Consider the following 144,179-nt stretch of genomic DNA (forward strand, 5'->3'; position numbering starts at 1 on the left):
CCCAGCTCAAGTGCTTGTGATGGATGGATATGCTCATAAGCACAGGTCAGTAACTGCTAGTATATCATGCAATAAGCCAGCATGAATTCACAGAGTGGGAATCATGCCTAAACAGCTTGATTGCTTAACACAATTAAGTACGGTAGGTGAGAGGAAAGCAGTGGATACAATTCATCTCTACTTAAGCCATACTTTTAACAGCCTCTCATAACCTCATAATACACATACTGACAATTCATAGACTAGATAAGTTGACAGTAAAGTGGTTTGAGTCAGGCTCAACCAGTTGTGATCAGCAGCACAAAGCCCAGCTGGAGGCCAGTCAGAAGTGGTATACCCTTGGGGTTGATATCTATGGCCAGTACTGGTTATTAATGACCTGGATCATGGGACAGAGCACACCATCAGCAAGTTTGCAGATTATATGTGATTGATGAGGAGCTGATATACCAGAGGAAATGCTGCTGTTCAGAGGAACATAAACAGGCTGAAGAAATGAGCTAACGAGAACTCCAAAGGGAAATGCCAAATTGCATTTGGGGAAGAATAACTCCACACATTAGCACAAGCTGGGGACCAAAGAGTGTTTTGTGCATCTCCCAAACTGACACATCACTGAGAATCTATTGTAGGTGACCCTGATTTTAGCGAGGGCATCAGATTAGGCAATCTGAATCTCATCCAATCTTAACAGTTTCTATGATTCATGTTCTTGTGACTGAGGGAGACTATTACCTCAGTATGTTCCAAAGTCAACATACGGAAATGTTTGACATTTTCAGAAAACGTATGGTAAGTGTAACCCACTAGTGGGTTAACTGATCCATCATCTTGCCTTAAATAAGATCTCCAAATACTCCTGGAAGGCTATGCAGGCTTATTGGGCATGTTGCATACCAAGGAAGTCTGGCTACAAGATTATTTTTTAGAAAAGGAAACAAACTCCCAAACAGGGAACCTGCTTTAACAAAGTACAGTGTGTGTTTATGTCTTCAGCTCACGAACAGCAATGACAGGGTAAGCCTCAACATCCCTTTTTCTCTTCTGTACTCCATTAGTTTCCAGCAGTTTCAAAATAACTAGCAACACTGATGTGAAATAAATACAGAGCACTGTTGAAAGTCTCTGAGATGGTTCCATGACAATATTCTCAGAACATTTGTTTTTTCCTTTCCACATCATCTGTCACTTTCTTATGCTCCCTGTTTAAGATGAAGGAAGGTCAAATCTGCTTTTTAGTTTATACTCTCCTTTTACTTTTCATTCTTATCTTCCACTTTTTTTTTTCCCCTCCAGTGTGTCCTGAAAGACAGAACAGAGTTTTGTGTTGCTTTGAAAAATTCAAACCTAATCTTTGCAGTAGAAAATGCTTAGCTTTCACAAGAGTTTCACCCCTTCATCTGGTGAATTACTAATGGCTGAAACTCAGAATAGCACTTTCAATTAACAGAAGCTTAACATTCATTCAATCCCCTGCTGGAAGCAATTCACTATTACCTTAATTAAACACGTCAATTGTTCTGTAAAATAAAAGTCACAAAGCAAATGAGTGACAGAAAGCACTAGATTAAGCTTTACACCCAAAGTAGAAATGATTATGCTATATACTTGTAATCATTAAAGCAAAAATTCAAAGGTACTGCCTTTGTTGATAGTTACCTTCAAAGGACCAGAAAACAACAGAAATCTTTTACTTCAAAGTGACAACAGACAAAACAATAGCATTTTGCCACTTGAAAGATATGTTGCCTTAAGAAGATGCTAGTGGGAATTTACACTAAACTTCAGCCATATATGTAAGGCTGTTTTGAAAATAACTTATCTCCATGGAAACTACAACAGCACAATAACACTATTTGATAAAGTAAATTCTCAGCTACAAAATTGTTTTCAACATAGCCACCATCATTTTCACCATCAATAACCAAAAGCCTGCATGCTGCCCTCAAAATTCTGCACCAGCAGAGGTGACTCACTGTCTCACAGCTGCTATGACAGTATTATTACTATAGGGCAATGTTGCCCCATGCTGCCCATCTTTCATTAACTGAACTGATGGAACTCAGAAGGCATCAAATCCAAACTATACAGTAGGGCTAGCTGAACAGTCCAGTCACAACTGGCAATCTGTTCCACAGTCTTCGGTATGGGGCCTGGTGTTACTGTGTCTTCTCAGACCTGACTCTGGTAGTTTGAGCCTTCACCTTAGGTCACAGTGGAAAGTTTGTCAGGATTCCATGAAATCCAGAAGGATTACCTTACCTCCTTACCTGTCCCAAGATACTAATCTAGTTCTGTCTCTCATTTGCTGTGCCACTTTACCCACTGAGGGCTGCAAATTGTTCTTTTTCTTTGATGGGGAATTCACATGTTGCTATTCCATGGAATGCCATTTTGACTCTGGCTCACAGAATCACAGAATTGTAGGGGTTGGAAGGGACCTCCAGAGGTCATCGAGTCCAACCCCTCAGGGCAGTAACAACATATCTTTACAACAGTAAAGCTTCCTGAACCAGGAAACTGTCACCTTCAGCTTTATATTGGTTCCATAGGTCCTGACAAACTAACATGCTGTTCTTTCTGCTCTTAAGTGAGCATTAATGGGACCCACCTGGTGCAAACTTTGAGAAATCACCATGCTGTCACTACTGTTCCCAATGCACTGAAGCCAATATTCAGTTCCTTGGTCATAATCTACCAATTCATGTGGACAAGCTGATCAAGATGCTCTTCAATTTGTGTCGTAACAGCTGTGCATGCCTGTCTGGAATGTGGCTTGTGCTTCACATTGTTGCTGCCACTGCTGAAACACACCACCCACCGCTTTGCTGTGCTTACATCCACAGTACGGGCTCCGTAAACGTTCAGCAAGCATTGATGAATGTCAATGGGTGTCATTTATTCCCTGCATGAGGGAATTCAGTGACACACTTCTGCTTCATACACACTTCCGTGTCAGACATCCACTTTGTCAGACTGCCCCTCTGCTGCTATCTGTCACATGGTAACAACATGTAGCATCAGAATGGCAGGAAAGTTCAACCTCTACTGCCATACCACCAACATCTACCTCTGATGTTGTGGGGTGACATCATAAAATAGGAGGCATTACTTTCAGAGCAGCCCTGGTACATTACATACTTAGATGCACGTAGATACAAAAATGCATGCACATTTTCAGCTGAAGTACAGTTCAAAGCAGGCAATGTGTATTTCTCTTTTTTTTTCCCCCTTGCCTTATTACTGTGATATTTGTTGCACTGGATAATAGCTATTTCCTTACACTGAAGTCAGCTGAGCTGCTCCAGGTTGGGCCCTATTAAGTAAGGACCTCAAAACAGATAAATCATAAGCAGTAGCAGTCTAGGCAGAGTGATCAAATAGGGACATGGATTGCACTGGGAAAGCTAATCTGGGGCTGATTGCTGTTGAAAGCAAAGAACCAAGTCCTACTGTTCATTAAAAGCAGCTTTGAAAGATCTATGGTCCTGTAGAGTATTTCCAGAGTAGTCATTACCACATAAAATGAAAACAACTGCATAAAGGTTCATGAAGCAGACCCGTTGACAGTTGTGAGCAAGATATTACTGCATGTCTTACCACTTGAAAACAGAAATAAAGGTGAACACCATACCACCTTATTTTCGCTAAGGGCAATGGGAAAGTGGTTTGCAATAGCACAAGAACATGTGTAAAGCAAAGTCCCAGTACTGCAAAGACATGCAGCCTCCTACACAACACCATTTCCTATGTGTTTCTGTAATCTACTTTTACAGTACTGTGGAGAGAATATGTAAATAAAAATTCAGTAAGATTAAGGTCACACTGTAAGCATTACTTTTGTTTGTTTCAGCTGTATCATACTTCGTAGAGATAGGGACAAAAACAATAGAAATCAGTGATAATCTCACTGGAAGACAACCAACTTGCATGAAAACACTCAAGGTAACTTGCATGAACTATAATACTAATCTGAGAAGTTGATGAAGCACAGTTTAAGCACTTCAAGTTCACAGAATACTATTTTAAAATTATTTTACTGTTGGCAAGTCTTTCTGATGTATGGACGCCCATTAAGCTATAAAAATTCAAGGAAGCATCAGGTTTTAGACTCAAAATGCAACAGTATTCCCCTGAAAACTAATACTAAAACATGGTAACTTTTGAATTTCTGACTTTCCTATTCTTCAATCTCTCTGGAATTCCTCATTCCCACTAACTATACCCTGCAGTAGAGTAGTGACCAAAGCAGGTGTCCTTTGCTGCTATAAATATTACAACCCCAATGACAACAGGAGACCACTAAGAATGTGGTGATCACCTAAAAGCAATTAATCACCCTGCAGAAGTTGAGTGCAGTTCCTAATAGTGCAGCTAACTGGAGCTTTAAACTGTAACAGCTGCTGCAAGAAATACACACACCATGCAAAGACTGGATGACAACATCAAGAAGCCCCATTCACCACACAGCTTCCCAAATTCAAACAAACCAATGTGATGTCATGCCATGAAGGTCAACAGGTTCACTAATTTCAGAAATCAAGCTTGTAAATGCTGTGTCTAGGAACCAGAAACAGCCATCTTCAAGAAGTTACATTAGTAGAATTTTAATGTTACTTCTTCCTATTAGGCTTTTCTCTGCTTAGTCTACTTGTAGGCTTTCTGGCTTTATTTTAGACTCTGAGGAGCCTCTTACTAATAAATGACTGACTCATTCCTTCCTCCATTGCTAAGTCACCCAAGAGCTGTAATAAATGAAATTCTCTCATCCGCTCATTTCTTGCATGGCAAAGCATGTGCTGTTAAGGACACATTTTCCCTAACTACTTCAGTAGGCAAATTACAAATGTGATATATCATGAATGCAGCACTAAAACAGTGATTCACCAGTGCAAGACACTTAAGGGAAAAAAAAAACCTACAAGTACTTCAGAGAAGTCCTTTAAGCAAAGGAACTATTTGTTCAATTTTCAAGTGTTTCTGTTCACATGGATGTTTGACTTCTCCCACATGGGGAATACAGTAGGAAATACAAGGTCTTTTCACAAACAGCTAAGAAATTGAGCTGCCTGCCTCATTTATATAATTCTTTGTAAAGAAACCATCCTCAAACGTACATACTAATTTTCCCTTGTGAAAAGGAGCAGCAATAATAACCAACAAGTTGAACGTTAGCATATTTGCGACTTAGCTGTCAAATCAAAATGTGTGAATTACAGTGCTGCCTTATCCATTCATGTTTAGAACTTAATATATGCCAGCTTACACAGTGCTTAAAGATGAAGAACATCTTTAAAGGGATGGAAAACATACGCCTCCTTCTCCCTCTGGAACAAAAGAAGAAAATTTTGTTGGTTGTAATGCAACAAAATCAATCACAGCTCTTTGATAATAGGTTTGTTAGCACTCCCCTGGAAAATAGGGCACTTGGGTATTCTTAACTACACCAGATACAGATCTAAAATAGCCTTTGCACTTGTACCAAATTCATGCCAAGGCAGGCTGATTTGTTTTCATTTTCCAACCTGAACAATTTTGTTCCACAGAACTACTGAAAGACCTGGCAGAAGACAAAAAACAAGATTTTTTAAACTGAAGGGACCACGAAGATGATCAGAGGACTGGAGTAGTTCTGCAGAAGAAGGATTGAGAGAGTAGGGATTAGTTAACCTAAAGAAGGCTCCAGAGAGACCTCACTGTGGCCTTGTAATGCCTAAAGGGAGGCTACAGAAAAGACAAGAGAGACTCTTATCAGGGAGTAAAGCAAAAAGGATAAGGAGTAATGGCTTTAAAAGCAAGTACATTTAAATTAGATATAAGGAGAAAACTCACTACTCAAAGGGTGATGAGGCACTGGCAGAGGCTGCTCAGAGAAGCTGAGGATGCCCCATCCCTGATGGGATTCAAGGCCAGGTGAGACAGAGGTCTGGGCAACTTCATCTTGTGTCAACCATGGCAGGGGGTTGGACCTGGATGGTCTTTAAGGTCCCTTCCACTCAAAACTAGTCTATAGTTTAAGTACACCACTCTTTACCTAAGGAGGTATACAACATGTAATTAGCACAGGACTCTTCCTGAATTTGGCAAAAAATATCTAAGTATCTAGCAGATACCAGAGAAAGGAATGAGTACCTGCTATGATGGATCCTACAGTTGAGGAAGGAAAAAAACATTGATAGCTCTAGATAAAACTGGGGGGAGCATGAGCAGCAGTATCTCTACTATACACTACAGAGCAAAGGATAGGAAAGTATATGGTCTTAACTGTGTTTAGAGAAAATGCCAGCAGGATTTTCTGTTTCAGCACAGCTTCACATAACAGTCCCACAGAACCTTTATTTTTAAGTTACAGTACCTCCAAACATTCTTCAAGTAATTACCATTCAAATGTTAGTAATGAAGCCTCTGAACTACAACGTGTCTCTTCAGACTCGTGGAATAAGGCTCAGGTTTTCTCTTCAGCTTGCACTAATATTATTCAATAAACAGGGATAAAAGGGAGCCAAATGCTCCTGAAGAGTATCTCTCAATACGACTGACTCAATAAGAGCAAAATAAGTTCTTAGGAGAATAGCGTCATGGCAGCTACTGATCACCTGTCACAAAAACTGACCATAGTTTAAGCATCTATCACTACTTTCTACACACATTTTCCAATCCTGAGATCTTGTCAGTTGCCCTTTGCAACAGACAAAATATACCTTCCTTTTTTCCACTGCTTTGGGATGTCAAAGGACAAAGAAATGATAACATCATTTCAATAATATAACAGGATTCAAGGCAGTAGTTAGCAAATCTACTTCAAGGCATTTTGTTAATATATACAGATCTGATTTAGACAGAAAACACCCCGATACTTTGAGCAAGAGCTTTCTCTACTCCCTGCAGAATCTCAATGAAACTAACATACTTGTCTATGGCTAATAACCAATATTAATAACTCAGCAATACACGCGCTGAGTAGCTGTAACAGTCACCTCAGACATGTAACCTCTAGCAAAGCCCAGTAACTCAGTCCAGACTTTCTAGATTCTCCGAATGAATTATTTTATGCTCAAGAAAACAAAATTCCAGTAAGAATTCAGAACTTGTAAAAAAAAAAAAGTTTGTCTGTAGCATGAGATACAAGACCAGAGTAGCAGAAGTACCCCAGGCCTTATTTAGACAATGGAGACTGCAGAGGGTACAGTTAGAGCATAAACTGCACTGCAGAAACTCTTCTTTGCATTATACTGGACAAAAAAAGAAAATTATTTGTTAGTACAAAACTCTATGATGAGATACTGGTATATTGACCAGATTATCAAAAGAAATTAATACCATGGATACACAGCTCACTGCTTTACTTGGTTACTTTACGCTAGAAAATTTGTCTTAAATGAAGGTATTCTTTCCTATTCTAAGTTTCCCAACTGATGTTGGTTGTTCTTTTTACTTTTAATTACATTTAGAAGTATTGCTGTATATAAATCTAAATGCATACATCAAAGCAGATGTACTACAAAGTTGAAGCACACCTTTGACTGAACAGCCTGGACTTTTTAAACTCTGAAGAACCTCATTAGAAGTCTACATTCAGAGGACCTCTCCTTGTTACAAACTGGTGATGCATTAATTTTCATTAACTTCTGACAAAACAGCACTTCTAACATCTCTGCTTCTTCAACCCCAAATATAAGTTAACCAAAATCCCTGGCAATGTAAACTACAGCTATCCAGGCTACTGTCTACTTCAACCTGGACAATAGAAGGCTAACAAAGGAGAACACTTTAAGTACTCCAGGATTTAGTGCATTCTGTTTTGCTGAGACTTAGGGTAGTCGTTTATCTTGGAGCATTTAAGGCACATAACGGTCGGTCACTAGAGACAAATGTAACAACAGAAGTACCGTTCTTTCCCCAAATGCTTTCTCTAATGTTACTAAAGATTGATTTTTTTCAGAGCTGGAAGTAAAAAAGCAATACGGAATTTTTCCCCAAAGCAATATTTTCATTCATAATTCTTTTCACAATTTTTTCTCTACATCTACTTCCCCCCCCCCCCCCCCCCCATGAGATCAGAGGGTGTTAAAAAGAAGTTCTTCAGAGCACAGAAAAATCATAGTGCAACATTTGTCCTGTCCCTGACTCCAGAACAGGTTTTCTTTTAATTATGACTGCAAATTCCTGGAGTATTTTCATACAGCAAAGCCTTACCTGTATAAAACCAATACTGATGGGAAAAGCTGTAGGATAAGTAGCATTCGATAAGATGAAACAAGTGGAAATCTGGTAAGAAGCTCAGAAAACATTCCCAGAATGCTTTCAGCCACTTTCTGAATACAGAACACCAAGGGTAAGCAGCATACTAGAGTCGATTTACAAGCAATACCTTCACCCAATGGAATTGTTGAAGCTGTCAGTTTAAAAGCCTAAATTTGACAGGGTAAGGAAATGTGCTTTAATTCAGTAGTGATCAAAAATAGTTCATCTTCTAAGAAAAGATTATCTGTCTTCACTGATTGAATCCCAGCTTGCTGAAACTCCTCATTAACCAAAGCTCAGTATCATTGTCCCATGAGATTACAATGTTCTGTGTTCCACTTGCCTGGGTTCAGTTTTAGAGTAAAATGAGACATTTCTCACAACCTATGCTATAACTAGCACAGTTACGATGTGCCAGAGAAACAAATAGTAGGTTGCCCACAGAAGGTGATTTCTGAAGCAGAGCTGATTTAGGCTGGGCCATCACGTATACAGTCAGAGGGGTTTAATCCAGGATAGTAGGGACAAACTGAATTGAAGATGATGACCATCTTAACATACACACTCACCCCAAATTATTGTTCCTGAGGAACAATTGTATTGGACTGCAACTGAAAATTTATATATGGTTCATTTATAAATGGTTTCAATTATCATTAATCCTGTTTGTCTCCTGGATAAACTACTGTTTCGCAACTTAAGTTGTCTGAAAACCATTCACACTGATCGCACACTCCTCACCTATATTGTCATTCACTTGCTTATTTCACTGCATTTTTCTCTTCTTCATATAGATAGAACTTCAGATGAAAGATGCTCAGTCTAAACGATCAGTTACAAGACAATTCATTTTCCAAAAATAACTTTTGTTGATGCATGGGTAGTACTCCTCGGAGGTGCTAGATGTTAGCAACTTAAATAAGCAGGTTTTTTTTGTTGTTGTTGTGTTGGGGTTTTGTTGGCTTTTTCTTTTTTTGGTTGGGGGGGGGGGGGTAAGGGGAGAGAGATAAAATATTTTCAATCTGTTCCTTACAATCTAAATCACAAGGCTATGCACCATTACAACAGTCATTTGAAAATGCTCTTCACCTTGAGAATAGTATTAAAAATAAAAATCCAAATCTTCAGTATATGAAGCAACTTACAAACTCAAAGGCCCAGGAGTAAGTCCCAGGATTTCCAAGGCTAACTGTAGCACCCAAGCTGTAAAAAAAGAACTGACTCCACCTTTCCCTTCTCAGTACAATGGCTGCCATGTTTAATGACAGAATGATAAGCAAAGAAATACTGGGCAGATTTCTAAGCATAACAAAGAAAAAACATCTCAAATTGCTAAAGGTTTTGTTTTTGTAAAGAAGTTTTCACACTCTGGGAAAAAGTTTAAAATGAAGTAATAGTGCATAACATTTTCACTTACACATTTTCACTTTTCAAAACGGAAGTAAGATTTATTCAACATTAAGTGTAACAACACATCAGAAATCAATATCCACTTATAAAAATAAAGCAAAACAACATGAATAAACACAAGAAAATACTGTCTGAGACTCTCCAAGCAGGACATTTCTCATAAGACGCACAGAAAAAAATATGCAAACAGACTCAATTCCCAAAACCTCAGCTGTTGGGTTGTTTTTTTTTTCCAGTTGTAAAGCAATATATAGCTAATGAGAGGTAAACTAGAAAAGGGAATGAAATGCATCATGCTGTACAATACCAAAAAAATACTCCAACTGCATTTGTGTACAGCCTTAACAACATGCAGTAGATGAATTTAAAAGTATAATGTGTATATATTAGAGAGACAGAAACTAGTCAGTCCCAGGGCTTTGTTTCTTACTTTAGTTCAGTTAATGAAAACAAACAGAAGTAAACAGAGGAAGAGCAGAATCTGCATGGAGGACAACATAACTTCCCAGAACAGTAAAGCCTTTTGACTAAGATTTAAACTGTGTACACATTTGTCTTGGTCCTCTTATTATGCCATTGGAGAACAACCTAGAACCAAAGACAGGCTTTATGCAAATATATACATCTTTATAAAGCTGTAATTAAACAAAACAATGCAAGTCATTCTCCAATTCTGCTAATCTTTTCAGTCAGGCATTAATATGCTGAACACTTACTACTAAATCTTTTTTAAACTGAAAATAAGAACAGGGCAAGACACTTCCCAAACAGCCTTGCTAATACGAAGGGCAATTTAACTCTTTTGTTGCTTGCAGGAGAGCAGTGTGAAACCACACAATACGCATTCATTTCACAAAACAAGCCCTCCAAATTAAAAGCTGGGATGTTGGTTCATGTAAGTCCACAACCTGACAGAATTATCTTGCCAGTCTCTTTTCCTGGTGGTTGTTAGATCAAATTTTTAAACAAACCCCTAAGAACTCCCATAGCTCTTTCAACAATTGAAAAGCAAGCAAGCACAGTGCGCATGCAGTTATTAGAATTAGATAGCCCAATATAATTAACTACAAAGTTCCAAGCAGTAAAGTACATCTACATTCCCCTGGGGAGACTCAATCCTTTAGGGAAATGGACTTCAAAGCTGATAAAGGAACACAGGTTACCTGGTTCACTTCAGTTCTCTGCCTTTCACCCAAAGACCTCCAGAAATCTGTTCTACCAAACTAACAAGCTAGTACAGACATTCAAGATGGATGCTTCTGTAGAAGACTAATTTTAATTAAATCCTCTAAGAATGGGCTGATGGCTGACAACTGAAGACTGACCTTTTTAAGACTGGACATACTGACCTTAATTTTAAATTACTTCAAGTCTGAAAATAATTAGGCAGCATCAAGTTAAGATATAAAAAAACAAATGAAGGACAACTTAAGACAACTTCACCATTGAAACAAATCACACCAGTCAATGACACACTTTGCTCAACTGAACTAACAGTATTTATACAGCGATATCCAACCATGATCTAGTCTTTAAAACATCAGTTATGTATTAGTAATTCTCAATTACCAAGTTAAAAAAATTGCTGTACTCTAAACTAATATTACCTGTGGATCTTTCTTTTTTTGTAACAGTAGAATGATTACAAAGAACTGAGCAGAATTGAAGTAGAAGGAATGTAAAGAAGAGTTGAATCAGGTTTCATCAACATTAAACAAAGTTTTACTTAAGACATACTACTGAAATCGTTATTCAGAGCTGCTCTGAGGTCTGGCAATCACTTAAGTTAGTGCTGTAGTTAACCAAATTTAATGCTGGTTTGAAAATGGAATAGAACACTTAGAACATAAAGCTGTGAATATCTTTTAGCCTTCTGATATAGGAGCAGACAAGGCAAACCTTTGCATTTTTTATTGTATGCAATGAGTAAGGATTTCCCTGTAACGCTAGAGATCAACCTAATTAATTTTGACTTCAGAGACATTAAATATGAAACTCTCAGTTACAGATCAAAAACAGAACAAATCCATTTTTACTTTTGAAATCCAGTGGATTGATAAGTACTACCATCTTGCTTAGGTAATATCAGATGTAAGAGCAATAGGAAATAACCATTAGAAGTCTGAAATTGCTGTAATTTGCATGCATCAGCGTCTTCCGTTTACACGTGAGAGGACTAGGTGGAGTTTCAGATCAGTACCATACCAAGAGGGTTGGAAGGGAAAATAGTCTACTGAAAATGTGCATGAAACTGTTGAACTACTGTAGCCTCAAAAGCATTTCTATCTAAATGTTTACATGATGTCAAGCTATGACACTCTACAGGCAAAACCTTTTTTTGTTTTGTTACTAGCTATACCCAAATCAGTGTTTAAAAGAGAAAAACAGAGAAGCTTACCAGCACTTGAAATTAAACAGCCTTAGCAAACAACCATTATTCAGTGAAGATGCAATATCCAGGATTAAAATGCCTTGAGCAATTGGGAGCAAAGTTTCAATCAAAAATCACTTTAAGTCAGTGCAAGTAGAACACATGAGAAAACTATGTTCATCATCTTTAACATATTGTACAAGGAGATAAGCAAATGGTAAAGCGGTCCAAGAATTAGTAATTCCACTATTTGGCTTCAGACAATAGTTTAAGTTAAACACTTGGGTTTATTTGCATTATTCTCCTGTTTCTAAGTAAATGAAAAATAAAACTTCGCATACATTACATATTTAATATAGCAAATCCTCCAGCAGTTTATCTTGGAAGTGGAATGATGCTCTAAAAGCTGGTGGTATGAGAAATGCTGATTGGAGTTGCTCTCTCTCCTGCAATTGCTCTTTTCCCATATATTTAGAGGCAAAAGAGCAGAATACTTTAGGCTTACACTTCCAATTACTTTTACTCATTTAGTCATAAGAATGATGCCCAACTCTAGCTCACATCCATACACATCACAAACACAAGTCAAGTCTTCTTGGGTTTCAAGGCTTCTAAATAAGGATGAATAGACTATGACTGAGAACTTAAACAGGGAAAATTTTTCATCATAAGTCAACTGTCCTTCAGAAAGCACACAGTAATTTGCTACCTAGGTGCCAGCAAAGTTGCGAAACAAAAGTATACCACACGTGTCTAGAACTGCGCATGTGCCATTTTAAATTTTATCATCCACCAAGGAAAAAAATAAGTTTCTTTGAGATTAAGGCTGTTATCGTAATCTGGTCATAAGGCATTCCCCTTGGGGACCAGAAATACCTTGACTGAAGTTTTTGTGCTATAAGGAAAGAGAAAAATCAATCTTCAGTAAGAACTGTGGAAATGTTTGGTGTCTGGGTTTTGTTCTGTTTTCTTGTCAGTATATTTCTTGATATGAAACCACACTAGACATTTCTTTCACAGGTGACAGATATGATTCTCCCTGAAGAGGCTAGAGAGCATCTACAAAGGGGCCCCTCTCCTGACAAAGGGTACTTTAACAAAACATTTAAAGAAAGCACAGATTATCACACCTTCAAGAAAAAGTACCAGAAAACTTAAAATAGAACATGATTTTAGCTATAAGAGCTCCAACAGGAAAAAAAAGCGATTACAACCGTGCTGAGTTTAGAGCTCACAAAGTCCTCTGCTGCTAAAGAATGATGAGACTAGACTGTCTCAAATGACTAATGTCTTACAGCACACCTAGTGGCTGGATTGCTGACTGGATTCAGTGACTACCAGTTTATTCAAATTACATTAATAATACAGAGGTAAAACTTGGGAGGACCTTTTAAAGTATATAATCTCAGTTCTGAGATGTTGACACATGTCAGGTACTTCAATGCTGAGGCTGGATTTGATGTTTACCAATTAGGATCTGCCCCCAGTATCTATGATCCCAACATACCCTTTTTATTTCCTTTCTCTACCTCATCAGATGCCTTTTTCTTTTTAGTAGAGCAAAAAAACAAAAAACAAAACACTAAAGGTTTGAAGAAAAACACTTCTACAGTGGTCACAACAGCAGGAACCAAATCATTTAGATTACAGACAAATTAACCTGTAAAGGCTTGACTAAAATAATGGAGAAAGCTCTACAAATTGAAACGAATTACACTTTATGCTCCAACATACAGTACTTGCCATTTCTGATCATAGTAACTTAAGATGAGTAACACCCATAGAGTTACAGAACAGCTGGTCATAAAATAAGTGTTGATAGCAGTCTGTGCTTCAAAACCTATCACTATGACAATCTTGTTTGTAGAATACAACATTTTTATTCCATAAGTTAAATTGTGTACTTTAAGACAGATAATAGGTTTTAGAAAGTCACAGTCATTTAAGAATCTACCACTGCCTGTTTTACTTTTCAGTTACACATACTACAGGAAACTTGATCTGGCTTTTCAGTATTTGAGCTCTCATGACTTTGATGCAAGTTCTCTAGGGAGACTGTCTTAGCAAGGAGTTGGACTATATCTCCAGAGGTCCCTTACAAGCCCTATTAGTGTGTCATTAGAAAACACCCTTCCACTCCCCCATACCAGACTTTTTTCCATGTGTAAATATTTACACTCTAATATAAAAAAATCTCCTTCATCTCCTTTGGTAATGGTAGAACTAATTCCTCAAACTTCACAGTACAACGTTTACTATCCAGCCCCAAATCTTAATTAAAACTCAATTATTGCTATAGCCTTCTCAAGTGCAGACAAAAATTGAAAATTTTCCAGTAGTACTTTTTTTTTAATGTTGTATTGGAGGCAAAAAAAAGTTCCTTAATTTTATGCATTTTCCCTTTTCACATTTTTCAAGTACATCGTAAGGCTTTTAACTATTACTCTGAAGCCCCAGCATTGAGGTGGTTCACTCTGGCAAAAGTCTTCCTACATAGCTGCTTTAATACAGTCTAACATGGACAGAGCAAGCAATCTTAGTTCAAGGACATCACTGCTCCTTATAATTGTTTTCATTGTTTGTCATAACTGCTCTGTCCTCTGAATTATCATTGAACAATATAATTCCATTATTTTCTATTCCACCAATTTTCCTTTTCTCCAAACTATACAGATATTTTATTTCCCCTAAGCTTTTGGTATGGATGATATTCAATCATTCCTTGACAGACAACAAACTCCATATTCTTTCTCTTCTCTTAAAGAATTAATCAGTGTTCCAGGACCTTTAAGGTACTTAAACATCCCCATCCCATCTTCAAACCATTTCACTACCCATTGTTAAATGCTTCTGTTGACATCACCACTACTTACTAAGGACAGAACTGCCAGAAACATAATTTATGTACAATGGAACCTAAATAGAAAATTACAGAAAAGAAACACATATCATTTAATTTCAATTAGCTACAGGTTTTGTTTAAAGGCTCCTTACTAGCAAAAAAACTTAGGCAGTCAGTGAATTCTTCTATACAGTACAGCATGAACATATTGGTGAGGAATGAGCCCCCTATCACAGGCTGCACGCTGGCAGTGGCACCTGTTACTGAGGCAACTAGCATACCCCCATGGAAGAGCTGAAACAATTCAGTGATCGCTGGATAAATTGCTTGTGTTCACTAGAGCAAGAAACATTTCTTTGGAATGTACCTCAAAATAAATTCCTGCTCAGTATTAACATTTTCAGACACTGAATAAAAGGCACTGTTACTCAAGCAGTACATTTGTTGTCACCTACCATATAAAAAAAAGGTTTCTGACAATTAGCTACTGTTGCCCTAAACAGGCTTCCTTGCTACCTCGTAGTAATTTCATCTCTCCATATAAAAACTCAACAAAAACTCTTTCTGAAGCACGTCGAGTCTCACCTTTTTATCTAAAATTATGAGTTAGTATAACAGTATGCGTTATAAAATTATACCATTTACTTCAGACATGTCTGAACAGCTAAATCTTCAAACTATACAAAAATAAAGTGTATGAAATCTTACAAAAGGAGGACATTAAGACATTGATAGCTAATCCAAAAAATATAACAATAACTTATACACAGCAGTAAGCATAAGCAATGTAGCCTACAAGAGCTTTGAATAAACAGAACTTTGAAATATGTCTGAAACAAGCATCAGCTAAAATTGGAACATTCCCAAAGCACAATAATGTTTCCAATTTATTATCTTCGCCACAGTACAAACTTTCACAAACCAGATTCCCATTGTCTGTCAGTCTGTAAACAAAAGCTACTAATCCCCTCCTCATTTTAAGAGGGTGAACATTTTCAGTCCCCAGTCAAGTTTCATACCAATCACTTGCATAAGGAATCAAGAGCTTCTTCTCTTGTTAAATTACACACATTGATATAAATTTATCATACAGCCTGCAGTGAAGTAAAATCACAGTGACAGTCCTGGGAAAAACGTTATCTTTACAGCAGGACTTGAACCATTCTAATAATAAATGCATTAACAAAGCTTTCCATAGTAAAAGCATAGCATTTCCATTTCCAGAAATCAAGTCAATTAGAAATCCTAGGTTCTACTTAAAAACCCCAAAAATCTAAAAGTGAAAAGTTTCATCTTCTCAGTCAAATATAAGTCTTTCAGTTTCACTTGCAGAGAGATTTTCCAGTCTGTAAAACAGTAGTGCAATTCAATTAATTCTACTTTTTTTTATTTTTCTTGAAGTCCAGTTGGTAAGCGTCCTAGCTCTATGGAAAGATAGGAAGATGCTCCAGTAAACAATAAACATTGGCAAGCCCAGGAAGGCTTACTAGTTCATTAAAGCTTTTAAGTCCAAAGTGGCTTAAAAAGGGTTTATGAATGAACAGAAGGGGAAAAAAAAGAAATAAATAGGCAGAAATGAATGTAAACTGTCTGAAATTTTTAATGATTTCTCATTGACAGCTGGCATGATGTTTGACAAGAGCGTCAGTTAAATAGAATTGACCTAGAGAACATTCCATTCGAGAATGGAATGCTCAGATGGAATTACATTCCTAAAGATTTAAAAAAAGAGTTCTTATGTTACTACAGATTTCTTCTGCCCACCTCACTTACACTTCTTCTTAAAGAGGCTTTTTATTTTTGATGGCTTTTTGTTTTTTTCACCATTTTGGTACAGGTCCTGTGGGATGCTACTTATCCTAGGGACAGAACAAGCTTCGTGGCTGGGTTTACTATCACTGCTGGCTGAAGAGCATGAGGTGTGCCGAGGCTTCACAACTGGGATTCCACTTGAAAGCTGGTTCATGCTGCAGGACTTCTCCAGAATTCCGTTATAAACTTTGCTTGCAGGGCTAAAAATCATGCTTTTAGTTTCTGCCATGCCTACACAGTCAGGAGAGCCCCTAGATATATCTGCAGTTAGAGAAGAAGAATCTCCTGTAGACGATTCCTCAAGTGAGAGTTCTTCCCGGGATACTTTCTGAGGAGAAAGTGCCTGGTACATCTCAAGACTAGACGGAGGAGACTGCTTCCTTCCAATGGATGAATTTAACGAGTCACATTCCGAACCTGCTTCCTGTACTTCCCTGAGTCAGAGCAAAAAGAAGAGAAAACAATGAAACTTTAATTGCATGGCAGGATTTAAAGGAAATAAATTCAGAATTAATAACGTTAATCTAAAAGCACCCCCCACTTCTCCCTAGTAGTTAATTAAAAAAAAAGAAAACATTAAGTCAGACATTTTAACTTACAACTTGAATTATATCATTTCATTACCTAAACTTAAGTTAGTTAACTTCTGAAATTGTTTTGAGCAGCAGAATCTGCTCAGAATCAATCATTTGTATCTCACTTCAAAGAACAAAAACTATCTTTCTGGCACGTGAAGTCAAGAAAAGTTATGAAATGAAAGGAGGAGATTTAAGTCTATCATATACAAGAAGTTTCTTCAGGACAAGTGTCCCTACCTTTCAACAAGCTCATTTGCTCCTTCCAAAAGGAATTTAACCTTTTCCTATGAGGCCATGTAACAAGAGTAGGTACACGCTCAACATGCTGTAAGAATTGTGTTACCATCCATCTTCTCTTCGCCCAGTAGCTGACATTGCTTTTGATCCTAGTTTCAGATGTAAAAGCCAGTAACATATTGTAATGGAGAATCAGGGTTAGTTCAGTGCACCCTGGATTGTAACATTACTTAACTGTATATGACATACTAGCTATTTACATATTCATACCAGATAAGAACACTCTCTCTGCTCCCTGTGAACTCTATTATTTATATTATCCTACAGATTACTTTAATTTTTGACTTGGTTCAATCTCTAATTCTAAACTGACAGTCTCAAATAATCCTATCAGATTTCCAAGTGCTGTTTGCTAGTCTCCGTACCATTGTTTATCAGCAGAGAAGTAAATGGCTTCCTCCTCCTCTTCAGTTCGATAAAGAGCTGGACAGCTCGACACAGAAAGGATGTCAGGGTCAGGGGAGTGCAAAGCATGCTGAGACTGTGGAGATGATGGCACAACATTGCGTCTTGATCGACACAAGCTACTGCTTCTTGCCAGTGTGCTTGGAGGTTTTACAATGGACCCTGAGGCAAAGAAAAAGCAAACCAAAATCCCCCGAGTGACATTGATGTTAATAATATCTACTCTGAAGACTAAATAATAGGTGTTTGCTTCAGCCACAGTGATTCTTAAGCAACTTCAACATTGCCCAATTATTTCAAGGACATTGCTCAATTGTTTAGGGAGAAGACAGACTGACATCACCTTATACATTCCACAGTTGGATGAAGCAGCTAAGATACAACTGCAGCAGTTTTGTGCCTGCCAAATACTAATGACTGCGTGCACCATGGGCTCACTACCCTGTCTAGAGAGCAAGACTCCCAAACCCTTATAGAGCAAGAACAGCAGCGCTAAAATTAGTATGTTAGGCAGTTTCCTGCATTTTACTTGTGTGGTGATTTTAAGCTTAAAGAATATGTGAAAGTTTTGCAAGGTAAGTGTATCTAGCCAAACAGCCAACTGAATTATACAGCATTAGATGAGAATTATCATTAGACACAGAAGACTACTTTATCATATTCCATTTATATAAAAAGTTATTAAATATATAATTAAGCCTCACTTCATGCTCTAGGATTTTTTCGATCTGAGAACAATTTATTTTACTATCAAAATTTTGAATTTCAGGAAAAAATATTAATGGGTGGAGACAGTGACACAAGAATTGACCATTCAAGTATCAAATATGAATGGACAAATTAATATCTTCCTCATCCCATTTCTCTTTCAGAAATTGTTTGGGCAGCAATGCTTTTATGGAAAGAAGCTACGAACCTACTTTCAGGCAAACTGCCATCAGCCTCACATGCCTCTTCAAACCATTCCACAGAACACACCACTCTGCTTAGATAAGACTCTTCCTGGTGTTCAAGATTACTAATTCAGTACACCACAGATTTGAGTATTATTTTTCTTAATAAACAAGGATGCCCAGCCCTAACAAAATGCATCATTTTCTTGATACACAAGTTTAGAGTCATAGAATTGCCTGGATTGAAAAGGAAATCAAAGATCATAAAGTTTAAATCTCCCTGCCATTGGCAGGGCCGCCAATCACTAGAGCAGGCAGCCCAGAGCCACATCCAGCCCTGCCTTGAATTCCTCCAGGGACGGGGTATCCACAGCCTCTCTGGGCAACCTGTTCCAGGGAGTCACCACCCTATGAATTAAAATCAACAGCTAGATTAGAGTTTCCCTTCCTGTAGTCTCAGAAAAGGTTCAGTTCCTGTTTTCAAGTACAGGAAGTCTCAGCTTTCACAAAACAACAAACAGCTGCACCTTCACCAGCGCTCAGACTTTGAGATCTACAGGGCTGAGTGATAAAGAACTGCTTTCAAATTCGAACATAACAGATGTCATGTAACTCAAACTTTTGATTTCACTTGGAGGAATTTCCTACTGACCTGAAATGCGGGTACTGATGGCTCAAAGACAGGGTTTTGTCACTACAAAGATATTTCTAAGAAACAAAAACTTGAAAGTTTTTGTTGTGAAACAATACAGAACCCATTCAGGAAACACATACAATGTATCCAGGTAAATCAGATGCCATTTGGTTTGGTGGTGTAAAAACCAAGACTGAACCATCACAGAGGAATTACAAGTATTTTGTTTCCTGGTAGGTGCATACACAAAGGATTATGAAGGATGAAGATATGACAATTTAAAATCTAGAGTTTTCAAGTACAAATGAAACATTACATCAAAAAACTAGCAGAACCCTGATCAGCCAATGGAAAATTGGAATTTTCACTCTCTCTTTCTTCTAAGGACTTTGTTCCATTCTCAATCAAATATTTCCTTAACCTTCTTCTGTTCTTCAGCTCTCAATTGATAAAGCAGATCTTAAGACGACATCTGTTAAAAATGATGCTGAGGCCAGGTAATGAGCCCAGACCAGTAAGCTCAGTTTAGGGTCAGACACTGAAACAGCTTTGCTTGTAACTGACCTGTCTACACATGGCCTTTTATCAGACATTTTGCTTCTGTCTTTTAGTGTGCATTTGTTATTTTTGTTTAAATGATGGAAATAAATTTAACCCTGCTCCCGAAGCATTTCAAACACTGAGACTGTGTTTTGTTTTGGTTTTTTTACTGTTTAATTTTCACTGAGTACAAACTTTAAAATCACTTCCTTACCAAAACTCAGAAAGCACATGTAAAGTTTTTTTGTCATGTTACTGCACTCACATGGGTCACTGAAGGAATTTGTTCATGAGGTTTAAATCAAAAAGTCCTCATGATAAAGATTATAGAGACAGTATTCTTTAGAAGATCTTACAGAAGAAATAGCGCTGCAAGGGTTTTCAAAGAGGCCTGCAGAATACATGCAAGAAGGTTGATCAGATCAGAAGGAAAGCGTGCCCAAAGCGTATGGATTGAAACCAGCTAAGTGGCAACTAGCCCCATTATGCAGCTATAAAACACTAATCCTAATTTCTTCAGAGAATTCCAGCCCTGGAAGAAAAACATACACATATGATGAAAGTTTCATCCCTACTTAATTCTTAGCTTGATGCTTCTTGAACAGCTACATGGGAACTCATCTTTTTGACTTGCCTCCAGAGCCTAGATAATCACAACATCCATGAAACAGGCTCTTGTGTTGACATAATGACTCAAGATATCAGGGTGGTCTGAATCCCCAGTGTACATTATTTTAATCATAGTTTAACTGCCAAGGCTGGATCTCCCTCCCTCCAGCATTTGGCCTCTGCGCTTCACACACAAACAACTCAATGCATCTCAGCATAAACATTCTCTCTTGAACAACAACAGGCACTTCCAGGCACTGAAAAACACTGCCTCTCAAACAAAGGGTAAGAACTTCCCAGGAGCTGAAGGGACCCTAGGCAAACTCCATCCCTATCACCTGAAAAAACAGGTAAACTAAGAAATTCAGCATTATGGATTATAATGTTTTGTTTAAGTTGCAATTTAAGTAAGACAAGCAGACTTTCAAAATCTTAGCTGGATTTGCACCCTGTGGTCACCAGCACCCAACAGTGAGAGGGAATAAAGGCTTTTTCTTTATTTATTATAAAACTCCATTTACAGTTTATGCAAGCCTCGAAAGACATCTGAAAAATTTACCAAGAATTTTCTTTCTTCTGACATCGTTCCAACTCTATTTTTTAGTACTTCCCTGTCACTTGACTTTAAAACCCTATCCCTCCAAAACTTCTCCCCTTCCTCTTTTACTGAGCTTAACACTTACCGTGAAACTGTGAAACTATTGGAGGAGTATCTTCATCTAAGTCATCAACTCCCCCTGCAATTGGATAAGGAGGAATGGAAACTCGGGGCATAACTACCCAGCTGTGATCAGAGTAGAGAGAGGAGGTCAAGCTTGGTAGCCCAGAATTGTGCGCTATTTGAAAACCACAAATCTTCTCAATCTGTTGCCATCGATAAAGACGCTCCCGCAAGCAGGTTGTCAACTCAGACAGTGCTTTCCTGAAGAAAATCACACATTGAAATTATTTTAACGACAAAGCAACAGTCACTCTGGCATACTTCAAGGTCCATTAAGACTGTCCAAATATTTCCAGAGTATTTTAATCCATTAACAAGAAAATGCAAAAATGCTAAGTACCACAGCCCAAATTCAATTGACCAGAAATTCACAATTATTCTCTCTCCAAGGCAAAGAAAACCACACATTCTGGTATTAGTCTTACTTGGCTTCAAGGATTTTATGGTCCACTTCATCCAGTGAAGAGCTGTGTGCAACATGTAATGTTCCAAACACGGTGCTTCTCTTCTTTTTTATCTTTTCTGCCTAAAAATCAGAAATACACAAATTACGTACTTAATCCATACAGCAAAATATATGCAAAATAGATGAATAGCATAAATCAGCTCAAAGCAGAAGAGAAATCCACACACTTACCTGAGTAACTCATATTTAACATTAAATTTATTTAGCAAAATATTGGTCTTTACAAAACAGTGAAGTGATTACCTCATCTTTGGCGATTGTTAATTGCATTTCAGCATGCTGTCTTTTGATATTGTAATATTGTACTTCAACTTCATGTGTTAACTGAAGCCACTTCTGCAAAGCTTCAGGAACAGACCAATTGCTTCTCAGCTCAAATTCCTTCTCAGCCTTTTTTAAAGCCATGCGCACCTAACAATCAAAAAGAAACGGAAGCATCACCAAGAGTATCATCAGAACTGACAGCAGAAAAAAAATGTGAAATACAAACACCTTTTTAACCCCACAACAACATATTATGGCATTACAAATCTTTGGTAAGTGCCACTCCCTCTCAGGAAGTATAATTTCAGAAATGTTTCATATACAAGGGCTGCTCTGAATGTTATACCTCCTACTGCACTGGCCCACAACATACTTCTGACTTGCTACTACTAAGAAAAACAAGACAAAGCAACTAGTTCCCATCTGATAACAAGGCAGTAAAACTTGTAATTCTGATCCAGAAATCTAGTTACACAAGCTCCTAAGACCATAAGCTTACAGGTAGTTAAACACTCCTGAAAATATAATAATGATTGACACACTTTTACTTTAAGTACTTTTAGACTCCATTCAAATCTAGCATCAGAGAAAGACTGCTTTAAACACTCCTAAAGCTCTAATAAAGAAAGGACCAAATTTAAGTCTGCATTAAAATATCAACATTTTGCAGATACCTGCACCAGCTCTTCCTCTGCGTATTTGAGCCTGCTGAGCTCACATTCAGCTCCCTCCCTCAACTCCCTCAGGCGATGAGCCTCTCGTTTGGCATCATTGATCTCATCCATCATTTTGCGCTCCAGATTTTGTTTTTCCACAGCTACATTTCTATTCTCTTCCTGTGCCTTCTCAAGCCTTCAGAATTAACAGAAAAAACGAGAAAATACATAGCATGTTTGTTAGAAATCAGCACCCTCTGGAGAAGAAAACGTGTCCAATACCGCAAGAATAGTGGACATAAATTGAAACAGAAGACTCCCTCTGAACACCAGGAAGAATGCCTGTGCTGAGCAGGTAAGCAAGGACTGGCACAAGATTGCCAGGGAGGCTGTGGAGTCTCCTTCCTTGGAGATCTTCAAAAGCCACCTCGACGTGGTCCTGGGCAACCTGCTCTGAGTTGGACTGGACAGCCTCCAGGGATCCCTCACCACCTCAGCCATTCTGCGACAATAAAAACTGAACAAGCTGCGTGAATCTGCAGCATTATAATGAGATGTTCACAGTGTCAGACAAAGCACATCAACTTTTAGTTGAGTCTTCATTAAAGATAGAAAGATCAAAGTATCAATTTTCTAAGAAAACTGAGTTACAAACATATCAAAAGAAACCTTACAACTTGCATAACATTCAAATAAGCAATATAAAATAATCACTCAGGGTTTAATTCAGTTTTAAGAGCTAAAATGAAACCTACTTCTGTGATCTCATTTCAATGTACATTAGAAAAATATAGATTCCAAAGTTAACTAATTATATGAAAATACCTAAATCAGTAAATAAAGATTGAACCCCTATTCTCTACTCACATCTTAACTTTCAAGTCCACAATCTCAAATGCTCAGGGAGAATATCAACCCAAAACCCCATCAGCACTGATATTAGTTCTCATTATATAAAAAAAAAAAAAAAGAAACAAAATCCAAAGGAAGCTTAAGGCAAGTTTCTTTTGTGAGTATAAGTGGTCTACATTTAAACTTTACCTCAAAACAAAATCAAGGACAACATTAACTTCACTTTTGTTTTTATACCTTTCCTGCAAGTCAAGAAGACTTTGTTCTGCTGTCTGAAGACTTTCTAAGTCCTTCATCATTTTTGTGATGTGTTCTTTTGAGGTTCTGTTCTGTGTATATGCAAACCAGCAGCCTCCAAAACCAATAACTATGGATACTGTTAATACAAAATCCTTCATCCAGTTGTGGGGGGGACCTGTACACAGAATGACATGCTCATTAGCTACTTCACAAGTATAGAAATCACATTAATAAGTTAATGTTTTCTTGTGTGTGTATGCATTGCTGTGGTGTTTCTTCCTTCCTGCATAAGGTAGGTTGTGTCAGGCTTCAGCCTCACATTAAACAGAATCCCAACTCATTTCATACTTTAAGTTACCTCCAATAACTGCTGTTCAAGTGAATTCCAGAGCATTTACCATACACATAAGAAACTGTACTGTAATAAAATCTACTTAGTCTATACTAAGACATATATTATACTAAAGAAAGTTTGTTGTATTTTTACATTATGTAGTCTATAGCTTTATTTAAAACAGTTGAGAGCCTTCCCAATCACACTTTACCAGGTTCCTAAGAACTTTAAGTCATATTTGATGTTCTCCTCAGTCTGTGCTCTCTGAATTACCCTATACTGAGTTAAAGGGGTAACTGCAAAATAAAATAGATCTTTATAAGACAAGCAGCTAATAGCAGCACTTTTTAAAAGCAAAACTTCAGTTGTCAAAGCATTACATTGAAGATACACATATATTACTCAGTACTTCTATAGTACCTGAATTTTTATAAAACAAACTTTTAAAAACACATTCTATCCACACGAATAGCAGCTTGTTTCCCCAAACAAAACACTTGATTAAACCACTCCAATATATGTATCAGGCAGCAGAAGCACCATGCTTTGCCAACATCACTTTTAAGTACTTCATTCCTTTGGTTAAAAGCAAACATTTTGATTTTTTAGCCTTTGTCTGCTCTTTCCCTCTCTTCAGATTTCAGGCAAAAACCAGAGCCTTATTCAAGTTTCTCCAGTAGCACAACATGAAGAGAAGCATTCTGTGGAATGAGGGTTAGATGATAAACTTTGATGTCAAAAAATCCCTTTAGATGTGCTACTGTCTAAAATAACAGCAGGTACAGAGGCAAATGCTTCACGGCTTACTAGCTGAAGTAAAGCCCTGTAAAAGAACAGTATTCATTTTAGGGCTAAGTAGTTTCATGAGCAACTTAGCTGCTTCAGAGAACAGAAAAAACATTTTCAGTATTTCCACAGCTAAGCAACCGAACTAAGTGTTTCAAGACTGCTACAACAGAGCAGTAAGCATTAAAGGCGTAATACAAATGCTTTTCTACCTGCATATCCCTAGCTCAGATCTGATCTGTCATTCAACAGTCCCTTAACTGATTATCAAGCTCCCTAAAAGGCTAACTAAAGGGACACTCAATATGCATAGAAGAAAAACTGACCTATAACTGTACACGCAAGCATGTAAACCAAACTTGAAGACAAAGTTTGCATGAGCCACTCGAGTCAGATGCAGAACCGCAAAATTATACTCAAGTGCACTTCAACTTAAGTCTGCACAAAAGACACTAACATCAGATTTGAATGACCACCATCTCCCTTATTCCTTCTTTATGGGGTTAAGGAATCATGCCCACCCATATCAGCATCCCAGCTTGCACTGGAGGTAAACAATGTTTGCTAGAAATCTAGAAAGCACATTCAAAAATATTTAAAGGCACTTACTACATCACAAAAGCCAACATGCAGTCTAGAGGAAATGCATTATAATTTCTATATAGTCTTGAACACATGTGGGCCTTTGCCCTAAATCCATCATCCTGACAATTGTTTAATTTTTTAAATTTTTAAAATTTTTTAATTGTCCAGTTCTATAGTGCATGCCAACAGTCAATCAGTATACCCACAATAAAAATAAAGCCATCCTACCTACAGCATCAAATGTCACTGGAAGTCCTTGCTGTTTAATTTACACAATAAAAAGTTATGGAAAAAAATACTAACGTGTAAGAGGTCCAAATAAAACAACATCCAAGGCTTTAAGCTGAAGTTTCTGTCTATGGCTCCGGTCAATTATTTTCAGGTGAGAGATCATGAAAGCATGTTCATTTACAGCTATCCTGTAAAAGATAAAACACGACATTACTTACTTTAACAAGCTATACACAAACCACTTAGTGACAAAAATGCACCTACACTGTACAGAATTTTCCAGCTATATGGATTATGGTCATGCAACTAGAGTAAGTGATACAATATAATGGAAGAATCAAATCTTAACACTACCCTTTCTGGAATATTCATGAAGTTAATCCATCTGGCACAGCTAAAAGCAATGATTTATCTATAAACTTGTGACTCATCAAAATATACACAATACTCAATTTAGTAATTATGCACAAAAAAAGGGGTTCTGCAGATAGTTCTGATATACACCCATGCAATACATTCAAATTTGCACAAAAGAAAAATAATTACATAGTTATTGATAAAACATTCAACAGGAAGAGATAAAACTAAGATGAAAGGAGCAGCAGGAAGGATATTATATCTGGAATTACTCGAACAGAAAAACATCATTTAGCCTTCGGAAACACCACAGCACTTCTTATATTTGACCATACCTACTTAGATTTCAGGTTCACATAGTTGTTCCCACATACTAACTAAATCAGCAGCCTACAGTAAATCATTTGAAGCTAATTCACAAGAAATGTTCACCTGGGAAGTGTTGTTCCATTGACATTGCTCTCCCTAAAATTCTTTTCATACTGGGGCAGTTCAACAAATTCTGACAGCCATTGAAGAGTGTCCTCTTGAGTCCAGTTATGAACTGAGAGAAAAAGGATTTTATTAATTTTAGCAAAAAAAAAAAAACAACCAGTATCAAGACATTACAGACAACCAGTAGAAAAATCAAGTTACAATGAACGTGAGAGTTTAGCTAAGAAGAACTGCACACAAGTTAACCCTCACATCAACCAATGTTACAGCAAGTGCTGTAGCAAAAATTTAAGTCAGTGTATCAAAATCCCTCTCAGCAACCTGCTCTCATCTTCATAGAGGCTTGTGCAAATTAACTACAAAAGGTGAAAAAAATACTCAGACAATAGGATATGAAACAGCAAAACACGTGAACTCCTTCAGAAGTCCAAGAATTCCAAATTAGATGCAATAGTATTGATACTAAGAAAAATGTTTAAATTAATCCAAAAATCTCAACTATATAACAGCAGGAGTATACATAACCTGTCATACCGATAAATCTCTAAGTAAAAAAATACTAGAAATACTATCCATAGATTTTAACACCCCCAAAACACATCTCTGGCCATCACAGTCCAGCTGCCACAGCTTAGAGCTTCACACTGACAAATTCAAAAGGCAACTGTTTCATCCCATTTCCTCCCCTGCTTTTGCACCAAACCTGTTCTCCAGGTGTTGACCTTCAGACTCCATTTTGTCGTAATACTCTAAAATATAATTCAACTATTTGCAAACAGATCATTTCTGTATCGCAAAGATTAACTGTTTCTTTAGCATGAAAGGATCAGATTCACAGGTCATTCTAAGCATCTCAAAAGGTTAGTTAAGATCATCCAAGATTGTCCTTAACTGCATCCTAGAAATACTACATTCACAAACCAATTCAAAGCAAGTGCACTGTTTTGATTAGACAGAAAAAGTCACCTGAAATAGCTACTACACACCAGAGACTTCACCGCTGATAGTACAGAATATGCAGTTCTGGAAGCAACAATTCACTGAGTTTATAAAAGGAAAAAATTAGGAAGTTTCACTTCTCCCCAAAGTATTTTGCAATCAAACTGTCAAAATAAAATTTTTCTTGTTTTTAACTAAAAAAAAAAAAGGTAATTTTAAACTTCTTATGGAAGAAATACAAACATTGAAATTGTTTATAGTAGAGTAAGACACTTTGACTCTATTGGAGATACAAAAAGGTATGATGTCTCCTTCACAGAACATTGAAGAAAGTTCCCAAAACAAGTCAGTTAGTTATAAATAGGAAAAAAACCCAATACTTTTCATCACTATATCAGATACCTCCCTTAGTACAGAATACTCATGAAGCAGCAAAGTCTATCTGCTCTGAACTGAAATGAAAACTTGTACTTGCTGTGATCTTCTCACCCTTTTTTTGGTTAACAGGAAGCTGTAGCTGCTATTAACAGTTACACTCACGTGGGTATTTAAATGACTCCTCTCTAACTCTAAGTATAATCAGTACAGGGAGTCAACTCTTATTCTGGGATTTCACATTCTGAATCTGTCCACAAGAAATTCAGGGTTGTTTGGAGAAACAAAGCTGTAAGGAACAAACATTTCTCCTTTTAATAAATATTTCCTCTTTTGACCTCCAACGCCAACATACTGAATTAGAATGAAGAGTAGTCAGAATGCCTGTTTCAGTTCTATAGATACCCATGGCAAATTAGCTGTCTGACTAGAAGACTGTAAATCACACTGTGAAAGCCTGGAAGTTTCATGCCTGTTCAGGTCTATCGGAATTTTTATTTCACATCATTTTATCATTAGATTGACAAGAATCCTCGCATTTAGGAAATACCTGATTTATTTTTATTTTTAAGCACATCACATTTCTCATGCCCATAAAAAAAACATCTTAGAAATGGCCAACTCCACTATAAACACTACCCAATCAACATTAAAGGAAATGCAGTTAAGCTCAGGTCTTGTGATTTAGACAAACGACTAAATTGTACATACCTGCAATTTACTTCTCCAGATTCCAATAAACAGCCCTTTTCATTAAGTCAAAGATTGTTTGCCCCCATAAAAAAAAAAAGCTGTGAGAAAAGTCTCCCCCAGAGGAGTCAAGAGCTTTCCAGAGGTACAAGAGAAATGTTAGAGTAGTTCTAAGGGTCAGTCTCTTAATAAAAAGAGAGACTATAAAGAATAAGAAGACAACAAAGATTCCATGGGGGCTGATCCAGATGTCAGTAAGAATGTGACCTAGAGCAAATCAAAACTATACAATATCATATATTAGGTCTGGCTAAGTCCTAAACCTGACAGTCTTTCCATCTTTATAAATTTTTGCATCCAAGTACAGACCAGGCATTAGCTAAGTACAAACATTTTCATATTAGATGTGAAGGAAAGATGTCAAACTGTTTTTCTTGATCCTTAACTGGTTATGTCCCCCCTCACTCAACCTCTGTTATGACAGCTAAAAATTTAACTGCAGAACAAGCTCCTAATTCCCTACGGGAGCTGTCAGCACATCACTTACTCAGAAGCAAGTAAGAAGTGATTATCTGATTAACTGATCCAACGGCAAACAAGCGTGGCTGTGAAAGACGATGTGCAACTAACTAAGGAGTGAAAGTAATAATCTGCAGCTGGAAAAATGGACATGAACACGTATGTTGCTTTCAAATCTGAAGTACTGAATGGTGCCATACAGCAGAGGAAAAAGGAGACTGGAGACATTAACAAAAAAAATTAACAATAAATGGATTGAACAATGAAATTAGGAAGTTTTATATAGTGAGCTTAACCTCAAGAAAACATACACGAAAACTAACTCATGTTTAGAGAGGTGTTAGCAGGAATCAAATTCCTCTGTAAATAAATAGTAACAGCGTAAAAAATAAGATACTTTTAGAAAAAAATTGTGCAGAAAAAAATGCAACTCCAAATCTGACAGAGGACAATATTTTCAGCACACAGGAAAGAAATGATTCAGCTTTTACAAGTGCATAAATATAAAAACAAATGAAAAATAACAAAACCTTCTATTACATCCTCTCTCTCCTTAACATCACAAAAAACAAACTAGCTGCCTTACTTAGTGCAAGGTACTACCATCACACCCAAACTTCTGATCAGACTGAGATAACATGTAGACTCTAAAAAAAAAGTACACTTGCATTCCAGATAAAGCTCAGTTTCTGCATTTAGAAACCGCTTTCGAAGTACACTTTTTTTTTAAAAAATTGTCAGATTTTGACCTTTTACTTTCTATGCAATAGTTAGTTACTTTTTCATCTCTGCTTTATTTAAAACCAACAGAAAACAGCTTTTCTATTAGAGAGAAGATTAGGGGGTGAGAGCAGACCAACAGGCTCCCTGGGAAACCAGAAACAAGCATTCCATAATAGATATGTCCTTGAAGCTTCCTCTTAGCCCCACAGAAGCTTCCTTCAACTTAAAAAGAAATTCCTCTACGTATTTGTATTGTTTAAGAGTATTAATACTGAGAGCATAATACAAAAACTGCAATTTAAGCTGCCATTCTATATAGCCAACTTTCACATCAGGCAACTTACTCCAGATTCCAAAATGATGCTGCACAACAGGTATTCAACCCAAAACTTTATCCTACTTATCTATTGAAATTGTTGTATGTCTGTTTATAATCACTTGTGCAGAAGTAGATATTCTAATGCTAGGCCTGCATGTCCCTATCTTTTCCAGGTGGAACCCCAACCTCCCTTTCCTGAAGCACCATGGTGGAGCCCTGGAAAACCAATTTACATCAAGCTTTCTTTTTATGTCTTCCATACAGTATATATCGGTCAGAAGGATTGCCTGACTTGTCTCCAATCAGACCTTACAACCAGCATATATATTTATCCCTCAACAGCGTACAGTAGTGAGAAGTAAATTGGCCTTCATTTGGCAGAAGCAGCAACAGCAACAGCAGAAACATGATACAAGAGAACTGACAACATGAGTGCACTCAAAGTCAAGGAGGCAGCTGCAGTTCACCTCCATTAGTACTGCCCATTAGAATGTGACAGCTCCAAGCATGCAGAGGGAGTGACTTTTCCTTATTTTCATCACCCAGAAAGAATACAGTAGATAGCAGATAGAGAAGTAGCAACAACTACCTTAAGTTAAATGCACACGGCATTAAAGAGTAATCATAGTAACCTTCCCTGTCATACCTATTTCTACAAGTAGCTATCTTGAGAGACAGCATGTCAGCAACATGCCTTGGGCAGGCAGGTGTAAAAGCCATAGTGTTTACACCCCAATGCAGCACTCAGTCTCTAGACTTGCTTCAGCTGTTCTTCAGATACCTATTTTGGTGTTTTTATAAAAATAAACAGTGCTACAGCTTTACAGTTTCAGTGCAGCAGTTGTAAAGTAAAACACTACAGTATTGGTCCCAGTACTCTTAAGGGCCTCCAACACTTTACAGAGGTCAGAATGCAAACTAAAGCAATACTTCACAATGAATAGCTAATGACAGTTGTGTCAGTTGTGTAGGGAAAGATGAAAACATGCTAATCAAGCAATGAAAAAAACAATACAGGCAAAAAAAATGATTCCATATCAAACATGTGGAAGGAATCCAAGGTTTTTACCATAGCAGGACCTTCAGCAGCTGCATTATGTGAAATATTGTACAACCAGTTTTTACTGTTCTTAATTTAAGAAAATGGTGACCCTGTCTTTCCAACAGTGTAGCACTAGCAGTAGGAGGTTAATTCTCCCTTGTGCAGAATGCCCGTGTGCAGTACTGTACCCTCCTGCCCCAAATGGCATGCAGCCTTATATAACCCAGCCTTAGCCAAGCCCTCAACACACGTTTCCAGCCTCCGGTATTTAAAACCTGAGACAGTAAACGAACTAGAAAGTTCAAGGCAACCACAACATCTTCATGGCACGCAGTTTAGCCCCAGCTGCTGCAACAACACCTGTTTTAATATGAGGTAATATTTCACAGGTGAATATACAAATAAAGCCTTCAAAAAAAAAATCTTTTCCTCTAATAAAGAAAGTACCAGACTTCAGGTTACTTTATTTCAACAGAGAAAGCACGAAGAAAAAAATACAGAACAGGGAAGAAGGCTTTTTATATTACAGAACAGTCCACAGTGTACAGGATGCACTCACTGCAGACTAATCATCAAATAAACCATAATGGCAAAAAGCAGTTTGTAGAAACTAGCTTTCTACAGGATTTACAATTAATCCAATAAAAGTAAACAACTCATTAACTCCAGGTTTGACCAGCATAGTTGTGTTTTGCTACAAAAATCAAGACCCATGGGGCAATGCTGTGTAATTGATGATTAGTTAAAAAGACAGCCAAATACCATAACACATAGGAACCATAAGGAAAAAAGCATATAAGCACAAAGGACAGACCAGCACTAATAGAAATCACTAGGCTTTCAACAAATCAGTGTTTTCTATGCTCAAAGCAAGCTATGCTAGTTCTTAGCCACTCCTTTGGAAAGAATTTTGTGTCTCTAGTGGCTTAAGATTACGAGATTAAAATATTTAAATAATCAGTATCATCAACTAAGCTAAATTGTTTTGTACTAAGGACTCACCAAAACTCTCTGGCAGTAGAGCAACAATAGCCTACATGCTGCTTTAAGCTATGACATGGTTCTTTTTGTGAAGGCAAAACAGAGCTGTCCTGGAACTTCTTGAACTTGCACAAGCGCAGACAATGTCTTACATATTGAGCCAGGTAGGACAGCAAAAGCACATCTCATACCAGAAGTAATTAACTAGCAATATTCTGAAGCTTTTCTTGCTTTCTTGCTTCAAACTTCGTCCATCTTGCATCTTAAGCAAAAAGCAACCTTAAGCTATTTGATAAATACTGAAGTTAAACAACCACACAAATTAATCTTTATGGGAAGAAAAGGGTAATTCTATTCAGTATAAATTTCTTACAGACATATTTCCTGGTTTCTGAATAAGCAGAGGTGCAATGGACACTACTGAGAGCTTGTAACAGTCACACAAATACCTTAATGTTCTACTGAGCAAAGTCTCCATTTACTGATACCATCACACTACTTTTCACTCTCCTGCTTAATGCTGTCAAATTGCACTAAACTGGCACTACAAACTAGCAACACATATCAGAATTCCTAAAACATCTAGGAAGGAAAAGTAATATCTTGCACATTTCCTAAGTTAAATGAAAATAGATTTGAGAGGATTCACACTTTTTACTTCTCACCCAAACCAAGCATGAAACATTGACTCTGAATTTCTTCTATAAACAAGACTATTTAGGCTTGCTTCTAAGTTCAGAAAGCAGTGAAAAGGTTGGTAATCACAAAAACAAGCTTGGGGATCTCTGAATTACAGCAATTTTAAGTGAAAATTTTTCACCTAAACAGATTTTCATCTAATGAGGAAAAATTAAAAGAAGATAAAGAAAATAAGCAAGCATCTCTAACAGCTGCATTTCAATTAGCAACATAAAGCTTAAAATATCTTTAGTTTAAATCTCACTTTTCCTAATTAGTACCACTTGGGAGTTTCTAGAGGGGGCCTTTTCAGTGGTCAAACAGTATCTTTAAAGAGATGCAGAAGAAAGTCACTGTAAGGAAACAGGGAGATCTGGCATTCCCCTCAATTTTCAATCCCCCTGTTTTCAGTTTTACATTGCTCACTACATTCAAGAAAACTGTAACAAAGTTATGTCAGAAGTACCCGTTCACTGAGTATTACTACAGCCTAAATTACATACAGATCAGACAAAGAGTTGTATGGAGATGATTTTTTCCAATAATGTAGCTGCAGTATTTTCATTACAAAAGATCTGTGAAGGAAAGAATACTTGAAGAGATCAGGCAAGAAGAGAATCACTGGTTAAAATGCAGACAGTTGCTACACATCAAACAGTTAACCAATGGTAAATGCACATTTACCATTGTGTCCATGTTAGCTGAATGAACGTAAAACATGTTCCTGTTTTCATTTCTATTCGGGACCTACTTATTCTTGTTCAACTGATAGCAATTCAAAGGTCTCCAGAGTGCTCATCATTAATAGTGTCTTTTAATTAAAAAAAAAAAGCTATTTTGCTTCTAAGACCTCTTACTAACATCCCTGACCTCTATAGTTTTAATCACAAAAAACAGTTGATATTTTGGATATCTGTCTCAAAAATCCATCCAAATCAAAGGGCTGCATGCTGGGTCATTATTATTTGTTCTGTATTCCAAGTTTTTAAAGATTTTACAAAGTGTTTTGAACTACAAAGTTTAGGTTTCATAACCTAAAGGTAGTAAGAGTAGAGGCACACTGTAATTTCTACATTATTAAGTGCATAATAAATCTTTAAAAACACAATGATAGCAACCTTCAGGGATTACTAAATTAAAAACAAGCTCATCTGAAATCCAACGTCTGCAACAGTTACTTCCATAAATTACAACATTCTATTGATGAATTTAAGCTATTCTAATTTACTCACAAGCACATCCAGCAAAAGTTGAAATCAACTCTAGCTGGACTGAGTGAGTTTGCAATTGCATTTATATGAATATATGCTCCCTGTGATACTGGGTACCACTACAGATTCCTGAAGATGCTTAAGAAGAGAGCATCCCTTAACTACTACTCTAAATGACTTGGTAGAAAATGGTGAATTATGTATATTTCAATAACCACAATTTCTAGTCATTTTTTTTTAACATACCTTCAGATGTTTTCCATCGTCTCCATAGATCCTCAATAGTGATATGCTTGTCTTCTCTATGCAGGTGGCTATGCTTATTAGAAGCATCCTTATACTGCATATCTTCCCTTAGAAACTGAAGGAAACAGGAACACATCTTTAATTCTCAAATAATGCTTATTTCTAAACACAAGCTGCAAATAAGTTGGACAGAAGATAATCTTTACCATCCCCTTACATGAGCAGCACAAAATTCATGCAAATCAACTGTGTCAGATTCAAACGGTGTTTAATATTTTTTACAGAATTTGATTTTGAAATTATTAAATCCTAGGAAAACTGAAGCTGCAGTCACTGTATGTTGATGCTATCATTACTATATCTTAGCCTTGCAGCATTCACAATCACGAACCATGTCAATCACACTGCATACTTCTCCATTCTGAATATGTTTACTCTTCTTCACTTGTGGAAGGCAAGACAAGTATCTGAAAACATATCAGTCTTTTATGGATAGCGAGTAATATTCAAATCCTGCAACAGCAGTAAAAGCAAACTGCCTGAGGGTTGAGAAAAAAGTTTACTAGTATTACTTCAGTCTTTTGAATGAGTAATGAAAACTTTTGCTCCACTTCAAACTGAAAAACAAATCATCTTAGAGACAGTTTTCTTCTTACTAATGATGCCTCAGAGGCTACATTCCAAGAACCGAAGCTGTTGTACACATAGCTGTTTCATTTGCTATGATTAATAGGAAGCCTATCTATCAAAACACCGTGCTGTTGGGCTACAAAGCCAGCAGAGGGAGCAGGAGTTAACAGATCTATTCACAATTGGCTCATCTGGGAACACAGCCAGTTACATCAACTTTTGGGTGAAAAGAGCCTTATTTCAATTTTTCTTCACAATTAGAAAAAACAGTTCCACATCCTAAGCACAAAGATTTCAGATAGGAGAGGACAACTGTGGAAAATATCAGTTAAATACTCAGGGAAAACCTAAGTTTGTTTTTGCTTTAAATGAAGCATCCACGCACAAACTCCTTAGCAGCTCCCATAAAATAATTAATACACAGTAACTCCACAGGAGGGGTTATGCACTTCTGAGATTTTTCTCCACAGCATTCTGTTTGGTTCCACCTACTTCACCCCTCTCAGATCCTGTGAGAATAACAGTAACAACTTCCTTCTTCTAACAGAAGATGGTCACAATGACAAAATTACAGTGCATAGCTAGACAAGACAAAGTCCCCTGTGAAAGGAATACATTCCACATTGAAGAGATAGAAAAGTCAAACATGCATTTTTTTTCCACAGAATCACAGAATTGTAGGGGTTGGAAGGGACCTCTAGAGATCATCTAGTTTGTTTAAAACACCAGGCAAAATACAGAAATTCTTCAGTAGGAGTTGTATCCTAAATTGAAGAAAGTCCTAAAAACAGAATAATTCTGGTAAGAGGAAAAAAAAAAAGGGGGGGGGGGGGGGGGGGGGGGGGGGAGGGAGGGTGGATTTTTCTCTTCTTCGTCACAGCAGCTAATCTCTCTTCTGTTTCCTTGGCCATTAAGTACACAAAGAACAGGTTAGAAAAATAACTCTAAACAGGGAAGTTATAAGAATAAGCTCTGAGAAAAAAACATCTAAGGATTATCTTAGCCAGCAGAATTACTCAAAAAAAAAAAAAAAAGAAAGCCTTCTAAAAAGACTACAAATTTGAAACCAAGAAAGCACACGAGTTATGTAAGAAATACATCAAGAAAAAAATCATTTGTCAATGTAAGTACTTAAATAAGAAGGAAGTACTTAAAAAAAAAAAAAAAGCCAGACATCTAGATTCAAACTTTGAGTTTCTGTTCAACAAGTTTGGAGACAACTGTACCCCTACAAAAACTAATATCTCAGAGCCCACAGAGTTCAGCAGCGTAATAAGGTATAGTGGAAACTTCCTCCCTGAAGCAAACTGAAGCTGGAGTCCTCTTTTCAGAAAACCTTCAGCACTCTTAACAGTTAACTCAAATCATACCCAACTTGTAGCCAAGCACCAGCCTGAAGCAAGAGTGACCACCATCATAAAATTCTGATCCTTCTGAAGAAAAAAAGAAAAACAAAATCCAATACAAGTCTGACATGCAAACAGAACTGACAAACTGAAGCCATACATAACATGACAAAAAAATCATGCATGTCAGTTTGAATACTGAAGATGCAAAATTTCCTTGCTCCTCGAGGAACAAATGAATAATTGCATTCTTCTGCAAAACAGTGGTAAAGTTAGATTAACCACTCTAACTACAGAAGGAAGCATTCATCTGCTGTGTTTATTCTTTGTCCTGGAGAAGACTCAAGATTATGATTTCCAGTTTCAGAAACTTAAAATAGACTCAAACCTAATTGCTCTTAAAGTAAGCTCATCCTAACATCTCAGTGTTACTACATTCCTCTAGCAACTATTCATTTCTATCCTATTGCTTCCTCCAGTTTTATTATTTCCTTCATTTTCATTTTTTTCAAAGAAGACTCAAAAATGAAAAAACAATAGCACAGTTTTAAACTATAAACTTGTCTTCAGATACAGCCAGTTCTACAAGCAGCCACCATTAGACAGTCTTTTAGAAAGCTCTGTTGCTATGCATTTATCTATTCCTGCCAGATACATTGCATCTGGCAAGAATGCTCTTAAAAGAGAACGTGCTACACAGTATTCATCATTTTGCCCTATAGAATTGGCTTCTAAAGATGTGAAATAAAACAATGTATCATAGTCTAATGGACATTACTAGAAAAACAAAATCCATAGCTGTCAAAGAAGCAGCAAGTATATCTTAAGTAATCTAGAAACTCTCCTTCCCCCAGCCCCCCCCACAAAAAAAAAATTAGAATTTAAAAGAAAATTTTACTTATTCCACTGTAAGTGTCACAGTCCTTTCAATGGAAGCTAGAATTTCCACAAGTACACTTCCTTGTAACAAGACTGCCTGCTGCAATGTTAATAAACAGGTGCAGACAGCCGCGTATTAGCTTAAGTACCTCCACAGAGGCACAGCATGTGGTAGATCTGACACAAAACACCCTTGAACAAGTTTCTATGTAACAGGTATATACAGCTGCTCCGCAGGACTGCCCGTGCTGCTGCCTGTGCAGACATCACATCTGGGGACAAAGCAGGCTCCTAAATTACCTGCCCTCAAAAAGCAACAGTTACAGTTTTACCAGCTTGAGACAAACACATTAGCAGTCGAATGACAGCATTCAATGAAAACAAGACCTTTTAGCACATCCGCAATAAATTTAGTTGATAACTAAAATGTAAGAGTAATCTCAAGAGGAAGTCAACAGCTCTGGGGGAAGAGTTCTGTCACACCTGTACAGCATACTTGTGTGAGAGATCCACATTCTTCACAGAATGCTTTTACACAGAGAAGTAAAACAAACTCAGGAGATATCTTGGAGAGATGCAAAGCAGATGCAGCATCTGCAGACTGAGCAGCTTAAGTAGATATCTCTGCAACAGAGCACTTTGCTCAACAGTCTGACTCTGAAGCACTGACTACTTTACATAATTCAGAATACCAGTTTAGGGACATTTATTATTCTAAGAATGATGACAAATCAAAACAGAAAACATCCTTCGAAGTTCCTTTAGTATCTTGCTGTGTGTCCATCTGCAAACAAGTAAAGGAAGCTTAGCTTATACAACTCCTCCCAGCTGAAATGACAACAGCAGAGCTGCACTCCTGGAACATAACAAGGTCCCAAGACACTAAACAATGGAAGATGAAGCCTTACAGACTTAAGAGTGACGAAGTTGCAAGTCTGAAAACATTTGAATGGATTTCTCCAGAACAGAGTAAGAACTACAAACAGCAGCAGCTCTCTGCCTTGGTTCTCTTTAAGAGAAAAGAAGCCTTAGCTTGCAAATTATGTCCCTATGTTCCATCAACTGCCCATGCACACTGTCTACCAGACACCTGAAAAAAGATTACATACGTGCTTATCCCCCCCAAAAAAAATATTTTGCTAAATCTTTATTCTTTCTCCAAGATGTAACAGTCAAAAAGAACAGATATATATAGATTCGGTTTTCTTCAAGAACTCAGAAGGGGCTCCTCACTTAGAGACATCCAGAGTTTGATGACACATAGTCAGATGTTCTTTTCCACCTCATGCTTTAATGTTCCTAATACCCAAAATATTCAAAATCTTAGCACCACATTTCTTGACATTTTGTTCTTCATGGAATTGCTAGCAATTTCCCTGAAATGTTTAGTACTTACCCTGTCCAGAATAATTATTGAAATGAATAGAGCTGTAGCTCAATCTAGTAAATTGTCTTTTTTTCCTTTGTAGAAACATACAATTACTTAAGGATTAATTACTTAAGTTAACCCAAAGAATTCTTACACCAACTCATCTTCACAGCTTAACAGCTGTCTCTGGAGTAATTTGGAAAATTTCATGTTGAGTAGTTGCATGTTACATTTTATTTCTTCAAATTCTAAAATAGTAATATTAACACGTAATATTTTAATTTAGTAACCTGGTAAGACAGACAGTGATGTGTGCATGTATCATTTTAATTGCTAAAAGAAAGGGAGCCACGAATATATCACTAGCAAAATAATTACACAGCAGAAGTGAGCAGCACGAGCTGGTTCTCCTCTGCTTTTGTAGAGGAACTTCAATCACAAATGAGCATCAAAGACAGGGTGCACCAAGACATATATTCCCCAACACATCCCAATTCCAGAAATTCCTAATTTTCAATTGAGCTGTTAATACTAGACTGCTCAATCTCCTCCTCCATTTTTACTTCCTACTGGATTCTTTGATAGTTTTTGTGTTTGTTTGCTTTGTTTTTTGTTTGTTTGTTTTTTTTAACTCCAAGTCATCATCATCTTTTAAGCATACTATCTCATGACACTGATTCTTCCATCTCCCCTGGGTTATTTGCATCTTGGATGCAAATCTGACCTCAAGCCCTCAAATAACAGCTATACAGAGCATGCACACGTTCTGAAATGGTCACTTTGCCTGTCGAACTTACTATAGCCAAAGTGCTGTTCTACTATTCCTGAACAGATCATACAAGCTATTTATCTGTTTTAAACACTGTATTGGAGACAGCTTTCTTTTTTTCTTCATTATATACAGTGTACTCTAAAATATATATATATATATATATGAAGACCTTAAATCACCAACCCAGTGTTTCTACACAAGCTGTAAATTCTTGCCATTGGCTTTTGTGTGTAATTGTACACAAAGATATACTATTTCAGAAACACCAACTTACCCATTTCCTACAGTGATATTTCTTGAGGAAATTACTTGATACGACATACAGAACTTCTTTGGAAACAGAAGGAAAAACCTACAGAATTAACAAGCATCTCTTACTGCTTGTGGTTCACCTCTAAAACAGGCAGTGTACGCGTAGTATAACAGATGCTTCCTGAGGCAGATATCTTCTCACAGCATATGATTAAAATCTCCATCAGTAATATGTCCTCCCTTTTAGTTACCCTTCAACATCCTACATATTTAAACCAACGTAAACAATTGCAACCTTTTGTACAGTAATAGTAAACTATTACTGTCAGGAGTCAGAAGTCATAACATCATATTCACCTAGCGTAACAGTAAGTACAGACTTCTTCCTCCATGCTTCCATTTTCCCCACTCCCTACTGCACCATCCTCTGGTTTTCATGCTGACACCCTACTTCAGAGAAACCAATAACTAGATGCATAATCTATTACCCAATCTTTAAAAATCTTAGGTTATACTAAGTAGTCTTTCATGTCTAACAGATAAGGACTAAAGGGGGAAAAAACAACAACTAGTCCACCAGTCCCCCTCTAACCTTCTCAGTCACCAAAACACATAAGACATTTACTCAGACCATCTAATAATCCCATGGAAAAATATCAGATGAAGTTTAAATCAAGTTTCCCACAGGAAGGGCACCCAAGTTAATGACAAGCTTCTTTCAGCTTCCAAAAGACAGTTAGACATTTTTTGAGGAAATACAAAGTTTAAGTACACATTTTCTTACTTCCTAGAGAAATTCATTCTTTACAGAATGGTTTTATGTGAGACTGGTATTTTACAGGAAAAAAAAATACAGCAAGCAATGGACATGAGAAACTTTAGAAAAAGATGTCTGAGTTACTGCAAAGGGTTCTCAACTGAATTAACAAATTAAAATAGCTAAAATACTTCAAAATCTTTACCACTTGTTACCTTTCCTCTCTCAAAATAACTTATTTACAAGAACTTCCTTCCTTCGTGTAAATATATACTTGTAATCCATAACACTGTTTTAGTACAGCAGAAATTTCATGTGCTTTGTTGTATTCTCGCTGCCAAATAAAAAACATGGTGAATATCAATATGATGCTCTTCCAGGAGTCTTGTAAACGAAAACCATGCAGCACAAGACAGTAGGAAATTCACTAACTTGCTGTTAATTCCCATATTTAAGCAAGACTTATTTCCAGAAGAGTGGTTTATTAATTATCTCTTCTCATCTGTAATCATAACAAGCAGCATTATCCACTCTTACACCTACAAAAAACATCTGCCTCTGAAGCAATGTCTATTAGGACACATTTTGAATAGACCTGAATATATATATATATATATATATATATATCTACTGTAATAGAGTAACCAGGTAAGTATATTGTTAAACTACCAAGTTTTTGAAGATTGAGATCTGGTTACATGCACTACAGGTACATACAGACTACTTGTTAAATTTAAAATTAAAATGCAATTCTTATTAGCAAATCTGAAATTAGTATCTTGTACAGATGCACTTTCTTCCAAGTTCTCACTGATCTGCAGGAAATTAAACATTGAAAAAGTAATGCAGATTTTTTTATTAAACACTTCCATATTTTAAAAATAATGAAGCGGCAGAGAAAGAGCTATACTGTAGTTGTCTTAATTTATGCACAATGAGTATTTTGAATATACAGTTTCAGTAATCATGCATGACAGTTATAACAGCATCTCTTCAAGAACTGCTCAAATTTCAGTCACTTTATCAAGTTTACAAGTAGCTTTGATTAACCTTGACATTCCTCTGGAACAGGAAGAAACTTAAGTTCAGAAATAAAGATGAAGAAATCCACTGGAAACAAGGGCACGCTTTTTGAATACTAATAGAAGGCTAATAAAAAGTTCCCAATGCCCAAATATTTCAGTATTTTCTTTTAACTTTCACATATAATAAATGCAGTGTAGGTCTAGAGAATCATAGAATCCTGAAAAGCTGTTCAGAAATCTCAGCCTCCAGTGTTTCAGTTTACATGCTGTATTGTGCCTATCCTGAACATTCATGATAAGCAGTTCAGCTCTAATGTTACAGGATGTTACAGGAGCTTAACTGTTGCCCCCTAACATGCTTGAAAGTACAGGGTGAAATTTTTTCTTTAAATGTTAAGTACATTATTTTACTTCAGATCATTTTATCCACTGTATAGCATTCCTTCGGAAAACTCTTATGAGGCATCACCACCATTTTTGCACGGTCACGCAGGACAGAATCATATTAAACTTCAACATAACTCACAATTTATATCATTCAGGAAAACAATCTGCCCTAAGGAGTTATAAAAAAAAAAAAGATGAGAAATCAGACTTTTCCCACTCACCTTAAAACCACATGGTAATACCTCCTCAGTTTTAAGGGACATCTTCACTCCCCTTCCTCTCTCCTACCAGGAAGCGGGAGAAGCAAGAACAAAGAAACTACACTGATTTATCTTCATTCCTCCCCAGTAAATCTGAGATCCAGATGGTCAAGTGAAATAAGTACAATAGCAAGACCTCTTCCATGGTCAGCAGAATTCTGCCTACCAAACTCATTCAAGCACAACCATAAGCAATTACAACATGCTTAAGGCAGGTCTGTGTAACAAATCTTCTGTACTTGATAGGACGATCTACTATTAACCCTACAGCAGAAGGTGCTTACCACTTGCCTCTAAAACAAACAAAAAAAGATTGTTCTAGAGAATGTCTTTAATAGGTATTGTTTTGCAGCAAGTAGTGTCTGGAAGAGATCTGAGGTAAACAAGAAAGCTCAACAACACCCTCAGAGAAAATTTTAAATGAAAATATCAGTTGGCAGTTCAAATCAACTCTTAGTTACCCTAACTGCAAACTAAAGTAAGGCCAGCCTCTTAACACTAATCACAAAAATAACAGCTTCATATATAAGCCTTCTATTTTTATTTAAGGCTAGAACAATGGACTAATTTCCATTTTTGACAACTCCAGGAACCAGACTTACCTTCTACATTTGGCTGTAAAAAAAAGGGTTGAATTATAAAAAAGAAACAACTACCCAAATTTCTGGAACATCAGAGCAGCTCTGTGAAACAGGGGGAAAAAAAAGGACAGACCTTGCAGGTATGCACAAGCAAGGGCTTTTTATCCTCTTACCTCATCACTTTCATCTACTTCGATTCCACCATCTTTGTCATCATCCATTTGCTTATGGATCATGCGAAGAGCTTCCAGACTAAACCGGTCCTCCTCAGTAAAGCATGGTGGGCTGAGAGAACTGCAGGGATCTAAGAAGAGAAAAATAAATAGGAACAGAAAAAATTAGTTACTGTCTCTTTAGAAAACAATGGTTCCAAGCAAGACATAAGATATGAATTTTTGCATGTGCATATGTACTTGCTTGCACACAGCCTCCATGTTATAGATAGATGGCAAAAACACCCCTCTTTTTTAACCAGTAAGGAAGCTCACAGAAGTGGCTGAGATTGACTTCTGCAATTCCATCCCCTATTCCGTAACTATCTCTACTTCTTCTATCTGCCAACCACTCTGCATGATATATCATTGCAGCACACCAAAGAAAACCACTCTTTCATTGCCTTTCTGTAACCCTGGAAAAAACAAAGTGGAGGAGGATGACAGCAAGAATAAGTTGTCACGTATTGCAATCACAGCTTCGTAAGCAAATAAAAAAGGAATGATTCTGCACTGTAGCTAATACTGTAGGCCGTATACAAAAGCAAAACAGACACCGATTGTAAGCGAAGAAAGCATACCAAAAAGAAAATACAACTGAAAGATATTTGATACCTCATAACCCAGCACACACTGATGGATGTCACATATGTGACACAACAGTGTCACCATAGAGCAGGGGTCGAGGTCAAAGACAACATCTTCTCACCCAAGCTAATTACAAAGGTTCATGATTTATGCACGTGTAATGGCCTTGCTTCCACCTATATCAAATTCACATCTGTTCTTCACCTTTCACAAGGTATGCCAAATACCGATCTATCGTAAAATGTCTAACAATCAACCCATCGTTAAAGATTTGCCTTTCACAGACCTTCTCATTAGTAGCTAACTTTAGTTCTGGTGCATCCAAAACCAAATGATAGGAGATGGAAAAGAATAAGAAATGATTTTATATTTTTTATTTTTTTTTACTTAAGCATTAATTATTTCCCACTATATAGTCATCATAAAAAGGCACTGTTCCAATAAATTACAGCTAGGTACACTTTGCTTAACCGACACAAAAAAAATACAACTGGAGGAGGCATAATTATCTTTTAGTCTACCAAAAGACTAAGCTTTCACTGTCACAAGATACTAAAGGCTCATTTATATGAAATGCAAATGAAACAAAATAATAAGATCTAGAATTCACAAAGAAAAACTTAACATACCAATTGAATTGGCATGATTCTGCTTTTGTGTCTGTTTTACTAGTTATTTTTTAATTTAGAAGATGCCTAGAAAACTCTACTTGCATAAAGCTACAAAGCTGAAGCACAATACTGGCAAACCACGTTAACAGGATTAATCCTGCTACAGACAAACATGAATCCACAGCATTCTTACTTTATATAGAAGTTTCATTACAGAGAAATTGACAGTTCCAACTGTATTCATATATCAATTAAAAAAACCCAACACAGTGGCACTATTACGAAACAGTAAGAAATCTGAGATGCATGAAATACTTGTTAAGACAAAAAACTGAATATTAAACCAGATCCAGCAGTTTTCAGCTTTGAAATGCAACTTGAAAGAAGTGACAGTTCAAGTTTGTTTTTGGTTCTTTACACTAAAAGACAGTTTAAACCTCTTTAACTTGTACTTAGTCCTTATTCTTAGCTAGTAGAAAATATCAGACAAATAGTTCACAGTTCACAAGCACTGACAGTTTTTTTTTTCATTTTCATCTGAAAATGGCCAGCTTTTCACATCATGTTTTCTCAGTCTACACTATCTCAACATTGAGGTTGATCAATTTCTCGAACACAGTACTTATAAGTACACTTAAGAATAGAACAGTTTAGTTGGAAGGAGCTAACCAGAAGTTAAAACACATTTGTGAAGGCATTATCCAAATGCCTCTTGAATACTGGTGGGCATATGGTACCAGCCACCCCACCAGGAAGCTAGTTCCAGTGTTTAACAAACCCTCACAGTAAAGAGCTTTCCCTTATGTCCAGCCTGAACCTCTCCAAACCTTTTTAGCTTATTTAAACATGAAGGCACTTGAATAAGCAGCTATAGCTCTTTGGAGAAGTAAACACACTGCTACTTATGCTTCAAATGTCCTGTGCCCTGGTCGCAGGAACTCTTGATCTCTCTCAAAGATAGCATTCCAGTTGCTGCTTTTTGGTCTGAGAAACATAGAACAGAAACACATCAAACAATGAAAAAAAATCCACCCTAAACAGAATCCAGATTTACCTCCAAGTTTACTTTGATGCAATCAAGTTAAAAGCAACGTTGTCAGACAAACAATTGTCAACCATCTATTCAGAAAACAATCTCAAAAACACAAAAATAAGTTTACAAACCTAAAACTATTCATAAGAATACCTACAGAATGCTAACCAAAAAGATTCTTAAATACATCATTTTTCTTCATTAGCAAAGCAGAAGCAATTCAAATCCTGTGATTATCAGAAACTTCAGCCATTCAGCCAATTAGGATGAAAGACATGAGGAAAAGCCTGAGGAAGTCTCAAGATACAACAAGTACTTGAAATAAAAAGCTCAGCAGCAACAAGTGACAAGGTTATTTGGTAATTCATTTCTCATTTTGAATCCACTCAACTCAATGGTGCTCTGAGACTCAAAGCCTTCTATTATACTTTTAGGACAAACCTAACTTTTAGGCTTGGACTGCTAGGTATGTCCAAGGCTGATACATTGTCACCAAACACTTCAAAATCATTATCACAGGAAAGAGCACAAAGATAGGATTCAAGCATTCATTCAAGGGAGTGTACCTGGTAAATTAAAGTCGATCCCTCCTTTACTGAACAAACAGCGCCGAGGAATCAACAACAAAAGTAAGAGATGATCTTCAAGTGAGGGGTATAAGAGGCATACAAGCACACCACATTGTGAAGACATGCCTTCAACATAGGTCAGAAGTATAGAAATTTCAGACATTACGGTTGTGGTAAGGAGGGAATTTGTCACTGAAATACTAAATATGTAATTCATGGCTCAAATGTGATGGAGGCTTTAGAAGTAAACCTTTCTACTGCCTTGAAGAAGTCAGAGTCTGCCTAACAGGCCACTGTTTCTGTTCTTGCAGAAGGCATTCTGATAAGGAACTGAGTTCAGAGAGGCCCAATCCAGTACACAGGAAACTGTTTTTTCAAATAAGGGAAAATTAGCACTTGGCTCCCCTCCTCTTCCTTTTAAACATAGCTAAAATAAGACAAGGCTACAAGAGAAACTTCTAGTTGAAGTTCTGAGCTTTAGCATCACAGCTTTTCCATCCCATTTCCTGGAGGTAACAGGACTTAAGCATACAGAGTGACACTGTCAACACAAGCCAGTAAGGGAAATTAATTACGCCCATATCTTCAAGTGTTCATGTCAGCAAAGCCCATGAAATTTATTTTAGGAATACACATGGCTCCAAAGCAAAAGGGTGTAAGATCACCACCACAGTATTTTATCTACCCTGCATTTACTTTTCCTTAAACTGCTGGCAGCACAACAATCTGCAGAGTGAAGATCAACACACAAACAAGTAGGCAGCCCTGCAGTTACTACCCCCCATTTATCAAGTGGGCTCTGGAGCATCAGAGCTGTAGTTGTGCCTAGAAGTATGTCACAGGGACTCATCAGATGCTTGGAGTTCTGGTCTACTCTCAAAAACACCATAAAGGCTTCTCAGTGGCTCAAGGCACCTTTTTAAAAGAAAAGGGACAAAATCTTAATGACTTGCAAAAGTACCTGAAATCAGATGCATGCCTTGAAATTTCCCAATTACTTTGTTCAAAAGAACTCAGCTGTTGGGAATTACTTGGACAGGAAGGTTACTACACATTTTTGTTCAGGACTCGCAAAGAAGGAAGAGCACTTTTTCCCCCCTCACACTAATACAAAGCAGTCCCCCAGAATCCTACAATGTTTCCATGACTGCCTTTTTCTGATACGTTCAGGAATATACCCTGTTCAGCTAGCTTTATCATTCCCCATTACTACGAGGCCACATGGAATAAAAGGAAGCCTCACACAAAAGGCAAGCACTACACTATAATGTCAGCTTCTTAAGCACATACTTCAAGCTCTAAATAACTGTATTTCAACAAGCTGTGATGACAGAAGTGGGATTTCTCTGCATTTTTTCAGAGTCAAAGCAGGTGGCCACAACATTCCCTGCCACCTCCCCACCAAATGCATCTTCATCTCACTATGATTTCCATTTCCTTACAGCTCACATTTCTCTTTATGATTTAGTTTTACATTGTATTTTAATACACTCCATTTTCTTCATCAATTCAGAAAAAAAACCTGTAAAAGAACATGGATTTTTAAAGACATGAGTACAAATCTGACCAATACAAAAGAGACTAAAGTGTCTTGAAAGCAAGAATTTTCACAAATATCATGTTTTAAAACAGCTACTTACAATAAAAGCAACAAACAGGCAGCTTTTATCTTAAATCCTTACATAAGGTGTCATAAAATCTTCAAATGCATGAAGAGAGATCCTCAGATCGAGCTTCATTTAATGTTTCAATTAAAAACTTCCAAAGCAAATCACTCCTACTCTTAATAATTAAACTCCTCCATATGACAAGTAGGCTGAGAAGGATAACAGTCAACTTGACAATGTTATTTGTGACATTTACTTAAATGATGAGAGAAAAAAAATGAAGTTAATCGTTGCAGCATATCTTACCACCAGAAACGTTAAAGCAAGACAATTTTGACAAAAGCGTGCAGAATACATTTATCTTCTAATCAAAACATTCATGCTACTTAAATGAACTTTCTGAAAAGCAATATGCAATAATACTAATGATAGCAGAAAAAGCGGAAGGGATGCAGTGGGAATAGAGAGAAGGCAAAAACATCCTGCTGTCTGAAGAATTTTAAAGGTTTGCAAAGCTTCACATTAGGCTTTCCTGCTATACTACATATTAGAAATTCAGACAATTTCTTCAACTGCATCTATTACACAATAACAGTTGAGAGTCAAAAAATGAAACTCATCTGCAAACCCTGGTACCTGAAATACTGTTTCTGAAGTTTAGTGATTAATAACGTGAAGGGAGGGGGGAGATTATGTCATTTGCAGTTTTGCTCTGAAAGAACTGCCATAATTAATTAAAATCCTCTAAATAGCCTTCATTTAACAAGTAAGGATGCCTTAAACAACCTTAAAATAAATCAATACCCCTTTAGTTTGTATACAAGCAATCTTTATGTCAGTTTCAAATCTGTTTTTATCACTCCTAAGAAGCATTCATTCTGCTGTTTCATTACCTTTCCTATAAACAATGTTTATAGGTTTATACATGTAGAAATTTGAAGACAAACCTGGGTTCTCCCTCTCTCCCCCCACAAATCACCATCAAATTCTATTTTCACCACACCAAGTAATTGTGAACTTGAATTGTTCTTTTCTAAATACCACAGTGAAATCTAGTGAATTAACAGTTCATTAAAGTAGAAATTCTAGCACTAGCAAAACCAAGTCTTAAGGCAGGTTTTGATTGTCATTTCTCAAATCCTTACCAGATCAAAAGTTATGAAACAAACAGCAGGGCAGACATGGCCAACTTTTGATCACCTACTAAAATATGAAAAGCATCTTGCACAAATGAAGAACTTTCTAGTAATAACTGTTTATTCAAAGGAAAAAATATGAAAGGAATTCAAGAAAATTAAATGATGTCAAATCTAACTTTGCATTAATTTCACAAATAAGCAAATGTTCTAATGACCCAAATCAACAGTGCGTGTTTAAAAGGGAAGTTATATAGAGTTCTAAATACAATACTCATGTTATCGATTGTTCTAACAAAAAGTATCAGTATAAACATTTCACTTAGATTGTGAGTTAATTAGCAAACTTCAGCACTTCTCTGTGGCTAGACAAAATTCAAGAAGACAGATTTGTGACTCCTCCACCTCCTCCAAACACCTCCCTCTGCACAAAGGGAAAAGAAGTTGGACTATATGACAGCTGACTTGAAAGAGGAACTCCTGCTAGCCCCAACAAAGCAGTACAACACCAGGAGATGAAGATGTATCTTTAGCCAGCCAATGACAGTTCTATTCTCCCTTTCTCCTCCTTACAACCTTATTTTATAAACAATATTTCCTATGCACACATGAACAGTGGAAAAAAAAGAAAAATGTCTGATCTCTCCTCTTAACAATACACAGAGATATATCTCACTCCATAAAACTTTAATATCATACACAAACAAAGACAGAAATGTAATTGTTAAAAATTTAAAATTAAATCCAGATATGCACTATTTAACACCTTTTAAAATGTATGAAATACTCATTATTGTGGTTACTAACATCTGAAATTAGAATACCTTCAAGAAAAAAAAATTTGGATAGGTTCAAAAATCACCCTACATTCATAACCAGACCTGCAAGAGAAACAAACCTTAAACAAACCAAACAGGACAGTTGTTGTGTTTGCCTTATACTACTTACTTTTAGAAGCTACGGCTATTTTTGAAGCCATGGTTATTAAAGAACCAGGACTACGAATTTAGTATTCAAGTTCATTTGTCAACAGAACACCCATTAAGCTGATTAAACAAACTTCAGGTGCATATTCATATAAATGACTAACTAAACTAACTAAATGGCTGCTAGTGCAAATGGGTAGTTGCGCTTTCTGTGTATTTTAGATCTAACTAGTTTTCTCCTGCTGTAATAACTTCCTCCTTTTCTAAACGTGGGAAGTTATCATCTACTTGAACGCACGCAAAAATCTGTCAGCTCTAAACAAACAAACAAAAAAAACAGCATAGCATTTAAGCCACTTACTAAATTCGGTCAGGAAATCAGATTTAAGGATGACCTGAAACTGCCTGACAGTATGCCTGCTGCTAGGGCAGTAGTTTCTGGGTTTTGTTTTGTTTTTTTCAGATTTCTACAAACTTCTTAGTAACTAAATTCTATATTAAACATCATCTTGCTTAGAATTGCATGCTTATTAATACCCCTGCTATGAATTAATCTCACAGTCTGATCTTGAGCCTTCTGGTGAAAGCTTGCAGTCAGTACTCAGTGTACCAGCATGTATTAAGATACAGCTCATGAGTTAAGCACAGCATAGGCCACTACGTTTCTCTGTAGAGAACAATGATATGCAGAATAAAATAACCTCACAGTTGTAGCATCACTGATAACTTAAGTGGTCCCAACTTTGTGTGTTGAAAGTGTAGATCAAACCTCAGAAAGAAAATGAGGGAGCAAAAGCTCCTGAAAAGGACCCCATCTTACTTTTTTTTTTTTTAATCATGTAGAAGGCAAGTGTTAGAGATGCAGTCTTAAAACTTAAAATACCTTCTAAGATCCAAACCATTTCACATTCAGGCAATTAGAATTAAGTGTGCTATGATTATAAACTAAAGAACTGTTTCAAGTCATCATTTTCATTTAAAATTATACATACTTACATCCAAGCAAAACTAGAATAATTACACTTAGATTTGTTTTCACATGTGATTCATAATCATATCCTATATCCATGAATCAGGCACATAAGCATGACATTGCTGACATTACTGAATTACTTCAAGTCTTCTACACCATCCAATCCAGTACATATATTATTAACTGTTCTAGCCGAGGAATCAAATTTAATCCTCTGTGAGCAGCATCTGTAGCATCATCAAATCCCTCACAGTTCCTGTAACAACATGTTGTCAGCATGTATTTATACTTTAGAATACTACATCAGAGTTGTACAACCGAAATCTAAACTACAAAAATGTAATGTTATAATAAAATAAGCCCCTAACATCAGGGTACTTTTTTTTCCACTGTAAGCAATCTGTTAAAATTCTAGTGTTTGAGCATTAAATGTATTAGCCTATGCCACATATATGCTTTCAGAAATCCAAAAGTGCTGACTGCAGATCCATTTCCTTTAACTGATAAGGTCATAATTAAGCAATTTCCTTCAGCACTAATTTTGAGCACATACAAATATCAATTTCTAGCGTTGGTGAAGATTTAGTAGTGCAGACTGCTAGGAAAAGATCATTTAATTCTAGAAGCTTACACAAACTGCTCTGCAGTTAGCTCTCACATCCAACTCCAAATTGTACAACCACATTGCACAACTGGTAGTTTTGCTCCTGCTAATAGAACTGCTTAATATTTTTGTTATGACAAAATTCACCATGTGATAAACCTGGCTGATAAACCTACTGCTGTTATCCCAGCTCACCCTGGTGGTTTGTTCGATGCAAATAACATCCAAATAGGCCCCTTCATTTCATCCGTCAAGGTTTCAGAATGTGGGGAAAAAAGATACTCACAAACAAGCAAATAATATAACATCATTATGTTGCTGCTCAAACTTAACACAGGCAGTTATGAGAGTATCAGAATAAACCACAGATGTACATATCTTACATACATTTTGGCTGACAGGGTTTTGATAAATGTATTCTTGGGTCTGCGGAAATAGTAGTGAAGGGCATAGTCAGCCAACACTTATCCCTCAGATGTTAAAGCAGGCATTAAAAAAGAACCCAGCTCTAATTCAGTGAGCAGATGCCGAATATCTCACGTGAGAAGAAAGAAAACAAACAGGAAACTCGGATCACCCAAGAGCTCCAAAACTCAGAATAAGCTACATACAGTGGTCAAATTGATAGTTAAAAGGTGCATGCTAGCAAAAACATAATTCGTCCCTTTGAAAACAGATGGAGCCCTTCTATATAATTTATATCTCTAGAAAAGTACTGAAAAGCCATATACAATAGCAATGTGTAAAGGTCCTGAACTCTCTACATTTGCCTGAACAACACATTGCTAAGTGTTACATCTCCATCAGTTGTTCCAACAGCACAAACACATCCAGGATGCAAAGAGCTAAGGCAATAATTCCACATATGCTCTAAGGCAGAATGAGCCAAAGCATAATGCTAAAAGGATTCCAAACTGTTCGTACCCCCCACCTTCCTGCCCCATACTGTTCTCCTCCTTGTACCAATAAAAGCACATTTGTGCAACCATGCTGCAGGAAGGCTTGAGGAACAAATTCAGCATGAAAGATGTGCAACTGCAAAGGAGAAAGCAAAGCAGAAGCAGGCAGAACTGCACTGCATCTAAACTTCTCACAGAGCTGAACTCAGCCAGCACACAGCAGGTGAGCAATAAACAAAACCAGAATGAATTTAATGGAACAACATCTGCACTGCTGAGAGAAACTCCAGTTCTGTATCTTAAACCTTCACTACTGGGATGCACAGGAAAAGGGTGTGCCCTAGAACACTTGTTGCAGTTAACAACAATCAAATTGAAATGATGTCACATACACAGTTGCATGCAACAAGCTGATGTATGGCTGCACATAACACAACACAGAACTCTATATTCCTTAATTCAAGCTCAATTGTTTTGACCACTTTACAAAATGTAAGAATCAGAATATGCGGAAAGATTCAAAAATGTAAGAGTTAACATGCACAATAGGATCTGTCCCACAGCCAGCAAACTGACACCTGTCTACACAGCACCAGAGACTATAAGCTCTTGTTTTGTTTTAAGTTGTTGATTTCATAACAGAAGAATTTCCTGAAAAGAAGAAACAACCAGACAGGTATTTACAGAGAACTCAAGGGAAAGAGCACAAGCAAGTATGAAGATCTTTAACACTGTGACAATTGAGATTTGAACCATCTGCAAAAGAACACTTGTATAAAAACCTAGTTTAATACCTTAGTTTCTTCCTCTTTCGCCAGTGCAAGTTAGGAATGAGATCAAATGAAGGATAGTAAGCTTTTTCCAGGCAGTGACCACTCTTCAAGAATACTTCACAACACTTACACATAAAGCTAAAATATTAAGATTCTTGCAATAGACTTTAAACACTAATTAACATGCATCTGTCAGATTTCAGAAGACTGAAGCTTGATAAGCGACGTAGTAGATTTAAACTCCACTGGATACACTCTGTAAATGGAACTGGATCTCTCAGGTACTGAATTACCAATGTTTCTGCTACTTACTGCAATGGGCACAAGGAGAAAAAGTGGACCAGCGCCAAATTCCAATATAAGTGTTACCACTACATTACTCTTTTTAAACACCAAATATCAACAAGTACAGGCAACCCATCACTGCCCATTATCAAAATGAAAATAATTTTCAAAAGCTAAGAAAGGCTACTTGCCCTTAATGAAAATCAAAAAAGAAAACATAAAGAAACATGCAAGAAATTCTACTTTGCTACATTCAGTTAAGGTTCAATTTCCAAAAACCTAAGAAATAAATTTCAATCACAAGGCCTTCTATTTCCTAAGTTCTTTTAAACAAATTAATCAGAAGCGTCTCTTGTTAGGTATTCCACTGCTGCTTTATAGCCTCCACAGACAATAAACACGTTTGAAGTTTACTGAAGAACGTGCTTCTGAGATATGAATGCCTTGTAGTTTCTCTCATGTTTAATCAAACAAAAAATTGAACTTGATTTTTGAGGTCTGTTGTCATGCCTCAACTGCAATACCTGGCTAAGCCGCCATCTGAAAACCAACTATTCCACTTCAGTCACATGTATCAACTAGTTAGGACAAATGCTTTAATCTTTTGTGCATTAGCACAATGATTCACGCATTTATAAGTCTTTGCCTTATATGTGCTTTTTGTCAGTAACTAATTCAGAATATTTTTTATACCAAGTCATCTGCTGGAGGCAGAGGAGGACGATGTTTGCAATTGTGAAGAATACTGAATACAACCAATATATCAGTAATGTCAGAAAAGGTCAGGAATAGCACGTCTTACTTTCTATAACATAGATCTAGATTCTCACTTAGCCTATTAAAATACATAAGAAAGTTTCCTTTTTTCATTACATCTCAATAAAGAATTGATACCTTCATCAGTACATAATGCACTGAAGAGCTTCTGGTTAACCTGAAAACCATAGATAAACGTTATAATATCCTCTGCATATATCTTAAACCTGTTTACAGAGGTTCTGTTCACTCAGTTTTATAACCAACATCAGAGCAAAGCTAATTAATATTATCAAGAATACTAAGCAGTTTTCATACTGGGAGGAATAAAAAAAACATCCCACACATACATACAGAAATTCTCCATCAAATTCTCCATCAAGCAGATGAACCCAAAGTCTTAGAAGTGCTTAAGGCAGACCAATGAATGGCAGTATCTGCACATGCAGCTACTGCGTGAAAAGCAAACCCAAGTCTGAAAAGAAAGGCTGCCATTTGTTGCTATGAAGTGCAACATCAGAGATGTAAGCTTAATACACGCACCATAGTCTAAGCAGACATCTATCTTACAGAACTTTCTCATTTCCAATATCTGTACTACATCAGACTACACTAAACTACAGGAGTAACCCATTTGTGCTGCTAGCTCAGCAATTACCATTCTGCACCTGGGCTGGAATAAACATGCATAGATTAGGAACTGATGATGGTAAGAACCTCTCCCAGGATAACCTGGTCATTTTACTGCAGATAACAAGGTGGCCATAAGCCAGCGGTGTGACCTTTTGGCCAAGACAACCAACGTTACCCCAGGATGCGTTAAGAAGAACACAGCCAGCAGGTCAAGGAAGGTTATCCTCCTCAGTTCTGCCTTGGTGAGGCCACATCTGGAGTACTGTTGTCCACTTCTGGACACGGTTCCCAGTTCAGGAAAGTCAGGGGATTTAAAGAAAAGGTCCAGCAGAGGGCCACAAAGACGATTAGGGACCTGGAGCATCTCCCTTTTGAAAAATGGAGACTTGCTGAGAGACCATTCAACCTGGAAAGAATACTAAGAAGGGATATTATCAATGCTTATAAATATTGAATAGGAAGCAATCAAGTAGATGGCACCAGGCTCTTTTCAATGATGCCCAAAAACTGAAAAGACAATGGGCACAAACTGGAACACAGGAAGTTCCTTACAAATATGAGAAAACTTCTTTACTGTGAGGGTGACAGAGCATTGGAAAAAGTTGCCCAAAGAAACTTAACGCTTCTTCAGAAGTCTCCACAAAACCCTCCTTCTTCCCTATGTAACCCACCATAGGGAACCTGCTTTAGCAAGGCATTGGTCAAAGTGATCTCCAAAGGTCCATTCCAAACCCTACAATTCTGTGACATTCTAACTTATCCAGGTAACCCCTGCTTTTGTTTTGTTTTTGTTTTAAGTAAAATATTGTATTGTTTGACTGTGTGTATACACACAAATGCAGACTGACAGCATGCAGCTGGTTTCAGTCTTTTTTCAGAGGCTCGTTTTGAATCCAGTATTCGTACACATTCTTAAAACTATTCCATTCCAAATCTTGTGTTTACCATACTTGTTCAATTTTATAAGACTTAAGAAAACAAAATGTTTCAATCTCACATAAATTCAAGGAGACCACTTATTTTCAGAAAGCTGTGCTTGTTCAGTAGTCATGTTAAGAGAAGGTTATGATGATTAACAGCTGCCTGCAATCACTTGACAGCAGAGGGTAAACCCTATTCTGCACTGGTAGACATGGGGCAATAGTTAAATTACATGCCAAGAGAGTCAAGTTAGATAACCAGTCTTCTTGCAAGGAGAGCACTGCAGTACTATGGCAAGCTAGCCAGAAGATATAGAATCTCCACCCTTGGTGATCTTCAGGAGTTGGCCAGAAATCAATGTATGACCAGCTCTGGTTCTAGTGACATTCTTGCTTATAACACAAGACTGAATTCCATGGGTACCCCTCCACTAGCATCTGTCATCTCCTTGTATGTGGAGACATTTTGTGTAAGCAACTTTGCAAATGCAAAGCTAAAATTGTACTTAAACATGACCACATCCAGTCCCAAATAAGTGGCAACCTATATTTTCAAGTTATAAAAATCTAGAGTTTTTTGCCATTATTAGAAGAAAGCTTCTGGCACTATTCATTGTCTAAAGCTCCAAGGGGATTCAGCGATGTTATGGTATATGACATAAGCAGCCCCACCTTTCCTTTCACCAACTGATCTGGGATTCTATAAAGATGAAAAGGTTTAGAAGCTCTGTTAACATCACACAACAGGCTAAGAATTTCAGGAAGGATTAATTTCTTCTGTAGAATTATAAGGGAAGAAGAGAAAAAAGAGTTGTTTTGAAACTCTTTCACTGTTTCTATGAGCAGAGAAGGTAATTTATGAACAAGTGTTACATAAGTTACTGCACTACAACTGCAATCTTGATCAAAAATAAGATTCAAGATGCTGGTAGCTAACTTACAATCAACAGAAGGGGGAAGGGAAAGGAATTACAGGAAAGTGTAACAAAAGAACCTAAAAAAAATTATATATACACTCAAAAATAAGAATTTATGACCACTAGACTCGATCCACACTTTTAATTTACAACCACTTTTACAACTTACCAGTTTAAATGCACTAAAACAGAGAAGCAACCAAAATCAGAACAGCTGAAGTAGAATTAAGGCGACCTGCAGCATTAATGCAAACAACACTCTGAAAAGGTACCCAAATTTATTCCCATAAAGTTTTGCTCTTAAAAACTTGTTCTGCCTCAACAAGAAAACTAGTGATAAGAAAGCTCAACTGTAATTACCTGCAGCAGCACCCTACAGAGGAAGCCAATTTAGGGCTTACCAGAATTAATTCCGATCTTTTCTGAACAGCATCAGCTGTTCCATGTAACTGCACAAGCTGTCAGCTTGAGCATTATTTACTGAAAGGTGGGCTTTAATGCACTTAAAACCTTTCCTCTAACATTTGCCAGGAATAGCTTACTTAGTAAGGAGAAAAAAAACCATTTAGTTTTCAACTGAACAGCAAAGCAATATGTGAAAATCCATGCAAGTATTATTTAAGTTTACTATTTCATTAGTGTCAACAATGGGAACAGCTGAAATTTTCATTTTTAATCTACAAGCTTTGAGAATACAGAAATCAGTAGGGAATATAAATTAGAGTAAAGTTTAATCTCTGCACTTCTTAAAAGATTCTTTGTTCTTTTTTTTTTCCCTGAACAGTAATTATTCCAAACCAAGTTTCAATAAACAAATACAAACACTGGAGTTCTTTAAATTCCCTTGTTTCATGTGAGATCACATGGGTTATTGGTTTACTTATCCCTTACAAAAGATGTTCTGTTTTGGTAAGACCTGATTAATAGAATTCTTTTAGCTAGGCAATTAAATTATTACACCATGATTTTCAAGGTAAAGACATGACTGCAAGACTGCTAGACTAAGTCAAAAATTAAGCACCTACTATTTCAAATACAGACAGTCAAAAACTACAGCAATTGTTAAAAAATACTTCATAATTTGAATGCTCAGGCCAGTGTTCAAACTTTTAGTGATGACAGAATTCTGCAAATATCTGCAGAGAAGATAAAAATGTACAGTTCCAAGTTTCCTTTTCCTTAAGTGTGCCTTTCCATATGATAGGTCAAATGAATAGAAGAAATCTTAAATGGTAGGATTAGTAAGGCAGCAAACAGAACACACAACTCCAGAACACACAGTCTCCATATCTTTACTCCGTGGTCCCCATACTTTTACACTAAAAATGAATGAAACCCATTTAGTCTAAAAACAATTTCTGCCCACTCCAATACGGAACACTATACACACATGAAATCATGGAACCATAGGGGTTGGAAGGGACCTCAAGAGATTGAGTCCAACCCCCCTCCCAAAGCAGGTTCCCTACACCAGGTTGCACAGGTAGGCATCCAGGCGGGACTTGAATATCTCCAGAATGAACACAAGCATGCTATTTTCTTATGTGCAAGGCTTTCTACCTGGCAGGCTAATTTGAAATGACTCTCTAAAAGGAAACAGCAAGAAGGCAGTCTGTCATTAAAGAAGATCTTAATACACACTTAAACACTCACATGCACTGTTCAAATCAGTATACAATTCCAACAAATGTGCATCTGTTATATATGCATAAAATCCAGTACACTTATGCCCCATCGCAGGAAGTGTTCAAGGCCAGGTAGACTGGGGCCCTGGGCAGCCTGATCTAGTGGGCAGCAACACTACACACAGGGAGGGAATTGGAACTAGATAGTTTTTAAGGTCCCTTCTAAACCAAGCCATTCTATGATCCTATGAGGATAAACTGATGTGTACAAAACTGCTAAATAAAATATATGGTAAGTAACAAAAGCCCAGCAATTAGGTAGAACAAATGAAGACAAGCAGGATTTTAGCTAGCTTTTCACAGTGACATCTTGATTTGAGTCTCATCTGAAGAGCTACCTGTTTTCTCACATATATATTTTTTTAATCCAATCCCATAGGTACGTATCACATTAATACATGCCAGCTTCATATATCAGAGACTGAGCACATACCCACTGACCTACTTAAGAAAACCACCTGCACTATCACAGACAAACCAGCAACAGAGGAAGAATTTGAGAGGAGATTTCAAACTTGACTAAATTAAGTCAGGTGACAATTTGGAAATGACAAGCCAGGGCAAGAGTTTCACATTAAACTTATTCTTCAGAACACTGCTAGAGAGCAGAACCCATTCTGCTATTCCTGGTGTCTCAATCCCTGCATGACAGTCACCCTAGCTCTGCCGGCACTGCAGTGCCTGCAGCCAGGAGCATTATCCACCCACACCAATACGCAGCTGTGAGGAGCCACACCTCGGAGAGGTTTCAAACAGGAACAAGGAAAACAAGCCAAGCATTCAGCCATATCTTGCTGCCACCTGCACAGCAAACTGCCTCAAACCCATCACTTCCATCAGCTTCTTCCTTCACGATTAAAGCTCTGCTGCCTAACCACCCCCAGATCCCCTGCATTACTGTGAGGCACAAGGAGAGCAAACTGCAGCACAACCACAGCCTCAGCTATGTCATCAGCTAATTGGGAAGACAACAGAAAACCCATGTTTGAAATGAGTCTTGAGGTTGTTTCTACGGGTGCAAATATTTAACTCAGCTTACACAGCCTCAGGCAGGACTTGCAAACCAAACAATAACTTTCAGCACATCACTGAGCAGACTACTGCTACAGCCACCAGTCTGTGGTTTGGCATACTCAGTTCACAGCCAAGAAAACAGCACCATTTGAACAAGCTACAAAAATATCTAGTGCTCCAAACACTAAACCTGTTAGCTAGCACAAAAACAAGTTTACAAAATTTTGCACACACTGCTAGATAGCTGCAGCTACCAACACAAACTATAATGTATAAGGAGCCAGGAGAAATATAACACCATAAACAAGTTTAATACTTAAATACAAGTAGAAAACTAACAGATTGTTACTTTCTACTTTCAGTGCAGTCACTTCCTAAATTAAACTGGGTTGCTGCATTTCTCTTTGTGTCACTCTTCCCCTCCTAGCCCTCAACAGACACAGATGTCCCCTTCATATTTTCTTCATGTGTTTGTTTTTCCTCTGTAGGTCTCCTTCACACTCCCCATATTTCATGTCCAGCATCAGAAGGCTTTCATTCTAGTTTCTAATCAAGCTCTATCTGTGAAATGGGTGTTATTAACATTCAGCTAGTTTGGATACACTGATACCAGGTTAAAATTCTTACTACATTATTTAAAAAAAAAGCCATGAACATTTTGTATGTCACATACAGTGACATATCAGTCCTATTGCTTGATTATAAAGGACTGCTTTTCTCATCCCCTCCTACTAAAAATTCAGTTCCTCACCTTATGATTTATTTTTTTAAAGCAGTGACAGATATCTTTCTCTTTATCCTTCCCATTGCCTGTCACTAGGATAGGGTCTCATTCTGGTCATTTTCTCATTTATCATCAACAAAGAGAAATATGCATAAATAGATACCACTATTAGTTCTGGCTTTTTTGTTGTTGTTGTTGAACCAGCCATAGCAATTTTTGCACAAGCATGCATATGCTTCTCCAAATGGAGTTAAAATGAAAATTCTATTTGTTCAAATGGGATATTGCAGAGGAATTTAGCTAGAACTACCAAGCTTCACGTCTTCCCTAAGCCTCAGTCAAAACTCTTACGGTCATAAATCCACAACTCTTCCATTTCTCCCTTGTCACTTCAGCGCTTAAGCTTCAAAAAACTGATTTTCAGACAGGTTGGATTAACTAAAAAAAAAAAAGACATCTCAGTGTACAGAGATGACTGCTGCTCGCTGTGAAGGAAGATCACTTCAGTCAGTCTAAGCATGCCAAGAACATCTTTATTCCATATGCACAGAACAGAAGTGAAGAAAAGTCTGAGTAACACCTTCAAATGTCTCACTGTAATGTGAAAGTAGTTCCAACTGTTTTAGAAGTGCTGTACCTGAAACAAAAAGCCCTGCCTTCCAAGCTTGCCAGACTGGATTGCTAGGACTGCCTGGTGCTATGCAGATTCCCACAAAGTTTCACACCAGCTCAGGGGTCTCAGCACAGTATTGCCTCAAACAAAACTTGATCAATCGTGCACCTGTTTTTCCACTTGAGAGCACTGGCTGTGTTCCTCCATTCCAAATTGAGCCTTCTGGGTAAAGATGCTAGTAGTAGTTTTGTTAGAAGGCAAATACCAGAACTCACCACTTACATTTATCACACCTAGAACTTTCCTCCATTGAACTAAATCACAGTGGGGAAAAAAAAGGAAAAAAAGAAAGCCTACAAGTGTCTCAATATCCTTATTTGTTCTTTGCAAAAACAGAACTTAGCTTTCACATGAAAACGTGTTTATATTATTTTCTTTTTAAATGTAGACTTTCCATTAGGAAATGGAATAGAATGTTATAAAGCTAAAGGAAACAATTCTGTCTTAACTACACACAGAATCTGAAAACCTAAATCACTAGAAGGTAATCCACATTATTAAGTATGTGTGTAAAAATATGCACAATATCCCAGTTTACTAGTAGAAATCAAGAAAGCTTTCCCTTATTTCAATTTGGACCCACAGTTGCACTAGGTGACAGAGTCAAATTGCTTCCTGATAGTATGTTCTCCATCTCCCTGCTTTCTTAACATCAATTGTTTACCAATTACAGAATAGCTACCCTTCCTCTTATTATCTTCCTTTTAATCAGCCTAGCAGAGTGCTTGGATTTCTTTTTCTTCTCTTATCAATAGAATAAATACAGCATAAGTGTTCTAGGAAACAAAAGCTACATTCAGATCTGTCTCAAAAACACTGGCTTTCCTTTTGAAGTCAAAATCAACAGCCAATAAATGGCACCAGATCCTTTTAATAAGTTTTTGTACTCTGTAGAATAGATTCTTCTACTTGTTTGACCAAAGAAATGACAACTGTTCACAGACAGGCTATAAACACTGCAGACAAATACTGAATGAGGTAATTAATAAATATTTTCTATTCTAATGATATTTCAGTTTATACCCCCCCCCAAAAAAAAAAAAGAAGCTTAAGGTTTTCTTTTTCCTCATCAGTGCTAGAGAGCTGCGAGATGAATTGCAGAACTGATTCCAAACATAACTATTCTATCTTTTCCTACTGAATTTTGCTGCTTATCTTGTACATCAACAACAAAGCCCATCTACAGCAATTTCATGAGGAATGCAATCCAGAGCTGCATAAAGGGAGATGTAGAAGGGAAGGTGCAGAAGTATAAAACCAACCATTGCTGATCTGCACGGTAATTCACCTGAGGTAATTATACACAGTGGAATTTGCTTTAGCAAAAAAAGTTTCTTCCCGCAAAGTTTGCTAATTGGTATTAACTCAATTAAGTTATTTGCTTAATAAGCAGCTGTTAAATTACTAAATGGAGCAATACAGAGGTAATTATACCTCCTTAACTCAAGTACTCTGCCTGGTCCTACTCATGTCAGAACATTCCAAATAAAAGAAATTTTCATAAGCAAAAAGCATGCAAGTAGGGTGACAAACAAAAAATAAATCAGACATTGATTTTATTTTTTCTAATTTTATTTTGAAAAGCTGCTACTAAACAGATCTTAACATTGTGCAACATTCATTTATGACACTGAACTGTACTGAAGACCATCATGCCCATAACATGAAACTCTTTCCAAAGGGAGATGCACATCACAACCATACTTATTTCAGGTAAAAAAAATCCAGGAGACTGATAGAAATCCTCATACTACAGGACATAAAGCAACCTGTAAATATTTTCTGTCAGCAAAAGTATTCCTGGATCACTATGCTGCAGTCATGCACTAATATCCTTCTCAAGCCACAGGTAAACAGTTAATTCAAGACCTCAGATAAGCTACTTCACTTATTTCATAAGATAATGATTATGCTCTTAGACAGGGTTTTAACCTTTTAATCCACTTCTGGATCAAAAAGGTCTGGCAGGGAGGTAAGGAGGAAGCAGACAACAATATGACTAAAAATAATATTAATGAAGGAATATTTAGTTCCTCCATCCACGTTCAGCCATCATCCATCTACTGATGAACATTCAGAAGGCGATGCTAGCAATCCCTCATTATTCTGATTTTCTTCTGTTCCCATTACTTCTCTTGTTTCTACCGTGTGGTTAGGCAATAGTGATGGTTGGGTGGCACATCAAATGTTAAGGCCAGGCACGTGCATAGTCAGTATGGAGGAATTAATTCTGAGTCACCTTCTGCTAAACACTGACTACATTTCTTTTGTTATCGAATATTTCACTCAAGTTACTTAGTAGAATCACAAGTATAGCCCTAGCAGTTCAGAGTGGATATTATTATGAGATCACAAAGCAAATCCTTCTGCTTATATTACATGTTAGAATGAATGCAAAATCCTTCCTAACATGAGGTATTGAGTCAACCATCAGTTCTAAACACAATAAAACAGCAAAAGAAGAGCACAGAACTTTCACAAGTGGTCATTAATTAGGACAAAACCACAAAAAGTCAGAATAAGCTCAGACAATAAAAATGCTTTAATTAAACAGACTGGCATCACATGAACTCCAGATTTCCCAAGTATTTACATTCATAATTCATTCCTAATCTGAACTGCATCATCAACTTATAAACACAAAAGCTGAACAGAAATCTACTCTTGTATTCTTTTTTTTTCTGACCAGCAAATTCTACTGAACATTCAAGTGAAGCAAGTAACAGCTGTATTCAAAAGAAGCATTGAAGAGATATCCAAAGTATTGCCCAAGGGAAAAAAAAAATCATTTAAGAATTACATGACAAAACAAGGTATTCTGTATTAGAAAAATCACTGCATCTAAATATAGTTATTAATTTGCATAGAAGTCACCCTGCACATTTCTAGAAGTCTTAATTACGTGAAACACCATCAGCTGCACTAAGAAGTACTTTAAAGAACTTAAGCATCAGTGCTGACTTATTGCGACTTGCATCATACATAACAGCTAGAAGATCTCTACAGAAAGCTGATCAAGAAAAGCACAGAAAGCAAGTGTTCTGAAGGACTACTGAAAGATCCTTAAGTTCAAGGCAACTGTAGCCTTCAAACAAGCTGCGTATTAAATGTCACCACCAACCCTTCAATACTTCATATTTTCTCCAGCGCTCTGACATCTCTCAAAGACAAGTCTATACCATCATAAAAGACACTGCCCACAACTCTCATCCTTCCTACGTAAAGTGCCTGTGAATACTAATGAATCCATAAGAGCAACTCCAGCGCTACCGTAGCTTGCAAAGACAGAGTAGGCAGACTGATATTCTCCTTGTGACTAAACCAATCACAGTTGCATGAGTCCGAACAATGGTGGGCGAGAATATCACAATTTCCAATTTAGCACAACATTATGCTCTGAAGTACAAAGCGTTACTTGAAGTTCCCAGATGCAATCAATGCAGAGGTGGAATTGTTCTCTTCTATATCTGTGCTTCACTTTTATCTACAGATCTAAAGCACTTCTGTTAGAGTTCCAGAACCACATGAACTGTTGGCAATGTAGTGGCTACCTCTGGTACACCTTATAGAATACCGATATTGGCAAACAGGTCCTAAGCACAAACAAAAATTAGAGGCCTTGCACTGTAATCCAAATGTCGAAATTACATCTATATAACAGTTTCGAAGTTGAAGTGACTTCGAGCATAGATCATCTTCTCTAGCACATCATCCAGTAGGTAGTCCCAAACCTTCCGAAAGTAATAAATTATGGCTAACAAGGATATGAAAGATGGGGAGAAGGAGTTAACACCACCTCCCCTTCCCTAACACATTAATTATAGCTTCCTAGCTAGTATTACTGATTGACTGAAACCTAATCCTGCAACATTTTAAAGCTAAATGGCAGGAAACAAGACTTCAATGCACTCAAGAAGCACTAAGAAAGTAAATATCAAATTAGTATCCAACTTGAGCAGTAGTTATTTATTCCCCAACATTCACAAACTTTAAACATTAAAGGCAGCCTTCCCCCCTTCCCCCTTCCCCCCCCCCTCCCCCCCACACCTCAAGAAGTATATAAGGTTAGATATAAGATTACGGTTTAAGGTCAAATAACGCCTTCAAACAACTTGGGAGGCTCTTCAAGGAGAATAAGACTTAGACATTGCTCCAAGAAAAATTTCCATATAGAGCCGATAGCATGCTTTTTTGCCTCTTAATACCCAAAAGGAATCTAACAGAATTAATGGTGTGATTCACATGTCCAAACAGGGTTTGCTACCTCATAGGAAAGTAAGTTTGCTCACCATGCTCTGTTACAGAAGGAGCCTGGAAAACTAACCCAGTTATCAACACCTCAAGAGCTGTAAAATGAATCCTATCCTTAAAGTTTACGTTCAAGTAACATCACAATAAAGCATTTTAAGAACTATGGGCCCTAATTCTACAAATTCAACAGGGTCAAACAACAAATGAAAATTAAGCAGGAAACTATGTACAGTAAAGCATACACCCAAGTATATTTTCTCCATCACATGCTGAAGTCTAAACGGCCTGAAACCAGCTCCCAAATGCACCCTCTTGCACTCTCCAAGTCCAGCACAGCACTACTTGCCCTTGGCATGACCAGCAGCCAGGCAGAGAAACTAAGGAAAGGGCAGCAGGCTTAATGCTGGAGATACGCAGTGTGTGAAGCACATGCTGCTGGGTCTGGCTCCTTCCCTCTGCCCCAGACCCTGTACTCCACCAGGAAGCATCCCACACACTCCCAACCCCATCTGGAAGCAATGCTGAGACTAACAGTAAAGCCTTCTTCATGACGTGACAAATGCAAATCCTCATTTGCCTACTTCCTCCAACAGAAACAGCAACTAGACAAGAGCTGGAAGATACCTGAAAGCCACCCTTTGTGTGACGCTCTAATAAAAAAAATTCAATTTCTGATAATAAAAGAATATTCAGATATAGAGGTCTAATTGTAACTTATCTTCAAAATCTTTCAGGTCCAGAAAAAAAATAATAGTGAAATCGGCCTCAATTATAACTATTAATTCAAATGAAGTACAAACAAAATGACTAACAATGAGCAAAATCAAAGTGTTTCACCTGTTAAACCAGCTAATTAGAACTCATCCTTTGAAGTAACATGTGCTTATCATAGCTTTGAGATAGGCCAAAGAAGAAGCAGGTTTCAAAATATTTCTAAGTAAATGAGAAACTTAAAATCATCAGATAATGCTGTATCATAAAACAAGTAAACATGTCAGAGCCAAAGACTCGTTATTCATGCAAGTATGACTATAGCTATTTAAAATCTTTGAACAAGATACATTAGGCTGAGGTAAAAACTGTTTTCCTTCTAACACTTAGAAATGCAATACTCAGACAACTTCTTTATTAGTATTGGCACCTGTACTCATCACCAGTATGAATGTCATTATTCACCTTAAACCACGTTTCTAACTTCTGCGTACTTAATATACAAACATTAAGAAAATACCCAATAAATATATTATCCATTAGGCAACCCCAAGACTAAGAAATGCTTCATATGGTTTAGCTCCAGATGATACAGACTGCTCTATACATTTAAGTTCTTATCTTCATTTCACTATTAAGCCTCACAAAAGGACCTCTGAGACATCTGAACAGCTGTATAACTGGAAGCCTCCACAGTGATCACAGGACATACATCTGCTGTTGATTTCTACAGCAGTTTAGACTTGATGCTTCTAATTCTCATCTATATGCATATATACGCACCAAAGGACTTCATTTTTAGAACTTTGTTTCCAAAATACAGAACACAAAACTTGCAAAGAAAAACAACTGAAGCTCTGTCTTGACAATGAAATGCATGCTCCTTTCCCCCCAACGCACCTCTTACTACACTCCTAAACTGGCCAGAACTATCTGTCACTGAGAGTACAATACGGACCTGGAAAAGTAAATTGAATTTTTATTCTGAAAAATCACACTTTTGTTAATTTCCTGCACTACATCCTCGTTACTAGACAAATTTCACTTCCACTTTCACTTTTTAGTGCACACAGCACACTTAAAAGAGGCAACACCCATGCTGTGTACGTTCACGAAATACTTTTGTAGTCAGTTTTCAAACCAGAATGCATGCTTAATCAGATAGTTTAACTGCTTCTTTTGTGAATGTGAATTGTGAACATTCCAAATTAAATTATTACTTTCATTCTCATAAGCTTCTGAAACCTTTTCAGGGAAAGCACAAGATGTGAAAAGTTGTTTCTCCTCAACATTCTGCAAATAAGAGTGGCTGGGTCACATTTGAAAAAATATAGAAAGCAATTATTCGGGTAACAAGACAATAGTTGTCTTGTACTTTAGCTTCTGCAAAGAACATTAATCTGCTGCTGACAGCATTTTGGACACAATAAACTAAAAGAAAAAAGGAAGTCACTGTAATTTTATTATCTTCCAGCAGAAATTTCAGCTTTATGATACCACTTCGGAGATCGTAAACCAATACAAATTAATGGAAGAAAAACAGTTCAGTATAATTGATTTACCAAGTCTGTACCAGCAAAAAAATTCCCCAAGACAAAAACCACCCTTTCAGATCAACTCCCCAAAAAGGTACCACATGAATCATGACACAACTTACGATGTTATGACATTCCCCTTCAAGCATTTTAACCTTATTCCTTCTAAATTAGCAATCACTTTAAGCATTTGCATAAAACGAAAAATAAAATGCTAATGGAAAACAGCAAGCATTTGCCAAACTGTCTCATCTCAACATAGTTGCAGTGTTTCCTAGTTAAGTCCATCTGTTCAAAAAAGGTCTGATCCCCTTCATCCCCTGCATAAAGCATGGGACAGGTGGGATGTGTATTTCAAACCAGATTTTCAGTGACTGCCCCAGGTCTTTTATCAGGACAATAACCACCATCTAACTACCTACAGTTGCCACTATGATTTACAGACAGGTCTATCACATCTTCAGCAACAGCCCCCAAGACTTGAAACCCACCAGGCTGCTGCAGTGCTCTTCCTCCAGCTCCTTGGCCTTCAGTGCTATGCACCCTTCAATCCTTTGCAGCCACAGCCCCCATTCATTTGAACTTCACTTAACCAGTTTCAGCAGTTATTCCAGCAGAAGGTGTCAGTTTATTCAATTGAAGTCACTGGCAATGAAGAACGTGGGCTAGAGGCCTAAACCACAGCTGCTAACACATATTGTCTTAGGCTCCCAAGGAAGTACAGCCACAGGCAGGCCTTTTTAAACCCAAGAACCCTGATGTCTCTTCATACACCAAAAAAACATACATACAAGAACTCGATCAAGTTTAAAACTAGAAAAGGTCTGGATAATGTATACTATTATTACTTGTGAATGATATCTGCTATATTTCTATCTTCATAATTTGCCATTTCTTCCTGACCAGCAAGCAGGCTTTTTTCACAGAACAATCCACAATCACTCTCAAAATCAAAATTATAACAGCTAATCAGAGTTCCAGTTACCAAGTTAAAAAAAATCCAAGTTTTTACTTTAGAGCATTAAAGTATCCAGCTAAGTTCCTCCATCTTTTTTCTCCCTTCTCCAATTTTTTTTTCTTTTTTTGGCTTTTGTTTTGTTCCTCTCCCCCCCCCCCCCCAGGACACACACTTTGGACACAATCCCAGCTACCATCTCATCATCCTAACATGCAGCTACCATTTAATACCTTTAGAGACCCACGTGGACAACAGCAGTTTATGTCAGGTCCCCCTTCATCATTCTGCTACATGCCCAACTTCCATTCACCTCTGAGCTGATGTTCCATTTATTATCTACTACTTTAATAGGAGTAAAAATGATGCGACTTCAAAGATAACATTTTACCTACAAATGCATAGCACTCTGCGGAAATTCCAATTTTTATGGATCTCATCACAGTCAAGGTTGTGTAGAGCACTTCCATTTTACTGAAACAGGAAGTCTTATTACTTTCCAACATCAGGAAAAATTAGTCTTGCCTACTGTTCAGAGGATGCTAGAAACAGGCAAACAAGGCAGCATAAAATAGTGCCTGAGTGCTTTTGGGATAAAAAGCATATGCATGGTTTCTTTCAGAAAAGATGCTTATTAAATAAAGGAAACAAACCAGTTCTACTTGGATTAATTGTGAGAAAAACTAAAAACAGTAAATGAAATGCATTTAGAGCTCAGACTTCATTTTTATTTTCAGGTTGCTAAATGTCTACAGCTCAATCAGAATGGGCAATGTCTTCATTACACTGTATTTACAGAATCACATTTCATTAGTTTTGCCTTATGCAACTAAGTAGTTAGGCCAAGCATGTGATTTTGGTTTTGAGTAATGAGCTCTCTCATACAAACAACTGGTAAAAACCTCAGTTAACTCCTGAAAGTAAGGTTTAATTCCAAAACAGAAATCTCTGCTCAGCATGCATAGGCTTCTAATAAAGTGACCAGCACTACTTTCTGCCAAAGCTGCTATGTTCTCACAGATGCTCTTGTGCAGCAGTGCAGTGAACTGAAGTGAGGACCTGACCCCACTGGGAGAAGAGAAAGAAAAGGCACCAACTTCCAGCACAATCCATTCCCAAAACTAGCTTACCTCCAGCTACAATAACATCAGGAAAGAGGTCAGGACAGACAGAATAGGCAGGGAGGAAGAGAAAACAACAAGCAAAGGAATAACCCTTTGTGTAGCAACAGTAGGTACCGAGGTCAGCTTAAATCAACAAAAAACTACATCTTCCACAGTGACAGTCACTGCCTGCAACACAACCAAGGAAAGACCGATTACAGGGACTACTGTTTTGTAAGACCAAAACAGTCCGAGAGAATATGGAACACAGGTTCATAATTTAAAATCAAAGGTATCCCTCTCACTGTCTCATTCAACTGTTACGGCAGTACCTACAATACCCTCTCTATAGGTACTCCAGCAGAGTTTCAGGAGATGTAACCAGGGTCCATGAAACAGAAGAAACTCAGACAGTCATGTTCCCAAAAAGAGTACTGATAAAGTCTCTCTCTCTCAAAAAAAAAAAAAAAAAAGAAAAGAAAAGAAAAACAGTGGGGAAGGTAGAGCTGACTCAATGAATTTCACCTGCTCCTAAAAAAAAACCACTAGTAGAGATGGTTATTTTTTCCTTCATGTCACATGATATATTATTAGGGCTACATGATATTATATAGTCTAATTTCAATATAGAAGAACAGTAAGCCACACTTAGCACTAAAAAGCAAAACTTCACTTTCATATCAAAAACATTTCAGTCTAGGCAATGAAAAAAGGCAGAAGTACTTTTCATATAGGCATACAGTATTACAGTAAGGAGTGATCATGCAGCCTTCTATATATATAGCAGTCAAGAATTCAAACCACACTAGAAGGAAGTCTCGTACTTAGAACCATTACCTTTGTTTCAAAATCACAAACCACATGGCTTGGGTGGTTTTGTTTACTTGTTAACAGTATTATATGCCTTGCTTGCTGTTCTTCAAAAACTAGAAGGCATTTCAAATTCAGATAAAGCAAACCAAGCTTATCAGACTTGAAATGCAAGGAAACACTATAAAATATTTTTATATGCTTTAGGTTAGGCATACAACTTGAAAATTAACTTGCTTACTGAAGTTAGGAAGAGTAATCATGAGAAGAATAAGTGTCAAATAAAATCCTATGGTCAGGACAAAGCATCAGCACACTGACAAAAGTTACTTAGAGAATTTCCTAGTGAAGCTCACTGAACATATTTCAACACACAAACAGATGGCAGTATAAATATAAAGCACTTGCTAAACCATTCCCTCCTTCATAAAGTGCTACAGATGCAGAAAAAACATGAAATGTCCGTGAGTTATTGATGACAAATCTCAATGGCAGTCAGTCTACTGGAGTTATTAATATTAAGATTAAAAAAATTGGTGTTAAAATTCCCTTTCTGAATAACGTGTGTCTTGAGGAGAATTCTTAATTTTAACTAGTTCAGTTCACAGCCACCTGATGGAACACAGGAGGAAGAGTTCCTTTTCAGTGTTGCACCCCTGCATGAGCAGAATATTTTCCAGCTAAGAACTTCTTTGTTTGAAGCCACAAAGGAAAACGGAGCATTCACACCACATCTCCTTGTATGGAAAGCATACCATTTTAAGTAGAAACATTCCAGAATACAGAAACCTAAAATGCCTTCATCAGGTTATTATTCAATAAGAAAAGTTATTTGAACTAATGCAAAAACAAAGTTTGTATCCACTTATTTATAAATGGCTTTAAACCATTTTGGATAAGCCACTGTTGCTAATCTCAGTTTTAGAAGCAAAACACATGACAGTTTCTTACAGAACAATTAGCCGCAAAGAAAACAAATCAGGTATTAAAAAATTAACCAGAGACAGCAGCAGAGGGTTGGGCTGATGTCAGTTCTGAAGTGCATCATGATGCAGAAGCAGCAGGAGGAAACAGAAGGTGGAGCCTAGAGGAAAGGGATTAAAGCCTATAAATCCTGGTACAGCAAAAGCTGAAGCTTCATGCAATCCCCCATACCTCAACATCCGCTTCAGGTCAACCAAGTTTCCTGCAGCACTAGTGCTGCTTGCAGTTTGCAATGCAAGTTGCAGCAATGCCACTCCCTTCCAGCCCTACATCAAGAAGTCCCAGAGAAGCAAAGATTCACCTGCAGCAGCATCAGAGCATCTGCACACAGGGGACACTCCCTCAAGGCATCTAACTCATAACACAAGGATAAGACATAAAATATAAGCTCAGTGGCTCTTACCAGCCAAGTAAAATTCTGTTGAGCTAACAGTTCCATTACTTATTTAACTCAAGTTTTTTGTTCTTCATTTTTTTACAAGTCTACCAAGCACATTATTCCTGATTTCCAAGACAAATTTTTGTTAAAACTCTGGAGTACTATAGATTACACAGAATTAAGTATTCCTCTAACAAACTTCTGATAGATAATGTGTTTTTTGTGATTGGAAGGAAGTTTTTTGTGAGGAAGGTCCAGAAAGAGGAAAAAAAAAGCATTAAAGAAAGTAACACCCTTCAGTCAAGTGTGAAGTGCTCATAGAAATCAAGCAAACAAACACAAGTTGTGTAGCACCCAGGCAATGAGCGCTTCCATTTATGCCGATTCTAAAGGAGAACTCTGCATCCTTGTTTTATTCACCTCCCCCCCTCTCAGAGATGCAAAGATAGTTTCCATGGCAACAGGAAAGCCTTCACAGTATCCAGAGGCAGCAGAAAACCAACTTATGTAATGACTGGGAACTCACCTACGTTTTGAAGATGTATAGGCATTATTTTACAACACCACACAGTGATTGTTTACTCTGAACACAAACCCTATGTGGTCAAGATAAACATCTGAAATTCCTGTATTTTAAAAAGCGTTTAACAGCTGTGATGCAATAGACTAATCCCAGTGAAGTCTGCTTGTACACCAAGGTTTCCACAGCAAGTCTCAGAGTCAACTCTTACACAAAAGATTTCTCACTTCTCAGGAGTTTTAGACAACACATTTAAAACTACAAAAATCCAAAGCCTGTGATTTTCCTAGCCTTTCCACGGCACAGCAGCTCTTTACAACGTGATCCTCCCCCTACAGCTCATAGAGAACAGATACCAAATTCTAAAGGACATACAAAGTACAGCACGCAAACTAAAATCAATGAGAAGGCTATCAAACTGTTTACTTCATATAAACTTTTAGAAAAGGAAACTACATTTTTTGCTGTTGTCAATGGCAATAGTATCATCGTGGGAAATCTTAATACTATCTATTGCCTCTTCCATTGGGTCCGGTTGCCATCCTTTGGCAGACTCATGGAAGCTCAACTCAGTTTGGATAGATCTTTATCACTGAGGTTAACTAGAAGAAAATGAGTCATGCCTGGGTTGTGTAGGAGTAGCTAGCCTGAGCCCAGTAGGAGGTCCCCAGAAAAGCAGAGATTTCTTCAGAAAGCTTACAGCTGAAAGAACAACTCAAAAACCTGCTGATGGAATGGTGATATGGAGTTAAATAATTGCAGATAACTGCTCTGAGATGAAGTCCGTAACTGACAGCCTGAAGACACGGTATCATTAGTGAACAAAGGACTCCAATTTCTGTCCTCTCAACAGAAAGGATAGGACCAGATCATTAAGGGCTCAACTACAAACATAGAAGTAACAGAAGAGAACAGGCTTGGGATACTCAGTTTTTGTCACTAGAAATAGCAGTCACCTTAAAAAGCAGCCTGCTGCTAAGGGAGTGACAAATCTCACAGTTCCATTTCATAAGACCAGGACATGCCAAAAGACTCAAAGACCATTTTGCTACATGATCAAAACCACTACACTTCTGTGCTGCTCCACCACGTGAAGCCTCACACACAACCACACCAAGTTCCAAGGGGATTACTCCAGCTAAAGAAAGGTCACCGCAGCAGTGCTACAGTCACCTCGGGATGCACTTACACGGACAGCAAGGCTCGCCTAATGACTCACCGTCCTTCTTCCCACTGCTGACCCACCCGCACAGCCACGCTCCCTGAACTGCTGCTAACACTCAGAGTATGACATGAAAGAGCCCGATAAGAAATCCACTGGTTTTTGTTGCCTGCATTTCCTTTCACATTCCTGCAAGCTAACGCAACAGCACCCATCGCTGGAGGGGGGGGAGGCAAAAGGGGTACACAACAGAAAGAGCACGGCCTCACTCACTCCTTGCCAGCTCTGAGCACCAGGATGAGCATGCCTGCTCATGAATGAATGCTCATTAAGCAACATACAAATCTTTCAATAACTTTCAGGAAAAATGGCTAATAACGTCGACTTTAAATTGCTTTGCAATTCTGAGCAATGAATAAACAATGTGAAAAACCCAGGATTATCTTCGGGGCTGCGTACATGTTACAGACATCCATTAAAAAAGGCAGCATACAGGCAAGACAACAACAGTAATGGTTACAAATTAAGTCACTGAACCCCTGAAAGTGTAACTGTTTCCTGGTCATAAAATCAGCTGCACATCCCTCCTCTGTCAGATGTCAGTATACCCCAAGATAAACTCTGCCAGCTTCTCCAATTGGCAAAAGCTTTCAATGACAAGAATTGGTTAAACTATTCATGCAACATAAACGCTATTGGTAAAATCTTTCCAGTTGATACTCAACCTATATATCCACCACTACAACTCACTTCCTCTTAACCTACCTCTTAGCCACAGAACAGATGGAAAAAGTTATGCTTTTTTCATCAGTACTCTCCCGTGAACAGTTTTGTACCTATCTAGCGACACACTCCTCCCACAGCCTTTTCCACCACCCAAACAGCAGTGCATCAGTCAGACTCTGAGCCTTTCAGACCACGGTGCTACTTTCCTGTCTCCTTGTTGGCTTGTTTAATACTCAAGACTAGACACAGTAGAGCAGAAGAACAACAAAATGCCCTGGGGTTTTTTTTGTTTGTTTTTGTTTTTAAGTTTTCTGCAATTCAAACCAGATTAGCATATCCCAGGACAGCATTTGCTCCTGCCAGCTGCATTATGTTGCTTGTTCAGCTCAGTTTGCAACTGTAATTCTGGATTATTTCCTACAGCTGACTCTACACCTACAGCTCCTGATGGACTCCTCCTAGCATAGCACTCAATACATATAGCTTATCGTCTTGATTTTACCTCAAAGATATAGAATTTGATTTTCAGCCTACCCAGATGTCTGTTTGCAATTGCTCCTAACTTGGTCTCACATCTGTAAGCTTTAATCTTCCAAGGAAAGAATAATAACTATTATAACTGAAATCACTCCTTGTACAGTCACAGGGTTCTCCCACAACCTCCAGGAGTCCCTCTGTTACTGCAAAGAGCAGTTTGCAGTTACCTGGGTCCACCATCAAGGCGAGTGGCTCAATCTATCAGCCACACACTGTACCTGCAAGCAATGAACACTGTTACAAACCTTTCTAAGATTAAAACTGATTTCTGAGATGGCTTTTAAGCATATACGTTCTCCAGACCAAACTGTTACATACGTTAATGCAACAAATTGCTAACTAAGGTGTTAAGATTTATCAAATAAATTTATTTCTTCCCTAGATACACTGCCAGTGGAGTCGCCACAGAATCTGAGAAGCATCTCATTGATTTTACAGACCGAAGAACACAAAAAAGACTTTTCTCCACCCAAACTGACACTTTTGATTGATTGAGCATGAAGCATAGACAGCATCAGCACTATACATAGCAAGAACCGCTTAATACCACCTACAACCTGATTAATTACAGTCTAGAAAAAAAAAAAAGCCATTCCAACACAGCATTTTCACAACACCCCTAGGAGGTACGGCTCCTGCCTCACAGACTGCAGTTGTTCGCACTTCCTCAGTTTGCACAGCAAGCCAACAGAACAGTCAACTTTGAGCTCAGAAGCGCCCTGTCCTTCAAATGGACCACTGAAATACCACTGGAAACTTGCAGTTTTAGTGGAGGGTGCCAACGGTACCTTCAGCAGCAATAGTGCATTTCTCTCTGATAGAAAAAGACCGCTTTGCTTTGGTCGCAGTGCATTTCCCCTTTCTCTCGCACCTTCCGCACTCCTCCTCCAGGCAGAGGTCCCTCAGAAGCACGCAAAGAGATAAAGCGAACTTCAGAACGCTCAAGCATGCCAACCCTGCTCTCCTCCGTGAGCCGGGCGAGAAGCTCAGAGCTAACTACTGCCCGTTACAGAACAGCTCCAGGAAGCGCACGAGCACCTCGGAGGGACCGCGACCTGCCGAAATCACGTTATTTCAAATGCTTCACTGCAACTGCTGACTGAGTGCAGGCACAGGGGTTATAGGAACACCGCCACTTTTACTGAAACAATAATGATTATGATTATTAGCCGTAGACAACAGCTTCCCACACTTCTCCTTTCCGGAGGAAGGGGAGCGGGAGGCGGCCGCAGCCGCGCTGTCCCCGGCCGAGGTGGCTCCGGGGGCACCGCACCCCCTGCCCCGCCGAGCCCCCGCCCAGCGCAGCCGGCCGGGAAGGCGGTGTCACCGTGCAGCAGGATCCGGTCCGCATCCTGCGGCAGCTCCGGCCGGGGAGGGGCAGAGCCGCAGTGCCGCCGCACCGGGGCACGCAGAGCAGGCAGGGCTATGGGACGAGTTCCCCGTCGGGGCGAGGAGCCGTTACCTGCTACCACCGCCACGTTCTCCGCCGCAGAGGATGAGGAAGAAGAAGCGGCGGTGCCTCCTCGCGTTCCCCGCCGCCCGCCGGGCACGTCCGCAGCCTCCAGTTCGCATTCCGCAGCGGCGACGCCGACCAGCAGCAGCCCCAGCAGGAGCAGGCGGCCCGGAGCCGCGGGGACGCCGCGGGGCGCTCGGAGCCCGCTCATCGCTGCGCTGCCGTACGAGGCGCGGGGAGAGGGAGGAAGGAAAGGGGCTGCAGCCGCTCCGCCGCCCGCGCCGCACCGCTCGCCAGTCCCACGCCGCCTCCCGCCGCTTCCGGCGGCCAACGCCGCGGAGCCGAGCGGGCGACACGTCACCACGCCTTGACGTCACGGGAGGCGGCGCCGGGGGCGGGAGGATGAAGGTGGGGGGGTTGGCGGATCCGCAGGCGGGGAGAGGTGCCGGTCCTACGGAAGTCTGTGGAGCTCCGCGCGGGGCTCGTTAGCGCTGCAGAGGACGGTCACCGGAGGGCAGCGACTACAGTTGAAAGCACGCGGTGCTTTAAAGCAGTCAGGCGGCCGTGGTGGGGGGAAACGGTGCTTGACTTCAGGGAGGGGAGATGCGGGACTGCACTCCTCAGGTGGTGTTAATGTAATGGTAGTGACTGGGATACAAAAAGAAGGGCGTTCATAACGGGTACCCAGAAGAGGGAAGGGCCTTAGATGAGTGTGAGCTGTTGTCCCGATATTCCTTGAGCTCTGGCAGCCTGCGGAGCCTGTTTCGTGCCCACTGCTCTCTGCTGAAGAGCCTTTTTCGAGCCCCCAACCTGGACGATATTAGCCAGTCTGAATCATAAAAGGCAAACACGTCGGTAGATCTGTGCTGTTTTCTGCAAAATGACTTCTCGTCCTTTATTGGCCTGGAAATGGCTTCCAGAGAGATTTCCTTCGTGATCCTCTCAGAGAGTTGCTGCGAAAGACCAGCTGCCCTGCAGTTTCCTGGACCTCACTTTGGTGATAGACGTGACACTTTTTACCAAAAGAAAGACCTCAGAGACCTCTCAGGGCGCAGAGTGTCTCAGCTTTATCCCTCAGGTTGCCCTCTCCATTCAGCAGCAGACTTCTCAGAATTACCGTGCTTGTAATTAAAACAATTAAGAGTGTTTTCTCTGCCCCAATTGTAACTGGAAGGCTGAAGTTGGTGCAAATGGAGAATGAATTGCAACTGTCAGGGTGTTGACATGCCTGATTGAGCATGTGACAATAAAAGAGTTGGTGCTAATAGCATCCAAATTCACAAATCATCAAGACCAGCACGTCTGTGTGTAGTTTTGCAAGACACCCAGATCAGAAGAAAAAGAGTAACGAACAAATCCCGATGAATCACACAGACATGATGAAAGCCGCTGATCCCTATCAGCTTCTAAACGCCCCGAAGAGCCATTACCAAAATCTCCACGTGGTCACCAACCTCAGAAGAATACAGGAGACATGGGGAGGACTTCAGCACTGGCATCATTTGTCCCTGTGTACTTGCAAGTTAAAGGTGTTTCATTACATTTTCTGTGTTAAGTAATGCAACCTTCCTATCAGACAGTAAGGATAGTACATTGCTGGCACAGTGTCACATAAGTACATACGTTTATCTGTTTTTGCAGAGGGCAAACTCATCTCAAAAATGCATCTCAAAATCTAGAGTTTTACCACGTATTTGCTAGTATCAGTTTGGTCAAATTTTCAGAATATGCTGTGCTGTATGGATAACCCAAGATGATCCTGGGGTCCTGTCTTCCATTGATCTTCAGAGCAGAAAGCTAGGGGGTTTTGTTTGTTTTGTTTTAATAGTCTGACTGCTTTGGGTTGCTGTTTCCATGAGCAATTTGCAATCAGCAAATTCCCTCCATCTTGCTTTGCTGTACACATTGATTTATTTAAATAGAAAAAGGGAGAGGAAATAATCCTCAGAGTTGCTTAGTGTCCACAGTGCTTTCCAATAGATAGGTCTGGCCAGTCCTAAAGGACTCTGGGAACAGGTTTGAACAGCAGAGCAGAAGGAAAAAATAAATATCTGTTCTGCTTTTTTGGTGCTATTTACAGTCTTTCCATGTCATAAGATGACACTGCTCTGGGTGTATATGAAAAGTCAGAAGGAAAAATATTAACCAGATACTGAAACAGATGAGAAAGAAACTTGGGGGGCAAAGCAAACTACAGATTGGAAAAAAAAAATTGAAGGTCAGATTGCAGAAAAGATTTAAAGATGATAAGCAAAAGCTCAGGTAAAAATGAAGGCAATCAGATTAATTTATTAAAAATATTGCAAATACAAACTGCCAGTAAATCAACACAAATTCAAATAATTTAAGACCTCCAGATTATTGTAAGTTGTCTAAAGAACAATTGATTCTACAACTGGTGTGAAAAGAAACAATCACAGTAGCACAGAATTTTAGGGGCTGGAAGGTATCTCCAGAGATCATCGAGTCCAACCCCCCCTGCCAAAGCAGCTCCCTAGCTCAGGTTGCACAGGTAGGTGTCCAAGTGGGTCTTGAACATCTCTAGAGAAGGAGACTCCACCACCTCTCTGGGCAGCTGTGCCAGTGCTCCGTCACACTTATTGTGAACAAGTTCCCATGCACATTTGTGCAGAACTTCATATGCTTCAATTTGTGGCCATTTCCCCTCGTTCTATTGCCACACACTGCTGAGGAGGGTCCAGCCTCATCCCTTTGCCTCCCGCTCCTTAGATATATATAGATATGGATCAGATCCCCTCTGAGTCTTTCAAGGCTGAACAAGTTTGTTAGTAAAATTCAGCTTTCTTCTTGAGTAAAAAGTAATGTGTAACTGTAAGCAATTAACACAAAACATACTAATCACAACCTCCTGGTTCTCTGATTTCCTATGTTGATAAAATCTTGAATTAAAAGTGGAGTTTCAGAGTTCAGGACCCCATTCACAGTTGCTTCTGAGTTACTGAAGTTTATATTTTGTATAAGGAAGGTTGCTAGCTCAAGAGAAAAAAAAAAAGAGAAATATTCAAAGTGGTCCTGTACGCCCTGCCCATAATGGACTGAGAAATTATGGGCAATATATATTGTTAAGGTTCAATGATGAAATTAGAACTGAATTAAATATTCTCCTTGTCTGATGAGTGTTTTAGCTCTTATGATCTTATCAAGGACTGAGAGCCTAGGTATCCCTCAAATGAGCAAATTGCCTAGAATTAGGCTAAAATGCTGGTAAAATAACAACATATTTTTCAATCTGTGAGAAGGAACAGTCAGTAACTGCAAACTAAGTCTGTAGTTCTCTGAGAAACTGGTGATTACGTCTCCTAATTTTATGGTGTTTTTTTTTTTCTCATCACAGTATTATCAGTAACACTACAGGTTTGTTTTTTTTTTCACTAACACTAACAAATAAACAAGTACAAATATATATCTAAAAAATCTTGGAAATCACAGAATATTCAGTGAATGCTCATTGCAGCCGAGTCTCCCATTAGCAGGGAACTTTGCTTGTGGTTGTTTTTTTGCAGTTGCAGTTTTGTTTTTTATGAGAGCAAGGATGCCATTCCAGCTTGAAGATGTTGGCTATGCAGAATGTGGTTGAATTTTGTTTATTTCAAAAACAAACAACAATTCAATCTGTTTACATAATGACTTGAGGCATATCTGGAGATATAAAATCTGAAGGAAAACAACGGGAAGGATGAATGACTAAAATATCTGAGGCAATGCTTTAATTTCTGGAATCTGCAGCAGGAGCCAAACAGCTTGCCAGGACACAATCTTATTAGTGATGGAGGAGCAGGAATCTTCCCATTTCACTGACTATTATTTGGCATGACAGTTAGATTACAGGAAAATGTTTGGCTGTTATATGTTTTGACAGCTACAAGGACATTCAAGAGTAACACAAAAACAGTTATGGAATTAATACATTACAGATTACAGTGATCAGAAGTAGGTTGAAAGCTGCCAAGGGGCAACCTTTGAGATCTAGATGTGACTAAGTCCCTTTCCTTATCTGATGTACTTACCTCACTATACCCCTCCCTCCCGCCCGTCCACCCACCCACCCCCTTTTTTTTGGCTAAAATTGTTGCCAGACAGTGAACGTCCAGGCACATTATTAAATTTTAAGAAGGCTTTGATGGTGACAATTTTGCATCCTCAGTAAAGTCATAATCAGTTCATCTGCAGTTCACATTGACTTTAATTGATCCATTTAACCATTCTTAAAGTCTAATGAACAGCAATGTTACGCAACCAATCTGTAAGCCAAAACAATGTGCCTGCCATCTTTCTGTTTTCAAGCCTGTAAGTATTCAACCAATTTCAACACCGAAGTGGTAGCTGTAGAGATGAGTCACTAAAAAGGGCTATCTCAGAGGGATGGAAGTGCAAATCATTTAATTGACACAGGAAGAAAAAAGTCCCATATTTCTTTTACTGTCTCTAAATCCCAGTAAATCTAAACGTACCCTTACCTGGCTCTGAGACAGTAAGAGCTTTGTGACTGCCTATTCCTTCCTGCAAGAGAGCAAACAAGGAAAGAGTCAGGAGATGATAAGAGTCACTACTGTACAGGTCTTGTTTTTTATAACAAGTATGCCGGCCAACAGAAATGTTAGAATAGAGGCCACAGTTTATTAAAAAAAAAAAAAAAGAAATTCGGGCATAGTAATTTAGCATGTTCTCACATGCTCACAGCAGGTAGTGAAGACCCCCCCTTCTGAGGCATGCTTGGGTATGGTTTCACTGAAAAAAAAAAAAAACATTTCTACCCACTTGTAACAGGAACCGTTCCGGATGGAGTCTGCCTGTTCCAGCTGGAAGAGGCGTCCTGAGGAATCAGCTGTAACCAAGAGAAATGCTGCATTAAAACTAATGCAGGACGTAGCGACATTAAGATTTTTTTTTTCTGTCTAAATAAAGAGCCAAAGCCCTAATAGCTCCTGATACATAGAGCTGTTCTTTGAATGAGCAGAGTCTGAGAAAAATGCTGTCAGCTCAGTAGTTTAAATGGAAATCACATACCTCCTTAGGTAAATATTTGGGAGAAGAACAAAGGATATATATGTGGAGGTAAGAAGGAAGTGATCAGAGATTTCCTTCAGATGTGGCTCGTAGTTCTAGCAGCTGTTGTCAGAAAGGTGGAACAACCAACCACTCATTCAGAGGACAGAACTTGAGTGAGATTATATTCTCAAGAGCTATGACTAGCAGAAAGTAATAAAAAACCTAGTGAACTCATATATTGTGTGTAAATACAATTCTATTATCAGATGTTTGTAGTGAATTGAAATGGCTGCTCTGAGGTCACAGCAATCAGATTGTTTCCTGGAATTTCTGATGGCAAGCTGCACATCCTGTAAACAGGAGCTCTTCCTAGATCCATCAGACCGCAATGGCCAGGTACTGAGTGCTGTGTCACATCATAAATAAGACCGTTCTGCAGGGGCAGAGACAGCTGGTCTCAAATCACCCAGGATGTTGAAGGAGATATAGAAACCACTGCAGAGAAAATAAAATAACAGCTGTTTTGTCTTCATCTCACTTTATTTCATTTATTTACTTATTTACATGTGTTCCTTGGCTTAGGTTAAAAAAATAAATAAATAATAAAAACACTGGAGGCCATATCCTCAGATAGAAGGGTGCTGGAAACAGATGGTCTTTGTACTTGCAAATTTGTACTTGTGTTTTTCAGAAGAATAAAATAAATACAAAAAGCTAGAACAAATTTTTCTAGAAAACTTATATCTTGGGAAACAGTACGTACTGTTTATTTCTGTTCCTGATCTCTTTGCGGGTTGTGATAGTCGGAGGTTGTGTGCAGTGTGCTAAGTTTTCCTGAGCTGACTGACCTTCATGACCTTCAAAGAATTTAGATTTTTTTATTCCCTGTATCACCTTCATGATGAAATTAGGAGTTTTGATTAGGGGTGGAACTGCATTTGGTGATGAAGTTCATCATTGAGTCTGTATGGCAAGATTTTGGTAGCAGGAGGGCCTCTGTGAGCAGAGTGCAGCATTGTGCCATGTCAGATCAGAGCTGTCTACAGCTGCTCTATGAGGGTCCCGGTGGCTGCTGGGAGAGAAGAGAGAAAAACTGAGACAAACAGCCTTGCAGCCATCAAGGTCAGTGCAGGAGGAGGGCAGAGGGTGCTCCAGGCACGGAGCATTAGTTCCCTGCAGCCCAGGAGAGGCCCACGATGGAGCAGGCTGTCTCCCTGCATCCCATTGGCACCACACACTGCGGATCTCCATGTGCAGCCATGGAGGAGTGCATGGTGCAGCAGGGGATGTGGCCTGAAGGCCACAGCCCATGGAGAGCACCCCCATGAGCAGTCCTGGGCTGGTGCTGCAGCTCAGGGAGAGGAATGGGGCCCTCGTGGAGCAGGAGAGCTGGGGAAGCTGCAGCCAAAATGAGAGGACTGGACAGAAGGCAGTTGAGCTTCCCGTGAACAGCAGAAAATGGTCCTAATGTTGTTCTATGTGTCTTACTTCACATCCTCAGGATATAGGAATAAGTAACTTTAGGGCCTTCCTGAAGGTGATATACCTGGTAAACATGCATAAGGATGAATGCTTGCAGCTTGCTTACACATCCAGAAGCAATGGGTAAACCTTTCCCGATGATTTTCTATTTGTCATCATATTTACACTCCTATTAGTTCCGAGGATATCTTCAGCATCAATCTTGAAAGATTGAAGAGGGACTCTGAGAAGTGTTTGGCTCCAGAGATGCATTCCCAGTGGGATTAGCTGTGCTAACACCAGCAATGTTCCGCTTCATCTGTAACTAGCATTTGCAATCCTTCAAAAGTTTCAATATCACTCCAGGACCGGTATCTTCTACACAATCTTGCTGATTTTGTAATTTGAAGAAGAAAAACAAGCTCAAGAGACAGCTACAAATTCATAAAAATTAGGTTTTTAATGCCTCTTGAATTATGCAGACTTGAGGTAGTTTTGGCACCTGCCCATAATTACTGAAGAGGGATGGCAGCAAACCATGAACTGTCAGTCAGTGGGTGTTGCTCCTCAGAGTAGGGCAATTACCACATCCCAGGAGCCTGGGGAGAGCATGACATGAGGTACACATCTTAAATGCCAACAGCTCTTCCTTTTCGACAACAGGTTGTCCATGAACTCATAAAGAAATAAGGGGGCTAGTAAAAAATTAAAAGAAATGTTATGAAGGAAATATGCTAAAGTGCCCGGCTTCAATCCTCACTAAAATATTAATACAGCCCTGAGTCTCTAAAGAAAGTCTGTCCCATAATAACCCTGCCTTTCAATGGCCCAGAACCACCAAAAGCAGAGCGTGCAGCCTTAACCTGTTTGCACTGAGCAGTATCAATATCCATCCCCCTGGCTAAATGTCTGGACTGAAGTCAGAAAAGAGATATTTACCCTGCACTTGCTATTTAATATTCTCACCATGGTGTTTCCTAAAAAGGGGCAAATTTTCTGTCTAGAGCAAATTGAAAAGATGACTTGTATTTGCACCAATTTCAGCTGGGTTGGGTCCAGATTTCTGAGAGATTTGCAGTAAATTCTACAAAAGGAGAACAAAACATTAAGGCTATTCTTCGGTATTCTGCATTAAGCTGTTCAAAACTCGTGAACAAAAACATATCCATAAAGAGCTGTATTCAGCCACCTTTTACATTTAATTTTTTTTCTGCTGCTGAAGAAAAGATGACATTTTTGTTTATGAAAGTACAGAAGACTGATTGCTTAGCTGTAAGAATGCTAGCCTTGAGTTGGAAACACAGCTAGAATAACTACAAGAATTACAGTTTCTGCTCCTAAACTAGGAAAAGACAAATGCTCATACAAGATCCTTTATTCAAAGAGGGGAAAAAAATCACATCTGAACAGTTAGTTAAAGATAGACCTTATGTCTTCGAGACAGCTTTTTCCTTGCAAAGAAGGGGAAAAAAGGAAAGATTTTGGTGGGAAATTCACCTTTAGCAGAGACCAAGAAATATCTGACAAACTAGAAAATTCTAGAGCTGCCAACATCTCAAACTGCTCATCGTGTAAGATGATCTTTGTTTCATTCTTTATCCAGATTTGACTGTTCTCCACTTGTTCTCTGGAGAATATACTTTATTTTGTGCTTTCCTTATGTTCTAGAACACTGCATAAGCATCTACTGCACGCAAAACAAAGTTTATTTGAACAAGCTAGCATTGTGATCCCTCATTCAACATAAGCCAAGAAATATGGATGAATTTTATCAGTAGCATATAACAATGGGAATAATTCAGTTACCTGATTGAAAGTTCTTACATACACAGCTGTGTGTGATCTCCTTTAAATCCAATCTACACAGTACGGTCTCAAACAGGTTTTTTTGAAGTCTGAGTGAACACACAGACTAACATCCAGCCTGAGAAAATGTGCAGTCTTTATTGGGTCCACTTCTCTCCCTCTCTCCTCCTAATGGAAAACCCAGTATACCCTTTCTCCACATTGTTTTTCCAATGTTTACACTTAGAAATGTGGCAAAGGATTATTGAGAACATGTCTTATACAACAGCCTCTGTTGTTTTGGGAGGGTCACACTGGCAGGAAGGTCCTAGATGCATTTGACTTTCCAGCATTTCAAATCCCTTGATCTTTATTAACCTAGAATGTTGTAAGGTCCAGACATCTACTGCTTCCATCTTTCGCTGTGTATTTTCAGGTCTGAATACTGATTACTTGCCTAAATCATAGAATCATAGAATTACTCCGGTTGGAAAAGACCTTAAAGATCATCGATTCCAACCACGACCTAGCCATACTACCCTAACAACCCACTGCTAAATCATGGCCCTGAGCACCACATCTAAATGGTTTCTAAACACATCCAGGGATGGTGACTCAACCACCTCTCTGGGGAGCCTATTCCAGTGCTTAACAATCCTTTCTGTGAAGAGGTGTATCCTGATATCCAACCCAAACTTACCCTGGTGCAACTTGAGGCCATTTCCCCTCGTCCTGTCACCAGTGAGAAGTGATCAACCCCGCTGTAAGCACCTTTCAGATATTGGAAGAGAGCAATAAGGTCTCCCCTCAGCCTCCTTTTCCCCATATAAAACAACCCCCTGTAAACCGATGCTCCAGTATACTTACCCTTTATCCATGTCATCACCTAATGCAGGAATTGGTTGATTTAAAATCTTTAAAGGTTTTCCAGCATTTCTTCTTAAAAATATCTTCCTAATGGAAAGATAAGATATATATTTTTCTTAACCTGTTAACAGCAATTCACAGTGGCAAGAAAGCCATACTGCAAAAAGAGAAGAGGGGAGAGTAAAGGTCTGGAAGAGAAATATCTAAAACTTTGAATTTCAGAATTTATACAGATATGTTAAACAGGCATTTCTCTTTCAAAACGATTCAACAAAATTTACTCCAGATTTTAAGTAAAAAAAAGAAATGCTGACATCCGTGTTTTAACTGCTGCACGAAAGTGCAGTGTGAAGGCAGCAGAAGAAAGAGTACTTTGTTAAACATGTGAATCACAAATGGTCCCATTCTGTGCTGCAGAGAGACATTCTACAGAGTTTTAGCATTGTTTTTCACAAGCCCACTTTCCCCTGGTGTGATAGCGAGGCAGACGTGGGAGAGAGGTTCTCCTGCCTGTATGTGCAGGGTGAGGGGTATTAATGCAGCTACTGCTGCTTTCTCATATCTGTCTTTTACACCTTCAGAAATCGGTTGTTCCAAGATGTGGTCAGAATATCTCCAGTGGATCACAAACTAAATTTGAATATCTGAATATGTCCTTATATAGAAAGCTGTGGAGTAAACATGAACACAGAAAGCAAGCAGAGCTTCCATCACAAGCTGTAACACTGCCAGTTTTCCAGTCAACACTAATGAACCAGAACTGGGCTTCAAAGCAGTGCTTATGTTTTTTTAACCCAGAAGCACTTAAAAAAAGAGAAAAAAAGAGAAAAGTGACAATGTTTTGACACTATTCATATAGTCAAACAACTTCAGATAACAATTCTGAAAAAGACAGCAAACTGAGCACAATTGATTTTTACAACATATATTTGTAATGATTTACTCTATTACTGGACTCATTAAGAGCATAATTTTGCATATTTTAAACTTAACTTTGCTCTTTTAAACTTATGTTCTTTAAGAGCATAACTTTAAAAAGAACTTTGCAGGAAAAACATTACAGAATGTAGCATTCATGGAACCAACTACTGTTGAAGATACCCACCAATATATATTCTGTTGCTATAATATACTTTGTCTTTGACTATCTTATTCCAATTTTTGTCATTTAAAACAATGCACAGAAATTGACTGCATGCTTTGTCTCACATAAATTGAGTATTTTAACTCCTTTGTTAAATATTCCATTTATTTTGGTCATAATCCCAACAATTTGTTTGAACTGTTCAGCCAAACACAATGTCATTTGGCAAAGCGCTGTGGTCCTCCATAAAGCCAGTTCTCTAGAGATAATTGCTAGCACATATCAGTAGTCCAACATCTAAAATAACACACTGATTTTGAAATACGACTTCACAGAATGCGAAGTTCAGCTTCTGCAGGCAGTAGAGTCTGATACGGTGCAGAAACAGGTGAAGCTCCTTGATCTTGAGTGCAGACTTAAATAAACAAATACATAAAAGGGTTTGCCCAAAAGCAGCATTACCCATCCTGTCATCATTTTAGGACTGATCTCCAGCCAGCATTTAGCACGATTAGATCACATTACAGCAGTTTATGCACTGCACTTTTGCAAAGCACACTGAAACAAAGGCAAACACCATGTTCTAGGCACATATTCGCTAAGCCCCCGTTGACGTCTGCTGGATGCTGCCGCACCACATGACATCCGCAGAGACACAGGCATCCTGAAACGTTTCCCAAAAGTGTGATTAGTCTGTATGGAAGTCATGCAGTATTATGAGCTGACCAATGAAAAAAAAATACCAAGATGTGACATTTTAACACTATTTTAAAGCAGAGCACCACTGTTAGATTGAACCAATCTTCCCTGCTCCAGCATTCTTGTTCAGGTATTGAAAAAGCTAAGAGTAAAAAATCTGTGACCAGTTTCAGCCAGCAGCTGAGCTCCTTCTTCATCCCAGAGCTCTCTGAGTTTCTGCTGTTCTTTATAGCAGCCAGTGGTTCCCACAGAGCTGCTCGCAGGCATGCTGCCCTGCAACAGGAGTGGCCTTGTGCAGAGCCTGGAGCCTCTGCAAGCTGCCACCAGAGAAAGGGGACATTTTTTCCCTGCTCAGATCGGGGTGACTTCTCCGCTAGGCCCAGCCCAGGCCCTGCTGTGCTCCCGCCCCAACCATGAGCTGTCTGCAGTCAGAGGAAGCTGACTGTGGTCGGCCACATCAGATACAGACCTCGTAATCTCAAACCCTGGTTTGGACTGACTGCCTTTCCTGTGTCCGCTCTGGGGATGAAAGCAGCACCATCTGCCAGCAGCGAGGCGTGAACAGGAAAAGGCTGTAAGAAAGGAGGGAAAAGGAAGAGCCCTGCAGCTCTTACCACTGCTGCATCCTCCCCTCCCTCCCCCATTTCCTAACATAAAATACCTGACAGAAGAGCTGAGAAGTATTTCACTGATCAGATAAAGTACAAAGTCTCTTCTTCTTCCCAACTGAGAATGGACTCCCACAGTTTGGCAAAATATTTCAGTAGCTTTTAACTAAACTCTTACTTAGGGTTGATAAGCAGTTCACTACATTGCATTCCCATATTTGATTTTTGCACAGCAATCTATCCAGTAAAATCCCTCCAGTCTTGTTGGAAGAACTGAATAAAAATTCATTGGATTTCTTACTGTTAAAAGAGAGTAAAACAGGAGTTTGGGGTATAGTTTTTTAGCTGGTTTCTGGTAACAGATAGCCACTAGTCTTGCAGCAATGGTTCCTTTCAGCCTTTTCCCTTTACTGAGACATCTAGCTGTTTTAAAACCTCCGTACTGCATTTCTCATAATAAAATTTGTTCCTGTGACCAAAAAAAAAATGCAGTAAAATGTAGAAGTTGTTCTAGTTATTCAGCTGTTCCATTACCCAGCCATCAAGATGAAAGTTTCAATATATTTTTGGAAGTACTGAAACAAGATAACTTGGTTACATTTTTAGAAAAGCCTATTTGCTTTTGCATTTTTTTTTAACAGTCTATTTGACATTTAGAAGAAATCTTTGACAGATCATAGCCAGAATTCTAAAGGCAAACAGCAAAAATCGATCTTTATCTAGAGATATGGAAACAATTGGTTCTTGTACTGAAACATCTGTTTATGTTGATTTCATACACGGAGAAACAGAGTAAGGAAAACAATTTGGCTAAATGGAGCCATTCAAAGTTCAGCTAAGTCTCTTTAAATCAATGTAACCGTCCATTTATTTATGGTTTTACAATCAAATTCTGGCCACTGTTCATGATGGCATAAACAAAAAGGGAGTTTTATGATTTTGGCAGTCAAATGATAAGACTGTGGACTTAAACAGGTTTGAACTGCTCTTCTGAGTTAACACTTATAATGTTGCCTAGTAGAAGTATCTAACTGTGAGATAGAAGCCAGTCATTTATTTTTAAGAAATATTTGAAATGAAGGAGTGTTATTTAAACAGGAGAGATCAAAAAAACAAATGCTGTCCAGAAACTGAAGCACAATATTTTGTTGGAACTAAAAGGAGAAACCAATGTGAACATGAAAACAATAAAACTTCATTAAAAGCAATTTAAATAAAATGGGTTTCAAGAAAGTTCTAAGAGAGCACAGTTGAAATCTAAGGAAGGGATAGAGTTTATTTTTAATCTTACATTAATCTCATTCTAAAGCAGTTATACTTGTTATTCCTATATACGTCTGTGTCTGCATCTCAAAAAGGTCTCAACTTAAACGTACAATAAAAATCAGCATAGGTCTTCAAGAGGTTCACTGTCACAGTTGGTCCATACAATCCCTGGTTCACGAGCTGCATGTAGTTCCTGAAGCATCAGGCACAACATCATCTCAGGCTGAGGGAGCAGCAGCACAAGGGGTCTGGCCAGTGATGCACACTGATCCACACTGGCAGCAGAGCATGAGATCCCCTTCCAGCCACCAGGAGAAACGAAGGTAAAGAACAGAAGGAAGAGCAAGTATGGCAGTGGGAAAGGTAGAGGGGACACGGGAGAATTGAGATTGTTGGAAAGAATAATGAGATGCCAAGTCACAGGAAAACAGACCATATTCTGAGATGCACAGAATTCCTTGTTGGAACAATAATCCCTTTTCTTTCTAAGAAAAACTTTTCTTAGCTACACTCCATTTAAAACTACTGAAAGTGGAAAAAAAAACAACCAATAAGACAAAGAAGAACAAGTGTAAAAGCCCAAGAAGGAATGGGTTAGAATAATGGTCAGATTCTACACCATATACTTGAGCAATGGGAAGGAACAGAAAGTCAGCGGGCCTTTATGGGATCTCACTTGCTATTTAGTAAATACTTTCCATTTCTCCAAAGCCACCATAACCATGTAATGACCTTAGGAAGCCACAGTTCTTGTGAATGCTTCGTAACATTATGATTTCTAAGTTGGTACCGAGTCTCACAGATTTTAAAAACTGCAAAATGCTCAACTTTTAGAGGTAGATGTGCATGATGTGCTGTCCTGAAATAAGGTCCCATGGTTATTACACAAGCTGAGCTTCCTGAAATATAAACAGGAATTCAGGAGACTGCTCATCTCTTAGGAATTTACCCTGTAATCTTTAGCAAATCTCTTAATCTTTCTATGCCTCCATTCATTCCCCATGTGTAAAATAGGGCAATACTGTCTGTAAAGATAAAAGTTATCATGCGTGTCCTCTTTTTTAAAACTAAATGTCTAGAAAAGCCCCTGGAAAAAAAATCTAACAACCACTTCTGTCAAATAGTAATGAAAATATCTATTTTGTCATCCAGAAAAAAATTACCAAAAATATTCCGGTTAACGTCAAACCTATTGCATGGTTTTGTTCTTCACAAGAAGTGATTGTACTGAATCCAAAGCTTTACTTTTATTAAAATAAGCCTTAAACATTTACCAGCAATGTACAAAAGTTGACTCCATTTTTTCCTGTGTTAACGGGTAGACATAATTAGAAACGCAGACATAAAGCTCAAACTTAGGTGAGACTGTGGCTTAGACCACTTTTCAGGTAACTGCTGAACACATTATCAGGATTTGTATGTCATTGTCATACACTCAGTATGTGTTGCAAATGACAAATACATACATGTACATGGGCCGCTCTGAAAATAATGCCTCCTATTTCATGATGTAGGCCCACAACATCAGAGGCAGTGGGTGGTGGTATGACAGCAGAGGTTGAACCTTACCACGAATATTGTTACATTTCATTACATGCCATGCAACAGATGGCAGCAGAGGGGCAGTCTGACAAAACGGCATCAGACACAGAAGTGCAAATGAAGCGTGTCATTGAATTCCTCCATGAATTCCACCAGTGTCACTGAATTCCTCCATGTGGAAAAAATGGCACCCACCGACATTCACTGCCACTTGCTGAACATTTATGGAAATCAAACAGTGGATAAAAATACAGGGAGATGGTGGTGGTATGCTTCAACAGTGGGTCACCTCTTCTGGGACAGGTTTTTGTGAGCATGGCATGCAGGCTCTTATTCATCACTGGTGAAAATGCATAGCTAATGGTGGTGACTGTGCTGAAAAATAGTGCTTCCAAGCTGAAAATGTGGTCTATCAAATAAAGTTATTGTGCTCTCTATGTCTGTTGCTACCCTGAAAGTAATGTGTCTTATGTAACTCAGATGAAGACAGAAGTCCCATGGCAAACTCAGTGGCCCCTTATGTCCTTTTGACTTCGAACCTTTTCCAGGTATTAAGATACGCTTAATCAAATCAGATTAGTGATTTCTACTTTGGTATTAAACAAGCCAATGGAAAAAACTGGAAGACATCACAAAATGGTGCACTTGCTAACAGACAACAAGCCAGCCTGACAGTGTAGTGAAAATCCGTCACACATTGATATGAGTTTGGATTCTGAGCTGAAGCCTGAGCTGTTGAATCACCAAGGCTGGAAAACTGGCAAAGGCATAACACTGCCCTCCTGAAGAGGGTGTGGGGTGCTGTGAAAGAACTCTTGGCATCATTCTCAGGGAAATATTTTGGCTCATGCAAGGACTGGCTTCAACGAGTTCAGAAGGAAGCTATGCTCAGGCCTTCTACAGGGGAACATATTTTACAACATGGGGCCTTTGGTGAGACTCAGAGAAGGAGCTTAGAAGACGCCTGAAAGAGCAGTACACTTAACAGACAATGAATGAAGAAAGGGTGACTTAACCCCTCTAACATGGAAAGATCAAAAATAAGTAAGTAACACACAAAAAACTTCTGCAGAGAGATGGTGGAATTAGCATATTACCATACTGTATTTTAGAAAATGAGGAAAAAATCTTGTAAGTTAAAGTATTTTCATTTTCTCAATTTATGGTATCAGAGCTGATATGCTCTAAGCTGTGAGCTTGAAAAAAATTATTTAAGATTAAAAGAGAGCTTTTATAATTCTGACATTAACATTACAACACTCAGACGAAGAATTACATTAAGTTTATTTAATTTAATATTACATGCATTTTAGACACTGATTCATAATTGTTTCTGGCACAAGTTGTCCTTCTTAATCTACAAGTAATAACCCTGGCTACAGTGAAACATGCATTACACACACTTCTGTGTGAAGTTACTATTTTCAGTTAGAAAATTCTACTAAGATTTCTAAATGGCCATTATACATACAGTTTAATTTTGGTTTTATGCAGGCATTGCATAGTTGATTGTTAGCTTCTCATGAGAGACTGGAAATGAGATATCGGTATTGTGAAGGAGATCAGGTGACAGTAGCAAACAAGAAAATTTGAAGAAGAGGCATAACCTTCAGGGTTGAAAGGTCAGCAAGTACAGCCTAGGATAAAAACCCAAAATGCTTGTTAAACTTGACATTTGAATCACATTTCTTTAAAGCAGAAAACGATTCAATATGGACTCATAACAACGGTTAGTTTCAGATCTGACTAGAAACAAATTACATTGGTTTACATCAGTGTGCCAAAAACTTTTCTTGCCTTATTATTCATCCTAACACTTCAAAGAAAAAGCATATGTTTACGTATATAAAACCAAGTAACTGTATTTTAGCCTTCAGACTTACTTGAAGTATACAGGACATCAAGAGGTCTAACATTTCAACTTGCTTCTAAAAATAATTGGGAATTAAGAATCCTTATCCTGTGGCTTGGCTAGTACTTGTGAAGCAAGTCCAACATAATGACTCAAAGAGTCAATGTCTTCTGATGAAAGACATTTAAAAAACAAAACAAAACATCAAAACAATCAAAATCTCTCAAGGTTTTTAAAAAATATGTATCAAGATTTTTGGAGAAAAAATCTATTTTAACAAACTAATACAGGTAGATGATGATAATCTTCATCTTCATGACTGATTTTTTTTCCCCATTTCCTTTCCATAAAATGATAGTGCTTAGAATGCATTTTCAGATTCAATATTAATAAAATTAACTTTGTTAAAATTTTGTAATATTAAAAAGCAGCTACATTCAAATATACTGAGAAAACAAGTACAAACCTCCACAATAGTTTTAAAAATTATATATCCCACTAACATATTATGAGATTAAAATAGAAAAAAAGCGCTAAGTATGCAACATAGTTTGGTAACTGCATTTCTGTAACAAATTTCCTTCTATTTCCATTTACTCCAGAGAAGTAGCATTACGTACTGAATGTTCAAAATTTATCTAGATTTTATCTAAGATAAGAATTTAGGCTGAAACATTTGCACTATGTACCACGTGCCATGTGAGGCTTAGGTTACTGTTGCTGGCAAAGCATCAGAAACTATTTCAATCTCCTCTAACTGAAACTTATCCTTACTTCAGCTGCAGCCAATGATGTCACCTCCATCAGGTTGACTGCTCGGAAAGCAAATACAGCAGCTGCCAGGACTGGAAAAAAAAAAGCCAACAAAACAATATTTAAGTTGATGACCTATTAAGTAGTGGTCAGGGTTAATCTTGTTCTAAAAACACCAGTTTTCTCTCCCCAAAGTAATTAGTTTGTTTTTGAATAACGATATACAGTGAATGTCAATGTTTGAGTTTCTTTAGCTATTCACTAAAACTGATAGGACAACAAACATCCTATCAGAAAAGTTTGAGTGAAAATGCTTGTGTTTGAGATGAGTAGCTTTTAACTATAATGGACAAGGTGATTCTCAATTATTTGGTTTCTAAGCCAATAATTTGGATTTATTTAAATGGCAACATTTCAATTGTAAGCATTATATAACTTGAAAAAATGTGAATTCATTTTGTAATCTCTTCTATAGGTATACATATCTGCATAGCTGTCTCTTATGTACAAATGGAACAAAAACTTCTTTTATTCACATTCTTTGTATTTAAAATGTGATCCAACTGAAGATACATATAACTTCCTTAGAAGCCTTCACCTTGCATAAATCTTAGGACAGAATTTCCTTTATAAAGAACAGAACTTTCAAAGTCTCTTAAGAGACAGGGCTTTGTAAAAGAACTGCAGCAAATCAGGACAGCTTTCAGTTGTGCTAAGTAACAAAGATGTATGTCCCATAAGATTAATCTTAAGTTTTGTGAAAGGTGATGAATTCAAATCTTAATCATTGCCACATCAAATGTTACCACTGGAGGTGGGAGAACATCTTATCCTCTGTTCAGAGCACTACTTTTGGACTGCCATCACAGCAAACAATTACAAGGAAGAAACGCAAATGACAATGTTTTTGTTAGAGGTGCGGTATTTATCCCATTTCTAGAAGGTATTCTCTTTGACTTGTGTATAATCTGCTTTTACCATTCAAGGAACAACTAAGTTTTCTTGTCACAAAATAGACTGTGAGCTAACTTGTACTTGCCTTACATCTACAGGGACTTAACATATTTTGTAAAAATAATTGCCTTACCAGCAAGAATTTCTAGGGAGTTGTATCCTAGGATTCTGTCCCACAAAAGCAAGAGCTGATCTGTAGCTAAATAACCAGAAAATGCTCGTACCATCCATTTAAATGAAATTCGTAGTCTGCAAGCAATAAAGCAATAAACAGCAGTTGTTAGATTTTACTCTCTCCAATTATTAAATTCTCTATCACCAAAATATTCTGACCAAATGATTAAATTAGAATGATCTTCAGCTTTTATCAGCCCAATTTCTGCTACTTTTGTAAATATTGATTGTAACAATACGATCTTCAGGTTCTGCTGTGCCCTGATTTAGGTATGCCATGATTTAGATTTGAGGAAACATTTTTTCTCTGAAAGAGTGGTCAGGCACTGGAATGGCCTGCCTAGGGAGGTGGTTGAGGCACCATCCCTAGCGCTGTTCAAGAAGCGTTTAGATGAGGTGCTAAGGGATTGATTTAGTAGTTCAGTGGGTAGGGATGGTGATACTAGATGATGGTGATACTAAATGGGTAGGGATGGTTGGACTAGATGATCTTGTAGGTCCTTTCCAACCTAATGTACCTATGAACCTATGAATATACTACAGAGAATGACAAACACCTGCTCTCTCTCTTTTCAATAGCATCTGCCCTATGGAGTATATCACAATGGAAATAAAAAGAAAAATATCTACTCTTCCCTTAGTTTCATCAGATCTGATGTGAATTACTGAAACTTAACGTAACAACACTTATTATTTCTCATATGAACACAAAGAGCTTTATTTTCCATAGAGCATACCAATGGAAATGCACAATGTACATATACACATTTTAGACAAAGGACTCCAATGACTTTCAAGGAAAATTGGCACAACCATGCCTGCAATTTGGAGCAATTTCTCACAGTTTTTAAATTAAAATACAAGACAGCCAGCATCTTAACAACAATGAATCCATATCATTTATATCAAGTCAGTAAAATATACTTACGGCTGAGCCCCAATTTCTCGAAGGTGATAAAAGAGCTGAGGCAGATGAGTTTGTAGAAGAGTCTCAAATAGCAAACACAATGACACAATGCCCTAATGAAACAAGATCATATCCTGAATAATAACACTCATGCTGTCAAATCTGAGAAAACAGTATGGGATGTAAGTATGCATGACTTTTTAATTCAAGAAATAAAATGCTATTAACAATACAATATTCAGTTCAGGTAAGCAGGGCATGAGCAACATATTCTGTCACTAAAGCTAACATTTTATCTATATATTAGCAATATTGCACACTTCAGCCCCTTTCAGCCCTCAGCTGCATGCCAGGATCTACTCGGAATGACCTACTTGAAATATTTCCACTTTTATGATATGCAGGCTAAATGCAATGAAGAATGTGAGAAACAGTCTCTCTGATAACAGAAGCAAACAGCAATTGAGACATCTACAAATAAGTTAAAAGAGCTCATATTTTAATATTTCTTTAACAAATTTCCATGTAAAGGAATAGATTCTTGTCTGACCAGTTTCCCTACTATTCATGACTGAAAGCACACTGGTCATCCTTGAAACAGTATATTAAATAGAAGGATTTTCTTTTAACCAGGAAATGCTTTCAAAATGTAATATAACTATTCAGCCATTTGTGAGGGAGAACTGAAAAATATTTACTACATTCTACTCAATAAATAGAAGATAAGCAAAACCTTCTACAATTGTCTTAAAGTTATAACAGCTGGCTGTGAATGTAATCAAGTTAAACTGTATCTCCAGTCTCGAGTAATGATAAAAAGCTTTCATGCAAAGATGGTTGAGTTATAGAAAGGGACATTAACATGATGTCACTGAAAAGATATCTGTATATCTTCTTCTACATTATAGTGCATCTGCCCTAGAAAGCACTTAAGTGAGCAATTGCACGTCATCAGTCAAAATAGGTCACAATATGCATTTAAGTAACAGCTTGAATTAAGAAGCATATTAAGTAAAATACATGATTTCATAAAGTACATTATAATCTGTAGCAAAGACTGACATTGAGATAGGAAAATATATCCAATATCCTTCCCATGTTTGCCTGAAATATATTATTATAAGGATATATTTTGATCACAGAGAAAAATTATGCTACTGTACAGTATTGTTCTATAGCAAAGAGAATATTAAGTGATTGGATTTTAATTCCTAATGAACTTACAGAGGGATGAGAAGAGATGGAATGGAGTCTGAAGAAAAAACGCACATACATCTCACGGAATATCTGATACAATTTGGAAGGTTCATGGTACAGAAAACAAAGTGGAGCAACTGAAAGGATAAAAGAATTATAATTGACACAACATCATAAACTGCTAAAAGAATTCAATGGTTAGAGGCATGAAGTATGGTGAAAACCATGCATTATATACTGGCACAATTTACAAAACCTACAGGAACTATTCAAATATGTTTATAGTAGTCTACCATTTGAAGTACAAAGTTAATCAAGGGTGTACAACACATTCTAGCTTACAGTTGTTAATATTTCAAGAATCTAAACTACTTAAAACCTGCCTTCTACAGTGCTGTCCTTAATATGCTTTAAGGATAGCTTCTCTGGGAGGTAGGGCAATGACACGTTGCACACTGCAAGTCACTGATACAACCATCTGTAAAACTTCTAACGTGCTCACAGGATAGCAACCATAAATTGGTTCCTCATTTGTATGGTAGGTATTTCTGTCTTTTTACTGTTTGAAGTATGACTGATTGAGAAAGAACTGTTTACCTGATTCAAAATCAGAGTTGGCTGTATTTGTAAAGCAGCAGTTCTCAAACTCATTTTCACTCTTCCCCCTCCCTTCCCCCCCCCCTCAAATTCTGGCATATAGATGAATATGTTTCATACATATGCTGCCCAAACATAACCAGATACCCTTGATTTCTATTCCAATCATTCAACACACATTTCAGTTGTTCTGTACACATTTCTGCAAACAGCATTTCTTTTAATCTCTCAATTCACTCACCACATTTACTACTTCATCTTATATTATAAATACACTTGTTTTGCTTGACAGCTCGTACTTCGTGACATTCACAGTCTCTGTCTCTGCATTCACCCTTCCCTCCAGTTCTGTTTGCTGAAATAGGGACAGCAATACATTGTCTGCCTAAAAAAGGTATACATACATATATGGATATGTATGTACACTAATTGATATATATGGATGTATGCATATGAATTCTTGAATGCTTCTGTATGAGAGGTGGGGGCACTAAGGCAAGGTGAGATGTTCACAGAAATATGTATTTACACTGGGTTGAGAAAAGCAGAGGGTTTTTTACAAGTGTGTATGGGTAAGGATTGAAGACTGAGGCGAAAGAGTTGGCAAGGTGCTTCTGTACATAAAGACCAGGAGGATAAGAGAACAGTGCCTGACAGGTGGCACTGTATGAGAGTGTGTGTGCAAATATGCAAAAGTATACAACATTTACACCAGGTCCCAGGTACTTCCTCGTAGAGCAGCTGCTTGGTCCCAGCTGCTGCACACACAGCTTCCATCCACACTATAGTGTTTCTGCAGCCTAGCTTTTCAGACTCCCTCCTTCTCACAGCCAGTCTATTTTGTGTTTTGTGCCCTTTCCAAGTAAAAGGGGAAAGGAGGGAGGGAAGAGGCTCCCACCCAGTTTGATAGCGCTGTTCTAAAGGGCAGAGTCAAATCCAAACATTTTGAAAAGCAGTTTCACATGGAAGAAATTGAAAATCTCCTAGTAAGCACTTAAGGAGGAGTGTACAACTAAGCTGCTTCTTACTTCAGAAGACTTAGATTCCCCATTCAGGTCTAAATTTCTATTTCGTATTTAAACTGCCCTCTATCTCTGACCATTGGAGGAGTGGGATCATTAAATTTTATTAGTAGCTAAACATAGCATTTAAGTATAGTCTCAAACTCTGCTTGTCCAAATACCATGGATATACCATCCCCCACCCCCCAAAAAGAAACAAACAAACAAAAAAACCCAACAAAAAAACCCCAACAAAAACAAAAAAACACCATCACCACTGCCACAAAGTTCTGGAAACCTGTAACACACACTCTCATGGTGTCTGAGCACCTCACTGCAGTATATCTATGTAACATGCCTTGTTACATCTGAGATCTGAGAGACTTTCCTGTTCTCTTTCTAGAAATCTTGTTGATATTCAATCTTTCCTCTGTGCAGGGCAGTAGCAATCAACTTATCACATCACAGTCCTTAACTCCTTTTCGAAGTCAGATGCATCAACAGGATTATTCACATAATACATGTTTTTAAGACTGACAGATAAAGTGGCCTTTATCTGTCAGAAGAGAAAAGAACTCTACAAATCAACTTTCTCCCTCTGTTCATATACATTAAGATGCCACTTCTGACTTGGAGGCCAACAGCTTGGCGATTAGCTCTCAAACAGTATATGGTACAAAGCTGTAATGTGAGGTAATAGAAGCGGCTTGATTTTAAGAATCACATACAACAGCTTTTATCTACACAGAAATAGAATATATAGAGCAATACACGTACAGAACAGTACATACAGCCTTAAACTACACTAGAATAAACAGAAATCCCAGACTGTTAAAGTTTGTATGAGTCACACTTACCATACATAGAAAAGCCATGAAATGGGATTACACCTAAAAAAACCCAAAGATTTATTTTATTGTTGTTGTAAATTGATTTTTTATCCATGCTAGAAATGTATTTTCCCCCCAAGTTTCTAGATTGTATTCTGCATACTACAGGGATAAAATATCTCGTTGTTATAGCACCCATAGTCTTAGATCTCTGGCTTGTGTTTAAGTAAAGGAATTAAACAATTTACTTCACTATGACCAATGGTGTGCCATAATGCATGCTATAGTTCCTAGAAAGCCATGTAAAGCTCTGTTTCCATTAAGTTACTAAGCATAAGCTTTGATGAAATCAGAACCTAATTTCAGATAAATGACAACCAGTAAATGTCATGCATTGACAAGGAGGGAGATGGAAAAAAAAAAAAGAGGCCAAGACTTCCAGCTGCTCATGTAATACTCAGACAAAACATTTAGAGGACTTGGCAGTTGTATCACGACAGTTCTCTCCTCCTTTGCAACTGATCTCAGCTCCCATTCATTAATTTTCCACAGGACCAATAGGAGGGAACTGCTTTGACAAGAGGTCATAAGGACCTTTATGGCTATAAAGCTGCAAAGAAATGTGGACGCAAAAATGGAAGGAAGGGGAACAAACAAATGCACTATCACTGTCACCACAGGGAGAGAGAAGGCACAGAAGGTAAGTCAGAGATACAGATTCAAGATTGGTGATGTGAGGCCTTGAAAACAACAGCAATGAACTCGAATTTAAAATGTGGCACAAAAATAGGGTAAGGATTCAACAGACCAGGACTTAAATGATCAAAATAAGAGCTGAAAAAAGGAATTAACAACTGAAGTAACAACAGCAGTGATATTGATTTACAATGAACATAAATTTCAAATGGAAAAGAGACTTTCAAGTGTGGCGTGCAGAGTGTTGAAAAGCTGGGGATCAGGATCAAAGATATTTTGAGATCCTCTAAGTAGAAGGTCCTCTGTCACTGGAGTACAAGCTGCTGCACCAGAAGTTTTTTTCCCTCTATTTCTAACACATATAGACAAACTCCACGTCACTATGAACAACAGGCTGAATGTGCTTCTGCATTATATTCAGTTCAACCTACTCCTTTAAATTAATTAATTAGGCAGAATACGTAAAACACACTTTGAAACAGAAAAGGAGGTTAACACATATTTGAGGAAAAACATGTCCTGTACCATTCCAATCTACCACTAGAGGAGGTAGCAGTATCATTCTTACCATTTGGTGGATAGAAAACAGCATATTCTTCTATTCCAAGTTTTCCTGTGAATCATCAAAACACAATTTAATGCAATTAAACTGTTAAAAGGTGCAAAGATACACGTTTAAAAAAAATAGATTTTAAGTGACAACTATAAAAGTTGTAACTGCAAGTGTTACTGACCATTTGATATTGTCCAAAATCATGTAAGCAATGCAATAGGACAGATATACTCTCAAATATAAAATAAAAATGCAGCACAAACAAGGGAGAATGACAAAGAGGGAGAAAAAGGACAAGAATTTTGATTGGGGTGTAATATTAAGGAGCTCTAAAGGTAATTGCTACAGTCCTTGAAGAAGTGAGGTGGGAGGGTAAGTACGTCATGCTTAAGCTGACTTAGGGACAGAAAAGTCATTTAAAGAGGAAGAACACCAGATGAAAAACATTCAAGACTTCATTAAGCCTGAAATTGAGAGGAAGATAATGGTACAGCTCTGATAAATCAAAACAACAAAAACGTAGTCTATTGGATACAAGGAGCTAGTTGAGTCAAGACAATTTTTGACTAGAGATTAAACAAAACATTACTTCCCTTCCCTGCAAAATGAACATCTCACATTAGTCAACAGCATTGCAACTACATGACTTTCTCATTTCAAATCATCTATGAACATTTTCACAATTTATTTAGCACTATAAAGAAGATTTTTATGCACATTACAATTACTTAAAAACTTTTCATTATTTCTCTGTTTTAAAATGAGAAATTAAACTGGAGAATTCATGTCAAGATTTATAGGATATGCATAGATTTGCAGGACCTGTGAATTTTGTTCTTTCTATGCAGAAGAGTGGCACAGGGAACTTTTGCCAGTTTCAAATTAGTTTGGACTTAAATGTTTTCCCTTAGTACAAAGTGACAGAATTAAATTCAAAATTAATCTGTGAAGTTCTTGCCCACTATTGCCTGAAAACAAAATTAGGTATTTTTCAGTTACAGAAATCAATTGTTTCATCCAAATAAAAAGTAATTTTACTTTTCCTTTCAATTGTTTGCTTGCCCTGTAGCTGGGAGTTGTAACCTGGAAGGTGATTATTTTTAGCATGAAGCATTTCTCTTGGAAAATTAGCCAAAAATAGGACCTACAAGCGTTGCAGATCTGTGCTGCACATGTTCAGCAGAGACTTAGATTTCAGCAACTTCATTCTCCAGATTTATTTTGGAATAAGTAGAACAGTAGTGTTTCTGGGCTGCCATGGCTCTATGCCCAAAGTGAGACCCAGACCCCACTTCTGTTCTGCTCTCAGGTGAGACCCTTGCTAGTTTCTGGCAGTAGATAAAATAAACTGTTTAATTCATGCAAAGAGAGAGAGAAAAGACCTATAAAGCAATCAGAAAGTAAGAAAACAATAATCACAAAATAATCATTGTCTCTACTGACACAAGTAGCAGCACATGGAAAACAAAGTGAGCAGAGCTGCAAGAAAAAGTACTTGGTACCCATTGGGCTAAATATACCAGAACTAGGGACCAAGGAACAAAACGGCAATGGACAAGGTAAATATAAATGAAATATATATATTAAAATAAAAAAAAACAGGGATCGGATGGTTGAAGGGTTCAAAGAAGAAGACAAGATTAGTAACCTCTGGGTAAAGCCAAAGGAGGTCAGGATCTAAGAAGCAAGGCAGCAGAGCTTAGAAGCATGGTAGAAGCTGGCTGAGAGGGCAAGTGGACTGAAGTGAAATTTAAGACTATTAAGTTACAAAAAAAATAAATAAATAAAAGTCAGACTCACAGAGAGAAATAAAGCTAAAGGTAGAGTAAAACTCTGGAAGACACAGTGCAATCAAAACAATCAGTGTAAGCCCCCTTGGTAGAGCTGTACTCTCCCAGTCTGTGCAACAGAGCCTAATATTCTTTAGCAACGCGTTCTGTTCCTGTCTACAAATACCTGGAAAACTCACTGCTTTGGGAAGATAACATTCTGCCCCCACTTCCAGTTGTTAAATAACATCACTGCAATCTGGCCTTTATGCAGTTAGTTTCTAAATTACAATATCAGAACCTGTGAAGAAGATATCATCTGGATATGTGACTCTTTTAAATGTAGTCTACCAGGTGTAACAAACACAAAAGTAATTCAAAAACTGCACTCTTTTTTTAAAAGAACTCCTTTTACCTTGTATGTATGATTTAGGTGGAGTAGCACTACTGTAAGCAAAGTGCTCCAATACTGAAGTATCTCGGGAAAAACAGAGTAATACCTGTAGAAGACAGCACACAATCAGCTGACAATCAACAAAGCAAAGCCAAATAGAGATTCAAGCACCCGATAAGATGGTACTGAAGAAAGTTAAAATGGTTGAAAGCTATCAACCAGCTCCATTTAGTGCCTTTTTAACATTTCCAGGCTTGCTTTCAGCTTGCTATGATATCATCTTCACATTCATTTGTTGTCAGCAAAATATCCACATCCTCCATCCAATCTTCCTCCTTAACTGTAAGCACCGGTTTACTCCCTTCTGTTATGTTATACTGACGTACAACTGAATAATCAGCATGTTGGAACATTCAGGAATGTTTGAAAAGTACTCTTCAGTTTCTGCTTAGCTCCCTCCCCCTTCCCATTAATGTCAGTAGTTCAAGTGGCTGTGCATGCACCTGGCTGCTTTGATGTCTAAAAGGTCATTTTCCCACGCGGTCACTATATCTTAGGGAAGTCCAAGTAAGAGCTTATGCAAATGAAGAATTTACATTTTAATTTACATGCACTTCCAGGGGACTGATCCTCATATTCTCTCTCATTCCCATAAGCTTTGCAGAATGCTTGCACCGTTCAGTACTTTCCAAAAAAAGCAAGTGAGAATATTTATCTCACATCCTTAAGTTCTGAAATGCATACTGTATTCTACAAAATACGTCTGTATTTTTCATTGCTTACATAAAGGAACAATTACTATTCATAGCAGTTGAGTAAAAAATTAAATATAAAAGCTTTCCTAGAAAACAGACAATAAAGTATCTCATCCTATAAACAGTTGAAAAAAATACAGTAATTATTTTACTTTAAAATGTTCTGTTTTCATGCATGGAGAGATTGCACTATCCAGAACGAACACAAGAGGGCAGAAGTAAAACAAGCTACAATTCGCAGACAACTAAACTCGTTCTTGCAGCTTTCAACAGTTTTTTCTTTGAACTGTAGCAGAGGTGTAAGATGTGGAGATGGTTTATACGGTGTTTTACTACAGAGTTTTTAACAAGTAAAATAAATCAAGTTTTCCTTCAACAAACTACTGGGAACATTTACTAGATGCATTTATCAAAAGGAAGCATGTAAAACTGTGACAACTGATTACCACTTTTATTTTTTTTAAAGCACGTCATATTTGAAAAATTTCCCTCCTATGAATCTCAAAATTACTCCTCAGAAACAAGCATCTTTCAAAAAATAAATAGTTTCTTTATCTTGAGCAGTTTAAGCTAAATATTATTTTTGTGCAATACACAATCATTTTCACAGCTGCCAAAATACAACTGACAATAACAATACACAGGCAAATGTAATTCTCTGTGTATGTTAACTGAGGTGAGAGACAGAGGAACTTATCTAGAAGGGACATAAATTGTGTCCTCTCATAGGGGAAAGAATGTAACCTTATTTGAGGTCACTCTCACCCACTAGGGGGGGGAATACAGCACCCAGTGACAGAATCTGGAAGTCTTTAAATTAAGATCATGTAACTTTACAAGAGGTAGACTCCAATCCAAACCCAAGTTCCAAGTACACTGGAGTGTACCCCAGAGAGCTGGGTGAGGCTCTCTGAACATATTCATCACGTATGATGTAAGATTCGAGAACTAAAATAGAACATCTGACACAAAATCAGTAATGAACCAATTTGTCAATTTCTGCATTATTTTTCTCATTCACAGAAATGCTGCTGCTGTAAGAAATAATGACACAATCCCTTTTTAAGTACAGAAATGTTTGATAAACTATTGGATATGATAAAGTCAATGCCGAGTTGTCATTGTGGAAGTATTTTTTTTTAATTGTAATCCATTAAAAAAAATCAGATGCAGATGTTAATTTTGTAACTGCTTTAAGCAGAATATATTTTTTGAGGATGTAATTTTAAATGTTAATGTTTAAACAATCACTACGTTAAAAATATCATATGTAGACATGATTGAATAGCATATTTAAATAGTAATCCACTTTTTTTTAACTCATATGAGCTAAACAACATTAAGGATAGCTTTCACTTTTATTAGTTCTCCAGATTACTAGCAGTTTTACACACAACCATCATAGAAAAACTCAGTTTCACTTAGTTCTAAACGAAAAAATTAAGCAAGTTTAACCTAACAAGTGTGACCAATTAAACTGATAGAACCATGGGAACGTGAAGTTTGCTGCATGATATGTATGTTGACACTGCAATCAAGTACACATTAGGAAATTCATAAATGTAATTTCCTTCTGACAGACAGCAATGAAGATAATTCTGTATAAATTAGCTGCATTTCATATTGCTAGTGACAGCTTTGGAAAGCAGAGAAGCTTAGAAGTAACCGTGCATATCATTACCTTAAGCAGAACCAAAGTCTCCAGTTTGAAAATTATGCCAATAAAATATTTTCTATGCTTATTGCAGTATATCACTGTGAGAGCTGTAAAACATAACTTTTGTTTTTAAACTAGAAATCTGAATATAATTCTCAAATTTTAATTTCTCTGCATGCCATAGCTCCTGTTAATCATTTGTATTATTACAAAGCTACAAAGAAGAAGAATATAGCTGACTTCATATTTTTTGTATTGGAAGAATGATTGAGGGTCCTTCAGTTTCTAGAAGAAAGTAATGGCTCTGAAAGGACGCTATACATGACACAGCAAGCACATATCTGTTGAGGGTCTCATTAGATTCTGCCACAGCAATATCTAACGAATTAATTATCTAATGAAAAATTAAGTTACCTACCTGATATAAATAATCCTCAAATACAAAATAGTAGTCATCATTGCTTGCCGTTAGCTTTACATCCTGAAATAAAAACACAAAGCAGTTTGAAGGTGAAAGACATTTTTTCAGACTTTCACAGAAGCCAAACTTAACACAGTGGTAGAAGACACTGTTTCACCACTTAATCACAAACAAGCTTACAGTTAAGCATACACTCCATACTTAATATCATGGTTTTGCATTATAAAGTGGATTATTAAAGTATTTAGAATTGAAACTTGAAATGAAATCATTTGGGCCCTGGTGCCGTCTTACTTCAGAAATCATTTATTCCTCAAAATGAAGTTACCATTTTCTCTACGACTGTTTCTTCAACAGTTTAAGCAAATGTCTTACACAAGAGCCACTTCAGGAACAAGGAGAGTTTACAACAATAAATTCACTCCAATTATTCTGACACTTCTTACAATAAAACTTTGTAACATTTTCTTTGTTAAAAAAAAAGAAAGCAAACAAAAAAACAGCCACCAATAAGATACTGCTGTGATGACTTAATAAAGCACTTGGTCACTGTTGCATGAATTACTTACTTTGTAAATCAGGCTGTCCACTAAAAGGTCATGCTGAATCACATTTGACTTAAGCTGCTCATAATACAAGATATCCTAAAATTGAAAATATTATAATCATCCGTCTGAGACAAAACTCTGATTTATGTTTAAACTAAGAAAGATGATTTTTAATAATAATAAGAAAGGAAAAATTAAAAGCATATTTTAAACTCAAAGTCCCACTACATAATTTAGAAAGCATTCTATCACTGCTTACATTTACAGAAATGAGGCATATATTTGAGACTTAAAAGTGAACTCCCCTTTAAGTTTATCCATATATTTCATAATTAATAGAATGAGAATGAAGGAACTAATTCAAACCAAAGATTCTCAGCTTCCAACTTTTGGGTTGCTATACCGTCAAAGCAGCTTCAATACTTAAAATCACTGTGATAATTTTTTAGTCTTTAACCTCTATTTTTATGCATCTCTCCATTAAAGTGTTCTGTCATATCTTCTAGCATTAGCGAGCTGGTGCTAATATTTTATATTAATCTAATATGAATCTCTACATTTCTAAAACTCAAGGAAAGATTAAATGATTAAATACATCAAACATATTGTGAAAATTACAAATAACTCAGACTTCTTTAAAAAACTTCAATTACTTGCTCACTGCATACATTATAAAGGAAGAGAATGAAGTACAGAAAAGGTTAAGGAACATCACAACTGTTTTTTGTGTTGATCAAAACCTGGTAAGTGGTGAACAGCATACACATAGAAAGTTATTGGAATTAATACATTACTAAACATAATTTGAAATGAGGACAAATGCATTATTCCTTAAGTACTAGTAATTACCACAGGGAATGAGGAGGAAAAAAGAAAAGAAGCCTAAATAGTACATTAATTCTTTACAAAGGGTGACAAATATTTACTGAATATAAACAACTAGCAGTATGAATGCAGCACACTTTGTAAATGCTACAGATCACTACTCTAATATTCAGGTTAAAAATTTAAAGCATCAATACGGCAGTCTATATAAGTGCAGAACTGTTGAAAAAATAATCTGTGAAGTTTTTCTGTTTTTTTTTTTTCTCTTCTCTTCAATAGCTGTACATATTATGACAGAAGGGGCTAGCAAAAAAAAAAACAACTTTTTTTCCATGCTCAGCACATTGCCCAATTAACTATTTCAAGACAGCATTCAAATCGTTTAAGGAACATCTAGCTAATTTCTCAAATACACATGAAAAAAAAAGAATAGTTTTAACTTTGAGAAAATAGTAAGACAGAATGGCAAGAAGACGAGAGAGGTTTACTCTCTCATCTGTCAACTTTTCTTTAGTGAGTCAACTTTTCTTTAAAATCTAATCATCCAACTAGATTCCAAAATACACTGTCAAGGCAGCAAGGTGATGAGCTCTGAAGCTCCTGAAGATCACTTCCAACACTGGAATGAAGTCCAAATAGAACATTTCAACATTAGAATGAAGTCTTCTGTTACTCTACGTAGGCAAAAAACAGTAAGACAGTTTGCATAGCACACAGCCTGCAGTCCAACAGAAGCCTTATGATCTCATTTTTTACAGGCCAAAAAATGAGACACAAAAAGTTTAACTTATTTACAAATAATCACTCAAAAAACCATGACAGTAGTAGACAATGAATTAGGATCAGCGGTTCTTCATCTATAATTTTCACCAAAAATAATCTCTCTGAGCTACACGTTCCTTAAAAGAGAGCTGTCCTAGACGGTTCATCACAAGAAGTTGCATAAATTTCTTCTTGATTGTCCTTAGACTCCCACGTAATTATGGGCCAGCTGTTTAGAGTAGGATTCATTAAAGCATAAATTGCTTGTTCTAAGGCACACTGGCTGCTTAAACATCACAAGAGTTAGGCAGCTCAGGATACCAGTGAGAAAAAGGAAGCCACTCTGTTAAGAACAGTGTTACTTCATATGCTGGCAATCCACAGGTAAACCCTCAAAAAAGGTGCACTTTGAGTGTCTTCAAGAACCGAAAGGCTTCTGTTCAACAGGAAATCATAGCTTGTAAAACTCCGATTAACAGAGCTCCCCTTTCTTGCTGAGGAAGTTTTGGTCAAGCTCAGAATCAGAACTCTAAGGATATTTTATACATATAGTACAAATATCACATCTTGAGCCATTACTCTGTGTTCTCTTTATAGTCACTAACCCCTTGCAATTTAACTAGCTTAAGATAATACAAATCATGCTTCAGTAGCATCTAATTTTGCAGATTATAAAATCACCCTAGAACAGAGAGTTTACATCTTCAGAGAACTGTAAAGTCAATAGGAAAAGCACCTGAAGTTACTGCCCTCAAAGTTCAACAGCAAATCAGTGATGTTTTTACTTCCAAATTCCCATTTAAAAAAATGTTTCACTCATCATTTTTCAGATTTATCTATTAACTTCTTTGTTTTGTCTGCCCATTTGTGCAACAGAGATAATAGTGTTTTTGTGCTAGTCATAGAACTTCGAAGCTTCATGAATTAATGCTCATATGCCAATTCAAGCTCTTAAATTGCTATGTATATGTAACTAATGCAGTGTATTTAAATTGCTTACATTTAACCAGACTTGAAAGCCAAAAAGATCAGGTTGCATTAAATAGTTATTGTGAGTCTACATTACTTTTAGTCTTTACAATGTTCTCAGGCATAGTTAACAGAAAACATTTTAAAAAACACAATAAATTTCCATGTCAGTTACTTAATGTAAGTCAAATGCAGTCCTAAGTCTCTGCATTTTACTTGAACAAACTAAATTCTGCTACCACAACTCTGAAAGCCAAAACAATAATATATTGTTTAGAAAACAGAAGCAGCAGCAGAGAACATTAACAACTTCATCATTTAGGAGTTGTTTGTATAGCACAAGGCTTTGTTTTTTTCCATGGTTTATTACTGAAGGAAAACATTATAAACAAACTTCTCATTGAATGCATTGAGAAGAGTTAATTTAGTGATATCAGATGGATCTGTCAGTTTCCCAGGAAATCTTACATAAACACAGCAGAAAGAACAGACATCAAAACCAGACTGAATGCTAAATCCACCTGAACTGACACTGCAAGTGAAGGTTAGAAGCAATTTCAATCACAATCAGAGCTCAGATGCATGTCAAGATAACATCAGAAGAATAAAAGCAAAACCTGGCATTCAAATATGAAAGTATATCAGAAGAATCAAATTGTTCAATTATTTTAGAAAAGACTGAAAAATATTTCCAAATTGAAAATTAACTATCTACATATATACACCACATACACTTGAGGCTTTGTTTGTAGCAATTTAAGGAATGGTCTCAGCTTTCCATTTTGTAATGTTAAGATATCTTAAAATATTACTCTATGAAGTACGACTGCAAGTTTATATAAAATAAAATCCAACCAACAAGCACAGAACAGATACAGCCACAGTTTATTTTACTGAATAACTAGCTAAATTATATCACATTAGCATTTGAACTGCAGAATATTTAGAGACAACATAATGCCCAAAATACAGTTGACAATTTTTCATGCGTTATCAGTAAGGAGTGCAACAAAATCCATATATTATCTGCCTACTTATCCACTACATTTTGAAAGAGAAAGGAAATTAATACTATAGAGGATTCCACTGAATGTGCTCATGAACAGAAATTAGCTGGAGCATGTTTTGTAAAACTGCTGCTGTTTTTTTTTTTTTTTTTTTTTTTTAAAACTGTCCCTGTTCATTCAGGAAAAGATATATTTTCCATCTCTGGGTATTCTAGGCTCATAAAAAAGCAAGGAACTGGAAGAACATAAAATTCTATGCTTGAGAACGAATGTCCATTGAAAATGCTTTTCTGGCTATTTTGCCCCAGAAAGACAATCTAAACCAAGCTCTGTAAAGAATATTTTTTTCCTCAGCATTCCCTACTGTGGGATACATCCCAGATTGATGACAAAGTTTGGATCTGCCCTTCATTACTGGTAATGGCTTGTAAATAACCAAGTTTTAGAATGCTACTGAACTTGGATGGAAAGTATTCAGAACAGCCACATTCTGTCTCATTAAGCAGAGAGTCAAAGGCAATCTCTTCTTTTAAAGAGAAAACTAACAACTTGGCTTCCCTCCCAGCAGTGGTGCAGAAGCATCCTGAAAATGAGGGAAGCCTACAGTGTAATACTCCTACTATAATGGCACAACGAAACTCATGCCCAAACAGTACTTGAAGAAGCAACCACTCATTTACTGTAATTTGAGAAAGAGATTCTAATAACCTAAAGTTTTTTTGTTATCATTTCCTTCTTTTTAATTCTCCAAAACTGCCTCAAATAATTGTAAAAAGCTGTTTGGAAGTGTGAGAGGAAAGTGATGTGAGGATCTGAACTAGCAAGCTACTAAATTGTATTTTATGTTTGCTTTGAAAAGGATTCATAAAAGATGCTGTACAGTGCTCATATCACAAGTTTACAAGACCAATTTCAATGCAGTTTTGCATGAAACTCTTATGGCATCATAATGAGTTGAAGAACTGTTTGGGTTATGATCCAAAGCTTGTTTTCCTTACAGCAGACACCTGTGAAACGTGAAAGACATCCTTAGTCACAGTGACCATGGTGCTACTGGGTTCTCTGCCATTTGAGAGGAGAGCTCTGAGTGGGAATCTGATACCAATCCTTAGCTGAGGAACTCCACTGATATTACATATTGTTACATAATGCCCTATTACAAACTTAGCACCTAACTTGTCATTATGTTTTTGAACCTAGAAAGTTACACTCAGTAAAAGCTGCATAAAGTATTCCTAATTTTGTTGTGCTAGACTTGTCAGAATTTTCAACCTGTTAACTCAAAACTGTAGAAAGAAAGAAAAAAACCCATATGAAATAATTAGAAAAAAGATGCTTTCTAAGCACTGTTCAAATGTGAATGGAGTGGATGAACAGGGCAACAAAAAAAGAAAAAAAGGAAAAAGGAGGATTTAACAGATTCTTAGTAACTGTGTGCCATTTGTTTGGTGCAATGAATGAGAAAGATGTCCCACAGGAAAACCTGTGACTGTGTGATCTGAGGTCATAAGATAATACATACATACACACTCACACAGCAAATTGGACTGTCTGCACAGACTATTAACTGTGACACTACTTGGCTTTAAAATGTTTGACTGATCAACCATAAAAAATGCTCTTTTAAACAGCTTCTCTAAAATGTACCATTACAAATAAAAACTAGTAAACAATTCATTGCTTGGCAGTGTGTTAAAAAAGTCTAAATAACTGCATGTAGAACTTACAGTTGCTGATTATGATGCTAGATTGCCAGTATCGTTCCTTACTTGGCTGTGTACTAATTTTATACAGAGGCTGAGCTTTATTGAATAATTTTTCCCAAACAACAATATTTGATGCTAGCACACACAATGGCTATATCATACCAAACACTTGTAACTTTTTAGATTAAAAGAAGGAAATCATGATTCTTTTGAGTTATGGATGCACATATCTATGAATGTAATAGATCCTAAACTGCAGATCAAAAATATTACAGTAAGAAACCCATGCAACCATACAATTCAACTCTAGCAGAGAAACAATGCACAAGAGGTAGAGTGGAGAAAAAGCATTAGATAAACCAATAAAGCCTATATAAAACATAGCAGACTGAAAAAAAAACAGCTCCAGGTGTCTGAAAACTGCTTTGCTATATTTTGCAAAAAATGAAGCAGTACATGCAAGAAGGTCTCAGTTAATGCTCTGGCAATAGTTATATTGTGAAACCCTAACAAAGCATAGAATGAGCTATGGACATTCAACTTATAACACAGCTACAGTAACTCATGTGCTATCCCACCTGCCTACAAGCATTCTTCTAGGTCTCTGTCAGAAAGCCTATTGCTTCAAGGTATTTTTTTTTGTAGAACTCAAAATCCATAAAGCAATTAGAACTTACAGCCCAGGATAGCAAACACTATGCTACATTATGCAGAAATAGCCTTGGAAAATGAGCTAAAAGGTTCTGTTACATTTTAAAATTTCAGCTTAGCATACCATACAAGTATTTGTATACAGTTACACAGAGCTTTGGTAGATTTTCCCCAGTACAGTGTATCTTTCTACATTTTCAATCATTTCTGTTCTATGTGGAAGGAAGTGGGTGATTTTTTTTTTTTTCTGTTTTCCAGTTCCTAATTTCAACAATTTCAAGCTGTTGACAGACTTGCAGTTCTACATCATTTCATCCATCCTCACTTACCACTTTTTCTTGAGGTTACTGTTAACACTCCCTAGCCACTTGACATTACCTTAGCTGCACCACAAAACATTGTCTCACCAGTAACTGCCTACATATAGACAAATAAGATCATTCTCAAGCCTATGAGCCCTGTAGAATATCACCTGAAGGAGAATGTCTACTGCACTCAATCTCTGAATACTATGTACATATTAAGTTGCTGAGCATGTAGGAAGTTATCACAAATATGATGTTAGTGAGAGTATGTTAGCTGTGCTCACATGAACATCCACATGCATGAAGTTGGAGATGTCTTGCTATTTACTACAAGTAAAAATACATACATGAGCAGATGTGATAAAACAGCAAATGCACTGCTCCCTGGCTTACTTAATGGTAAACAGAGTTAATACTCTCACAGCAGAGGCTAACCTTTAACAATATCTAAAATATTCACACTTCATGCATACTATAAACACACATTCAAAACTACTATAAAATAGAGTTAACTTCTAAAGACATAACAGTATTCTTGACAAATACATTAATGGACAAATATATCTTGTTCCCCTTTAAAAGGAAAAAGGGCTGTTGAGAAATGTCCACATCAGTTTCAGGAACTAGATTTTGGTAAATCTATTTCCGTACTAGCTCATGCTTTACAGGAATATGAAATGAAATATTTTATCTTTTTATTATTATTATTATTCTATTGACTTTCAGTCATCAAAACAAAATACTGGTGTTTTTTTTATTCAACTATTCACTTAATGTAGCAAGATAAAGATGCTCTTAGAGCCCATAAAACTTAGCAGAATACAAAGAGATGCAGTGTAACTGACAACATTAATTTCACAAGAATAACACTCCTGCTCCCTTAAAGAGGAAGACTTCTATTAAATTATTAGACCAACTTAAACTTTAGAACTTGAATCTTGTGTTAAGTATCTCCATTAAAATTTACAATATTTTATTATTATTTCAACAACTCTTTTTTCTACAGAAGATTTGATCTTTATATCCTAGAGAAAAAAGCCAACTCTAGTTTTTCAAAAAAGCATAAACTAAGTAATTCCAATTCCAGGTCATACAATTTTAATGAAGACTTGTTTTTGCATGAATACTTGCTAACTAAATTGTCAGTGAACAAAAATCAGGTTTATTTTTAAGGATATGGTCTTATCATTATACTCTAGTTACCAGCCACATGTTATAAGAAAGTGACTACATCTTCAAAGAACATGAAATACAGTAAAATTGTCACATTTATAGCTAAAATTTAAACTCTGCGTGTTACTTTAATTGAAATCAAAATATTCTATCAAAATATTCACAATTCTGCCATGACTTAAATAAGGATTTAACTTCCTACAGTATGAACACACTAGATATACCGATTGTCTTCTAATACTGCAGCAGATTTCATTCTTGAGGACTTGAGTAAAACTCAAAGTACTAAGAAAAAGTGCTACTACAAAAACAGGCATGAATGAATCCACAAATGTAAAGCAATTTACAAGAGATGCATATGCAGATTATGATTGGTTCTAACAGACAAGAAAAAGGCATACGTTTTCTTTTTATAAAACTTCAGAGTTTCAGTCTTCTTTATAATACTTCTTTCTTATCCCCTTTTAAAAAAAGTCAGCACCATTAAGGAAAAGCTCAGAAGCTAGCTAGATCAAATGAATAACCTGTTCCATAGTATTTTGCTTATATACCTAGAGAAGAGCCTAAAAGACTTCACCACAGCACTGAGGTTTCTGAAAGGAATGTGTATCAGTTAGTGTGAAGACTCAGTAGAACATTTCTATTCTTGAAAAAGATGGCTAAAAAATGTGCTTGCATATACACATTCACATTTTGCTCTTGCTCTGCTCCTTACCTCTGGCTGATTAGAAACATTCAGAATGAGGGCCCACAGATCAGCTCGGAGTGCTGTTGGACATCCCTGACGAACATACTGTTGAGCTGCAGCACTATCTTGTTCTGCTAAAACTGTAAAAAGTGAAGCAAGTAATAAATAACTGTACTTTAAGAATTCCAAATTTTATCAGACTGTCAAGTTCTTTCTTTTTTAATTATTTTTATTAAGTAATGAAAATTGAATTTATACAAAAAATAACATGAGTTCTGTAACATTTCTATGTATTTGAAATGGACATTAGTCCGGGATACACAAACAAAAATACAAAAGGAAGACAATACCGTAGTATAAAGAAACATTATATTTCATTGAAATATAATGACTTCCTTTTTTCTGCTTACGTAGTTTATTACAGTTTTCTGTGCAAGCAATTGTTTGGAAACATTTATTTTAGGTGATGTTTGTTATATGGAGAGAATTCAAACATTTATTTGACAAATAAAACACATACGTGCAGGTAACAAAGAAAGCAAGAGAGTAAGGTTAGTCCCTGACCTATCTGACTAATAGTTTAAGTGCAGTTTAGCCCTATAAATATGTAACATGAGTATTCAGGAACAGGGTGTACAGTCTAGTTAACCATGTTATAAACATTAAATAAAGAGAAAATATCTAAAAAATCTGGTTTCCACAATGCAGTTTTGAAGTGTCTCCTTGGGAAAGAAAATAACTGACATCCTGCCATTCGTGGTAGAATAGCACTTCATTGTCTTAACTTGAGCCTAGTTACAGCTTCTAGGCTGACAACAAGTGAAACAAGCAGTCACACATAGCCATACATACAGAATACTCCTATATGAGTGATATCTTATATCAAATATGAGATTGCCATTTACTCTGGTTTTCTATCTCCCCTATTTTTATGTTAACTGTCTAGAGATGGGTTTGGAAGAATATTTCTGTGAGCTGATTGACTTTTGTGAAGTATTTGGGTATTTTGGAAAGTACTGTGAACCATAATGTAAATAATTTCAAGATGGAAAATACCAATTTAATTGAGGAATTTATGAAACTCAGATTTATTTTGGATTTTTCAGCTTGACTGCTAGTCTGTGATTAAAAAACTAAGATGTAGATAGATTGTAATACCAAAAAACTTAACTGCCAACAGATCAGTATTGTTCTGGTAGTGAGGAGCTTCCAAATCCGTATCCTCCAGTTTTTTACCAGTCTCTCAAAAACAACTCACTTTTCTAAATTTAACTGTTGTTAAATATGTTATATTCACCATATCAGTCTTGTAATGGAAGGTCAGATGAGATCAGATTCACAAACCTACTGAACTGATTCCTCTCTTTTCAAGTACTGAGTAGACTGGTCTGCCAATTTTTTGTTTAACCTGCAGAGCACTAACACAGATGTTGTGTGTTGTGTTCTTCCCCAAAAGATCAAAAAAGAAAATACATTCCTGCAATTCCCACAAAACTTCAGAAAAGACTGTGATTCATCTCAGTGCCTATGAGTGTTCACCTTACCTTTTTTTTACTGAGACAAAAAGTATGAAAAAATAGCTTTTTTATATACGAGTTCTTCAATACAATAATGGAATCACAAATTAAAATACAATAAAACCAGCTCCTCAGACTAGGAAATGTTTTATGTAAAAGAAAATCAATGCATCTGTGACAGGCAAGATCATAAACAACATCCAACAGAGCATGAAAAGGAATTCCTCAAATGAAATAAAATATTCATGGTCAAGACTTCAGTTTACAGGATAGTGATACAAGAAGGAGGAATGGTTTTAAACTGAAGCAGGGGAGATTTAGCTTAGATGTTAGAAGGAAGTTTTTCACTCAGAGGGTGGTGATGCACTGGAACAGGTTGCCCAGGGAGGTTGTGGATGCCCCATCCCTGCAGGCATTCAAGGCAAGGCTAGATGTGGCTCTGGGCAGCCTGCTCTAGTGGTTGGCAACCCTGCCCCTGGCAGGGGGTTTGAAACTAGATGATCTTTAGGGTCCTTTTCAACCATTCTACGATTCTATGATTCTGTGTCTTTGCACATACAAAAAGCTAAGACAGACCGTGTAATTGAGCCTGCACTACACAGACAAGAGACGAGCATTAAAAATTACATTACGTGAGGATTTACATTTCAGTAAGCTTGAGTGGAGAATATTCTGGGACAGAACAGAAAAGAACTGGGATTGTTTAGACTGGAGAAGAAAAGGCTCACAGGAGAGCTCTCTTCAGCTACCTGAAAGGAGACTGTGGTGAGGAGGAGCTTGGCCTCTCCTCCCATGTAACTATTGACTGGACTAGAGGGAATGGTCTCAAGCTGGGTCAGGGGAGGTTCAGGTTGGACATCGTGAAATACTTCTTCTCCAAAACAGCGGTCAGGTGCTCGAATGGGCTGCCCAGGGAAGTGGTTGAGTCACTGTCTCTGGAGGCATTCAAGGAGCATTTAGATGTTGCACTAAGGGACATGGTTTATTAGTGGGAAATATTGGTTGTAGGTGGATGGTTGGACTAAATGATTTTGGAGGTTTTTTCAACCTTCATTATTCTGAAGAGGAAGGTGGACTGTACCCTAACGGGTTGCACTTGGAACAGAGAACAATGGACAAAAGGAGAACCACAAAAAGAGAAGAAAGAAAAATCATTGACTGTTTAGTTAAACAACACAAGGGGATGGAGGACTTTTGGAATTGCATCAATCCCCTTTTTTGTTTGATAATGTTTAACAAGAATCACAAGAGACAGTAACTAGTGGACAGTGATGGATTTCAAACATTCCTTGTATGGATGCTCTTATAAGCAGACCTGAACTAAGAAATGTTCATTCCTTTTCAGATCATTTCTCATCCTTCAAGGAAACTCCTGAACATTTTCAGAAAAAAAGGTGTATACATGGTGGTTAAGTATTGCAATACTTAGCAACCATTAAAATTCCGTTCTGACACACACGCATAAAACCCATTACATTAATGAGAACTGTGTATGCAGGGGAAAGAGTCCAGAATCTTTTGATTTTAAAATGAAATTCAGCAGTGACCTAAGTTATAACCAAAAAGCTGCATGCCTATGCTTCCTATTTAATTTTAATGAAATATCTGTGGAACTATTTATCCGATAGCTACTGGTAGACTGCCATGCTTCCTTTTCCATCCTTGTCTAAATTACAATGTTATTATTGACTATGTTTTGTTCTAGTCTGCCTAACTCGTTAAAATTCCAAAGGCCTATGAGATACAAAATTACTAAATGTATCTGTAACTAGTTAGGTTTCTTTTATTTTACAGACAGAAATAGATGCCTACCTTTTTGTCCAATACACACGTGCTCATTTTCAAAGAACTCTAGAAAATAAAGAGATAAAGATGAACTGTAAATATAAGAAAGAAAAAACAACTGGTACAATATATATTTTTTCTATACATCTCTAGCAGTAAAAACCAACTGAATGTGATGTCACTAAAAATAAAACTGCATCAGCATCGATGTTCCTTTTCAAGGAATAATACTAAAGAACTTCTGGTCTGAGAGATAAAAATACAAAAGGAGCACTGTACTGCAATAACTAAGACTTCTGACTAGGTCAATTTCAATTTTAAAAGAAAAATAACTTCATAATATTGTGTTTTTCATTTTTGTATGCAAACACCATTTAAGACTTGGTTGTACAGGTATAATTGCATATGAGGAAAAATAACAAGATATTTGTATATATTTCTATACGGTAGTAGTGTCACACTATAGGGTTGATTTGATTTGTCTGCATTTTTCACATTTGTTGAGATGGGCAATTTTGTCCTCTTGTGTTCAAATACCTGAAATAAGCTAAAGCTGACGACTTTATACCTTCTTCAAATCTAACTCCTGTGTATTTGAAATGTTGTCTTCTACTGGCTGTATTTTACCAAGAAAATTGCTACAATCCTAGCTACAGAACAAAAATTTATGGTTTCTTGTGAAATAAACACACAGATTATTTTACAATTGCATAGTATTCTACGCATTAATGTTCTAATTAAATGAGCGAAGCACAGTATTAACTAACCAGGAGGCACTTGTGCTGAATCATCAATACCCAGCTGTCCAACGTTTAAGTCCAGTTCACTGAAGTTTTCCTTCTGAAAAGAAATACAATCATAAAAAGGAAATCAGCAGAGTTTAATTCCCTACATCACAAGATTTCTTCTGAAAGTCTACATATAAATATTTTCAACATAAAACATATTTATTTTAAATGCATCTAAGTGAAATAAGAGTTCAGGTCTTTAAAAATAGAAGAATCTCACATCAATCTTTAATTTCAGTTTTCAAGTTGACAATGAGCTATTCCAGGATCTAATAAAGTGGAAAATAAAATATTATGTTAACAAACTATAATTCCAAGCTGTTTCTCAACCCTCATGCAAGTTTTTCTACTGGCAAAAAATCCTGACAAGCCTAATCAGTGGGGTGTTAAGAATAACTTTCCTATCATCCAGGGTTAAGACCCGTATTCGAGCAATTCCTTGCATTTACAGTCTGAAATTATAACAAGATTTAGAATTAATTTAAGAAGAAAATCAGAAACTGATTGTCAGGTTAACTGATCTTGTGCAACTCGAATAAAAATGAAAGATTAAGACTAATTATGTATTTAGAGTTTTCTTTCATAAAAAAAAGTTACAAAAGCACGCATGAGCACACATTTAGCATGAATCAACAGTTGCATGGCACAAAATGAAAATTTCCCAACTAACTGACAATTTAACATTGTTTTCTTTGTTAATAAATATGTATTTTCATAAAGCTTCTCTATGTTGCGTTTTAACTAGTGGCCCACTGTATGTTCATATTAATTTTCATTTTCAAAAGGAAAAACTTACTTCAATTTTTATATATTATCATATAGGTAAAATGATTTTTACACAGTATCACAGTTAAGAAAGAATATACTTACCAATTCTGGAATATCTTTAACTTTTAGAGGAACCTGAATTAGTCCCAGATGATTTCTGAAGCTAGGTTGTTCTCCATTTTCATAATTCGGGTTTCGAAGATTCATCAGTACCTTAAAAACATTAGCTCTGTCATTCCTCGCACATATTTGGAAATTTGCTTTCAGAACTGTTGAGAACTGTTCTCAACATCAGTATTGCAAACATAAAGCCACTTCCTGCAACTACCATATGTACAGGCCCAAATTATCAAACTACGTTTTCAAAACAAAAAAAAATAAGCCAATTTTTTCAGGAAACAAACATATTCAACTTCAAAAAGTAATCTCAAATTCTGAAATATAAAAGCAGAAAGCATTTTTGATATATGAGATTAAAAGCTGGCTACATACTAGCATCCTCACTAAAATTAGCTTCTTTCTCAAAGCTTTCTGATGGCTGCAGTACCTGGGATATTCTACAGCATTACTGATTTTCTGGAATAATTTTTATTCATGCTCTTACACTGGCAATCCTGTGTAGTGTTTAATCAAAACGATACACAATTTGCTAGTACAATATTTTCTTACTAAATAACAAAACCTGCAAATACTTTTGTCGTTTTGAGATTTTTTTTTTTTTTTTACAAAATGAAAAATCTAAAGTAAGGATAAAATTTAAAAGAACTCCATGTCAAGGTAGGTACCTGAAACATATAAAGGAATTTAATCTGACATATCCTCTTATTATATGTGTATATGCTTTAATATTATAATGTTAAGTTCGCAAAGATTCCTTCTAATGTAAACTTCCAGCTTTTATGAAATTCTGCAACATTCTATCTCTACAATTCCCAGTCTTTTAAATATTCTAAAACCATGGAAACTCACTATCACACTTGGAAATTAATAGATTAATGAAATAGACTAAAAATTCTAGAAAGAAAACAGTAAAAAAAAGAAAAGAAGACCCCAAAGGTCACTGGATAAGCCTAAAATGAAGATGGATTTGTTTACAGAATCAAGATTAAATGCACAACTTGACTTTTAGTACAGTGATGGAAAACAGAATAAATTAAAATTCGTTTAGTTAAAAATTTCAGACATCAGTAACTCTAAAAGAGGAGTTCTTCAGGATCATAATAAAACGAATATGAAGTTTATTGTAGGATTCAGGAATGTAATCACAGTTGATAAGCATGAAACAATTCAGCCTTCAGGCACAAGTGCAGTCTTCTCTACCACTACAAAAGATATTCCACTAAACTTAAAATGAATCATTTCATTTCAAACACTAAAATACATTAACTCTGACTGATCTAGATTGATATGAAAATTCTAGACCTCTAAATTTTATTCTGTAAATGAGATGATCTCAACTCTAAAAATCTACTCAGTCATGTTCTTGATGATGTGGTTCCTGTATAACTGGAAGGATATTTGTAAATTTTATTTTCAATCTTATTTCAATTCCAAACCTCCTAGTGTGTCGCCATTAAGCACTGCTGATGACTGCAATCTTATTGCCCTGTTGGCCATTCCTATTCTAAGCATAGCTGGTAGTGTTCTGTTTTATTAGGACATTCTGTGCTTGAACCATGCAAAATGATGAGTAGTACTGTCATTTCTGACTTTAAAGCCTTGACAATCATGTAATCTCTTTTTTTTTTGTACTGCATTTGCAAAGCCTCTCAACTCCAAATATTTCTATTTAATCTTTGATTTTTCACAATCCTAGATGACCTAAAATTTCAAACACCAACTAGTCAAGCAGCTTAATGTATCGCAATGTAACATTTATAATTAATTATGGAATAAGTTGGGGAATTGCTTTCAGAGGAAATGTTAGCTTCAAGCAGATTATTCTTTGGAGAAATAGAAGGTCATCACAAATATTATTTAAAATTATAGTTAACAAAAGAAGAGAATAGCATTTTGTTTTGTAAATAATACCTGGAAAAATAAAATGTGTCCATTTTCTCTTGGTTTAAGTGCCAAATTGTCTGAAATATCAGTGCAAACATATTAGAAATGTATTAATCGCTACAGAATCATCATAGCTTCTGCAGGTTAAGTGCTTTGTCTAGCTATCTGATAAAGGTAGGAGCTCCTGTTATAGATGTACCTACATGGCCAGCTTATCTCAGAACAAGAGTGAGACATTACAGAGAATCTCTGGGTCTTTCCCAACTACTGTCCTTGGTTAACATCACAGAGCTGTCTCAACTAAGATGTACACTGAGCACATTTGGTGCACTCTGGTCACTGACTGGCAGGTAGATGAAGAGATCAGACTGGAATTTAGCTGAAGTAAAACCCCTAAAAATCCACACTGTGAATGCTGCACCAGCTCTTCCACTCTACAAATGCACTTCCACTGCACTGCAACCTGTTAATGTCAACACAGCTCATCCTTTTTTGAGAGACTATTGTTCATCATTTGTCTATCTACTCTTGCTTTTAATCTAGAACTGGAGCAGTTAAAAGGTTTAAGAATATAAATCTCTCCCACTTCTGCAAGTGCTGGATAATGTAAGAAGTTACCTTAACAGTTCAATGCTCTAATATAATTTAGGATTCTTAAAGGCCCATTGGCAATAAGAAAATTCACTTTTTCAGTCCTATCCATACAGCAAGTTTACAAACAAGTGTCCATGTGCCTTTAGAGCCACTCTCATAAAATATATTAAACTTAACTAATGGTTCAATCAGATACTGTCTTCTTAAAAAGATAAACGACCTGGAAAAAGTGCAAAAGCTGATATGATTGAGAGAAGGACCTTGTAGTAGAGAAAGGCTTGCAAATGTTATCCACAAGTGCAAAGGATTTGTGTGGGTTGACCTCACAGACTGTTCCAGGACCCTGGCACTAGCAGTACTTAGTCTACAGTACTAGTACTCAGTCTCAGTGTAAATCTGTGTACGGACAATCACTCAGAAAATAAAAACTTAAGATACTGCAAATATTGTTTATAAGCTTTCTATTGAATCATTCAATGGACAATCATCTCTATCATACGAATTGGGCTATTTTAAAATAACAGCAAATTGTACTGCTTACTTGTCTGAGACTTAAACACTTTTTCCACCTCACATAAAAAAAACTAATGGACGCGATTCAATTGTTGAGTTGTTTCATGAATACTTACCTCAAGAAAATCTTTCGGTGCATAAACAGGTCTGAAGAGACTTAGATCTGAAATAAGATTTCAATTATGGTATCTTAAAATCAAAAGAGATGGAAAACACACTATTTTCCCAAACATGTAGCACAATCTAGCAAATTCAATAACATCTTACAATTAAGATTAAAATAACATCATCATCCCAATTACCACGCTTAAAACTACTACATATTCTCCATGATTATGCTAGCAGTGTCTTGGCTTTCTAAATCTAAAGTATTTAAGTGAACATTAGTCATAGAAAACTTCTTGCTGATTTCACGTCAAGTTTTTAGATTGAACCATTTTCAGAGCTAAAAGTGGTATGATATTCTTAAAATATATTTTTAAACACCATAGATTATTGAATGAAATTTGCTATAGTAAACCAAAAAGTAGAACTAGTCATCAGCAATGTATTTGTTATTGTGTAGGTAGTACTCCCTCCATGAGCTATAACATATTACCTTTGCAAAATAATTTCTTCTGAGGAACCTGCATGTGAATTAACTGTGGTTAGCCTTTCTCTCCCAAATGATGACTATTCTGTGCAAGTGTTACTTTTATCTTTTGTTAACAAAATGTCTGAGCTTAATTATCAATAGTTCTAAATATTTTCTTTCTATTAGCCTGATTTTACACTAAAATGAGCCATGTCTTCGCTGCATAAATCTCTAAACCATTGGAATCAAATGTATTATACCATAACCAACCAGGGCTGATTCAAAATTAGCACAGTAACTTGAAACGAAATTACAATAAAGTAAACACGCACAGTTAAAAATAATAAATTAGAAAAAAAGACACATTACTTTTACCTTGAATTGATTATGTTTATCTCTGGGTGATTAATAATGCATATTTGACTTTTTAATGTACAAAAATATAATGCACATGAATTTAGTTGATCTCACCTGGTTCATCAGTTCCCATTTCATTCCATTTATTAAGCAGTTCTTTCTGCTCACTGGCAGGCCTCTGAAAGTCACCAAGAAAGAAACTCTTCTTTTTTAACAGGATGAGTAAAAGCATGCCTATTTCAAATATGTAAGTGAATATTACACTTTTAAAAGCAGGCTGCACTAGCGATATAAACTAACTTCACTAAAAACTAATCCCAAGCTAAAAACTGTAGAAAGCCCCAGGTTCCAGTTCAAAGGGGAAAAAAAAAGGAAAGGTGGAAATTAGAAAGTTTTATGGGTTTATGAACAAATTTTAAGCTATTTGGTGGTCAGATTCATATTACTGAGCTAGAGCTGGAGCTGCTGGACTTTGTCCTCAAATTCCCGTCTATGGCACAGTCATGAAAAACAAAATCAAGTGCACTTTTATCAGTGATGATGTAGAGAAGAACTACATTCTGTATCAAAAATTCTACATATTCTAACAGGAAAATAAATTAAGAATTAAACATTCTAATGATACTATTTTTAAAATTAATGCTGCTAAATGAATAAAGAAAAAAAATGCAGAATGATTGCCAAAGAGAACCAGTAATTATGTGCCAGTATTTTTCTCTCCTAAGTACCAGTTGCAAGGGTGTCAAATTTATTTACCTGGGTCCCACTGAGTGAAGAGGAATTGTTTTGAGCCACATATAAAAGATACAATATAGTTGAAGTATATAAGTAATAAAACTATGTTTTTATGAAAATCATTAAAAAAAAAAAAAGAGGGGAAAAAACAACCAACCAGCAGGTTGGGCAGATATGATCCAGCAAACAAAATACATCCATATTATGTATAGGCTATGTAAGTTTATACAGCTGAGTCTGCACACAAGAGCATTCTGTCAGCAATTTGCTCTCCCACATATTTCTCTCTTAAGAGGCTAATTCCTGTTACAGCAGAGAAAGATCTTAGAAAATTCCATCTTTTATTAAGTTCAGCTCAAGCATACAGTCATTATCTCTGAGAATTATTCTGTATTAAAATATTTTGGAGAGCGGACTTGTAGCTCTTGATAGCCAAGTGTAAAATGAACACTACAAAAAAATGCAAGACCAGGCTTAATTTCAAGGAAAAAATACATCAGTTTGGCAACAATAGTTTGTAATACGTTACCTTCTGTGCTAGTGGGATACTGAGTTCTGTGCACATACTATTTAGACTTTTTAGAATTCGCTTCTCCCAGCTTCCCTGAAATGCAGAAGAAAAAATAAATTATGTAAAATTTATTTTTTCTTCAACTTTGCCTTGCCTGAGAATAAGCAGCTTTCTGAAGTCATACATAAAGAAGGGATAACAAGAATCACTGACACTTGCAAAAGCATAAAGGAAAGTTTACATGGTTCCTTAAACAGAAACAACAGAGGAAATAGACTTCATCATCTACACCTCAATAAAGAACTAGAAAAGTGAATTCCTCAAATTTCAGATCTCTAAAAAAGCATACATTTCACAGTCTCCAATTCTTGATATATGCCTAATGCTCAAGCTTCCTTGAAGATCAAGAACTAACAAATTCCACAAGAACAAATGGACAGCTTAAAGAAAACTCAGATTCTTCTGACCATTGCATTAGACTTCATGCTCACCTATGTGGCCTGATATGTGGATAATTCCCCTGGAATTAACACCAACTAGTACTGACTTCCTAGTCAACTGACTTCAGATTTTGCTTCCAGTATTACAGCTGCACTGGTGGGTTTTATGTTTAATTTTGTTTTCTGCAGATGATGAGTCAAGCTTCAACCAAATGAAAGTAAGGACTCCTGTTAATTTCATTTAACCCTATTTATTATTTGTAATTAGCTGTAGGCACAAATTTTACAACAGTTAGATACCATTTAACCATTTAAGCTCTTCAAATTGCTGTACAAAATGGACTGCAGTTTATTAGACAGGAAGCAAATGAAGGGAAGGGCAGAAGTTCAAATGCACTCACAAAAAAATAAAATAAAATATTACATCATGCATATAATTGCTTCATTTTAGCTTCCATTTACACAGTCTTATGACTTCATCTATCTAACACAATAGTTACCATTTATCAATAACTTTTTTCAAAAAAAACCTTTTTTTCAAGTCATCCCTTCACCTCTTCTATAAACAAAACAGGTTGAATATTGACTCTAACAAATATTCTCATGATTATAGTAATTTTTATAATATTCTGTATAATATTAGTTATGTCATTGTATTACTGTACCCAAACGCATTCCAAATGACACAACTACACAATAGCATGACACAAAACTTCTCATTCTCTCATGGAGGAATATAACTTTTACAGTACTCTATTTTGCTGAAGATGGTGGTTTTGTTGCTGGAAGAAACGAGAAGAGAGAAAGAACATCAAGACTACTAAACCATATGTGCAAATGGAAGGAAGGAATACAGAGGTGTTAGTAACAGCTAAAAAAAAATATTAAGTGCCAGTATAAAGACCCAAGTTTAAAAAATATGATATGCAAAGTTATAAAAAATGCAAAAAAAAAATCCCACAGAGGAGTGAGACAGCTCTACAAGACTGAGCAACAGCTCATTCCAAAGAGCAATGCAGGCTGATACTCTTGGTAACAGTCAACTGCCCAACCAGATATTGGTAGGGTTACTGCATTGAAGGTGTAGCTTGTTAGTACCCTATAGTGTTTAGCTTGTCACCAGCTTTGTAAGATCAAAATAGAACACAATCAGTATAAAGTTTTACAGGAGGTGTCAGAAACAATTCCTAACATTTCTTTGCCCTCAGCATCTTATTCTTATCTTTAGCTTTTTTTGTTCTTATATCTTTACATTCTATAGTTCATTTCTATGTTGCTGTTCACAGAAACTCTCCTAAATCAAGCAAAAGCTTTCCTAGTGAACTAAGAGAGAACTAAAGAGATGATAAGGATCGCATCATTTCACCAGATCAAAATGCAGACATCAAAATAAAGAAGTCTAATAGATTTAAGAAATTTTCAACTCACAACAGTGCCTGCTGGGCAATAAAGCAAATTAACAACGTCTTCCATTTTTAATCCCAGAGTTTCATAATAACATCTAGTTTGCATTAATATGCGTAAGTAATAATTCTGCTGCTTAGCAAGGTGGGAGAAGGTGACCTAAGCCCCTCAAACTGTAACCAGACCAATTAATACAGAGAACAGAGTGTGAAATAATCTGATGGTTTTAAGAGAGATTTTAGGTATTATATGCGTCAATTTCCAAGAAACAAAACAAATGAAAAAGAGCCTCTGTTTAGGAAATACCTAATCAAAGACAGAATGAAGAAGCTGAACCTAATGATGTACCTTAACTCAATTGCAGGAATAGCTCTCCAGTCACAGCACACACAATTAGAAAATACACAGCACATTTAAGTTAATATTAAAAAATGTAAATATTAATTGGAGTACTTTACAATGAACAATGCCACAAGCAAATGACTGATTTATAGCACTACTACTCATTGCTATTAATGTTCTAACATTTCCTAGAAATTTGTTTTTATCTTGATATAATGAAAAGAATACAGTACATAAACTTAAGACTACCGAAGTCCACCAGGTAAAACTCAGAAAACAACCAATTTGAGAAGAAAAAGTGTTAATCGTGACCACTTTAATATCAGTCACAGAAAAATGCAAATATAGTTTTAATTAGCAATTCATTCAAAGTCATTCCAATAAGTGATATCAAAATAATATGCTTTTCAGAATTCTGAAGTAGAACAAAACTAATTAAGATAGAAAAGGATAAAGAAAATGCCAGTGAACTCATAACAATGGAAATGGCATCTTATAAGTTCATAAGTTCATAAGTTCATAAGGTTGGAAAGGACCTATAAGATCATCTAGTCCAACCATCCTCCTATCACTATCTCTACCCAACTACTAAATTAAGTCCTTTAGCACCTCATCTAAACGCTTCTTGAACAGCGCTAGGGATGGTGCCTCAACCACCTCCCTAGGCAGGCCATTCCAGTGCCTGACCACTCTTTCAGAAAAGAAATGCTTCCTCAGGTCTAATCTAAATCTTCCCCGGCGCAACTTGTGGCCATTCCCTCTCGTCCTGTCATTACTTATCAGGGAGAAGAGGCCTACCCCCTCCTCACCACAACCCCCCTTCAGGAAGTGGTAGAGTGCAATAAGGTCTCCTCTGAGCCTCCTCTTCTCCAGACTGAACAATCCCAGCTCCCTCAGCCGCTCCTCATAAGACTTATGCTCCAGGCCCCTCACCAGTTTTGTTGCCCTTCTCTGAACACGCTCCAGGGCCTCAATGTCCTTCTTGTAGTGAGGGGCCCAAAACTGAACACAGTACTCGAGGTGCGGCCGTACCAGAGCTGAGTACAGGGGGATGATCACCTCCCTGCTCCTGCTGGCTACACTATTTCTAATACAGGCCAGGATGCTGTTGGCCTTCTTAGCCACCTGGGCACACTGCCGGCTCATGTTGAGCCGAGCATCAACCAACACCCCCAGGTCCTTTTCCTCTTTACATTCTTCAAGCCATTCTGCCCCAACTGTGCACAATAAAAAACAAATATGATGTATATGGAAAACATTTCTTCTATTAGGACAAATATTGTTGATAGCATCAAAATATTCTTCTCCAACTGCTGTGATGCTAAAAGAGAAATAAGGGCAAAAGGATTCGCCGCCTAAAAGTAAAACAAAGTTTCCTACCTTCAAAATATTAACTAGATTTCTGATATCTGGTGGAAATAAATTAGAATGTTGCCAGTTTAGTTTGCTTCTATATCAGCAATCTGAGTAATTGCATTTTAGTTACTTTCAAATATTTTAAATAAACAAAATAATGGAAACATTGACTCCATAAACTTTTTCCACTGTTTACTGTTGTTAATTCAAAAGATTAACAAAATAAAAAGTAGCCAAGACTCCACTGATCTGATCATCCTTGTTTTCTTATGGGGCTATTACCTACAGTGATATACGAGAGTGCATCTTGAAAATGAAATGCTAACACTCACATCAGGGTGTTTGGATAATGTGTTGTTAATCCCCTGAGCACGCTCTCAGGCAACATTTTAATCATTACCACTTATCAACATTTCCCTGTGAAAACAATCTGCATTTCAAGAAAGAACTTGAAAATAAGTATGCATAATTCTCTTTGAAATAGATAAGTCAAACTTTGAAACTAGTAAACAGAACTTCTCCTTATCTTTCCTAAACTACTAGAAAAACTATCATTCCCACACAGTACTAAAAGTATTGTGCAACCTAAGCACTACATACACTTTTATAAAATAATTGCTAATTAAACTAGTTCAGACAAACAATCACATACATTAACACAGATTTAAGTGTTTGTGCGTTTTTCATGTTAGCACTCATTGATATGAGTGATTATTTTCAGGCAGTAAATTGTGGCATTACATTCCACATCACAGTAGAAAACCTGTTTAATACAGTCTTTATACCCACATGCTAAAGACAGAAAACCCCGTGCAGCATAAGACTTAGAACAAGCAACAATATGATTGAAGAAGTAACACAATTTGTGGAGTAACTTTAAATATATTGTGATATTCTTTTACACTGCACGGCTGAGTTAAATACAATTTTACCTTTATCTGTGAAGCTCTGGTTAGATCATACTCTTAAAAATGGAAAGAAAAAAAACTCAAAAGGTTCATGCAAAATTTTATTTCAAATAGCATGCAGTGATGAAAAATCCAATGAAACAAAAATATTCTTCCCGATACCAGAATCCTTGTTCAGTCTTCTGCAGTCCTGTTTCTCTTATTCTCCCCTTCAGTATTCCTTAAGTTCCTTAGCTCTAAACTTTCCACCTTTCTTTCAGATTTCCAAGTATTGATGATTTCTCTTCTTTCCAATCTCATTATCTATGCAGCTTGTCTTTCATTGCCAAACTGCCTATCTGTACCTCTTCAAGACAATATTTTTGTAACCCATATCTACACTTCTTTTTCCCAACAAAAATAAACTCTCCTTCTTTATATGCTTCATGTAATCTCTGTTCTAAAAGATTCACCCACCTGCCACTACATCCTACTTCTTTAGTAGCTGGAGAATTACTTAAGCATTTATGGTAAGTATGTAATATGCTACATATACAACATCATTATTAAATTCTATGCACATACAATTACAAATCTGAATTTTTCCTATGGTATAAACCCTAGAAATGGCACAGTAATATTAAAATTGAAGTATTAAAATTATTTTTACTAAAAATTAATAATCTGAAATAGACTAACCAAAAATCTAATGAGAACTGTAAAATAGGTAACAACCAACCTGTGCTTTCCTCATATAAGCTAATGGTTCTTTCATATGTTCAGGAGGTGCTGCAGGATGACATGGTGAAGGAAACCTTGAAGAAAATACAGCACACTTTAAATGTTTTTTTTCTTTACTAATTATTCGTAAACCTAATTTCTTTCATGAGAAAACTAATAAAAACACTACATTTGATGATCAAAACTAAGTACTTTTTTTTTTTAAAATAATTTCTTCCTCATCCTCTCCAGACTCTCACACACAGTTTCTCCCCATTTTTAACTGGTAACACATACCAGTACTTTGCAGAATCAAGTCCCTTGTACTATGAAGGCATATTCTTCAAAACTAAGTCTAAAAAGCTCAGTTAAATTAGAAGAACTACATTTGCATAAACAATTGTTATTAGATAATTGTAGTTTAGGCTGTGTGTATCAATTAATTCACCTTTCTGCCTTGACAGAGTGTAAAATGCATTTATACTTCCCAGAAGTCTAATTCAAAGTGAGCTAAACAATAACAGAGAATCTCTCCATTTTCAGTCTATTTATAACCATAGCAAATGTGATGACATTGATTTGCTAAGCCTAGAGATGCAAAATATTACAGATATTTAAACAAATAATACTGTTACAAACATCTGATAAAAATTTAAAATTAATTTGCAGTAACTACCTCTGATACAACAGAATTATATTATTGAATTTTGGTACTTCTGGAAGTAAAATAGCAAAGAAATTATTAAAGCAATGTTTAAAAATATGGGAAGATAAAACTGAGTCCAGTATTTTCACTAGGACAAAAAAGAAATGATACTTTTACAAACAGAAATGAAGCAGGCACCCTTGATATGGCAGACTTTGCACATAACAGCAACACATCACACACCTTTGTATGTAAAGGAACGAAAAGGAAATCATGCGAACAGAACGTAATAAATTAACACGCCAAATAAACTCACACATTGAGTTCACTATAAACAGCATTCTGAAGCTTCTTTTCCCAACCTGTTAAAATATAAATTAGAAACAAAACAATCAAACAACAACAAAAATAGTAGACAAATTTAAGAAATTAATACTAATGGAATATGAATCAGAGGTTACTTCAGAGTTGCAAGAGTTTTCTGTCCTGTCTCAATTCATGTCTATGTACCGGTCAGACAGGAAGAGATGGAGACACCTTAACCTAATAAAGGTAGGTAAAACTACAAGTTAAAGTCTGCAAAAAACATTGAATAACCTTTATTTCCATCTGCTATTCAAATAATTATGATACAGCTTTGGTTAAACAATTATAAGCTACTTCTCTGAAACCATCATATTTTTAAAACAACTATAAATGTTAATAGAAATAGCGTTCTCGGTGATTACAAATCTTACATCACTTACAATCAAATCTTCACATTATAGAGTAATATAGCCTACAACTTCCAATGGAAATGTACCAAGAGCACCTCCACAAATGCTAATTTCCATTTTTCAAATGGTCTGAACTCGTTTCATTCATACCTTTTTAAAAAAGAAAAAAAATACCAGAATCCTGTAAAAAGACAAAATTATATTTTTGCATCACATGCTCAAAACTCTGCCAGAATACAAGAACATTTTCCCTGTTTATTTTCTCTACCCTGTTTAATAATCTAATAAAGTTCTCACCTACTATTTTATTAGTGCATATTTTTACAGTGCTTTACACAACCCAGAATTTACACCAACTCCATGTTGAAATGCCAACAACTTCACATCTTGACTATCTGAAGTATTACAAACCTGATGTCTTCAGAAAATCCTTAATATCTTCTTTTAGTGATTCCAGTTTAATATTGGGGTTGTGTAGGGTAATCTAATGTGGAAAAAAAAAAGTAAATAAAAGCATCAAGCACTCATTATAAAGACAGTAATTTGTGTATCTGTGTAGTTAATAATATAAGAAACAAACAAGCTTAATGTTACATGCACACAGTAAATTACTTCCTAGTAACTTGAAGGTAGTTGTTACAGACAAAAATAATGATAAAAAAAAACAGCCAACTTTTCCCTAAGTCAATATTTCTGTTTTTATATCCGTGATATAAACTGTAGGTAAAGGGACCTGTGACACACATGCTTACCATTCTGAGTAAGCACCCTACATAGTTTGCACAAATGCCAGGTTCTACACATTGAAGGACTGGTCATTGTCATGATCATATCAAAAATGTTCTACAGCTTCCAACTAAACTTCCCACAGTTCATCCGTCAGAAAACAGGTGCCACCTTCAGACTTAAAATAAAAACTGGACCAAGCATTCACCTCTGCAGCTGTGATTACAAGGTATATACAGCAATGTACAATGAAGTGCATTTGACAGATGTCAGCTAGGCAACAATTAGCTTTATAATCCTGCTGCAGATTTTCCAGCAATAGCATGAGCAGCTGCTATGGTATCTCCTTCTACAGGAGGAGAAAACAAATAGACCAAAAAGCCCCAAAAGGACAACAACCTGAAACTCAAGATTTTCTTGAAATGGCTGTAATGCATCACTTCCTAAACATAAAATGCTGATTAGCACCAGAGGATAAAGCTAGTGGCTTGGAAAGGAATAGTAACCCTGGCTGCTGATCCAAAAATAACACTGGCAGATCTGTGAAACTTACCCCCAGCCATGCCAGAGTAAGGTATGTCAGAAGCACACAGCCACCTCAGCCCTGCAGAAATGCAGGATACTGCTGACCAAAAGCTACTCAGCAATACGTTGGAGATGTATCAGCTGTTGTCTATTATGATAACTCACGCTGCTAACAGACTGTCACTGCTCACACAGTGTGTCAGCACAGACAGCACTGCTGACAGCACGGCCTACTTTTGTTCCATCACACACAGCTCACAAACTCCACATCCTTGTCATCTGCCTTACAGTTTATACATAGAAAAAATTCATCTGCTGTGGAAAGGCTACTAGCATCAGCAATTTGCCTTTTAAGTCACTTCACTACAGCTACAGGTAATGAAAGCTTTAATATTTGGTGTATTAACAGCAGAGCAAAGAGAAAAGGCATGCTTTTTGAAACAGAAAGGTGGTCATAAGGACAAACCACAAGGTGTAGCAAGTTGCTACAGAGCCCAAGACACCGCTGTTGTTAAGGCCTTATTTATTGTACGTGATACTGCAAATCTACTTAATACCCAAAACACAAGAATCTGGCAGACAGTTCAGCTCGTGGCTGCAGCCAGTTGTAACACTGAAGAACACATCCTAGGGCTATATGGTATTGCCAAAGAAAATACTCATTTGGATGGGATAAAGGAAATCCCCTCAGAATCATTCTGCTGTAACCTAACAGGAGAGTACATCTCTGGATTTTATATGGGTGTTTACAGCCATTCAATTAAGGAGTCAAGAAGACAGATAACCTTCCAAAATTAGTAGACCAGGTCCCCTATATAATTTCTTCTTTGGACTAACTGCTCTGACATCCCCGTGACAGGGTTGGAGATACGTGATCTCCAAGGTCCCCTCCAACCCAAACCATTTCTGTAATTACAAGTTATTTCTGTTAGTTAATTTTCTTACTAGCTGTTCATACTATGCTGGTAAAAAACATTAAGGTGTTTCAGTCAGTTTTGTTTTGAACTGCTTGATACAATGTACTGCCTAAATATCATTTGCATTTCTGTCCACTGTTTGTTTGTTTTTGGCAGCATGAAAAACACTGACAAATTTTTATTATATTGAAAGCATTACTATGATTTACACTGATAAAAATGCCTGACTACAGCTTACTGGGGGAAAAAAAAGCCCACACCTTGATGAGACATACTGATGAATTGAATTAATTTCCTGCATGATCAAAATGCAAGGTACACACAAACACAATGACAGACTCTCCAATTTTAATATAAACATATCGATGAAACTGTATCTATCTTTTTCTTTTTTTTTTTTTAAGCTATCAGGAAGATCATAACAGGTAGAGTAAAGGAAAAGGAGCAATGGAAGGTAAAGAATGGCAGCCAGACCAGGGAAGAAATGATGCTACTCATGGGCTCAGCCAGGCCAAGGCTGAGATCTGAGAAATATAAACAGAGAACGTTTTAGCAAACATAAACAAATTATTTTTTAACAATGTTCATGTCTACTGGTGTCCTTTCCAGTATAACTGGCATTGTGCATATTTTTATGGATAGGACAGCAGGGTTCAAGGCTTTGGTGTCTGCCTTCATCAACAGCTTTCATCCACTCCTTGCAAACCAAGAGGCAACTGGCTTTTGGACATTCCTTCCTAAAAGAAACCATCAATACAGTATCTGTCAGCACCCTCTTGTCCTTTAGCTGTACAGAAGAGAAAGCACAACTTTTGGACTTCCAAAATTTTGCCAAAACATATTACAAGTGGCTAAGGGACCACTAGCAATCCTTTGTGATTATATTCTGTGCACGGCTTTGACTTCAGTACGGCATCCTGCTAAGATGCAGGCAGTCATCATCATAAATGATTCAGTTAGGATCAAGCTAACTTGATCAAAACCACTTCAAGTATTATCACAGCAATTCCAGTACAAACACTCCCTAAACACCTAAAAATCCTACACATTTAAGGGAGTTTATTTTAAACAGTTCTGTAACCAAAAGGATAATTTTGAGCATAACTAAGCCAACTTCTGTAAGTATAAGGCCCTGGATACACTAACATTTTTCTACACTTCTACATTTCTGATGTAGCTAAACTAAGGGTGAAAGTATTATGAACTCTCCTGCGTAAGTTAAAACATATCAAAAATCTAACAGTTGAAACAGACAGCTTCTGTCTGTGAACAGAATTCTGTGAATTAAACCTGCACCATTCACACTGTTTCTGAACTCCACCATCTGTTCACAGCATTCATAACTGCATTCAAATTAATTATACTGAAAAGTTACTGCTGGACCAATTAGACCAAAGTACAAGCTTTGTCAGAAGGGGATAATAAACCATTCGTCAAATACAACGCACAAAAAGGAATCATTAATTATCTATGATGACTCTTGAGCCTATGTTTACTCACTAAGATTTATTAAATAAATACTGCAATCACAGAAACATTTTCTTTAATTTGGTCTTTTACTTCAGAAGGAATCATAAATTTCTTGGGTTCTTTTTAATATTTGAAAAATATGAAATCATGAAATAATACCTTCAGATATTTTGCAAACCTTTACATCATATGCATTAATCTAAAAAATTCACTCACACTCCCTCTCAAAGCACACACACAGACAGCATCCCACTTTCTAGAGACATCACGCCCAGTGCTCCTCTCTTCCCTCCACCATTCAAAGTCTTGTGAAGGGGTCACTACCTCCCTTCAACGGTTCCTTTAGATCCTTTGGAAGTAGTTACAAGACTCCTCCTAGAGTGCTGATGGTGTCCTCTCCTCTGGACAGCCATTCTGATCATGTCTTCTAGCTTATCTCCTTCCCATACCTTGCTGATGCCTTCAAGTACCTCTTGAAAGTCTTTTATCACTCCCCAGATGTTTTCCCCCTTCCCTCTACCCTACACACCTAATACTGAATTATCAGACTGAGGTGGGGTGTTCAAGCTGACTCTTAAGTTCCCGTTTCATCTTTCAGCTTATTCAGACTTGTCTTGATCTGCTACAAGCTCTCCTTCAAGTACTCCCACCACAAGGATCCTACAAGAAACACAAACCAGAAAATGTCTACACAAAAAATGCCCGGACAGATTCCTTATTTTGTGAGCATTGCTTGCTTGATAGAACTTAAAATTATAACCTTTGTTTCATTTTATTCTCATCTTCTGTTCTGGGAAAGTTCTTTAGGAAAAAACTAGTAGAGCTTTTATATTATTTCATTATATTTTTATGTTAAAAAAAGCTTTACCTGTTATTTACCCCTGATCACCTGACAAGTCAGAGTTGGACAGATTTCTGTTAGAGATCTGCAGAGAACGATAACTGTTTATATTCTGTCAAACATCCGTTTTTAAAAGGTGATGCTTTGCTCAGATCTCTGAATCATTCCATTTTTATTCTAACTTCACTAAAACAAATTTTAAGCAAAGTTTCACAAAAAGCTTTGATCTCAAAGTAAATTTCCTGCCTGAAGATTTCCACATCCCAGTTTTTCTGGCCAGCCCTATATTTTACCTTAAAAACACTTCAGAAAGGGAAGGTCACAGACTGGTGCTCTACAATATCTTCATCATTAACACAGACAGTGGAATCAAGTGAACCTTCAGCAAGCCTGCTGATGACAACAGCTTGAGTGGTGCAGCTGATATGATGGAAGGTATGCCATTCAGAAGGACTTGAACAGGCTTGAGAAGTGGGCTCACATGTATCTAATGAGGTTCAACAAGGCCAGGTGCAAGGTGCTGCATTTGGATCAGGGCAATCCCAAATACCTGTACAGACTGGGAGAACTTGAGAGCATCATGGGTCCCAGTGGACATGAGCCAACTGTATCCTGGTCTGCATCCAAAGAAGAGTAGCCAGCAGGGAGAGAGAGAGTGAAAAAGTATGATCGCTCTCTTCTGTATTAATCTCACTGCATTACCTACAGACATTATCAACACTAAAACTCATCCTATGGAGTCAACCAAATGTTTATCTTTCGAGTCTTCATTAACAAGCACACAACTCATTTCACTTCTCAGGTCAAAAATGTGACCATCAGATGATACCTGTGACAGTAGAACATTTTGCACTCACGGACTCACTACTAAGCTTATTTTAAAGAGATTGTGCACCACAGCCCCTGACAACAGCACAGATTCTCTGTGTCAAACATAGCACTGGTGGGATCAATTCATAACCTCAGGACTCTTCTATCATCTCTCACAAATAACATCAGGAAATTGTATTTTGCTCAAAATTATTAAATGGTGAAAGAGACTGTTCATTCTGAGTTCTCCTTCCTAGAAGCTAGAGATCAATTTACAAAACAGCTAAAATAATGTTTACAAGACATCTTAAAAAAATCTGGTGGTATTAAAATGGACCTTGTGTTCTATTGTGACTCATTTTCAGAGATGCTGAATATTTTTGAGGAAGGAGACTCAGACATCTAACTGTCCTGATAAGGGCACTCATAAAAGTTCTCAGGCTGCCCACTGGTACTGGGTATGATAACCACCCACCAAGCCCCAGCCACACTGAGCTTCACTGTCAAACAGACACACTGGTACCAATGGCAGTGAACAAGGCCTCCAGGAGTCAAGAGGACAAGAGAACAAAAGCAGAGGAGAGCACGCATTTTATTGTCATCACTAATGGAGCTGCTGGAAGAGATTCCTGTTCTGAAATCCCTTTGCTCTCTACATCCCACATCAGGCCTTCTGTTTCGGATGCTGAATTTAGAGAGCTGTCACTCAACGACAGCACAGCAGATACCCATTCAAAACAGCATTAAAGGCCTTCCAATAGCAAAAGAAACAAAGGCGGTGATGTCTCTTAACGCAGACAGCCTTATGGACGTTCAGAGAAGAAAACTATGCTTCATTTCAAAACCAAACAAAATTAAGGCAAACCACGGGCTCTCCGCCCAGAACCGAATCTCTACAACTTCATGCGTCGTTTACGAAACATTAAACAAACCCCAACATTCTACGAAATCAAACCCAGAGTAGTTCAGTAATGCACAGTAACGCCAGCCCTAGGCATAGGAACGATACATGGAGCGACCGGACGGGCAGGGGCAGAACGCCGGGAACAAAGCGCCGAGGCGGGGAGAGGGAGCCGGGCCTGGGTGCGGGGCTCACCCGGGCCTGTCGCTCCAGCTGGGAGTAGAGGCTGGAGCCCTTCAGCCGCTGCACGATCCGCGCTATGGTGAGGGAGAGCCCGCCGTCCTGCTCCAGCATCGCGGCGCCGCCGAGCCCCCACACCGGGCCGCTCTCCCCCGCCGCGCCCCGCCCCTCCCGCGCCGACGCTAGCGGGCAACGCGGCGCGGAGGCGGCCGGGCGGAAAGCGGCGCCTCGCTCGTGGGTTCCGCCCCTCACGGCGGGGATGTGGCCGCGGAACCGATGGGCGATTCTGTCCGGCGCCGAGCGGGCACCGAGGGCCGGGTTCATACGGAGCCCTGTGAGAAACGCAGCCCTGCTCCTGTTTCATTATAAGCCGATAGGAAATCAAACGGGAAGCCTGTGAGCAGGTGCAGAGCCGTGGAGTGGCTGAGGTTGGAAGGAGCTTTAAAGTCACGGAAAGCACCCAATTCCAAGGTTGTGCCATGAGTGGGGCTGTCATCCAGCACGTCAGGCTGCCCAGGGCCCCATCCAACCTGGCCTTGAACACCTCCAGAGATGGGGCACCCACAGCTCCTCTGGGATGCATCCCTGGGGCTCACAGGTGTCATACATGTGTCAGGCCCCAGCCAAGGCACAGAGTCCTAAGTGTTGGAAGGCACCTCTAGGGATTGTCAAGTCTAATCTGCTAAAATAGGTTCCTGTTGCTCCTTGTTCTTTTGCTGCACACTGCTGAAAAGAGTCTACCCACATTCATTTGAATCTTGCGCTTTAGACATTTACAAAGCTGGGCTGGATGAAGCTTTGAGCAGCCTGGTCTGGAGGGAGTTGTCCCTGCCTGTAGTGGGTGGGTTGGTACTAGTTGGACCTACATGATCTTAAAGGTCCCTTCCAGCCAAACCATTCATGATTCTGTGAAACACTGATGAGATCCCCCCTCATTTTTCTCCCAGCTGAACAGTCCCAGGTCCTCTCAGCATTCCCTCATAAGGGAGATGTACCATGCCCCTCAACATCTTCGTAGCCCTGTGCTGTACTCTCTGGAAGTTCCCTGTCTTTCTTGAACCAAGGAGCCCATACCTGGACTCCAGATGCAGGTTCACCAGGGCAAAGCAGAGAGGGAGGATCACCTCCTCTCAACCTGCTGGCCATGCTCTTTTTAATGCACCCCAGGATATCATCGGCCTTGTTGGCCACAAGGGCATACTGCTGGCTCATGACCTATCTAGTGTTCACCAGAACACGCAGGTCCTTATCTGCAGAGCTTTTTTCCTGCTGGTCAGTCCCTAACCTGTACTGGTGCACGTGAGCCAACTTACACAGGGTGCTGCAGATGAGCTTTGCAGACAAAATGTCCTCATTCCAGCAGCCAGCATGAGTGTTTCAACCTTATGTGCATGCCTAACTGCTCCTCCAGTTGAGGTGGGCTGGTGGCAGCAGCCTCAGGCAGGTGTGTAGATGCCACTGCTCACTAGTCACTATCCAGCAGACTCAGGGACTGTCTATGAGCATTTCACAACTGGCTCAGTAATGACAACAGCATTTTTGTCATCATTATTTAAGGTTAAATTAACATGTTTAGTTTTGCATTGAAAAGGACTGAGCTATCACATTCAGCCAGTGATTACATGAGCAACTACAAGGCAGAATCTTCTTGAACTTGTTTTGCAACTGGAATTGACACAGCTTCCAACCCCTGTCAGAGCAGTCAGAAATATTAGCTTTAAAAGGAAACTTTAACTGTGATTTAAGTGGCTTTTCACTAGTACGAGGTAGCTGAGAGACACCTTAAAGCTTGAGAGACAATTTAAGATGCTACTGTCATTTGCCTGAGGTATAGTTTCCATATTCTATGTTATATAGAGATTGTATGAAAAGCAACCTCAGTTGCACAGCTTCTTGATGTGTGCTTCATGGGGGATGATAAGAAGTACAGGACCTGTGCTCCAGCAAAGCTTTATTGCAGTTGTGAATATTTTACCCCTGTGTACTCATTAATTGAAGCTCAGTACCAGGAATCAATACAGCTTTCATTTAAAAAAAGAACAGCTGTGTAGCACCAGGTGCATCACACTGGCTGGTGTGAATGCACAGAGCTTCAGCCTGCTTAGTCCTTCTGGGAAAATCTGTTCCTATGTACATCAATCACCGTGTAATCAAATCATCACTTTGTAACCTAATTTACTAAGTCAAAATATTAATTTTGAAAACCCCAGAATCGTTAATCAGCAATCTAAGAGACTGCAAGGAGTTAACATGGAAAAGCTGAAGGATGATTTTCAGAGTCAGTAATGAGTATTCATTTTCAGTTCTGAGGATGACCATATCCCTCTAAAACACAGAATTTTGTAACATTCTCAAATATCATTGAGAATATCAACATTCTCAAACATTCTCAAATTGAAATATCAAACATTCTCAAATCTCATTGTTGTGAGCTTTGAAAATGAGCAAAGCAGAAGCAAGGAAACGAAGATAATTGTAATCAGCTACCTTGCCAGGAAAAAAAAAAAAATAATAATAAAGCAGTAGTTGTAACAGGTATAAAAATGCATCCAAATTCACCTTTTTTCAATCTCTTTTGACTTTTCTGGAAGCTTTTCTGGATAAAATGGAGTTTAAAGGAAAACAGTAACAGAGGTCAGAGATGAAAGTTCCTTAACCAGCTGCTAAATTGAAATGCTAAGGACAATTCTCAGTTCATGGAGGAGTTGTCTACCAGTTGTCTACCAGTGTCTTGAATACTTCTGGTTTACATCAGACTTTCTGTCAGTTCTTTGCTCACATACATAGGTGAAGTTAACGGCATCAGTAATCACATTTGCTTTCCTCCTTGTATTGGGAGTTAACGAGATATTTGCCTATATTCCCAACTGAACAAGAATATAAAGTGTAATGGTTTTACCTGCTAGTTTACACTAAAATTCTGCAAAGGTTTTACATGGAGGCAGACCTTTTATTGTTGTTGAGGAGGATCATTGGTTTGTGTAGGAACACCTCACCTGTTTATAGAGGCATGTGAAAAAAAAAACAAAACACAACAAATGTGTGCCATTAAGCTCCAGAGATCAATGCCTGTAAGTCCAGAATTTACACTGCTGGTATAATTACTGTGTAAGGAAGTCTTACTCCCTTGCCTGGCATAGACCTCAGTTACAAATGGGTGATTTCCTACAGCTGGCAACCTCCTCTCTAAACCTGTCTTTGTTACCTTCACTCCCACATCTGTCACTATCTATTCCTTGCTTTTCACAGCTATTTCCAATTTGTTTTCCTTCCTCCTATGTTTTGTTTTTTCTCCTGCCAGTTATGTCTCCAATATGAGTAGGAGAATTGTTTCTTTTAAGTGCCAGTCAAAGCTAAAATGCAACGGAATATAAAGAGATTATTTTTACAGCATCTCTCCCAGTGCTCTTAACCACTTCTTGTGCATCCTTACCATATCCAGTTAAGAAATCTCATGCTTAAGTGTTTGCTTCTTTTTTGTTTCCTTACAAGGAGCGTAAGCATAGCAGCTTGAGAAATATAGGGTCATTGTTAAAAAATATCACTTGAATAACAGTCATTGGCAGAAATCCCAACGTGAATGGCATTCCCTTTAGCCCATCCCAGTAGATGACACAGCTAGTTTAACTTTGTTGATATGATAAGTATCGGGCCATTCCTGCTTTTTCATTGTGATTTATTTTTAAATTTCAAGTAAGCAACTGCACAGAATTGTTTTATGATGTTCAATGCCACATACCAAAGAAGGTAGCTTGCTGGTTTGGGCAGAAGATCTGGTGTAGGTGTCTGTTTTCTTGTGTGGATTTTTTTTTTTTTTTGGTTGGTTGGTTGGTTGTTTTTTGTGGTCTTTCACCTCTTCATCCTTGTCCTACACCCTGAACACTAACTCTCTTCACCATAATTTCTCACCTCCAGTACAGTTTCAGTGCTCTACAATTTAACACACCTTTCTTCACTATGCATTGTGTCGAGTTACTACAGTTTGCTATAACTGATACTAGAATCCCAACTGGCTTGTATTTATCTGCTAGTGCAGGTCTGGAAAGCATCAAGAATTTGGCAAGGAAAAGTAAAAATTGCAAAGCCACTAGCTAAAATATTTCATCCATAGTTTCTCCTTCTTTTCCCATTGAAGTTTATTTTGAGAAAAGGGGGGGATCTGAATCAACAGATCATAAATGACGTTCTGTCATTTTTAAGTCCACGTAAGACAACATACATTTTAATGCTTCCTCATAATTCTGAAGACTATTTTCTTTCCTGGAATGTATGTAGGTGGCCTCCTAATTATTTCCATAGAAACTACAACAGATACAAAGAACACAATAACACTATTTAATAGGGTAAGTTCTCAGCTACAAGATACTCTTTCATTGTAGTCACCACCATTAGCTATCTGCATTTTTGCCAGCAATGGACAAGAACCTGCATGCTAAACTCCTAAAAATCTGCAGCACTGTTACTGTAGATGGCACTTACTTTTTCCTGAGTAACTCTGGGATAATGCTGTCTAGTGGAGCTACACATTACACTCACTATGGTAACATCACTATTTCTCACTCAAATGAAAACATCTAGATAAGACTGCTGTAAGAAATGCCAAACCTTCGATCGTACCTTATTTTACTGACAATACCACAAAGAAGGCGTGTGAGAGTAAAATAATGTATGAGTGGCTTTCAAGCATTTCTATTTTCTGTTTTGTTTTTGTTTTGTTTAAAATCGTTTTAAACAGGTAGTTCAAATGGTACAGGTCTCCTTTGACCATTAACCTAAGGGGTACAGGAGGTTTGCCACTACTGCCATAGAGTTGCTAAGAAGTTTTTTGTGGAATTAGATGCCTCATCTCTTTTGAAGTGCCATCCTGCCTCTAATGCTAGCAGAAATTTGCTTGTGAGTTGAAAGTGTCAAGTTCAAGTAGCTGCTCCCTAGGGTTTCTCATTCCTGGGGGTCGTTTCAGAGAATAACATTCAGTCCTTCACCCAGTGTGCTCAGTCTTTATATTGGACTACTGCAAATTAAGTTTTAATCTCAGTTATGGTCCAAAATCCACTGGTTTTCTTGTGCAATCAGAGCCAGGATATATCTCTTGTAGCTGATAACAGAGAAGTGTAACAAGAACTACAAATGCAGGAAAAATGAAATTTCTGTCAGTGACTCACCTTCATCAATTTTAAGCTTTATTTAAAACGCTGCCCCAAAAATGACAGTATATTTTGACAAGTTTGAATAATTTTTAAAAATAATCAGTTCCTGTGGAGTAATGAGAATTTTTTTTTTTTCCCAAATACCACAAATGCAATCTGAGAAATGTAGGAAGCTTAGCTGTATCTTCACATATAAGGGCAGAAAACGACTCTTATTGCAGACTATTGTTCATGAAAAGTAATATATTTTATCTAATACATGGCTGAACTTGAGAGCTAGACTTGACTACCAATGACATCAAGAATGATCAGTCTGGCTTTAGGAGTATCACATTGCTTCAGCTCTCGATTTTAGGTGACTTCCTACCAGACCTTACCTTTTTGTAGGGTTAATCCTTCCTAGAGAGGATTATGTATCTCAAGTCATAGCATGTTTTGTTGGCACTTTTTAATGGCATTGCTGAGTCATTATAGCAACTGTCAGTTTTCAGCCACACAAAACTTACACAAGGTCCCTAATTTTTCTACTGTTATTAGTTTTAGTCAGTTTTTCATGTGTTTTGTTAATAATCAAGCAACCTAGCCTTGAGCACTATCATTCTGGATTTTCTGGTTCTTAAAATCCCATGTGCAGACTTATCAAGACTATTAAAGTGTAATTATACAGATGTAGGATTTCCTAAGCTTTTTGTAAGAAATGGAGCCTATGGGTCTAGGACAATTTCAAAGAAAAAACCATTGTAAGTCACAGATGCAGTCTATATACAGAGTAGTCTTTCTACTTCATGCACGGTATGCATTTAATTTCTAAATTGTATTTTCAGCTGTCAGTAAGTCCATCCGGAAATTTACATGATTACCGTACATAGACAAACCTTTTAAAAGACATTCTTCAGCATTCACATGCGTTTTCCCCAGTACACATATACCTTTCGTTCAGACATTTTTTTTAAGGTTCTGTAAACACCAGGGCAGTAAACAAGAAAAGCATTAAACTCTCTCACAGGAGTTTCTCAATTGAAATATTCAGGCCACAGTGTATTAGTACGTAGTTATGGTAGTGTAATATTCTGCGTTGCCTTTTCAAACCTACTGATTTCAGTGAGACCATATGATATAAACAAAAGCACAACTTGGATTTTGCTTGTGGCAAGATACCTAAATCACTAAGGAGCAAAGCCATAAACTTCAGTGGCAGAACAAGAATGTCTTCTTGGATACCAATTCTAGGTATTTTTTTATATTCCTCTAATTAGGAGTTGATGGCAATTAAAGGGAATTTATCCTCTTTCTCATTTCTTAATTATTATTAGAAAGGATTACTAAGCTGATTGAATACTTCATTATATTTTCAAACAGAAGATTCAGAAATGAAGAATAAACCAAGAGGATAAGAAAACTCCTGTAGGGTTCTGTAGTTTGGTTAAGGCAGGACTGGAAAACAACCAGATACAGTAATAATTACAAAAAACACTCTGGCTCACAGGGATCCTCATTTCACTTGCTAGGATTTTTCAGATATCTTTCTTGACTTCTGCTTCCTTAACCTGATGGCTGCTCTGTTAAAAATACCACCAGAGGTGTCAGTAAGATAAATTACCTGCTGGAAACTCTGAATGAACTGAACATGGCAAGCAGAGCAGTCTGAAGTTTCTCATAGTTTCTCATAGTTTTGTCTCCACTGATGATGCTTCTCTTTCTTTGTACAGACAAATGCTTTCTACCATTGAAAAGGAGCACAGAACACTGAATATCTTAACCAACTATGGAATAGAGTCTTGTCTGATAGATCACAGGCAGTGTCGTGGGCCTGAAGAATCCTACACTGAAATACTTGGGATTGTCCCGTATTAGGCCAAAAGAGGTCAAGTCAAAATGTAAAATGGAGCCCTGATTTCTAAACATAGTTGCTCCATTTATATACAGGAATAGATTATAGCAGAAAATAGTATGAAAAGTTTAAATACTGTGCTGCCCATTATGGAAATTGTTGAGTAGGTACAAAACACAACTAGATAGACTGCTTTTACTGTGGGAATATGTTCATTATAAGAATGTGCACAAGAATTCAGGGCAAGCACCTAAAAAGAGTGGAATGAACAGGTGAAAATGCAAGCATGTGGAAGACAGTTCTGAATGCTGTATATAAAGCTGTTGAATTGGAGACTACCTCCTTGTTCTCATTAGCCCCTCAAATACAAATTTTTATGCAAATCTCCTTAATGGAAAAATGGCAAATACTGTATCCAGCTCTAGGAAATATGAAAACATCCAGGCAACTCAATTTCAGATAAAGTTTTGCCCACTGAAAACAAAAGTTTTAAAATATGTAAATGCTGTTTGACTTTCTGTTTTGCATCATTTTTAGAGCTCAGTAAAAACATCTTTCCAATGCGCAACAGGTTGGAATTATTTATGTTTACTGAAAGAAAAAAAACGGGGGGGGGGAGGGAAAGGGAACAGAAGAGAAGCTGATAAAGCAGTTCAGGAAAACTACAGATTTGCCCTAGCTGAGCTTGTCAATCATGTACATGAGTAACTAGCAATATAGGAGTGTAATTGCAGGAATATATACTGTCAGAAGTATAACTGTGGTATAGTTACCAGACAGCTAAGACAGAGAGTGTTTTACAGCCAGTGATCCACCTCCAGGAATCGACACCCCTGAGCTGAATATTGCCATACTCCTCAGTGCGATGCCTGCCTGCTCTCTCTGATTATCTTTATCTTTAATTGCTTTTGTTCTTCATCAGAAGGATCCCTGCAGCCAACTTTCCTACCCACTGTTTACCAAAGGACGTGTTTTCTTGAGCAGATGGGACAAAAGTTTCTCCCCAGCTTGAATATAGACACAAACTAGTGGCCAGCATGGATAAAAATTTCTGGTCTTTGTCTGAAATTGCATTTGGGCTTGTACCCGCAGAGAGCTGCAACAGCATACATTTTTGCTGGATAGTGTACCGTTGTTTAAAATATAGCAGAAAAATTCCTTGTTGGGATTTTTCAACACTCACTCACGAAGTTTTTCGTTTAAGTTAAATTGGATGTACAATAAAGGCAGCATTCTGAGGATTTAGATCAATGAGATGTCTTTCTCCACACATATGGACTGACATGTAGGGAAATAATAGGAGAGGACAGCAACTATTTAAGGAAGATACTTTCAAAACATAGTTAATGTTTCCTGCAAGTATAGCTGTGAAAGATTGCAATGAGAATACGCATGGCATAAAGACTTAGTGCAAATGTGAGATATGGTAAGCAATTTGGAGGAGAAAATGCATGTATTTACATACACACACACATATATATGTACACATTCCAAATATATA

At 37.4% G+C, this 144,179-nt stretch overlaps 2 protein-coding genes across 6 annotated transcripts; both read right to left on the minus strand.

The window, feature by feature from the left end:
• Positions 1 to 14,390: 14,390 nt before the first annotated feature.
• Positions 14,391 to 75,318, minus strand: STIM2 (stromal interaction molecule 2). 3 transcript variants are annotated; one of them, XM_065735693.1, is made up of 12 exons: positions 75,217 to 75,318; positions 42,717 to 42,847; positions 34,286 to 34,400; positions 26,560 to 26,671; positions 25,843 to 25,958; positions 23,832 to 24,009; positions 22,761 to 22,938; positions 22,066 to 22,233; positions 21,782 to 21,882; positions 21,319 to 21,557; positions 17,920 to 18,121; positions 14,391 to 17,113 (listed from the first exon to the last, which is right to left on the minus strand). In XM_065735693.1, exons 2-12 carry the CDS (start codon positions 42,777 to 42,779, stop codon positions 16,633 to 16,635), a joined length of 1,953 nt encoding a protein of 650 aa, XP_065591765.1. In that variant the 5' UTR covers positions 42,780 to 42,847; positions 75,217 to 75,318; the 3' UTR covers positions 14,391 to 16,632. The 3 variants fall into 3 exon arrangements, with proteins under 3 accessions (XP_065591765.1, XP_065591763.1, XP_065591766.1); XM_065735691.1 differs by lacking the exon at positions 75,217 to 75,318 and adding an exon at positions 17,495 to 17,643 and having other exon boundaries at positions 16,979 to 17,113; positions 42,717 to 42,843; XM_065735694.1 differs by lacking the exons at positions 17,920 to 18,121; positions 75,217 to 75,318 and having other exon boundaries at positions 16,979 to 17,113; positions 42,717 to 42,843.
• A 15,477-nt stretch (positions 75,319 to 90,795) lies between these two features.
• On the minus strand, positions 90,796 to 135,838 carry TBC1D19 (TBC1 domain family member 19). 3 transcript variants are annotated; one of them, XM_065735711.1, is made up of 21 exons: positions 135,716 to 135,838; positions 129,742 to 129,814; positions 128,931 to 128,976; positions 127,988 to 128,063; positions 122,838 to 122,912; positions 121,688 to 121,751; positions 120,759 to 120,805; positions 117,634 to 117,744; positions 116,743 to 116,815; positions 116,003 to 116,041; positions 112,701 to 112,813; positions 104,609 to 104,683; positions 104,037 to 104,099; positions 101,228 to 101,312; positions 99,059 to 99,103; positions 97,822 to 97,854; positions 95,394 to 95,503; positions 94,191 to 94,282; positions 93,222 to 93,337; positions 92,156 to 92,226; positions 90,796 to 91,166 (listed from the first exon to the last, which is right to left on the minus strand). In XM_065735711.1, exons 1-21 carry the CDS (start codon positions 135,812 to 135,814, stop codon positions 91,092 to 91,094), a joined length of 1,581 nt encoding a protein of 526 aa, XP_065591783.1. In that variant the 5' UTR covers positions 135,815 to 135,838; the 3' UTR covers positions 90,796 to 91,091. The 3 variants fall into 3 exon arrangements, with proteins under 3 accessions (XP_065591783.1, XP_065591784.1, XP_065591785.1); XM_065735712.1 differs by lacking the exons at positions 128,931 to 128,976; positions 135,716 to 135,838 and having other exon boundaries at positions 129,742 to 129,755; XM_065735713.1 differs by lacking the exons at positions 127,988 to 128,063; positions 128,931 to 128,976; positions 129,742 to 129,814; positions 135,716 to 135,838 and having other exon boundaries at positions 121,688 to 121,807; positions 122,838 to 122,915.
• Positions 135,839 to 144,179: the final 8,341 nt, after the last annotated feature.

The sequence above is a fragment of the Cyrtonyx montezumae genome, unplaced genomic scaffold, assembly GCF_038088225.1.
Source record: "Cyrtonyx montezumae isolate F1298 unplaced genomic scaffold, pur_monq_1.0 scaffold_2, whole genome shotgun sequence".
Classification (NCBI taxonomy): Eukaryota; Metazoa; Chordata; class Aves; order Galliformes; family Odontophoridae; genus Cyrtonyx; species Cyrtonyx montezumae.

Bases quoted from the DNA above. Each gene is read 5' to 3' on its own strand.
- TBC1D19 (XM_065735711.1), bottom strand. From the start codon at position 135,814: ATGCTGGAGCAGGACGGCGGGCTCTCCCTCACCATAGCGCGGATCGTG. The intron at 104,684-112,700 runs GTAAGGAGCAGA...TTTCAATTTTAG, and splicing joins ATGTTTCTAATCAGCCAGAG to GATATCTTGTATTATGAGCA. The intron at 94,283-95,393 runs GTAAGTTCATTA...TTGTTTCATTAG, and splicing joins CCATCTCTTCTCATCCCTCT to GGCATTGTGTCATTGTGTTT.
- STIM2 (XM_065735693.1), bottom strand. From the start codon at position 42,779: ATGATCCATAAGCAAATGGATGATGACAAAGATGGTGGAATCGAAGTA. The intron at 26,672-34,285 runs GTATGTTAAAAA...TTTTTCTCTCAG, and splicing joins ACGATGGAAAACATCTGAAG to TTCATAACTGGACTCAAGAG. The intron at 25,959-26,559 runs GTGAACATTTCT...TATCTTTTACAG, and splicing joins AATGGAACAACACTTCCCAG to GATAGCTGTAAATGAACATG.